This window comes from Cryptomeria japonica, chromosome 8 (genome assembly GCF_030272615.1).
Source record: "Cryptomeria japonica chromosome 8, Sugi_1.0, whole genome shotgun sequence".
NCBI lineage: Eukaryota > Viridiplantae > Streptophyta > Pinopsida > Cupressales > Cupressaceae > Cryptomeria > Cryptomeria japonica.
The window spans coordinates 540,182,363-540,326,541 of NC_081412.1; the positions used below are offsets into that span (position 1 = coordinate 540,182,363).

At 35.1% G+C, this 144,179-nt stretch overlaps 1 protein-coding gene across 3 annotated transcripts; it reads left to right on the plus strand.

Moving 5' to 3' along the window:
* Positions 1–30,807: 30,807 nt before the first annotated feature.
* Positions 30,808–66,109, plus strand: LOC131051917 (26S proteasome non-ATPase regulatory subunit 13 homolog B). 3 transcript variants are annotated; one of them, XM_057986514.2, is made up of 7 exons: positions 30,808–31,120; positions 49,202–49,648; positions 50,264–50,344; positions 51,185–51,381; positions 51,576–51,675; positions 65,185–65,378; positions 65,845–66,109. In XM_057986514.2, exons 1-6 carry the CDS (start codon positions 30,968–30,970, stop codon positions 65,368–65,370), a joined length of 1,164 nt encoding a protein of 387 aa, XP_057842497.1. In that variant the 5' UTR covers positions 30,808–30,967; the 3' UTR covers positions 65,371–65,378; positions 65,845–66,109. The 3 variants fall into 3 exon arrangements, with proteins under 3 accessions (XP_057842497.1, XP_057842498.1, XP_057842496.1); XM_057986515.2 differs by lacking the exon at positions 65,845–66,109 and adding an exon at positions 65,515–65,737; XM_057986513.2 differs by lacking the exon at positions 65,845–66,109 and having other exon boundaries at positions 65,185–65,737.
* Positions 66,110–144,179: the final 78,070 nt, after the last annotated feature.

Sequence of the window (144,179 nt, forward strand, 5' to 3'; positions counted from 1 at the left end):
CAGGTAATGTAGTATGATCAGAATTGAAAAAGATATCATTGTCATACTCATAAGAACTCATGTTTGCGGACTCTTGAGCCTCTTTAGCTTCTCTCCTAGATTTTTGGAAATGGGTTTCAACCATGAACTAGGTATTGACCAAGATGTGTGAGACTAGATGAAAATGGAAAGAGTATGGAAGACCAAGAGTTGGATGGAATGTAAATGAATCTGAAGTTTACTTGCAATGTCCAAAGTGTAAGACCAAGTATGTATGTAGTAGAGTAGGTGTGACTTCCAAAGAGATGATGGTTTCTCTTGATGAGGTAAGTTGACCTTGACTCTAAGTAAGACCAAATGAGACCCAAAGGTGATAGACCTTGATGAGGGACCACTTAGCAAAGTGTTGTTGTATGTAGTATGTTGACAAAGTAAGATGAGGACAAGCAAGTGACCTTTTGACTCAAGTTTAGACAAATGTGAATGTAATGCTAGATGTAAAGAAATGATGGACTTTGTGAGACCCAAAGACAGGTTGAATGTTAGATGAAAACCCCAGAGAGATAACCTAGGAAGCTCAATAAGTCTGAAACTGACTGTTCTTGTTTGCTGAATTATGAAAGTTTTCAATCCTGAACACAGACGTGCCTATATACTTCACAGACATGCTTAAAGGACACAGACGCTATTTTGTCAGACACAGACGCGCTTAAATGACACAAACGTGGTTCTATCAAACACGGACGTGTTTCTGAAATGTTGCAATGTTGCTCAAAAGACACATACGCGTTTTTGCCCTTCACAGGCGCGTTTAGATGACACAGATGCGGGTCTGTCAAACACAGACGCATTTCTGCAAACTTTGTGCAATTTTTCCAATCTGTGAAGTTGCTTGTTGTGACCAAATCTGAATTTGTGACTGTTTTTCGTGACAAGAGGACACAATGTTGATGAGGACTCAATGTTTGCAAGTGTTTAGACTCCCAAAATGACTCAAAGACAAGTGTGTTGTTTGATGTAAAATTGTTTTGCATACACTTGAAGACACAAAAGACATAATGTTTTGGTGTTTGGTCTTGAATGTTTGATTGTTCAAAATAAGTCAAGCACAATTCTTATGGCTGGCCAAGACAATAGTTGTTGATCCCACATGGAGTTTCCCGAGGCTAAGCTATTCAGAGCGGATACTTAGATGCTTGACCCCACTGGCTCCACCCTCGGCACTCACTTCTCGGGGTAGCCAAGCATCAGTCCCCATGAAAACTCCTCGTGGTGAACTTTGTATCTCTACTAAGAACCATATGTGTGTGGGCCGCTACCAGAGGTCCGACCTCCTGCCCCAACAACTAGAAGGATTTTGGCTTCTAAAATAAAAAGGTGCTAGTAAGGGCATCTGCTCGTGTGGCCATACATGTGACACTTTCAGGTTTGTAAATACAGAAGGCTCCCAGCCAGTAGGGGTTACGCCCTACAACTGATCAAATAAATTTGATCAAACAGGTTTATGGGGAGACATAGTGTCGGTATGAACTAATCAGCACATGTTATCCATAGTTTTCACCATGGATACAGTTATTTATAGTGGTTTGGAAGAAGACGGCTTTTCTTTTACTACCACTTGGGTCATTCTCTCCTCACTAGTAGTCCTAATGACCACATGGGGAGACAGGCCCTCTAAAGATTAAACAAAAAGAGCCTATTGCTCAAGACACAAAAGACAATGGTTCAATTTTAAGGCACCAATTGAAGTGTTTGCTAATCTATGAAAATAAGGCACACAATAAAAAACAAAAACCCTTGCCAAGGTCCTGCAACAAAGATCTATTAGTAGTTTGGATTGTTTGAAATATTCACCCCTTCCTGCAAGCACACAAGTTAGGTAAATTTTAGATCCAAAAGACTTTGTGAAATAGGGGTCTTCAACAAAACGATTTTGCTTCCAAGACAAGCTGCACTACTTTTGTTAACTAGATTTGAAAATGTTAGCCCAAAATAAACTAAATCTGAAATCTGAATGATGAAAAACTGAATCAATGAAATAAAAAATACAACAACCGAACACAAACGCAGTTGTCACAGACATAGACGCTACGAGAACATGCAGACGCGCCTAGATCTGACACAGACGCGACTCCCGAATGCAAACATGGTTGAAGACTTCATAGACGTGATTATGGAACACAGACGCGTTTCTCGAAATCTGCAAAAAAAATAAAATATTGTCCAAGATGCAGACGCGGCTCTAGATGTCACAGACGCAGCATAAAATCAAAAACACGATCCGAAAGTGCACAGACACGGAATATCAAAATGTTGTCGGAAATGTCAGATCTGCAACTTCAAAACAAAATCTACAACAAAAGATGTTAAATGCAAAAAAAAAAAAAGGGACAAGTGTCCCACCGGGCGTGCCAAAATGTATATGGTGAAAATGGATAACAACAATGTTGAAAAACTAAATGAATTCAACCACAAAACCCTAGCCTAACAACAACAAAGATCTACCATAACATATGAAGATTACCTAAGACAATGCAAATCAAATGAAATCACAAAGATTATACCATCACAGGTCCAATAGGGTTTGGATCTCCATTCTTCCTATCTCCATTGATCTTGCTTGATATATTTGCTCTCAGATTTTATATGCACAAGAGCTCAACAAAGAACGAAAATATGGTTGCAAGTAGGATCGCATATGAAAGTGCAAAGGCGTAGTATAGTCAATTGATCAAGTAGTCAGGCTTTGATAATGAAGGAAGCATCTCCTTATATAGGAGACACTATAAGAAATGGAGGGATAAGATTGAGAGGTGTAAAAGATAAATTGTCGGCTATGATTAGAGGGTAGGTAAAAGAAATAATAAAATAATGAGAGGGTAGATAGTGTAGGAATTAAGAGATGAATGACATGTGTCATGGGTGGAAAAGGTTAATGAATTAATTAAATAAATAAAGATTTATTTAATTAATAGAAGAAGTGGGATCAATTAAATAAATAAAATATTTATTTAATTTAGGAAAGGATAATTTAAATAAATAAATGTATTTATTTAAATGAGAAATAAGGCTAGAAGAGGATAAATGAATTAACTAAATAAATAAAGATTTATTTAATTAATAGAAGAATTAGGCTAAAGATAATTAAATAAATAAAGATATTTATTTAATTAGACAGGACAATTTTAGGTGTCTACACCAAGCACCCAAACCCAAACACTAAACCAGACATTAAACCAAATACTAGTTGGCATGATAAAAAAGAAGAGCCAACCCTTTCACAAGTGGGAGGAAATAACACCATAACAAAGATTCATCAACCCCAAACTTTCAGACAATCTATAGACAACCACCAGCACTTGAGAACACAAAACCGAGTTGTACATTACATTCTTCTAGAACAAATTTACATGTATTCATCTAAATACATTCCAACCACATTTTAAAAATTGGGCCAAACATTGCATATCAAAATTTGACAAAAATAAAACAAAGCTCCATTGAACCTAGGGTTAGGGCATGCTCTGCATGAAGATGCTCGAATCCTTGCCTATGACGTGCATCTCGACTCCTTCCATCACAACTCCAATAGGTTCCATAATTCATCTTTATTGGTGTGGCCTTCTCAAACCTCGTCCCTTCCTCTTACCCTTCACCTTCACTTCCTACACTACAGGTCCATAAGAACAATTACCATGGGATTCCATTTCCCTCTCCCTCGAGTAAAGCTTTAGCGAGTTCCAACCAATTGTGGCTCTACATAATGCTCATCACAATCAACCCCAAAAGGCCAATAGATAAATGGCACCAACTCCCTCAATTCATGTAGTCTATCGATGTTAAGACCTTCCCCAACATCAAAACCCACTCCAAGCATGGCCATTTCAAGCAATTCCATCAACCCACATAGCCATTCATCCTCAACGCAACCCCTCAGAACCTACACCAAAACATACTTCTTTTCACCCAACTCCAACCTCCATGTCATCACCATGGTCACTACATCAACATCCGTGTGATATAAATGTGCATGGTCTTCAGAAAGCACTCACCTAGAATGGTTTCTACTATTTGTACAAAATCCTCATCTCCAAACTTGAAAATGCATTTGATCTGTTTAGGAGTGACATCGCCTACAAATGTTAGTTGTTGTTTGGACGTGTAGAGCATAAAAGTTGCTTCCATTCTCACTAACACATTAACATCAATAGCACTGGGACAAACCATAAATGGGCCCTATCACCTTTAAATAATACTCCCATTACCTTCCCTACATTCTTGATTGACCGAGTAATTATGGCACTTAAAATTTGCCAAAATGTACACCCCCCCACATCATCATCTGTGAGATCTTTGAAATCCTCGACATGAATTTCATCCACTTCATCAAATGATGTCGCCCACTTGGGAAGTACATCTGCCACTTCATTTCCCTCCCTTTGCACATGTGAAATGAAGTAATTACTGAAATTTTTAAATCATTTGCAATAATGAAAATTAATTTATTATATTCCAAGCTTGGGCTATTAGATTTGTATGAATGTTGTCATTGATGTCAAACTCGGTGATCCAATTAGGACTGAATGTGGTGTGTTGAGCAACAATAGAAGATAAGTATGTATGTGATGTTGAGCAACAATGGAAGATAGGTATGTATGTGATATGAAATAGTAAGGCATGTATGATCTATTGGAGTTGTTTATGAAAGATCCTCTTCTTTGGATTCTTGTGTTTTGCTTATCATGGTTTGTATCTAGTTTTGATATCAGTTATGTTTGTATTACATCGATATTCATGTTCTGGAATCTGTGACATCTGCATCTTGAAGTCAGAAGTTGTTGTGTTGGAATTTGTGCTTATGGGTCTATATCCATGGGTCTAGTAGACCCTTGTTTTATTTCAGTAATTGAGATCTATGTTTCGGTAAATGAAATGTGTGAAGGAAACATGTAAAAGATCAATGAAGGTCGACTTGGTTACCTTGTTTTGGTCGAGGCATATTTTGGTAATGTGTTGATTCGAGCAATGTATTATTGTGTAAATCATTTGTGCTTGGCCAACATATTATCTCGATGTATGAGCTTATGTGTATGTGTATGTGTATATATATGTATGTATGTATGTATGTATGTATGTATGTATGCATGTACATGTATATATATGTGTGTGTAGATATATACACACACACACATATACATATATACATACATATGTGTGTGTGTGTGTACATGTGACATATATATATGTGTGTGTGTGTGTGTATACATGTGACATATATATATGTGTGTGTGTGTGTATACACATACACACACATATATATACACACGCATATATGTGTACATATACATATATGTATATGTATATGTATGTGTATATGTACATATACATATACATATATATATACATGTATATGTATATGTATATGTATATGTATATGTATATGTGTATATATACATATACATATATACATAGAAATGCATGTATATATACATGCATATATGTATATATAACATATATGCATGTATATATACATGCATTTATATGTATATATGTATACACATTGTAGCATCATAAATTGTACACGGGGTGGTACAATTTTATTCCTCCAATAAATCATTAACTCATAAACCCTAATTATGTCTTATTTTGACCTTTAAGGTCCACTTTAGCATATCAAAACATCCTGAAATTAGCTGTAACTTTGGGATTCACTCTAATATCATCATATCTAGCAGCCTTGAAATTTTGGTGAAAAGTTGGTCGGACCATGTGTAAGTTATGCACGGTCCCCGACATTTTCCCCAAAATTTTGGGAGTATAATTCTATGATATTATAATGCTTAACCCCAATAAATTGGTGGGAAATTCAAATCCTAGGCTGACATAAGGACGAAATTAAGATCTAGGGTTTCATACATAAGAGCTCTCTTTCTTCATTAGAAGGCCTAAGAGAGAAGTTTTTGGCCAAGATTTCTAGCGATCACAAGGAGCCTTCTATGTAGTGAAAGAGAAGGTCTTTTGGAGTCTTCAACAACATTAAAAAACATCTATCAAGCATTCATCAAACATTCTTTTATCAATTGGGGGCTTTTGAAGATGTAGGAAAGCAATAGGAGATCATGTTGTACCTCTCCCTTGGGGTTGGGTATGATTTCATGTTGTTACCATGTCTTTGTGTGAGCTTCATTGCATCAATTTGATCTACATTTATGCTTTAGATCACATAGCATCATTGATTTAGAGCATTTACTTTGTCAATTACAAGCATTTAAGGTTTACTTTTTAAAGCATAGGGTTACTCTATATTGTTTGCATCCATCATTTTAGGGTCTTGCACACACATATGATTCTTGCACACGCTATTTTACTATACAAATCAGCTATTTGTTGAAGTGGAAATCACCAAAACAAGGGTTTGACTAAGGCAAAACCCCATATAGCTAGCCAAAGCCCTATTTTTAGTTGCAAGTGCAAGTACAGGTACTCAAAAGACTTTCAAGACTACTGAAAGGCACAAGGACTATTTTAAGGCCTCATATCTATCCCAAAATCATCAAGGACAAGGGCGTGGCACCCTGGTCCCCCCACTTTCAGGTGAAATTTGGCAGGTTAAGGGCTCATAACCTCAAGTTTGCAGACCTTCAGTTGCAACTCTTTGTCAAACAAAATAAGACCAGGGCGTGGCACCCCTGTCCAAGTTAGTTTGGCTCATTTTTCAACACCAAGTACACATTCAAATTCCTCCCCCTTCTCTACTTTCAGTATCTCAATTTCAGATCTAAAAGTTTCTGCAATTTTAGTTCATATATGCTTCATTGTTCATCTCCTAGTCTAGTTGATCAATCACACCCAATTTTTCACATCTTTTCTTCATATACAACAAGAGGAATAGAAACCCTGAGAGATAATCCTTGGCTCTCTCTTTCTCACAAGAAGTAGCCAAAGTGAGCTATCTCCCTAGGCTCTTTCGTATTCCCAATGTGTTGGCAAAAGTGGGATTAGGTCCTAGTCACCCAGTCTCGCTTTTTCCCCTCCACACATATGTATATGTATATATACATGTACATGTATATATATGTGTATATGTATATGTATATGTATATGTATATGTATATGTATATGTATATGTATATGTGATAAGTCGATGCTTTGACATGTTTTTTTATTATGACTCTTAGGCTTTTTGGCATCTTTTGGGTTGCATTGTGATAGTAAAGTATTGTGAATTGACTATATGTAATCCATGTTTTAAAACTGAACTTGTGAAATCATGTTTGAACTTTGTTGATTAATTCCTGCAGCCATGCCAATTTATTCCTGCAGCCAAATGATTTGTCCCTATGATATGTAGATTATTTAGGATGATGTCATATGTGAGTTAATGAATGTATTAATTGAGTAAAATACATATGCATGTCCTTGTATGTTGTTTTTGTTTTAGTGCAGATAATAATTGATGTTGCGGTGGATGATTTTCTTTCGTGCCTAAGGACTAGAGAATCACGTTCAGATAACTAGAGATCAAACTGAAGGGGATTCGATCAAGCGCAATGTATGGCATAATCGGAGCAGTTGTACTTTACCATTGGAGTTTAACTCTAGTGCATATTGAATTCGCAAAATATCGCTTTGGCGTGCAAAGACTGTGGTTCTGTTTCAGGATCCACGGTTCCTGCAACCAAGCCCTTAGTTATCTCCTACATCTGAAAATAATCTGCCTCTTCTTCTGGGCATAACTCGAGTTGTCCATTGTAGTTGATCTTTTCTTTATAATAAGCTCTTCCTTCTTTCTTAGAGTTAGACAAGATGGAAAGGAATTGAGCAAAGTTTTTACAAGCATTCTGAATTTTCTCTTTTAGAATATGTAATCATTTTCAGGAAGAAATGAACAAGAACATGTTGTTCTGATCTGTTAAAAGTATTTTGCTGGAAGTTTGATATCACTCATTCAAGGGGGGGGCACTTGGTGAGTGATCCTATGTTTATGATCATTGAAGTTAGTTTTTACTTAGTTGCAGTAGAAGTTCATGACTGGATTATTCCTGCAGCCACTCGAAATAGATCTGTTGATTGTTCCTGCAACCAAGACAGAACAGTGTGATTTCTGTTATTTTCATTTGATCATTCCAGCAGTGTTTTGTAAAGCTTTCATGTAGTCTTTTATGATTTCCATTCCTGCCTTTCCTTTCTGCATAATGTTAGTTACTGCAGTAATGCAGAATAATCATTTAAGGAGCTTAGTGCATATATATTGCAGACCCATTTCAAGTTTTACGTTCCTGGATTGACAATTAAATGAACACCAGCTATGAAAATAGTAAACTCTACCATATCAATGTCCAAACTTCGGATTGAGATTTCAATTAGAGGTATTATTATTATCATTATAGTTGGGGTAGCCATTTTTGGTGTCATTGTCAGGGATGGTGTCAAGCTAAAAACCTTTTATGATTATTTTAGTTTCTAATTAATTATTTGAAATTTCATGAATCTGCATGTATAATAGAAGAAGAGATGCCAGAGGTAGATTTCTGCCCACTCATCCTACTCATATAGAAGATAATTTCCTAGATATAAACCCTTTTGCTGAACTATATCAAGTCCCACAAAATTTGAATCATCCTAAGTCTGAATTTCCAGAAGGTAGTCTTCAGTTCCTTTTTGGTCCACAAGAAGAAGAATTTCCTATAGTAACAACCCCCACAAGTCCAATGCAAGGGAACCCACCTCCTATTGGGTATAATCCACCACCACCACCTGGTCCAACTTTTGAGTTTCCCATCTCTGACCAGCATGATAATGCTAACCTCAAGAACATTCCATCATCTTCACTTCCTAAATTCTATGGGTTGGTGACAGAGGATCCAGATACATTTCTATTTGAGTTTGATGTTCTTTGTAGGAGTTTTGACTATATTATAGATGCCCATAGACTCAAAAATTTTCCAGCCACTTTGAAGGAGTCATCCTTGAGATGGTTTATGAGCTTGGGTAGTAGCACAATCAACACATGGGATGAGATGAAATGGTTGTTTCTTGCAAAATACAAAGATTATTGTAGAGGCACTGATCGTCATGGGGATGATATCTTTAGAATGACACAAACTGAAGATGAGAGCCTTAAGGATTATCTGGAAAGGTTTTTGTTCAATGTCAAGAAGTCCAAGCATAGTACTCTGAATAAAGATTCCCTCAAATTGATATTCTTAAGGGGTGTCAGTGATGAATGCACCGATTCCTTAGATCTTATGGGAGGAGGTGACATTACACAATCTACTTGGGCTGAAATAGGACAAATTTACAAGAAGTATTCCAGATCTACTTCTAAGAAGAATAGGAGATTTAAACCAGGGGCACCATCATCAGCATCTGGAACTGGAGTTTCTAGATTGGAACTTAGCCATCTGTTAAAAGATTTCAAGGAGGATATTATAAACAATATGGCTACTCAGTTGGATACATTGGCAGCTAAGAAGAAGCATGAGGAAGCTGATGGATTTCTTGCAGAATTTTGTCCTCATTGTAAGCAGCGGAAGAAAGATTGCAGATGTAAGATGGTTGCAAATGTTGAAGTACATGATTTCAAACCAATTCAAAGTGAGGATGAACAAGTCTTCTATGTTGCTCAAAGAAGACCAAATTTTCAAATACAAGGTATGCCACCTGATCCACTTTCCTTTTCTGGTTATAGTGGTAATTCTTATTCACCAAATAACCAATGGCAACCATAGTATTCTCAAAATTTTGGTAACTATCCACATTGGTATGGATCACAAGGCCAAGGACAACAATTTGCTAATCAAATCCCCCAGTGGCAGCAGCCATAGGGAAACTGGTATCCACCTCAGGGTATAGGGAACCAGTTTCAAGGGAATTAACAACCTACCTCTCAATGGAGGGGAAACCCATCATGGCCATCCCAATCTTCTGGATATCAGCCCCCTGTTTAGCAGCCACAACCTCATGCTTTAATGCCTCCTCCTTCAGCTACAGCTGCACCTCCTAAGCCAACACAGCTGCCTACTCAACCGTTGCCTAATCCAAATATCAAATCTCAACAACAACAAGAAGCTTATTCAACTGATGCTAATCAATACCCAGCCTATTCTTTATCACTAGATGATATTCACCTCCGATATGGGACAACTCTACCTAATCCCTCTCATCTGATTATTACTGAGGTACAAGAAGAGCAGCCAATCTCTGATCCTAAAGATATAATACCTCAGAATCAAATATTACCACCATTTCCCCATAGACTGAAAGATAAAGAAGTTTCCATTGAACAACAACAAAGCTTTGATATTCTTGATCAACCGAAGCACATTTGTGTTAAAATTTCATTGTTGCAAGCAATAAAGGATGTTCCTATATATGGTAAGGCATTGAGAGAAGCATGCCTAAAAAAGCCTAGCAGAAAGAAAAAAGATCCACAAACAGTTTATGTTATGGGTCAATTGGCTGATATTATGTTAGGAAAAATTGCTATTCCAAAGTATTCTGATCCAGGTAGTCCTGTTGTGAGTATAGTCATTAAAGACAGTCAAATAAAAAATGTTTTAGTTGATCTAGAGGCAGCCATTAATGTAATGACAAGGGAAGTAATGAAACATCTAGAGATCGTTAGTTTAAGGGCTACACCCACAGTTCTCCAACTTGTTGATGGCTCTGCAGTAAGACCTAATGGTATCATAGAAGATATAGTAGTTATTCTAGATTCCTAGGAATATCCTGCATACTTTATGATTTTATCTCCAAAAGCAACATTGGGGGGATATCCAGTCATTTTGGGAAGACCATGGCTTGCCACAGCTGATGCATATATTGGGTGTAGATCAGGAGATATGACTGTTTCAGATGGCAGTTCCACAAAAACATTAGCCTTGTATTCCCCAACATAACCTCAGCTTGAGCAGCAGCAGGCTGTTTGGCCTATTTTGGGAGAGGAATCTGAAGAAATTGACTCTATTAATCACCTTATGATGATTAATCAAGTGCCACTCATGCAGTTATATGATGAAGAATCAATTCTTTATAAGGTCCTGATAAATGAATTAATAGAATTACAAGAATTGGTTCTGAATATTGCAGGTTTGGACTTTCCTGCAGCCACTGATATCTTGCATACCTTGTGTGCCGCAGGAATTGTCTTATTCTCATTTTTCTAATATAAATCAGATTAATTTTACTATCAAGATAGAGGTGGAATTGAATAAATATTTGAACATCAATAAGAATATAGAAGATACTTAAAAGGATAGCCTAGTAGACTTGCTGAAACTCCATAGAAATGTTTTTGCATGGGATTACAAGGATATGAATGGAATTGATCCAGCAGTTTGTACTCATCGCATTTACATAAAGGATGAGTGTTGTCCCCTCAGACAACCTCAAAGAAGAGTCAACCCTGCCTTGAAGGAGATAGTTAAAGAAGAATTGCAAAAATTGTTGAAAGATGGGTTTATCTATCCTATCTCTGACAGTCAATGGGTATCACCTTTGGTGATAGTTCCTAAAAAGGGAGGCAAATGGAGAGTATGTGTTGATTATAGAGCCTTGAACTTAGCCACAAGGAAGGATCATTTTCCACTGCCATTTGTGGACCAAGTATTGGATTCTCTTGTTGGTAAGAGATATTTTTCATTCCTGGATGGATTTAGTGGCTATAATCAGATACAAATAGCTCCCAAGGATCAGGAGAAAACAACATTTACTTGCCCATGGGGCATGTATGCATATTTTGTTCTTCCTTTTGGGTTGTGTAATGCTCCAGCCACTTTTTAAAGGCCAATGATCAGTATTTTTTCTGATATTTCTCAAGATATTATGGAAATTTACATGGATGACTTTTCAACTTATGGCTCTGAATTTGATCAAGCATTAGGTAATTTGAAGAAATTTTTGCAGCGGTGTGAAGACTACAACTTGTCTCTAAACAGTGAGAAGTGTTTAATTATGATGGAAGAAGGAATAGTCCTTGGTCATCATATATCTGTACAAGGCATACAAGTGGATCCAACAAAGATTGAGGTTATTCAACATATTAACGACCCTGTGAAGCAGAAAGATGACATAAGTTTTCTTGGCCATGCTGGATACTACATAAGGTTTATCAAAGATTTCAGCAAAATTGCAAGTCCCTTATATTCATTGCTTACTAAAGATGCAGAATTTAAATGGACCTCAGCATGCAATGAAGCTTTTTTAAATCTTAAGCATGCTTTGACTCAAGCACCAGTTCTAAAAGGACCTAATTGGTCTCTACCATTCCAAATCCATACTGATGCATCTGATTATGTTGTAGGAGCAATGCTGGGACAAAAAGTTGACAAGTTGGAAAATGTAATATATTATATCAGCAAGAATTTGCAAGGACCTAAATTGAATTATACAGTTACTGAAAAGGAAATGCTAGCTATCATATATGCCCTTAACAAGTTTAGACACTATATTACAGGGTATCTCATATTTGTGCATACAGATCATACTGCAATTAGATATTTCGTGAATAAGCAATCAATCACCGGTAGACTAGCTCGCTGGTTATTGTTGATGCAGGAATTTGATATCACAATTGTTGATAAGCCAGGGAAGTCTAATGTTGTTGCAGATTATCTTTCACATCTTCAATTGCAGGAAGATTCTACAATGATAGATGACATTTTTCTAGATGAGCATTTGTTTCTCATACAGGCTCATACTCCATGGTATGCTAATATTGCCAACTATTTAGCTGCAGCTAAGATGCCAATTTCTTTTTCTCCTAAGGAAAGAAGGTTTCTAGTCAAAAAAAGTTTTAACTTTTCATGGATTGCTGATTGTCTATTTTATACTAGACCTGACCAAGTCATGCGAATATGTGTCAGAGAAGATGAAATATATGACATCTTGCATGCATGTCATGATGAGCCATGTGGAGGACATTTTGCTGCCAAAAGGACAGCACTGAAAATACTCAATACTGGATACTATTGGCCTACATTATACAAGGATGCACCTCAGTACACAAGGAAATGTGACAGATGTCAGGGAATGGGCAGACCTACAAAATCTGATGAGATGCCACTATATCCTCAAATATCTGTTACACCATTTGACAAGTGGGGATTAGATTTTGTTGGTCCCATTGATCCACCTTCTAATGGCAAATCTTATATCTTGGTATGTACAGACTATGTGACAAAATGGGTAGAAGCTAGAACTATGCAACATGCAAGAGATAATAAGGTGGCCGAGTTTCTCTATGAAGAAATATTTACAAGGTATAGAGTACTAAGGGAAATTGTCTCAGATCAGGGACCTCAATTTACATCAACATTGATAAAAGATTTGGTCAATGAATACAATATAAGACACAAGAAATCTACTCCATATCATCGACAGTCTAATGGACAAGTAGAAGTTACCAATAGAGAGCTAGAGGCTATTCTTACAAAAATAGTGTCTATCCACAAGAAAGATTGGTCTCATCGACTTTCAAAGGCAATTTGGGCATATAGAACAACATAGAAAACACCAATTGGATTCACACCTTTTGAGATGGTTTATGGCAAAACAACAATGATGCCTATTGAATTTGAGCATAAAACATTGAGAACAGCTCTACAACTGAATATGACATTGTCTGAAGCATAGAAGGAACACATTCAACAGTTAAATGCTCTTGATGAATGGAGGAAGATAGTTGTTCAACAAACAAAATTGATTCAAAACCAAAGAGCAAGATGGCATGGTAAATATATCAGAGAAAAGAAATTCAAAGTTGGTGACTGGGCACTCCTGTATGATTCCAAATATAAAGATGCTATGGGAAAACTCCAAACAAGGTGGTTAGGTCCTTATCAGGTAGAAGAATTTTTTCAGAATGGAGCAATCCGTTTGTCCACAATACATCCTGTTCGATTTAAACTCTTAGTGAATGGATACCAACTATGACTTTATCACAAGCCAACTACTAGAGAAGAGTTCCTGCAGCAGTTTGCTCCACAAAGTGAAATAAAAGCTCCTGCAACAAATGGCAAGGTTCTTGCAACAACTGTCAATTATTCGATATCAATTCATGAGCTTCTTGTTGCACTTGAGCATATTAATAAAGGTGATGTTCCTATAGCCTCTGCAATGAACTTATTCACCGTATCATAATAAAATATTTCCATGGGAATATTGTTCTCAGTACATAAAGTTTCATCCACTACATTCTATTCCACTTTCTTACCTGTCACTTCATTTCATTTTGCCATCATTTTCGCCCAATTGCAGATACGTGTATATTGTACTTTATTTTAATTATGCATTTATTAGTTCATTATGATTTTATCCTGTTTAAATCCACTCCAATCCCAAAATCTCGTCAGCCTGTGTGGACACGTACTAGGTTAAGTTGGGGGGGGGGGCGGGGGGGGGGTACTGTATGGTCCTTTTTCCAATAAGATTAATTATCAGTTTTTTTTGATACCCCGAATTAATTTCCTAACTGACATTACTTATGATGATTATTATTTCACGCAAGTAAATAATAAGGTCTGCCATCAAAATTAAGATATGTAGATTTTAGTTTTTTTTGCGAAACTGTCAAACATTTTGGTGAAGCTGCAGAAGTATCAGAGTAAAAGATGGGTGGTGATCTAATTCGCCATGAGCCAATGGTCCATGAAGGGTTGCTTCAGGATGTTGTCTGTGAGCATTATTTCCGAAACCATGGCTGGTTGGATTATTTCTTGAAAATCAGGGATTACAACGACGAAATAGTTGCAGAATTTATGCATTCCTTTGATGAAGGAGAAGCTATAGTTAAAGGGTTAAAGGTAATTGCTACAGAGCAGCGAATTGCAGAAGTCACATGGTTGCTACAGGAAGGAGAACTCTTTCCAGAATTAAAAGACGCAAGGAGTGCCGAGGTAGATTTCACAATTTCTACTGACAGACCCTTAATGGTGGATAGACAAGGGACTAGAAGGGTTGCTTTACCAGCACATTGGCCTTAGGTAGCTTTGTATGTTATGAAATATATTAGATGTGAAGGGCGGTATTCAAATCTACATTCACCTCATTTTAAGTTACTTAGTCATCTGCATCATGGCCGGCGAGTTAATATCCCTAATTTCTTATACCATCTCATTTCTATAAGTGCTAAGGAGACTCAAAAATATGGAAATCGCTATGTTAGCCATCATGGACTGGTTAAGTTGCTTGTATAGTAGTCCCTGAGAGATGTTTCACAAATGGAATGGGGTGTATTTGAGGATATTCTGCAATTTAGGGTTGATGAAGCCCCTATTGCGAATAATCCGTTGGCTCAAGAAGAGATTGTTGCAGATGATCTTTCTGGTGAAGATGAGGGTTTGTTGGTTGCTGAAGGAGCCGCAATTATTATGGAAGAAAATATTGAAGCAGAGTCAATTGAAGAACAACCCTCTACTTTTCTTCAAAGAGATTCACCTGTTTTGCAAATGGAAGGAAAAGAATTGGAAAATGATGAATCAGATGAAGAATTTGTTATCCGGCCCCAAGAAACACAGATTCCTTTTGTAGCCAAGAGGCGTCGAATAAAAACAAAAACTCCTACAGCCATTTCATAAGTGTATGTAAGGAGAACAAGAAGGAGGACACAGAAGACTCAACCTGTGAGTAATCCAGCAGAGGTTATTGCAGTAGAAACTTTGAAAGAAGAAGATGCTGCAGAGAAAGAAATTCAAGAAAACCCTGCAGAAGAAGAAATCCAAGAAGAAATTCAGGAAGAAGTTGTAATGGATAAGCTAGCAAATCTTGCTTTTGTGGCATTACAATGTAAAGAGATTGTTGATCATGTTCTACAACAACCTGAAGAAAATGTGGGAGATATGTCAATTCAGAATGAAGAGTTTATTGAAGAAATTCCACAGTCTAAGGTAGGACCTATTAGACCTCCTTCATCCCTAAGTAGTTTATCAATTGCTTTAACATTTTTTTTAGGCAATGGGAAATAGAGAAGGATAGGTTGCAAGGGATAATTAATAAGCAACAAAAAGAGATTGAAAAGAAAGATAATAGAATTGAGGAATTAGAAGCTAAGGTAGAAGTGATTTATGGTATGGTTCCTGAGATAATGCAGTGTAGGGCACCCCCAAGAATTTATGCAGTACATTTGAAAGAGCGGTATCTGAATTTCAGACTAAACCGTATTGTTAGGGACCTTAATCCATCCTTAGAAACACCTGAGGAATTATATCATGCTTATCAAACCTATCCACATGTTATAAGGAATTTGTTATGTGAATTATATTTACATAACTATGTTGTACCCCAAGACAGAGAATGGAATCCTTTATTGTATATTGGAGATATCCATCTCAGAGCTTTAATGTCATGGATCCAAAATAGGACCACAAGCCAGGGAGTTTGAAAAATTAGAGCTTGACTGTCCATTACCATTGAGAAGGGAATCAGAAGCACCCAGGGTTCTGTATTATGATTGGCAAAAGTTGCTAATAAGAGATGATGTTAGTAAGATAGTACTTCCAATGAGAGAAGAAGTCTATCAAGCGTATGAGCATTTGGTTCAGACCCACAAGACAACTGCACTAGAAGGGTTAATTCAACGCTAGAATAATCTACCAGATCATTTAAAACTAAGAGAACCTTACTCGTTACAGAATTTTCATGCAGCCATACAAAGAGCCTCCAGATACATACAACTAGGTAGGGAGAAAGCCAACAACTGGTTGCCATTGATCTTTCAGCCTCCGATCTTTATGTGGCCACTTTTGGCATGACAACCAACATAACAGAATTATGCTACAGTTGTAGAAGAAACAACTAGATGGTCCAGGTTGGAGAAAATGAAAGGATTTTATTGGAATTTGCCTTCCAAGGGAACCAGACAGGACACTATTGGTGATTTCAGAGTTTCAGCAAAAATCAGAAATTTTCCTTTTGCTACAGTAGCAGCAAACCCTTAAAGTTGGGGGGCATGATAAGTCGATGCTTTGACATGTTTTTTTATCATGACTCTTAGGTTTTTGGCATCTTTTGGGTTGCATTGTGATAGTAAAGTATTGTGAATTGACTATATGTAATCCATGTTTTAAAACTGGACTTATGAAATCATGTTTGAATTTTGTCGATTAATTCCTGCAGCCATGACAATTTATTCTTGCAGCCAAATGATTTGTCCCTGTGATATGCAGATTATTTAGGATGATGTCATATGTGAGTTAATGAATGTATTAATTGAGTAAGATATATATGCATGTCCTTGTATGTTGTTTTTGTTTTAGTGCAGATAATAATTGATGTTGTGGTGGATGATTTTCTTTCGCGCCTAAGGACTAGAGAATCACGTTCAGATAACTGGAGATCAAATTGAAGGGGATTCTATCAAGCGCAATGTATGGCATAATCGGAGCAGTTGTACTTCACCATTGGAGTTTAACTCTAGTGCATATTGAATTTGCAAAATATCACTTTGGCGTGCAAAGACTGTGGTTCAGTTTCAGGATCCACAGTTCCTGCAGCCAAGCCCTCAGTTATCTCCTTCATCTGACAATAATCTGCCTCTTCTTCTGGGCGTAACTTGAGTTGTCCATTGTAGTTGATCTTTTCTTTAGAATAAGCTCTTCCTTCTTTCTTAGAGTTAGACAAGATGGAAAGGAATTGAGAAGAGTTTTTACAAGCATTCTGAATTTTCTCTTTTAGAATATGTAATCATTTTCAAGAAGAAATGAAAAAGAACATGTTGTTCTGATCTATTAAAAGTATTTTGCTAGAAGTTTGATATCACTCATCCAAGGGGGCCCACTCGGTGAGTGATCCTATGTTTATGATCATTGAAGTTAGTTTTTACTTAGTTGTAGTAGAAGTTCATGACTGGATTGTTCCTGCAGCCACTGGAAATAGATCCACTAACTGTTCCTGCAGCCAAGACAGAACGGTGTGATTTCTGTTATTTTCATTAGATCATTCCAGCAGTGTTTTGTAAAGCTTTCATGTAGTCTTTTATGATTTCCACTCCTACCTTTCCTTTTTGCATAATGTTAGTTACTACAGTAATGCAGAATAAGCATTTAAGGAGCTTAGTACATATATATTGCAAACCCATTTCAAGTTTTACGTTCCTGGATTGACAATTAAATGAGCACCAGCTATGAAAATAGTAAACTCTACCATATGAATGTCCAAACTTCGGATTGAGATTTCAATTAGAGGTATTATTATTATCATTATAGTTGGGGTTGCCAATATGTATATATACATATACATACATATATGTGTGTGTGTATATATACATACATACACATATATGTATATACATATACATATGTGTATATGTATATGTATATACATATACATATGTGTATATGTATATGTATATACATATACATATGTGTATATGTATATGTATATACATATACATATGTGTATATGTATATGTATGTATATGTATATACATATACATATGTGTATGTGTATCTACATACATATACATATACGTATATATACATATATGTATACACATAACACACACACATATATATATGTGTGTGTATACATATATGTATATACACATATACGTATACGTATATACATACATATATGTATACACACACACACATATATATACATACATACATACACACACACACATATACATATATGTATGTATATATGTGTGTGTGTGTGTATGTGTGTGTGTATATATGTATGTATATATGTGTGTGTGTATGTGTATATACATAAATGTGTATATATATATACACGCACACATGTATATGTATGTGTATATATATACACATATACACATACATATACATGTGTGTGTGTGTGTGTGTGTGTGTGTGTGTGTGTGTGTGTGTGTGTGTGTGTGTGTGTGTGTGTGTGTGAATAGCAAAGTAAGAAGTGTGTGAGTGACAGAGTTGTGGATAGGAGAGCAATAGCAGTATGTGAGCAGTGATGTATGATGTATGTGTAAGAACGAAGGTGTATGTGAAAAGTGAGAGCGTAGACAGTGTTGTCGTAATCCCTCGCTGGATCTACTGCAAGCAATTGGATTAGTAGAGTGTAGTCACAGTGTTGCAATAATCCCTTACTAGATTCGCTGCAAGAAGTTGTGGACAGTTTGGAGATGATCTGTTGTAAGTTGTTATTTGAGCTTATCTTGGAACTGACCCCATGCATTAGGAGATGCAATTTTCCTCATTTCATTTATTTATATTGCAATGAGAATTCTACCAGTGAGCCGCTTTGTAATATGGTAGTGAGTCACCCTTTTGTAAACACCATATAACTAGTTATATTATCTTGAGAGTTAACCCTCTTTGTGGTTTTTCCCATTTGGGTTTTCCACATATAAAAATCCAGTGTTCATTTTGTGGTCATGTTTATTTATTTTGCATTTGTTGATTCATGTTGATGAGATTAATTACTAAGGTTAATATAATAGTAAAAGTTTTATAAGTGTGGGAATACTGATCACCCCCCTCCACCCCCCCGCTGCCTCCCTCTTAGTATTCTGATCCATTCAATCATTCAACATGGGCTTCTCCTTTAATTATTGCATTAATTATTATTTGGGAATCAACTTCTAAGTGTAAGTTTCGGATCCTCAATTTTATACCCCACTGAATGGCCAACATAGCCACTTTAGCCTTAGCCACATTGTCCATTCCCTCCAATATTTTTTGTGCTACCATCACCAAGACATTCCACAACAAGTCTCTGATTATAAAACCTACCCCTGAGACTCCTGTATTTCCTTTCAATGGTCCATCAAAGCTTTCTTTATACCATCATTGTCGAGGAGCCACCCATTTCATTGTACATCTCTGGATCCCAACTGGATTGACCCGACAAGGCCCATGAACGGACCTAAACTTTATTTCTGACCAACACTACTGAATTCAACTATCTTCTTTTGTACAAATTCAACCTTTTCAATGTGAAACTATGAAGTAGTTGCTTCAACTACCTCCCTAATGACTATGTCAATTATGCTCCACACTCTGTCTATATATTCCAATTTATCTTTAAAAAATCCTCCTATTTCTTTCTTTCCAAATCTCCCAAATTATCAGTGAAGGATAAATATTCCAAACATATGAAAAGGTTGGTTTCCTCCTAAAAACTGGCCACCCAAAGAAAAAATCCTTCAATAATGCAGGCAAAGGCCAATACCACTCCAATTTCTATAATACCATCATCCAGGATTGTATAACAAAATCACAATTCAGCAGTAAGTGATCAACATTTTCTTTTGCTTTGCCACACAAAACACATTTTGTAGGACCCATAAAACCTAATTTTCTCCTCCTCTCTTCCTTGAAAATTCTGCCTCTGATGACCAACCATGCAAAGGCTCCTGTCTTGGGAAGACATTTTGTCCCCCAACACAAACTCATCGGCCACCCCTCCTCTTTCTCAACCCTGTCAAGGAATTGATAGCCAATTTTAACTAAGTAATTGTCATCTTTTGCTCCACACCACACCACCTTATCATCCTTCTCTAATAAAAAGATCTTCCTACCCCTAAAAATATCCTCAACTAAATGCCCATGGTGAACATTTCCTAAAACATTCTCCATTGATTTCCAGTGCCATTCCATAAACCTCAACCAATTTTGGTTCCATGTAATCTCTTACTTTCGACCCCCACTATAAATAAAGAATTATCCTAACCTCATCCAAATTTCGATCTCCTCCTAAAGCCTCCAACCCATCCCGTGAATCCAACCAAAAATATGTTTTTCTCCCATCCCCAATTTGCCATGTGATGTACTTTGTGATAATTCTTCTACATTATACAATAAAGTTCCAAATAGTTGAACCTCTTGGAGGATTCTTGATGGTTAAAATTCGTTGATCTTCTTGGCTATCTAGGTATTTTTCCCTCAAAATTTTAACCCATAGTTGATTTAGATTTTTGTAAATGAACCAAACTAATCTAGCACCCATTGCTTCATTTATTTTTTGCCAATTCCTCAAACCTACACTTCCATCATGCTTTGATCTAAAAAATTTGTCCCATGTCAAGAGTAGTATCTTGTCTTCTACCCTTGTACCATTCCAAAAAAACTTCCTCATCTTCTGCTCGATAACTTTTAATACCTCGAGAGGGATCTTCATGCACATCATAAAGTATGAAGGGATCATCAAAATCATAGATTTCAACATCAAAATTCGACTAGCTGATGTAAGCTCCACCCAATCTTCCACCCATCCATCCTTTGCAAACAAAAATTAACTAGACCTTTCCATAAATAAGAACGACTTTCCCCTCCAAAGAGAGGGATGACAAGATATTTCTCTGGTAGGCCTCTAATGTTCATTCCTTAAATTTTGGATATTTCCCTGTATTTTTGTGCTAAGGTGTTAAAAAATAAAATTTTAGACTTTCTCCAGTTGATCATCTGACTAGACAAATGACTGTAACTATCTAAAGTGCACTTCATTTCTCAAGCTTCTTTGAAAGATGCCTCCCCTAATGGAAGAGTATCATCAACACATTGTAAATGGGAGACTGATCGTACCCCTCAAGCCACTTTAACACCTTTCCAAGCCCCTTCACTCCTCCCTTCAAAATCAACCGCCCTAAGGCTTTTGCCATAATAATAAAAAGAAATGGGGAAATTGGGTCCCCTTTCTTGAGCCCTCTTGAAGATTCAAAAAAACCTTGGGGACTACCATTCACTAGAACAAAATATCGAGGAGTACAAATACAACCCTTGAACCACTCAAACCATCTTTGATAGTAGCCAAACTTATGCATCACTTTAAACAAAAATTCCCATCCAACCTTATCATAAGCCTTTTTGATATCCAGCTTGACAATCATCCTATTTTTTCTTGTAGTTTTAATTGAATGAGTAGCTTCATGAGATATTATAATACCTTCTATAATAGATCTATTAAGGGAAAAACCACTTTGCTCTTCAGAGGTGAGTAAGTCAAAATTTCTTTTCAATCTATTGGCTATCACTTTAGAAACAACTTTATAGACTATATTACACAGTGAGATGGCCTTGAAATTATCAACGGAAACAACCTCATTTTTATTGAGAATAAGAACAATAAAAGTGTTGCTCAAGTCTTTCAACATAAATCCACCAAAGCAAGATTCCTCTACAACAAGCCTTATATCTTTAGCAAACAAATCCTAAAACTTTCGAAAAAAACCTGCAAGGAATCCATCTTGGCCAAGGGCTTTGTCACCACCTAGAGCAAAGAGAGCCTCCTTCACTTCCTCCAAAGAAACAAACTTCAATAGCATTTCATTCTGATCCTGAGTGATGCAATTTGGTATTACATTCCAAATGCTAGCATCTTCATCAATCTGCAGATTCTCGTCTATGAAAAGACTTTGAAAATATCTAACAACCTCCTCCTAGATACTTGTGCAATCCATCACTAACTCGCCACTTTGATTCTAAATTGAGAAAAATTTGTTGTTAGACATTCTTGCCTTCACTATGTTGTGAAAGAATTTGGTGTTTTTGCCCCCATCTTTCAATCACATTTCACGAGACTTCTGTTGCCAAAATATTTCCTCCCTTGACAAAATTTCATTATATTCTCGATGCAAACACTTTTCCTCATCCAAATCAACTACAAACATTCCCACCTAAATAAATCAATTACAAAGATCCTCTAATTTCCTTTCAATTTAGTGTTTCTCATAAAAAGATGTTTTTGAACTTCTCTCTGTTCTGTTTTTTTAAACACTCTTTTAAAAATTGTAATTTCTTGAAGAAAATAAAGGCTCGATTCCTATAATGAATTGAAGCATTCTTCCACCAGGCTTCAATCAGATCTTTGAAATCATCTTCCCTTAGCCACATCATCTCAAACTTGAAGGGGCACTTAGGAGGTGCAAAATCATCTTGTATAATAAGATTGTTTAGATAGTGATCAAAGTCGTGGAAAGGTAAAATATTTGCTTCAACAACCCATGGCTACTTAGGGCAATCACCAACTAAAAAGAATCAATCTAGAACTTTTCAGCAATGCCTGAGAAGCCAAATCATCGATTTGTCCAGGTAAAAACCCCCATCTTAAACTTGGCCTCCATTGGACCATTCTCAATGACAAAATCACTAAAATCTTTTTATACATGATTAAACCATTTGGAACCACCTCTTTTTTCTTCTGACCACCTAAAACACGCACTCCTCACCCAAATTAGATAACAACCCATAAATATGACACCACACAGTTCTTTTACAAACTATGCTAGTGACACCATACGTGTTGAAAAATTCAAAGGTTTTATGCAACGTTTTTGAAAAACCCTCACCCATTGACAGTGCTTCTCTTGCTTAATCAATAGAACATCTACTATAGAACTATTCCAAAGAATGCCAAGTCCCCCAAAAGCACCTTAAACCTCCATAATAAGGCCCCCCCAATACAAAAATCTAGCTTGAAAAGCCTGAACCTCATCACCTTTTAACTTGGTTTCCTGCAATAAAAAAAATCCAATTGCGATTGATCAAGACATATCTTAATCAATCATCTCTTGTTAGGGGCATTGCTACCCCTAACGTTCCACAAAAGGAATTTCGTTGATTTTGGGAAAAGGCATAACCTTATCTCAATCTCAATTTTGTTTAACCTTTAGTGCTTCCAGCAAGCTCTAGTTGAACCATATTCAGTTTTGGTCCTTTTGATTTCACTTCACCAACCTTTATCTTCTCTTGTGCAGAATTTAACTGATTTAGAGACCTCACCTCCGAAATTCTAATTTTAGCCTAAAAATATAGATCTCCCAAATCTTTAGCCTCCTCCCCTACATCTTAACTATTTGTAACTTCCTTACAATGGGAATCCAAATCCTTAAGTGTTGCAAAATTAAGGGTTCTAATTGGAGAAATCTGAATGTCCTTAAAGACCCCATCATATGAAGAATTTAAATCATCACCATCAAAATCAAGATTCATATGAGGACCTCCAATGTCCATTGGTTCAGTGATAGTAGGTTTCAAAAATCTGCTCGATGAAGAATCACCAATCGACTTATTCACATCATCCAGTAAATCTTCATTTGTTATCATCCTTCCATGGCAACATGTGCTCATCTCCTTATCAGGTATTTCAAAGCTTCTCGCAACCATCTATTGATTGTCTTGCTTGGATTTATCCATTACATTTACATAGGTAGAAGTTCCCTTCTCAAAATAGGAATCAGGGCCAAAGTGTTCTGCATTAGCATTAATACCATTTACATCATGCATTGCACCATCTAAATTAGGAGCAACATTTGTCTCTAGGGGACCATTGTCATTCAAATTATCGCCTTGCTTTGAAGAGATTCGATTCTCCTTTACACTCTCCTCTAGAGCACCTTCACTCAGTTTGATCAATAGTTCTTAAAGAGTATTTTGCATCAAACCCTTACCTTTTGGGTCCTTCATGCATTTGCTATCTATGTGCCCTTTTTCTTTACATCTTAGACATATGTCTATTAGCTCCTCAACTTCAACCGCTTGTCTCCATATTCCCTCCCTTGATTTTAGTTCGATAGTTTGTGGAAGGAGGTGAATAGATTGCCATAGAATGCAAATCCTTGCATACATACTAAACTCCTTTGATTCCATAGCTTCATTTGCTTAAAAAAAACACCCAGTTTGTTCCCAATCATTTTGAGAGTTTCAACATCACAATATTCATAAGGAAGGTTATAAAGCCTAATCCATATAGGAACCTCTTCAATATCTACCTTTTTTGGATCAAAGTTTGGAATCCAGTCCTTTATAAAAAACCCTTTCCCCACATAAGAAACAACCCACTATTCGAAATCCATTCTTTGTCCTTTTCATGAGGACAAATGACTAGGTAAAACCCATTTGGAAGAGTTTTTAGCACACAATCCCTACCCTAGTTTTCATCACACCAAGTGCGCACCCTTTAAAATGCAGGCCAATCTCCATTCCATTTCATGAAAAAAGCCCTTTTTGTAAAGCATTTGAATTGATTATTTCCACTCAACATTTTCAATGAGAAGGGACACAACATGGGAATGATCATAACCCATACATACCTTCTTTGCCTTTGGCTCCACCTCCTGTTGTTTTGGTTTCCAAAAATTCTTCTCAATGGTTTTAAAATCAACTCTTGGGATAGAATGAATAACTGCATACCCCCACCGATTACGACCTTGATCTCATCCATGGACAAACCCCTTATTTCATAATCTCGATTCATCTCTATTTCTACTTGCCTGATCTTGGCATGCTCTAAATAGTGGTCGCCGTGCTCTATTCTATTACCCTTCAATCCGCCGACCTCTGTAATGCCATAGTGGTCGAGCTTGACTATCTCTTTGAAATCCTCATTCATGCTCCAATTTTTCACTATGCTAGTCACTATATTTATTTTACTATTTTAAAAATAATTTACAAGATTATAAAAAATAAATCCTATTAAAAAAATATTTTTAAATTTATCATAAATAGATTTATTTTACTATTTTAAAATAATAATTTATAAGATTATTAAAAAGTAAATATACATTATCTTGTAAATTTTGGGAGGAGAAAACTTATGAATAAATTAAAATAATTGATGTTTTGATTAAATAAAAAAAATGGTATACTCAACCAAGAAAATAAAAAATGGCACATAGATAAATATATTTTATTTTATATATAAAAAATATTTAGTTAAATTTTCACAAATAAATGATACAATATATTATATTAAAAATAAAATTAATATAAGAATATAGAGTTATATTGAAATAATGTTGATTTTAATAGCTGGAGAATTTTTCCAAAACATAAAGTGGATTGTAATAATAATGTTTTTTTTTTATGGAGGTAATAACAAATTTAAAAACTTAATGTATGGTAAAAACCATGGCATATAATTTTAAGGTATGGTTATTTTTTTTTAGAGTTTTTGCTTTATGTTTGCCATTTTTTTTTTTTAAAAAGGGGTAAAGATTTATTCAGAATTACAAAGAACAGGCCTTAGGCCCACCAAGACAACAACAAAAACTAAAAGGAACCTAAAAGAACCACCAACACCACCACTACAAAGTCCAGTGACTAAAGCATTAGTTCCGAATGTCGGATTTCCAATGATAATACCTTTTCGAAAAGCCCTCAGAAAGATGACGCACACAAACTAGGGCCAAAGGTCAGCTACTTTGGAATTACACCAAAAACCAAGCTCATCCGGAGCCTCAGAGGGCCTAAAAACTGACAGTGAAAATGAAGCAAACATAAAAGGGAAATAGATCCTACACCACTGGGTGCTTTTACATCATCCCGTCTTCTAGCATTAACTTGTCTAAAGTTTCAAGATAATCAGGAGGTAGAACATCCCTTCCACTAAAATCCCGACCATCAACATGCTTTGAAGCCCACTTGGCCAAACAATCAGCCACTCTATTCCACTCCCTGAGAATATGACAAAAGGAGACAAATTCCAATGTATTACACAGTTGTAAAATCTGTCTGACCACAGAAGCTAATTGCCAACTCACATCATTCAAATTTTTGTTTGTTCAACATGTCCACAACAATCTGAGAATTTGACTCACAAATAATCTTCCTCTGTCCTAAATAATAGCCTCACTCAACAACAATCTTAATAGCTTGGGCCTCCATAAGATTGTTAGAGTGCTACCCAATATAAATAGAGAAGAAAAAAATTGCACAACCATCATCACCTCTACCTATACCTCCAAGACTTGCATGTCCAGGATTCCTATGGGAAGAGCCATCTGTATTAATTTTTAAGATTCCCACAGGAGGGGGAATCCACCTTCCATCTCTACTTATCCGTTGCTTTGCGTGTTGAGATCTATTTCTAGCAACACGGTCCATTTTAATGTTTTCCAATTGCAGATTCCTTACAATAGCATAATCATCCGAATCAACATTTTCAGACAAATTGCACTTAGCCAAGATTGTCTCCTGAAGCCTATTAACTATCTTCTGCCACAACTGAGGACTCCCTATATGTGAATCACAAAAGACCCTCTGATTCCTTTCTAGCCACGAATTTGAGATAATAAGGTCTGACCCAATAGCCCAGGCCACTTGAAGAAAAGAGGTCTTTGTTGGGGGTCTGTCCAAGCTATCCCAAAAGTCAATTAAGGAGGTAGCATGAAGACAAGCATGTTGCCAAGCCTCCCACCACTTGTGCCAAATCTCCCTAGAGAAAGGGCATAGAAAAAACAAGTGGGAGCAGTCTTCCTCATTATGCATACAAAGATAACAAATAGATGGTCCTTGGAAGCCTCTCTTACGAAGATTCTCCCACGTGAGGCATTTCCTATGAGCAACTAGCCATAAGAAAAAATTACATTTCGGCCAAGAGAAGCTATTCCAAACCTTCTTCCACCAGGGAACATTCGTCAGGCCATGCAATTGCCTATCAAGATAAGCATAACCTTCAGCAACAAAAAACTTTCTTTTTGGGTTAGGACCCCAAGCCAAAATATCTCTCTCCTTGAGGGAACTACATAACCTACCCTCCAAGATATTAACCAACACCACACGATCTTCATCTGAGCCATAAGAGGATCCTTCCAACAAGTCACCTCAACTTGTCCAATGTGCCTAACCATTTTAAAATTCTCCACTTTAGCCCATCCAACATCAATGAAAATGTTACAAAGAGGTTGAAGTTGTGGATAACTAGACAGAATAGGACGGTGACCATCCCAAGAGTCCTGCCAAAAAAGAGCTTCAAAGCCTCTATTACAAATCCAGAAAAGGCCATCTTTAATAAGTTGGGCACCTTTTTTAAGAGTATCCTAGATACAAGAGCCCCTTCCCACTAAACTAAGATGAGGCACCTCATGATCATTAGCACCAGGGAGATACTTGTGGGTTAAAATCTTGGCCTAGTCCTGATCCTAACTGTTACACCACCTCCAATATAACTTAGTCGTCAAGGCCTTGCTAACCAAAACAATATATTTGAGGACAAGACCCCTAGCATGTCTCGGTCTACAAATAGAGTCCCATTTAACTAAACTCCACTTAGAAGAAAGAAAACTACCAGACCAAAGAAATTGATGGGAAAGAGCATCGAACTCTCTCACAAAGCTACAAAGTTGGAGGGGGGAGCCTACACAAAACACCTAAAAATGGGAAGCGCTTGCACCACAGTCTTCAGAAGAATCACTCTTCAAGCAGAGGATAACCACCTGTAAGTCCAATGATTAACCTTGCAAAGAAATTTATCCAAAATTCCTTGCCAAAAATCTCCGCGCTGAACCCCCAAATCTAAAGGAATCCCGAGGTACAACAAAGGAAGGAACCCCATCTAAAATCTGAGGATCCTGGCAATCCTATTCTGAATAAGTTGAGGGGTATTAAAGAAATATTTGGATGATTTATCTTCATTAATTTTCTGACCCGAGGCTTTGCAATAGATATCTAAAGCTCTCCTGAAATTCACTGCCTCATTGATTCTGGCCCTGCCCATCAAACCCGTGTCATCCACAAACTGAAGATGAGAGTAGGGAGGTAGAGCATTACTCCAACTCCAGCCCTAAATAAGACCATGTCTCACCTGGGAAGTGAGAAATCTGCCAGGACCTTCAACCATGAGAATAAATAAATAGGGAGATAAAGGGTCCCCTTGTCGAAGCCCTCGCGAAGCGCTAAACAATTATGAGGGTTCCCCATCAATAAGAACTGAGAAAGAGGTAGAAGTCACACAACTAAGAACCCAATTCACCCACTCTTCTCCAAAACCAAAAGCCAAAAGGATCTTTTGTAAGAAATCTCAACTCACCCTATCATAAGCTTTGGCCATGTTAAGTTTAATAAACACAGCCTTCTCCTTAGAGGAAGCCATCAAATGAATAGCCTCCATTGCTATCACAACTCCATTAAGGATCCGTCTTCCATCAATGAAACCACCTTGCTCCTTAGAAACAAAAACGCAGAGGAGAGGTTTAAGTCATTCAACAATCAATTTAGTGATTATCTTGTAGACAACATTACATAAAGCAATAGGCCTGTACTAATCCGGGCTATTAGCCCCCTCCTTCTTAGGAACGAGAGCCAAGAAGGTAGAATTCATAGATTTGAGCATTTGTTTATTCCTATGAGATTCTTGAACCACATCTAGAAGATCATACTTTATAATCTCCCAAAATTCTTGAAAAAACTCAATAGGAAACCCGTCGGGGCCAGGAGCCTTGCCTTTTTTCATTTGAAACACAACCCCCTCAAGTTCAGACAAAAAAATGGGGTGCAAGAGAGCATCATTCATTTCAATAGAGACAAGAGGGGGAATACAGTTCAAGATGGCCCTCTCTTCCACCATAGCTTCAAGATCCTCTTTGGTAAACAAATTAGAAAAAAAATGACAACTTTTGTAGAAATTTCTTCTTTAGATGAAAGATGAACCCCTTCTGAAGATATGAGAGAGGTAATAGAGTTACCATACCTCTGAGCCTCAACAAAATTATGAAAAAAAGCAGTGTTTCTATCACCTTCTTGGAGCCAATCCACACGAGACTTTTGTTTCCAGAAAATCTCCTCATGCAACTCCCACTCTTCTAAGTCCTTTAGAGCAAGGGACTCGGCCATACTGAGCTCCACAGTCATCCCTTGATCCCTAATTTGATGTGTAACCTCATCCAGCTTGGATTGAGTTGCCATCTTGTGTCTATGTAGATTCCCAAAACATTGTTTATTCCACCTCTTCAGCCTATATTTCACATGTTATAATCTCTTCCCAAAGGTGTACATAGCCCGCTAGTGGGTAGGCACCCCTTCATACCACGAATCAACCATAAGATCCCTCAACGACTGATCACGAAACCACATCAATTGAAATTTGAAAGATGAATTTTTGGAGGTTCTAAAAGATGGAATAGAAAGCTTAACAGGCCAATGATGAGAACCCCTCCAATCAAGAATTTCTAAACTGGTGGACCACCTATCATGCACCCAATAGCAGGAAACCAAAAATCTATCAAGCCTTTCAGAGATAGCCTCAACACCACTCCTCTTATTATTCCATGTAAAGACACCATTAACTGGCTTCACATCAATGAGATTCAAGAGACCAATATTATCTCAGAGTAAATTTGAGGAAGGATCAAGCTTGAATAACCCACCTCGATTTTCCTCCAAACTAGTAACGACATTAAAATCTCCAACCAAAATCTAGGGGAGAAAAGGATCTTGAGCCTAAACAAGATTGATGTGAGCCCAAAGACGTGACTTACCCACAAGATTAGTAGGAGCATAAATATTAGAGAAGAGGCATCTTTCTCCAGTCTCAAAGCTAGAAGCGACCATAGAAATGGAAGACCTGCTAGAAAACCACCACAAAGGAGAAACTTTCCTCGGGTTCAGTTTTATGTTTGCCATTAATATTTACATTTTATTGTTATTTTTTTATTTTGTTGTTTAAAAAGTTAATTTTAAATAAAAATCAAAATTTATAAAATTAAGACTACATATAAATAATTAACTTATTTATGAATTTTTTAAATAATTATATAGATTAAGTTGCAATTATATAAAATTAAAATTACAGTTATATTTAATTACAATATATCTCATTAATTTAATCAAACAATTAAAACCTCTCACATGATATTTTAGACAATTAGTTAAAAAAATAATTTTAAATTAAAATCAAAGTTTATAAAATCAAGATTATATATAAATAATTAAATTATTTATGAATTTTTAAAATAATTATACAGATTAAATTACAATTATAATTATATATTTAAAAAAAAATTAAGATTACAGTTATATTTGATTCATTAATTTAACCAAACAGTTAAAACTTCTCAATTAATTCTAAATACACTTTTCACATCTCTTCGGTGTACCCATTGCACACAATTGCTGTTTAGTTTCAATAAAGCGCACGAATATCTTTAAATTCGCCACAATTGATCTCTTTTCGGTCTCGGACGCCCTAGGCTGTAAATCTATTTTTGGGAGCAAGAGGGAAGAAGAGGGAGAGGGGGCAAGGCGAAGAGGGTGAGTTATAACCAGAGAGGAGGAGCAGGAGGTTCGAGGAGAAAGAAATGGGAGATGGTGTGAAGTATTTGGAGCAGCAGAGGGCATTGCAGCCGGAGCTTGCAGAATGGTATGCCGCCATGGCGGATCTTTATGAGCGCAAGCTGTGGCATCAACTCACCCTCAAACTGGATCAGTTCTTGCCTCTTGCGGTTCTGCAGGTATGCACTCCTTTTAAATCTCAGGGAGCATATAAAGACTCGAAATTTTCAGACTGTTATTCTTCAGAATAACCCTCAAGTTATTTACACGTAAAGCTAGGTCCTCACAATATATTGCCAGGTCAGCTTGTTTCTTCTCCTGTATATATGATGTATGTGTGATGCATTTCACCTCTGCCATCTAAAGAGAAACATAATCCTCCTCCATATCAACTGGCCCTTCATTAGAACTATCACCAATGAAGAGGATCTCATTATCAGGTAAGTTTTTCCTCAAAATCTATTCTCTTACCATCATATCAGACACTCTGCAACCCAATTTGGAAATGAAGTCCTCAGCAATGGACACATGTATGCTGCACTTCAGTATTTTCTAGCCTGTCTACACAGAACAAATTTGATTAAACTTTATGTTGCAGCATCTTCAACCAAAAAAGTTTGCCTCAAGCATTAGACAGAGACTGTGCCACTAGAGGACGACTCTCCACATGATCATTTGCTCATTTTGAAGCTTGTGACCGTGAAAAACACAAGGTCTGCAACTGTACCAAGCAAGCCTCACGAAATACCCTGTACAAACAAAAGAAAACCACGGATGGCGGAAATAAAGAGCCTCAAGCATCATAAATAACATGCCACCACAGGAGCTTCATGCAGGAGGTACATAATGACTATAGGTGCAATGGCTTTCAATCATTCCCTAAAAGACTTAATCATAATGCCTTAAGGGGACACTATGTTTACAAATGCGAAAAATTGGCTGGTTAGGAGAACATTCGTCAGTATGATATGCCTTAAGAACGCAATTACTTCTTTGGGTCTAAACTTGTTTTATCTGAGAATTGGTATTGAGAAATTCCACCATTGGCTAAGCAATTAGTAATCTGATTGTGCTCCATATAACCAATGCTCAAAGGATATTGGCTCAAAGTGAGCACTCACATTCTGAACTTCCGCTAAAATATTTTTAAGCCTTCAATTGCCAAAGGAATTTCTTTTTGCATCCCCCTATCGCTATGTGAGAATCACCTTTCACTTCCAAATACTTACATCCCACAGAGAGGGTCAATTGGAGACTTTCTCAAACCGCCAACACTTTAGCTTCATTGTTTGTTTTGTTCCCAAGAAAAAATAGATCCTACCTTTAGAAAAAACTTTAGAACAACATACCACCGCACCTGCTCCTGTAAAGTTTGGATTTCCTTTAGATGCACAGTCCAAGTTCAACTTGAAAATTCCTGCTTTAGAAGGTTTCTGATATGCATCATTTCATTTATTATATATTTTGGAATACCCCTTTAATGGGGGAACTTGAATTCAGTTTTAACGTCATGCAACCTTTGAAATAGCCAAACTCATGTGGTGTTTTTACTATATATCAATGGTGTGACACACTTTGTCCCATGTAAAATGACCGAATCAAGAAGAAGTATGGGAAGCTTTTCTGTATGGTCATTCAGTTTACATGGGTTCCGCATTCAGTTTTCTTTGAGTAAGACCCAAAGTTAATGGGAGAAATTCAGAATACCATGCTTAAGTCAATGGGCACTTGACTTCAGAATCAGATGGATGACTTAATAATTCCTTTAAATTCTATAATGCTTATAAATTACGTTGACAATTAAATGGCCTGATGATAGGATAATTTAGTTTTGGTAATGTCCACATGGAACAAATAAGAATGTTGTGATTGTAGACTGATCACTGCTGAAACAACTTATGTTAATGATGAAAAAAATGAACTGATGATGATATGATTGGAGATATTGAAAATGGAATCGATAAAAATCTGAAAGCACTGAAGATCTAGAACAGAAACTGCTGGAAAATTGTAAAAGTGCAAGATATTGTGAAAATGGGCTGGAATAAATGACTTGCTGAATGGCTAATGACAAATGTTCACAACAGTTAGAAAATTTTTCATTGGATTGGCAATTTTCCTGTGTGTTTGAGAGGAGCAGCTCCCTTGAATGATTTTTTTTTGGTTTTTGCATACTTTAAATTAGAAAGTACAAAAGGAACTAGAATGGAAAAAAAACAGTAAGATTGAGAAACCCTACATAGTCTTATATAAGACGCTATGTAACAATGAAGGGAAAAAGAAGAAATAATGTGCAGCAACTTTTTGAGATAAAGTTTTCTAGTTTGTGTACAACAATAGCGAAAGAAAGACTGTTTGATGGTTCACCCTTTTAGCATACAAGGAAAATGGGAGGAACCAATTACACCTAAACACACTTATAATCTCAAGAACATAAAGGCAAAAAGTTCTTCTCATTTTCAAATTGGAGAACAAAGTCTCTGTTCCATTTCTTGTGCAGCCAAACAAAAACAAAGATAATGATTACACGTTAAACCTACGAATAAAATATAACCAATGAAGAACACAATGACACAAGGTTGAAAAGCCTTCTTCAAGTTTCTTCAAAATCTGAAGCAAAAAATCTCCTTATTCTGTACAATGGTTGTGTTAATAGGCAAAAAAGATGCAGCCCTCTTGAAAGAAGAAGGAACCTGTGTACAATTTAAAAACATCCTGTATAATAGCTTTTCACTTCTTTTCTAACTTAGTCATAACTAATTTGTAATCACTCCCGTTTTTGAAATAATAACCTTATTTTCTATTTTAAAGTTCACTTTTATTAAGTCATTAAAGTGACTTTTTACAATTTCGAAAATAGAACACAAAGAAAAAGGGAGTTTGTGGTGCTTGTAGAGAGGTAAAAGGAGGTTTGTTTCCTTCTGAATAATGGTCATTTGATGTTGCTATTGGATGCTATCATTGTTGTTGGTGAGGAGAGTTAAGTTTATAGATCTTGAATTGATGACTGGCTAGAGGTATGGCTTAGCTCTTGGTAATGATAACATTTGCTAGATGAGTACTCCAGTCTCCATCTAACTAAGCACCTGAATCTCTTATTGCTGCCAATGGAACTTGATTCTAGAAATCAATTGCAGCTATTGTAGGTGCAATGACAAGTATTGCTTTTGCCCACCAATAGTCACCAAGCACATTATCAAGATGTCCTTTACCAACAATTAGGCTGAATTGCACTAAAGATAGTCTGTGAAATGGTATCACCTTTGTAAAATGGACAATAAGTGCAAGGGGAGGAATATAACCGAGGAATCCAAGAAAATGTGTAGTACTAACATGTCTTTTCCCCTTTTCTTCATTTGGAATCTTTTCATATCCCGATCTAAACACTAAGCAAAATGCCCAAATCACAGATGGAATTGTCTTACAGAGGTAAGACCTCACAATTTCATATATCGTAAGGACCTGCCGCAATCGTGTGATGACCACAGTTGGGATATTGTGGGACAAGGGCAATGAAAGTTACTACTTGAACTCAGCGATTTTTATCTAATCAATGATGGTGATTGCCTCTGGAACTTAGTGATTTTATCTTATGAAGGATTAGTTAGGGAATAATTAGAGGGGCGCACAAGTATAAAAAGGCACCCGGGTTCATGAAGGGGCTTTACTCTCTCCATCGAGTTGCAACTTTAGGAAGAGACATAACCCTCCAGCCAAAGGAAGGATATAAGATCACAACCAGCATACAGATTGTACGGAAAAGGCATTAAGAATCTGATATATTTTAAGACACAAACCCTCAGGCAGTCCGTCTGATTATTGTAGTGTGGTATGGATATTCTGTGCAAAACATTAAGTGCTGTATCAATGTCATATGTCTGTTTTTGCAAGTGCATATCATTATCTACATAATTGTTTCTGCATCTTTATGATTAATCACATACTATTGATATAATTATTTATATATGTCATAGTAAATATAAATCAGACTGGTATACTCTGTAGTTACTTAATAAATTTTCATATATTCTTTGTGCCCATCCATGGTGGAAGGAGTGTTGGCCTGCAAGAGGGGTATGGTGATGGGACACTCCTCTATTGTACACCACCTCTATGAGGGAACTCGATGGTTGCATGAGGCGAGGTGGGTACAGAGGTTTCCGCCCTTGGGCCCAAAGGAGATGGCATTTCAGGGTGCACTGTACCATACTCCCCCAAAAACAAAGAAGTCATGTGACTCCTTGAGGCAGCAAAGAAGAAGGTATGCCAACTTTTTGAAAGTCAGCTTCAGGTATCCATGTGGCCTTTGAGATAGGCTGATCCTTCCATTTGATTAGATGCTCCATGTAGGTGTGATTCCTTGTCTTTTTGAGAATTTTAGAGTCTAGAACCTGTTCTGCGTGGGGAAAAGAAAGAGAAGGGAGAGATAGATCAGAAAGGGATTCGAAAACATCTGAAACTCTTTGAATCTCCTCAGGTGGCTGCTCTTTGAAAGCAATCAGATCTGCAACATTAAAAATGGGGGACAAAGAAACAATAGTAGGCAAATCAACTTTGTAAGCATTAGACCCATACTTAGCCAAGATCTTGCAAGGGCCAATCCTCCTCATCTGAAGTTTGCTTGGAACTCCCTTTTGTAGCCTTGCCTTATTCAAATGAACCATCACAAAATCACCTATGGAAAACTGAACATCTCTCTTTGTAGCATCCACTCTTGCCTTGACTTTTTGAGAGGTATCGTGGAGAGCTTGTCTCACTTGCTCATGAACCTCCTTCATGGAGTGAGCCATGTCATCTGCTGTTCCACTCTTATGCTGCAAGTTAGTGATATCCTTCAACTCCATTATACCCCTTGGATGCATAGCATAAACAACTTCAAATGGGCTTTTACTTGTAGATCGGTTAACACTGTCATTGTAGGCATATTATGCTTGATGAATGAGTTGATCCCAACTCTGCCCATATTCCTTTGTCAAGCACCTAAGCATGTTTCCAAGAGACCTGTTCACAACTTCGGTTTGGCCATCAATTTGTGGATGATAAGCTGAACCAAAAGAGAGATTAGTACCCAATCTCTTCCACAATGTTTTCCAGAAATGACCAAGAAACTTAACATCCCTATCTGAAACAATGCTAGTAGGCAAACCATGAATTCTAACAACTTCTTTGAAAAACTAATAGGCAATATGACTTGCATCATGTGTTGTCTTGCAAGGAATGAAGTGAGCCGTTTTGCTGAATCTATCAACTACTACAAAGATGCTATCAAATCCTGCTTGAGTTCTAGGTAATCCTACTGGGTAGACCACTTTATATGGATGGCATGGGCCACATGAGGCCAAGAGGGTGGTATATTCGCACTTGGGCCTAGGGTATAGGGTATATTTGCACTTGGGCCTAGGGTATATTTGCACTGTAGTTTAGTTGAACCTGTTGCGTTTTTTGTGTTTGTTCTACGCATTCTTTTAAAGCAACAAATATATTCTAACCATTACAAGATCAAAAAAAGCAAACAAAGGAAAGCGCTGGAAATAACTTCTTATTCAGAGATTAACTGATCAAACCCTTGTTACATTTGTTCACCCTCCATTTACCCTGATTACATAACAAACCATAAAAGATAAATACCTCCTTATTTTATTTATTGATTTTTATTGCTCCCTATGCAAAAATCGCAGCCCTTAGAATATTGGCGCTATTTCCCAGGCAGCCGTACAACCACAATGAATCCCTCCTGTGGGCGCCTTGGTTGTTCCCTGTCTGCTGCTGCAACCACACACTGATAAAAATAATAATGCTTCTCTGTCTGATACGCACAACCTTGGTTCCTGAATGAAACCAACTGGAAGAGCAAGATCAACTGATATTTCACAGCCTTTGATGCTGCTGCACAAGAATCCCACGTTTTCCTGTACCGATACCACTGATCACTGCAGAAGAATCTCCTGTTGAAACCCTTGGCCAAAAACTCCTCTCAGAGCTCCAAAACAAAATATCAAAACTCAGCATAAAAGAAAGAAGACCTAAAATCTTCTTTAATCCTCTCCTTTAGGGTTGGCGCGATTTCCAAGAAAGTGCGATTTGGCTTGCAAAATGATTTTAACTTTAATTATTTTATTTTGACACTTAAATAGTCAAAATAAAAATAATTGTTCTCCTTTTAATACAAAACTGGCCCCATCTGATGAGAAATAGACCCTCACTTAAGTTATGACTTAAAGTGACTTTTAAAACATTAAAACATTAAAGTTCGCCATTTAATATTTAATTACAAATAATCAAATATTAATATCTCTCTAAATAACCATCAGAAAAGCCTGCCGTCTGAACTGGAGACTGCCAAACCATAATCTGTCCTTGCCCAGCCTACTAGCTAAAAATAGCAGTACTGCTAAAAATAGAAAGTTTCTCAAACGGAGTCCTGGAGACCTCAAACGAAGACCAGACCTGGAGTGCTTGCTCTGAAGATGGTCAATCAAACTCTGGAGGACCCTCTACCCAACCTCATCAGCCTACGAGGGTCAGTAATAGGCTAATCTACTCAGCTGACAAATGTCAACTAGAAGGGGACATCACATAAGCTGAACCAAAAGAGAGATTAGTACCCAATCTCTTCCACAATGTTTTCTAGAAATGACCAAGAAACTTAACATCCCTATTTGAAACAATGCTAGTAGGCAAACCGTGAATTCTAACAACTTCTTTGAAAAACTAATAGGCAATATGACTTGCATCATGTGTTGTCTTGCAAGGAATGAAGTGAGCCATTTTGCTGAATCTATCAACTACTACAAAGATGCTATCAAATCCTGCTTGAGTTCTAGGTAATCCTACTGGGTAGACCACTTTATATGGATGGCATGGGCCACATGAGGCCAAGAGGGTGGTATATTCGCACTTGGGCCTAGGGTATAGGGTCCAAGACACCCCATCGCAGTCACATTTTCCCAAGTTCTCCAATGGTTGAGTCCTCTAGAGATATTTAATATGTTATGAAAGAAAAATTATAAATAATAAACTCAACATACCAAATGGGCTCTCAATATCCTTTTTCATAAGTCTTTTAGGGAACTTTCTAGAAACTCACTTTAAAAATCACATTATTAATTTATTAAGCCTTTTAACTCCAAAAATTTGATTTTATTTACTTTTAAAACATTTCCGGCATTTGAACTCACTTTAAGCGTCCCATCATTAAAACTTTCCATTCTCTTTTCAATGAGCTATAACACCGAGATGACTAATAAATAAATTTAATTGAAAAAGGCAATCTTAGTGAAAATAATTAAATATAACACAATAATGCACCCAATTAGCGACTATGGTCAAAATGCATAGGAATTGAATTTGACTGCGTGGGAGTGATATTGATGATGAAAAATGATAAATGGACCTGACTGGGTGATTTCTAAAAATAGACGCTCCTCTCCAAGAATCTTGGAGCCCAAATTGGAAGTCAGAAATAACATCTAAAAGCATCATATGACTCCTCTAAACCATTTGAGCTCATTGGTAACATCAAATTACCCCTCTGAACAAGTTGACACAAACCTAGAAAGTCGACGACAACTGCTTTGCAAGAGATCTTGAAAATGGGGACATTACAAACAACAACCAAGGTCATTGCAATAGAACGATGTTGACAGGAAAACCTAGACAGGAGTCTAAGGTTTAATATTCTGTTATATGTAGTAAAACTTGGTGTGATGCAATAAGAAAGGAGAGCTTATATATGCAACAAGTATAAACCAAACTATATTAAATTATATTCATTCATATATATACATCCATAACATCATATATTCATATACTTTTATGGCATACATGTCTTATAATTCATTCATCATGTTTCATATATACATATATCACATATATTTCACACCTTATTCTCTTATATATTTAGTTCTTATTATTCCAGACATATTTCCACTCTATTTCACACTCTTTATCTTCCACTTTTCCCTCTTTTTGCAGCCTCTTTATGCCTTTTCATAAAGCCTTTCCATCACATCCTTTTATAATAGCTCTTTATTAACTTATTCCTACGAGTTTGCCTTTTATTCTATAATATTTTATATAGCTTATTTAGGCATATTAGAGGTGTTTTAAGGCTATTGAAGTAGTACATAATGGATATATGGGTTTAGAAATGACGCAATTGACATCTATGGTGCCTCACATCCCTATGTCTTGCCACCAATGGTGGAACGCAAAGTATATACATGCCTGATAAAATTGTTTGTGATAGCAATTCCCACTTCCATTTATGATATTTGATAGGATTGCAGTTAGAGTGTTTCAATCACCTGGATTATTTGTTGGATGTAAAACTGGAAAACAAACTTCTGCAGAAGTATGAGGCTGAAAAATACCAAGTACACAAAACACTCCAAGCACACCAATAGATTGCAGGAAAGTTGTAACTAATTAAGAATGCACCTCAAATTAATAACAGAGATAACAGTAACTGTTTCCAAATTTCATTGATATTCTTAGACCACAAATGTCATCAATCTGACTACTACCAATGTATTATTCTAGATTCATAATTATTTTCAGATTACAAATATCGCTTAGGAGTTGGAAAAGTAGAGCTTGTAATTTACATAGGAATGTTCTTGACCCAGGTAGGGTGTTGCATCGATCTATATGATTTGTTTGATTTTCTAATTGAACTCCCCTTATTTCATAGGTGTCAAAGACACAAGTGGAATATGGCTATTTAATCTCCCTGCTTGCACTCCTCTCATCTGGTTTTGGTGGTTTGCTTCCACTCTATTCCCCACGATAGCTTCTATGCCCATGATTAGGGCGCTTGGAAGTGACGCTAGGAACTGCTTGAATGGCTTCAAGAAATACTCTCTTTTTTTTACTCCTAGACCTACAGATTCACTTGCGTGGCTCCTGGGTTGTCATCCAGAATCTACTCGTGCGCCAAGGCTTTTTGATCATTCAACACACCTCCTTAAAATGGAAGACCTCCTTATATAGGCATTTTGTGCTAATGTAGTAGGATAGCTGACATCAAGTTGGCTAAGAAAAGACAAACAAGATAAAATAAATTTAAACTAGCTGCCTAAAACTAAATAGGTCAGCCCAGCACTGATTGAGGAAATTTAGCAATAATTACATTTATTTTAAATTTCCAATTTATGGGTTATGTAGAACACTGATTGGGCCGAGAATCCTCCCATCCTCTAATTGCTTGATCTTAAGCAATTTCTTATTGGGATGCTCAAAAATCCCTATCCACTCCTAAGTTGCATGCTCTGGTGGTTGTCCCTTCCATTTCACCAAGTGTTTTGGAATCACCTTGTTCCTTAGCCTCTTCTCTCTCATGTTTAATACTGTCTTTGGTTCAAGTATTAATTTGTCCACATAATGAAGTGGTGGTTTCTCCATTGAAGGGGTAATATGCTGTCCAAGGGCCTTTTTAAGGCATGAAACATGGGAAGTATTATGAATTCTGTTGTTAGGTGGTAATTCAAGCTCATAAGCCGCCTACCCAATCTTCCTTGTAACCTTGTAAGGCCCATAGAAATGAAGTTTCAATTTTTTTGCTCTACTTCCTTTGATGAAAGACTGTCGGTATGGCCACAACCTTAAAAGCACCATGTCACCTACCTCAAATGATCTTTCAGTTCAGTCTCTACTAGCATATAGTTTTTGCTGGTTTTGAGCTTGTTGCAGGTTTTCCTTGAGGGCTCCATAAGGTCCTTTCTCTGCTGGACCACATCTTTAGCACCAGGTACTCTACTTTTAGCCAAAATTAGATCCACAAATGAAGTAGCATTATAGCCATAGAGTGCCTTGAAGGGAGACATACCAATTGACACGTGATGAGTGGTGTTGTAACAATATTTTCCCAAATGCAGCTACTTGATCCAAGCTGTTTGCTGTCTTCTCACATAATTTCTCAAGTAGCCCTCAATCCACTTATTCACTATTTCAGTTTGCCCATCTGTTTGTGGATGATAGCTAGTGCTCAGCCTCTTTGAGCTTCCTATGCAAAACACTCAAAGCACACCAATAGATTGCAGGAAATTTGTAACTAATTAAGAATGCATCTCAAATTAATAACAGAGATAACAATAACTGTTTCCAAATTTCATTAATATTCTCAGACCACAAATGTCATCAATCTAACTGTCACAGATGTATTATTGTAGATTCATAAACATGTCAGATTACAAATATTGCTCAAGTGGGAAGCTCAAAGAGGCTGAGCGTAAGTTATCAATTTATGATAAAGAAATGTTGGCCATATTCCATGCTTTGACCAAGTTTAGGCAAATATTTATTTTGTGGTAAGTTTTTGGTTAAAACTGAACATAATAGTTTAAAGTACTTCCTTAATCAAAGAGAGCTTAATGATAGGTAGCAGAAATGGGTTAGTAAGATTCAGACTTATGATTTTGACATTGAATATATAAAAGGGAACAACAATGTAGTGGTTGATGCACTTTCTAGGAAGCCACATTTGCATTCTATTTCTTATATTTCTGCTGATTGGAGGTAATTAATTACAACCCAGTATGTCAAAAACTCATTTGCTAATGATATTTTGGAAGACAAGGTGCAAGATGACAGGTTTAAAGTGGTGAATGAGCTGATTCTCTATAAAGGGCGTGTGTACATTACACTCGAATCCAAAATGAAACAGAGGATTTTGCAAGCATGCCATAATACTCCACTTGCTGGCCACCCAGGGTTCTACAAGACATACAAACAAATGAGGGAGTGATTCTCTTGGAAAAGATTGAAAAAGGATGTAATGCAACATGTGTGGGAGTTATTCTACAATTGAGAAAGTTTGTTTTGGTCTACTTTGATGATATCTTGATTTATAGCAAAACTTGGAAAAACCATTTGAAACACTTGGATGAGTTGTTGAGCATTTTAGAGCAGCAAACTTTCTATGCCAAGGCATTCAAATGTGAGTTTGGGCTGCGAGAAATCTTGTATTTGGGATTTGGAATTGATGAACAAGGAGAAAGTTAGGGGGGCAGTCCTAGAGGAATATCTTTGAACACCTTACCATGTGTATCCAAGATGGATTGAATCTGCACATTGCTGATTCCCCCTTTCTTAGTAAGCGTGTAGCTGTGATGAGACATTTAGCTGCCCATGCTTCTGTCCCTTGGAGAAGACTCATTCCATTCTTTTAGCTGAAATTTCCATAGGACCTTTACTAGATAGCTCATGTAGGATACCCTCTTTCCGTTATGTTGGAGAGAAATCTCCATCTCATATTTATCAATTGCATACAACCATTGACATCCCAACAAGTCTCATATTTATCAATTGCATACTATCATCGACATCCCAACACTACCTCCATACCCAGGCTAATCAAATAAAAGTAGTGTTACCCGATGATACATCCCCCCTGTTTTGTAGGCGTTTTGGAAAAGGGGACAGTTGGGGGACAGGGGGACGTCCCCTTGCTGTCCCCAAAAATTGAAAAAATGGAAAAAAAAAGGTTTTTGGGACAAGATAATGGCAGACATGCCTACGGGGGATGGCCAGTTGTCCCCGAGGTGGCCCTCGACCATCTTGGGGATGGTTGGTTGTCACCCTCAGGCGTGCTTTTAATTTTAAAAAAAAATATACCCAAACATAAAAACTAGCCCCATTATTATTATATGGGAAATCATACATAGAATCATGATTGAAATGAAAACAAATTACTTTTGGCTTGTTTTTATCGAGTAAATGAAAGTAAAAGAACACATCTAGTAAGATTTTTTTATTTTGCAACCCAATGTTCAAGGTTTATCTAATTCTGCTTCATCGTCATTTCTTGTTACCAATTGCATGGAAAATAGACGTTGACACTTGATATATTTGATGTTTTGTTATATGTGTTATTAATCAGCTATATTTCTATATATTGAATATAACGCATTTGATTATCCTCCCAAGAATCTATGAATCGACACAAGTTGTTATAGACATGTAATCTTTGCAACTAGCATCACTCGTGCTGAGTATATGTATCAGCAAATACCATGCCTCGAGATGAAGGTTCTCATTTTGGTGTGTAGATATTTTGACTTCGAAGAAAGAGAAATTTCCCTATATAATTTAAATTTTTCCTATTATTATATAGCCATCCCCTTTGCTGTCCTTGCCATCCCCTAAAATGGCAAAAAAAATCCATCCTAAAAACCCGCTTCCCCATCCTGGAAATTTGGGGTAACATAGCATAAAAGTCATCCTTCAAATTATATTCTCCCATTGGGGTACCTTCCTAGTGCATGAAAGAATCGTTCCACTAGCTACCTTCACATCAAACCCTTCAATCGCTTCTGTGTTCAATCCAAGTCTCTTCTCCACTTATTGATCAGTATAATTATAAGTGGCTACGCTATCAATAAGCATGGTTACCTTTTGCCCCTTTAAGACTCCTCTTAGGCAGAAAGCATTATAACATGGTTCTCCTATGAATGCTACAAGAGTGCCTCCCTAAGGCCCTTCCACATTTTCTGTTTCTTTTTTTAGATTCAGCTTCGTCACTTTCTCTGTCTTCATGAGAGATTACCTCAATGCAATGTATTTTCCCTTTTCCTAAACATTAGTGTCCTGGCTGCCAAGGCTCGCGGCATTGAAAACATAACTTCTTCCTCCTTAGCTCATTCTGGGTGACATCCATTTGTTTTGTCTTTGCTGTAGGTACCCTAGGAGGTATTGCATTTCTTTGAAAAGGCCTTCTATGGAGCATTGGTGGAGCTGTCTTCTTACTGCTGAAATAGTTTTGTGCAACTAAATCTTCTAATTTGAGAGCCCTTGTGATGGCTTCTTGGAGAGTTGTAGGGTTTAGGGCTTTGATTAACCCTTTGAGGGGCTCAGGCAATCCTTCAACAAAGAGTATTATAAGTCTTTTTTCTGTCTCATCAGGTACCATCACAAGAAATTTTGAAACTCCACTACATAGTCCTGCACCTCGCCTTCTTGTTTTAGTTGTGCTATTTCTCTGAAATGAACTTCAGGGTCTGTTCTATCAAATCTCTCAATCAGCCTTTGACTAAATTCTTCTATGGTGGAAATAGAGTAATGCCCCTGGGTCACTATTCCATGATACCACAATTCGTGAGCTACTCCTTCCAAATGCAGGGTAGTGAATTTAATAGCCTCCTCTTCAAGCATCAGATTCAAAGAAAAATATGTATTCAGTTTTTGTAGCCATGCCTTTGCTGATGTACTTGTTGTTCCATCAAAATTGGGTATGGTGATCTTCCCCAAATGGTGCTAAATATCCTTCCTTTCTTCATACCCTTTTCTCCTATGTCCACCTTTCGCTTTCAATCCGCAATAGTCGGTGAAAGTCATCATTTTTGACTGCTTTGCTCAAAGCATTATATTTTGCATGAAGGTGATCCATTTCATTAACTTGATCAGCTTGAACTTTGCCTATATCTTCTTTAGACAAGAACTTGGCCTTGAATGACCTAGTATTCGTTGAGGCTCTTCCTCCGACAGTTTATCTCTCCTCACCTCTATCATTTGTAGGCTTATTAACATTTTGACGCTGATTGAGCCCTCTAAATAATTGCACCATTTCTCTAATGTTTTTGAAATGCTAACATGGAACTCTTTAGACCTCTTGAAGAAAGCTTCTGTAATGTCTTCTCCATCCCCCATGGAGGCCCCTTTCTTTTTCTGATGCTGCTGATAATGGATCTCCCTCATTCATTTAACTTCCACAGGCTGGCAGGATCAGAGGTTCTGATACCACCGAAAAATGTCAAGTACACAAAACACTCCAAGCACATCAGTAGATTGCAGGAAAGCTGTAACTAATTAAGAATGCACCTCAGATTAGTAACAAGATAACAGTATCTGTTTCCTGATTTCATTAATATTCTCAAACCACAAATGTCATCAATGTGACTGCCATAGATGTATTATTCCAGATTCATAAACATGTTCAAATTACAAATATCACTCAGAAGCTGGAAAATAAGAGCTTGTGATTTGCATACGAATTTTCTTGACCTAGGTGGGGTGTTGCATCGATTTGCATGGAACTCCCCTTATTTCACAGGTGTCAAAGACACACTGTGGAATAAGGTCACGTAATCTCCCTGTTTGCACTCCTCTTGTCTGGTTTTGGTGATTTACTTCTACTGTTCCCCACGATAGCTTCTATGACTGGGATAGGATGGAGCAATGGAGCAGCCCGTGATTAGGGTGCTTGGAAGTGGTGCCAGGAATTGCTTGAATGGCTTCAGGAAATACTATCTCCTTACTCCTAGACCTGCAGATTCACCTGCATGGCTCCTGGGATGTCATTTAGAAATCCACTTGTGTGCCAAGGCTTATCAATCATTCAGCATGCCTCCTCAAAATGGAAGACTTCCTTATATAGGCATTGTGTGCTGATGTAGGAGGATTGTCGACCTCAAGTCAGCTAAGAAAAGACAACCAAGATAAAAATAAATTTAAACTAACCGCTTAAAACCAAACAGATCGGTCCAACACCGATTTAGGAAATTGAGCAATAATTACATTTATTTTAAATTTCCAATTTATTAGAGTTCAAGGTAAAGCACACGTGTGGGTGTTATAGAACATTGCCTTGGTCGACTGGCCCTCTCAAATTGGGGTCATGACAGAGGCACTATAATCTCAAACTTGTTATCTTGGGTAACAATATTTTCAAAATATTGAGCAAAACCAATGTGAATTTTGATATATGCTTGTTAATTTTAGAGATGCAAGACAATCCAAAGCTTGAACAGCCAAAAACGACTTCCAAGTGGTGTTTTTCAATCTTTGTAATCTATATCTAGCTTAAAATCCAATGCTTTATTCCCTAAATATTTTGAATATGTATGTAAAGCTTCAACCAAAGATCCCTGTTAATGCATGATAGCCTCGGTAAGATAAATGATTGAATGAGAGATAAATGAAGTCTCTCATTCAAACATTTATTATCGTGAGGGGGCACGATCAAGTGCTCAAGACATGGCCGGTCAAGGCATCGCTTGACCGTACCCAGCCCACTACATATACCAAATGAAATGTGTGAGAAGTACATTGAAATAAAAATGCTCCTCCTCTCCTGCAACATAAACGAAGACAATCAGATTTATACAACAATTCAGTGATAGATAATACATAGAAGAAGATAAATTTTAATTCTGATTCACAAAATTAACATGGTATCGGAGCCAGGTTTCTTTCTATAAAGCCCAACCGCCTGAAGGAAGATCCGATTAAGATCAGATTGATATCTCCTTGAAAGTCTCGAATATGGCCACATTGCAAGAACTTGTCCTCTCAAACTTAAACTACAAGCGTCCCTTGCTGAAGTCAGAAATTCAGACGTATGTTCAGAAAAATATGTTCCCTAGAAGAAACTCAAGATACCTTGTGATTGAGAGGGAGCTTACTAATCAAGATTGAGCACTTCTGAGGTAAAAATTGTAAATATTGATTATTATTATTAATACCAATAATTATTTTATGGGCCTTGTGTAAATCATAAGGAAGTGATGACTTCCAAATGATTTCCACTTGTATTTTTGAGGTTATTGGAAGGTGACGATCCTACAATAACTCAAGATTGTGGATAGAATCGCCGACTGAGGCAATCCACGTAAGAGCTCATGGATAGAATCGCCGACTGAGGCAATCCACTCAAGAGCTTGTGGATAGAATCGCCGACTGAGGCAATTCACATCTTGAAACTATGGTCCCAAGATAAGCATCATACGATTTATGAATATTGCTCCCAATACCTTTTACATTTATCTTACCTAGCTAAGAGGGAGTGTTAATGCATGATAGCCTCGGTAAGATAAATGATTGAATGAGAGATAAATGAAGTCTCTCATTCAAACATTTATTATCGTGAGGGGGCATGATCAAGTGATGTCTTGATCGGCCACGTCCAAAAGACATGGCCGGTCAAGGCATTGCTTGACCGTACCCAGCCCACTACATATACCAAATGAAATGTGTGAGAATGTACATTGAAATAAAAATGCTCCTCCTCTCCTGCAACAATTTATACAACAATTCAGTGATAGATAATACATAGAAGAAGATAAATTTTAATTCTGATCCACAAAATTAACAATCCCGAGTCCTTATTTCAGAGAGTGGAGCAATCAAAATTAGTAAGAAGCCATTTAGAGGGATAAATAATTAAAGAGGATTCACCCAAATCAGTTGGTATGTTTTTTATTCATGTATTCATCAGTGTCTTTTTCCCCATTTCAAAGCCATCCTTTACTTGTAAGCCGTTTTCTTATTTGCTTTTTGTAAGTCGTTATCTTTATTCGACACAATGAAGCAATTGAGAACATTCACAAATGAGGTTTGATGATGTAGACATTGACGTTTTCAATTTGACCAAGCTGAGGCAACAGATGGAGTTTGCTCATGACTGGAAGACCAAAATGAGTTTTAGGGGAATGACTGACGTGCATGTCAATTAATGAATGAATGCAGAAAGTGTTAAAATTGTTGTGGTAAAAATGTAAACAAAAGCCTAGGGCAGTATACCTAGTATTGCGGTATGATCACTGAGCGAAGCTGAATTCTTGACAATATGAACCTTGTCTTGGTCAATTACAGTCATCAGATCTTTGTACAAGTGCTTTATTTTAACTTTGATGAGTTTTCTGCCTGTAAATATTTACTTTATGAGTAAAAGTTTTGTTTTTCTTTTGTGAAACTATTTAGTTTTTTTGCATGTGGGTTACGTACGTCAATTTACTTTTGTTTTACATTTCCTAGATAACAAAGAATACACCTAATGAATCAAAACCCAAATGTATCCACATGTTACAATTATTAATGTTGAAGTTTACTAGTATTGAGCATTGTAACAGTCTTTCCCCCCTTTAATTGCTTTCACCAAAGTAATTTTTGTGCTTGGTTCTGCAATATTTTTGAATCCTCCCATATCATCCTGCAATGGAAGATCTTTCCATTGAATGAGATATTTTGATAGTACTTTGGTCCTTGACTTCTTTTCTTGAGTTATTATGATTAGAGTGAAATTAAGATGTCCTTTGACATCATTGAGAGATCATTTGAAGGCTTTAGAGCTCTTTTGCTAGGAAGGTGGGATGCATGTGAACACCAACAAGACCAAAGTAATTATTCTCCTTAAAAAGGAAGAAGCAACACCTTCAAAATGAAGATTGGCTGTTCAAATTTGCAGATTTCAGTGCAAATATTGTACAAAATGACAAATGCAATACAAATGCAACTCAATTTGAGCAAACAAACAGAAATTTCTGCCAAATATCTGCAAAACAAGCAATCGAACTGCTTTCCAAAGTAAGTTTCTGCGAACATCTACAAATAGTGGAAATATCTGTAATTTTTTAACAAATTTGAGAAGATTTCTTCAAATGTTTCAAACTAAATTGCAATAACTTGTAAATATTTGAAAATAACTTACAAATTTTCGCAAATTTTGCAAGCTTTACACAAGAAGTGCAAATATTTTACAAATTTGACATGTTTGTGCAAATATTTTACAAATAACAATTTAAGCTACAATGTGCAAATTGCGCAATTTGCACATTTTGCAAATATCTCCTCAAATTTCCAATCTTCATGCCAAATCATGATCTGAATGTCACAGATCCACAATCCTTTCAAATTAATGATCTCACACAAGCCTTGTTCCGAATGAAATGCAACTCAATTTTTTTTTTGCATTTCCATTAGCACTAGGAGGGCTCTGATATCATGTAGAAATTAGCCAGGATTCCTAGATATAATGGAAAAAACAAAGAGAGTGAATCGCAAAAGCAAAATGGAGAGTGTATTAATGAGATGAGTGAGTGAAAAATGCATAGGAGGGAGTTACATATAGGAGAAATATCCTACCCACTTTTGTAACTACCTTGCCACATAAGCAAGATGACACCTACGCAGCCACCTAAGCATAATTATACACAAAAATGTGTATGCCTTGTGATTAAGACCTATATGAAGAGTAAATATAAGTTGCTGATATAGTATGCAGTAAGTTTTACAGTTTTATTCGTGATTTGAATCTACTTCTGAAGAACCACTGGAGTTTTATATAACTCTGATTTTCCAAATTGCTCTGCAAACATAAATGTTTTATTAGTGTGCTTACAGTCCTCTTCAAGTTTGTTGGTTTTCTTGGGAACTGTTGTAGTATGTTGTAGTTCAAAGTTAAACTAATGTTTTCATAGGAATCTGATTAGTTTTAATAAATATACATGAAAGATGCTTTTTCTCACCAAGACATTTTGGATATGCAGGGTGGTGACACACTTATTCAGCTATATCACAATTTTATTACAGAATTTGAAACAAAGATAAATCTGCTTAAGCTTGCACATTTTGCTGTCATAGTTTCACGTCAGTACACAGAAAAGGAGGCTGCTATTAGTTTCATGGAGGGAGTAATTGAGAAGCTTCGTGCTACAAGGGAGATGAGGGTTGAGGAACCCATTATATATGTTAGAATGCAAATAGCTGCATTCAAACTTGAGCAAGGTGAACAGAGAGAGTGCAAAAGGCTACTAGATGATGGCAAAAGCACTCTAGATAGTATGACAGATATTGATCCTACTGTTTATGCAAGCTACCATTGGGTCTCATCGCAATATCATAAATCAAGACAAGAATTTGCTGAGTTTTACAAAAGTGCACTTCTCTATTTGGCTTATACAACTGTAGAGTCTCTTTCGGAACCATTTAAGCTGGTACGTCTTGATTCTCTTTGCAGGGAGTGGCCACTTCATTACCATTTAATTTATTAATGGAAGAAAACACTCAATACAAATTCTTGAATGGTGATTTCTTATTTTGTTTCTGAATATTAAGATATATGATTATTACTTGTAGTAATTAGCATTGAACCAAATTAATCTAGTAGTTGTGCTTCGAACAATTCTTCAAGCTATTCACCATCTCTGAAAAAACACAGATTTCTTACATTGTCAAGTCAGAGGCATATTTTATATTGTTTGGTAACACTGTCTCTTGTTCCTCCTCTTGTTCAATATTATTTTGAATTGAACTGGAACTTGAGGGAGCTCAAATCATTTAGCTCTTTTCTGCTTGAGTAATATTCATGCTGATTTACTTAAATTTATTTGTTCTGGTCTATTTGATCTTGTCATCAATGACTGGAAGACACAATTAATGATTTCATAATACTTTTTGTGGAAGGGGATCTAATCACATGGTTAAATGTTTAAGAATATACTCTACAATTATAGAATTAAGAAGACAAGGTCCTTATCAATTCTTTTGCCTTCCAGGTATATAAATCTGTTCTCCTTCTTGTACTTGACTCACTTGTTTATTTATTGCAGGATTTAGCGTTTGACTTATCTCTTGCTGCTCTGCTTGGAGATAATATATACAATTTTGGAGAATTATTGGCCCATCCAATTGTAAGATATAACATTTCTTTTAACTGTAACATCCTATTTCATAAATTTGTGTTTATATTTGGAGGTTTACTAATTTAAGCTCTTTAACACACTTAGTGCAATGTTGTTGAGTGTGATAAAATTAACACACTTAGTATTTTAGTGCTAGGACAGATTAAGTTGGGTTACTTACAATGTAAATGTGCTTGTCTGAATTTTCTTGTATTAAAATTTAAAACATTAACTGTCATAGTTTCAGATATATTTGCTGTAGCCATTCTTTTACTCATCATTTTTTGTACAACCTTTCACTGGCTATTGACTTGCTTTATTTTTGTTTAGAGTCTATTAGAGACATTAGGAAGCACTTGTAGCAGATCCCTTGCTCTGATAACTGTGTGACATAGTGACTTTGAGTTTCATTTTGGGGAGGCAGAGAGCATAGGATGTAGTGCTCTACTCAGCATGTGTACTGTGTAAACATAGTTTTCTTAATATATTTTACTACCATGACAATAGTGATTCTTTAAGTGACTCGTCCTTTTATGAGCAAGCCAGTATACATGCCAGTGATTTGTTGTGCAGATTTGATTTATTATTAATTTGATTGAAATTGTGGATACCATCTGCAACTAGCTTACAACAAATCATGCATAATGAAATAAGTACTGCTTGAAGATCTTGTCAGTGGTTTATATCAGTAAAATTATGTATCAGGTTTTTTTTGCAATTAATTTTTTTATTGGTCAATGTTTTTGTAATTTGGTAATTTCTTAATATTTTCTCCATTCATTATATGTATTTTTGTTTTCTGTAATGGTGGTCTTTTGATTACATGCTCATTTATATGAATATTGATAGGTGAAAAGTCTTCTGGGAACAAGTGTAGAATGGCTTTACTACATTTTGCAAGCTTTTAATTCTGGTGATCTTGTTCGATATCAAGAACTTTGCCATATTCATATGGCAGCCCTTAATGCACAACCAGGTCTTGTTGAGAATGAGAAAAAATTGCTGGAAAAGATTAATATCTTGTGTTTGATGGAGATCATATTCAGGTAAGATTAAGATGCTTTCTTGAAAAATGTTTAGGTAATACTGAACAAATTCTGGAAAACTGAGGTTTTACTTTTAACTAAATTGGAATTACAGTGCGATAAGCTATTAATAAAATGTCACAAGTTATTCTACTTTCTGGAAATCATGTTTTTTGCCATGTGTTTGAGTTTGCAACCCTTATTTTGTTTTGCAGCCGGCCTTCAGAAGATCGAACAATCCCATTGAGGGTCATTGCAGAACGTACCAAATTATCAGTAGAAGATGTTGAATATCTTCTTATGAAAAGCCTTTCTGTAAGTTGTGACCTTTTGGAACTTGATGCTGGTCATGTTAGCTGGATTTATTTGTTTAGTTTTGTTATGGTTTTGATTGGATACTAGTGGTGATATTATGTAGATATCTCTGCCAGTGATTTAGAATTTGGACATCATTACCTATGGTTTTCTCATTTTGAATGGTATGATAAATGCACTTTGCATGCTGTCATTTGTTAATATTCATCTATATTACATTGTTTTCTATTAAGGTGAAAAATGGGTTTTTGAAAGGGTCCAAACCCTTTTACAAAAGAATACCAACAATCAGCAACAATGGGCTCCACGAGATGTGGGACTTTAAAAAGAGCCCAAGGCCAGCAGAAACAACAAACAGCAAGAGAAACAGCTAAAAGTCAGCAGAAGCACAGAAAATGAGAAAGAAACCAGAGCAAAACTAAGGCCTATTTAGGCTCTGCCAGCTTCATAAAGCTAGTAGTTGCATGCCATTCTTTGGTTAAGAAGTTAATCTGATCTTCAAACTAGCTCTCAAGAATGTCATCTTACACATGGATGATATCAGGCCTTGGATCAGAGGCTTTGGTCCTGGTTCTGTTAGCCAGTCCATCAACAGTTGCCTTACATTTCTTCTTCTCAAGTTCATTCTATAGGATAATTAGATTGATTGTAGAGTTCTTAATTGTACTTTTTTACTAGACTTCACAATTTCAATTAGGTTGCTCTTCAGATTCTCTTAGCTCTCTGGAGTACAAAAATGTCCAAAGTTGCAAAACATGCGAGTACTCGTGAGCTAGATTCTAGGCTGAATGACTCGCTCAATATTTCATTGCAACTCTTGTAAAGACATGCAGCATTTTTTCCTCTTTATTCGCCAAAAATTTGCCAAATCTTGTGAATTTTCCATAAAAACTCGCCCAAATGAATTAAAGCATTTTTAAACCTAAAGACAAAAACTTTATTAATTTTTCATTTTCTCTTTTCATGGAAGAGACAATCTGGTTAGTGGCAATTGGTATTTCCATACTTGGAAAACTTAAGACTCGGCAAAAAGTCGCCAAACCCAAAAAACTTGATTCGGCAACCTGGAAAATTGCTTAAATTTCATTCATTAGAAACATATCTTTTGCAAAATTCAATGATAAGATGTATCCAAAGAGTCCTTAAATGGGTACAAAAATGTTTTCTATTAAATTTGATTGATTTGAATGCAAATTTAATACAATATTGCATCCTTACATGGAATCCTAATGACGGATAGCCTGATACAATAAATAGCTAACAAATTGAAAATAGTAAATCTATTAGTAAATGCAACATTTTACATCTTCCTCTTCCCTGATCTACTGAAAAATAGTGGGTAGGTAGAATTAGAGGGTCTAGTCCTTGGAGTATGTTGTGGCTCCTCGCTTGGCATGGAAGGCAGTGGCTTGACCTCCATTCTGGTAGTAGATGCCGATGGCAATGACTCCTCAGCATCATTAATGTCATCCAATACTACATCTCTGGCTGCACTCACCTCCTCCAATGCTTACCTCTCAAAATTAAGAATCTCATCTTCAGTAAACAATGAAGGCTACTCATCTCGCCTTGTCGAATCACTGTGCGTATCTATCTCATCCAAGTCAAATGCATCGTCTGATTTGTCCTCTACCCTTGTACGCAGCTGAAGGTTGTATTGCACAAAGACAAGGTCATTGAGGCGTATTTTATCTAATTTGTTCCTCTTCTTTGTGTGGATAGCCTCAAACAAGCAGCAATCGTGCTCACACTTGGATGCACTACAAGGTTGGCACAAAATGCGAAGGGCTAATTTAGAGTTTTGGGGTATTTGCACCTCAATTTGTAAGACTGCACAAAATTAAATATTGAAGAGTTAGAAAACAAAGTCAAAACATATTTTATCAAATTATCAGTAGTTGTAAATTTGGAATTTGTAACTTGTAAGATGCATGTGAAAGACTCCAAATTTTGTACCTGGTGTTTGAGTGGTTCTTCGTTGGACAGCAAGCTCGGAAGAAACGAGCTACACCTTCTGTCCTCGTAACTTTCCAATTCTTGGACAATGAGGTCTCTCATCTCAACTTCTCCATTAGGATCTGAGAAGGTATCTAAATAGAAAAAATAGGGGTTGAGGAAGCACTTTGCTGTATGGATAGATGGGTGGAGTTGATTCTTCCACCTCTTTTCAGTAATCTCCTGTATGGGATCAAATTCGAGGTTACCTTCCTTGTAATAATTTCTGAATTCATGGCCTCATAAATATACCCGACTAGGTTTTGATCCCCATTTACCAAACAAAAAACTCTAACCAAGGGCTTTGACTTAAATTTACAAATTTATAATGAGACTTAAATTAAAAAAAATATTCAATTTGAACTTAAATTTAAAGTTTTGAAGTTACCTTGACGAACTCCATAGCTTTGTTCAAAAAGGTTGTCAAAGACTATGTTTGCAACCCTCTTTCCTTCAGGCTTCTTTGAATAAGATTAGTCTAGCCATTCTTGACTCACCAATATTTTTTTTCAAAGAAGTCAATGAACTAATAATGCTTTGTGATGGTAGGAAAATTGCTGCAAACCTTGTGAGACCAGATTCTTGCCAACCCTTTTCTTTTGGGTGTGATCTCACATCAAATTAAGAACCCAAGGGTGATTGTAGATAAATTTGTTATGCTTCTTGCATCTTCTACAACCGGCATCATCTAATCAAGTTTGCCTATGTCCTCCAAAAGAAGGTCAAGGCAATGTGTTGCACAAGATGACCAAAAAAGTGTCCTATGCTTGTCTTGGAGCAATCTCTCAGCTGCCACATATGCTCTTGCATTATCAGTTATGATTTGCACCACATTTTCTATGCCTAACTCCATGAAAACTTCCTCCAACATTAGAGACAATGTTTCTGCATTTTTGACTTTGATGGAGGCGTCCACTGATCTCAAAAAAATAACCTCAACTTTTGAAGCTATCAAAAAATTAATAATTGTGCAGTTTTTCCCATCCGTCCATTCCTTCTTTTGTTTTTCCACTACTAGTCTTGCACTTTCAATTGCATTCATGAGAACTCTACAAGTACAAAGTGAAATTAATTACACAATTTTTTTTTAATAGCCTTAAATTCAATATAAATTACTAAAAATTAAAAGAACATAAATTTAGCCTAAAATCCAGCATAAATTAATATAAGTATGAATTAGCATAAAATTTAAATTAACCTACCTCCCACAAAAGTCTTTGTGAGAAGGCACCTTGTAGCCTTTTCCCACAACTATCAATGTAGTTACCGATTTGTCCCAATAAGAACTGCTCGCCACATTGAAAGGAATGTTGTTCAAGTACTAAAAATCAGCACATGCTATATCTACATGTTCATGCACTTCTCTGTTCCACCCAATAGCTTCCAATGATGATTGTGCTCCAGGTTTGTTTCTGGGCACAAAAAAACTATGTAGCATGCATGTTGGTGTAGGTGTAGGTGCTACCATTGGCGCTCTACTTGAAGTAGATGTAGTGGAGGTGGATTTACCTCAGATGCATGGACCACAAAGAGAAGACACTATGCCTTGAATGCCGTATCTTTATCTGATTCTGGTTGGACTCAAGCACCATGATCACTAGCTATGAATGCCCTTGTCCTCTTGTTTTGCAATTTTTTCTCTTTTGTAGCTGAAAGTGTAATATCCCTTGGCTAATCTGACCCTGTTTCGCTTATTTGAACCCCAAGGAATATTGTCAAACACTTGGCATACAATGTTTGAAGCCGCTGTAGTGAATTCTTTATTTGTCTTCTTTGGGTTTGTAGGCTGCAAATGAAGTTATGGAAAGCTTCTAACAATGCAAAGTTGTTATAGAAATGATATACTAGCTGTTTTAGACCTTTCCACACATATGTAATGACTGAAATTAACTAGTACAGCTAGTTGACATTAAGACAAACACTTGTCATGCATCCCAATGTATACCTACAACCATTAGGCATTTAAGCAAACAATTGGCATGAAAGCTAAGTGGCTGATCAATGTTGAATGTTACCATGAATGTGGAATATGCAAATTATATCTCCATTAAACATATGCAACCTCCAAGTATTTCATGATATAATCATAATAGAAAATGATGCAATGAAGTAATGATTTTCTAATACAATGACCATAGATAGAAAACCTGGTATTTCAATGGCTGCCTTGATATATTGGTTTGATTCTCCTCATATGCAAATCCCTTGTCAAATATATATAGCTGTTCAACCTTTCTAAATCCCCTTCTATAGAACTCAAACTACTGTAGCGCACTATTCACGGCACTATAGCGCACTGTTCACGGCACTGTAGTGCACTATTCACGGCACTGTTCATGCGCACTGTTCACGGCACTGTAGCAGCAAGAACAAACTTGCAATCTGCTCTTAAAACCTTGAATAATTTGTTGATAATCTCTCCCAACAAGAATGATATAACTCCATGTGCCAAAGAAGGATGATTCACAACCAATTATAAATGTTCTCCAACAATAAACTTCAAACCCTTGTAGAAAACTTCACCAATTTGTACAAATGAAAGAACTGAATATTCTTTCCCACAACTGCAATAATTCAGGTGTTATTTCACACTTTCAAAATTGCTATCAATAGGAAGTTTCCGTTTCCTATGATCAAAGAAGAAAATTGCGAAAGCCCTAGGCTCCACAATAAAAATCAATCAAAATACTATTTATCAACTGGATGCCGAGAATGAACTCTTGCATTTCCTTTTATTCTTTCCTTAAGAGAGCTCAAACACCTTCCTGGCCAATGTAGGATAAAAGATTTATTCCCACATTAAATTATTCACTTAACGCACTTTATTATATTAAAGTGACCTTATTATTATAAAGTTACTTTAGAACCTTATAATAATATTAAAATATTAAATAAATCACTTAAGTCACTTAAACTTTAATATCTCTTGATGTACTTGTCTGATTGCTAAGCCGTCTGAGCTAGGAGTCGACTCTCCCTGTTCTCCATGTGATTGGATGCCTGTCTAAAAATAGAAACCCTGAATAGTGACTTACTATAAATAGTAAGTATGTGGAACTGAGTCTAGAAATAGCTACAAAGGCCCAATCAAGGTCGACACTGCCAATAAGCTCTGCTCAGGTGTCTTTCTATTAATAGGAACCTTGACTCTCCCAAAATAGTAACTTACTATAAATAGTAAGTGTGCCAATCTGAGTCAAAAAACCTGTGCAAAGGCCAAAACCTGAATCCAGCTGAAGAGTAATGTCTCTAATCACCAAGTAACTGCCACACGAGGCCCTCTATCAATAATTGTTAGCCTACGAGGGTCAAATGATAGGCTAATTCTTACAAACTCTGATGCTCACAAAATGGGGACATTACAGAAAGTAAGGGATTCATCTCTCTTTTTATCTCTTCGGTGGTCTCGAGACAAGACTTGGCATCACGATGAGTAATGCTTGCAAGATGGTATTTGAGGCCTCCATGATTCAATCTTGTGCATCTAATGTAAAAAACTGTCATAGGATTCAGTCTTTGATAGGCATATTTCCAACCAGGGTCTCTATCTCCTGTAGGACAAGTGCCTATAAATGGTGGTGGCACCAATGGGTAGAGCTTGGGGCTGAACCTGATGAGGAAGATTATCTATTTGCCATTATATGATGTATTTAAGTTTTTAACCTACACATGCAAATTGAAAGCACAACTTATTTATTTTTTAATATAAATACAATAACTTAAATTATACATAAATCACTAAAAATCAGCCTAAAATTAGTTTAAATTAGTAAAAACTTAATTTGATCTAAAGATTATAAACATGTTTTTTTTTAAAGTGATTAAAATAAAAAAAAATTGGTTATTTTTTGGAAATTAATTGCAATAATAGTAATAATTTTTAGCAGAGGATGAGTTTTTTAACCTAGATGCAACATTTTGCTGTGAAAATGAAGTAAAATGTTTTAAAAAAACAAAAAATGAGAAACAAAGAACCTACATGTGCTTCGCATCTGCCTTTGAAATTCACCAAAAAATCCCTTCTCGGGCAGGCAAGTTTTCAATTAAAACTCGCCAAGTATGTGGCAAAAACACCAAAAATTTGAAGAGTATTCGTCAGATACCTGGTGAATACTTCTGGCGAGTAAATGACCAGAAAGCTTGCAAGCCAATCTACTCGGTTTATTGGGTGAGTACTTGCTGACTTGGTGAGTTTCCGGCAAAATTTCCATCTATGGGCAAATCGATTTTTTTCCTTTTGTTTTTGTGATTTTGGCTTTCATTTATATTGTTCACTTGCTTGTAAATTGATTGAGGGAGTATCCTTGCCTGTAGGTTGTTTATATTTATATTGAGTATTAATAATACATAACATAAATATGAGCAACCTGCAAGCTTGAAATTTAATAGTTTAAACTTAAATAAAATTTAATGTTAAAGAAACAATCAAGACAAGTGACCATAATTGACAAATCGTTTCTATGCTGGGAGTGTTGATACATTGGTATGTGCTGAAAGTTTAAACAACCTGCAGGCTGTAATTTTCGAAGTTTAACTCTTTTTTGAACAACCACCCAAGACAAGAGACCATAGTGGATAAACACTATCTATGGTGAAGGTTTTGATACATTGATAGATGCTGAAAGTTTAAACAACCTGCAGGCTGTAATTTTCACAGTTTAATATCCTTTGATTCCTTTGTATGCTGAAGCCTAAAGGTGTTGATTTAGAGATTGACAGAATGTTGGATGTTGAAATTATATGAAACTTTGAAATTTTGTTCATAATACATATTGCCTGTTCAAATGACGTGCAAGCTTGAATTGTCATAGTTGTAATTGGAAAAATTCAAGCCTGCAGCTCATTTAAACTTTCAATATGAACAAAAGCTCAAGAAAATGACCGATGGACTTGAACTTTCGCAGTTGTATCCTATGCGCATTCGCTGAATTTCATACATGAAATTTGAAATTTGGCGAATTTAAATAAAATATTAAAAATTTGTTCAAATTCAGCCCAAAATTCGTACGGAGCAAAACTAGGGGTTTTTATAAGGCGTAGATTTCGGGCAGAAAATAATGGCGGTTGACGAGCAGGAGCACCGCCGGTATGAGAACGGAAGCCTGAAGCACACAAACACAATCAGAAGAAGAGAAGCCTGTAGAATTTTTACGCAACCAGCAACACATGGCCGCTGTTTTGTACAATCTGATTGTGCAGCAAAATGGCAAATTGACAGACATGATGTACTATAGGTCGGAGGTTTGAGTCAGCTCAAGCCCAGGGCATTCTCAGGACGGCCCTGTGCATGAAAATATGCAGCTACAGGGAGAATTTCTGCCTGCTTTGCTTCTCTTATCCACATCTAAACATGATCTCTCACCTGTAGGAAACTATGAATCAAATAGTACTAAAATTAATAGTTGGATTCAACAGCCTGTGCCTCATCACCATCGATATTAAGTAATAAATATATTTTAAGATTGCGATGGAGTTTCGCACTCCATCGCCAACTTAAAATATATTTATTATTTAATATGTAATATTTAACATTTTTATTATTTATATATTACTAAATAAAAAATTAAAATTTTAACTACATTTATGTTATTATGTTTTTTTAATTTATTATGATGTAATAAAAATTCATAATATAGTTTTAGTTTAATAATTGTAATTTACATTGTAAAATATTTTTATTAATTTTAAATATAATATAATATAATATAATTTTAATAAATAATAAATTTGATCATTTCATTTCAATTTTATTTTATTTTATAATAATATTTCAAATCCATTAAAAAATTTAAGTTATTTTGATAATTTAATGAATTTATTATTTATATATTTAAAAAAGTTAAATTTATATAAGCGAATTTAATGTCGAATGTTTTTTTGAATTTTTTACCCTTGTCGAACTTCATCCGAATTTTATTGTTGCCGAATTCAAATTCGAACCTGGTGACTTAGGTTGTAACTGTAAAATTCAACCCTGTGAGGTGTTTAAACTTCAAACTTGCAATATGAACAAAATTTCAAAAAGTGATATAATTAATAATTTCCACATTTGACATTGTAGTGATCTTTGAACCAACACTTCTAGCATAAAAGTTAATGAAGTTGAACTTGCTGTTTTGTTCTATGATATGTATTTAACTATAATTTTGATTTATGTACAATGAACATTGAAAATCAATAACACGTTCTACAAGTTAAGTAATAAGTTTGTTTTTGAATAATATTTATAAAATTTATATATTTTCAATTGTTTGATAAATTTGCGTAGTTATTACTGAGTTTTTCCCAGAGACCCAAGTCCCAAGTTTTAAATAATAAATTCTTTTGGAGAATCTTTTTATCTCAGAGCACAAGTCTTGGTCAAATGCCACCTTGTTGTTATCACCTTCAGCAATCACTTTGTGTTCGGCAACTTGAATTTCCTGCATCCTGGATTTTAGGTTTTGAAGTTGCCGAGGGAACCACTTGAGGGTGATGTTTTGTAAGTTGAATCTTTCCTCTATGGCTTGCATCCCGAATTTTAGATCAGCACATTATGGTAGTGGAGATTATCTCTAGGATTTTGAACATTATTCTCTCTCTGGTTGAAAGGGAGTTGTTTGATCATCCAACCTAGGATCAGCATGACAGTTGGAAGAGTGCCACTCCACAACTATTTTGCCTTTATCCCTTCTTGTATCTGTATCATTAGCAATAGGGGTTTCAGAGGGCTGTAGGGGCATGGGGGGTTCATAATTTTAAATTATTGATAACCTCATCTCTATCCTTGGGGTTCTTTGGGCTTGAATTATGGTTATCAGTAACAACAATCTTGGCAAGGTTTTGAGGATTATTGACAGATGGGGATATTGGCCACTAATCTGTGCGCTTTTGGATTCAAGAACAGTAGAAGGATCTTCAGTGGTGCTAGGAGTAGGAGCCATCCTACTTCTGGGAGGTAATTTGGATGTGGGTTAACTATTTAGGTACAGGAAAGGGGTGGGGGTCTTAGCAAGCTTGAATTCTTACAGACAATAAATAGGCCCTTTGTGGAGAGGCATGTCTTATTACATTGTCGTCTTTGCAACTGTAATTTTTTTCTGCCACTTTTCTTTGCCTTCCAGTAAACCAGTGCATGAATTTTGTTTTCAGAAGCATTTAATTGAAGGGAAAGTTTCAATTGATATTGCTATTGTTATTTTTATTTAGTTTGTAGATTGTTTCTTAAACTCTGAGTAGTTCACCAAAAATGTTTTTGGCTGACAGACTAAAAATAATCTACCAACAGTCAGTTTTTTAATTGGTTCATCAATGGGTGGAATTATGTGTCTTCATGTGTATTCTTCATTGCTAGTGCCACTGTCCAAGTTTTCTACTTAAAAGAGATTTGGATTCAGAGTTCAGACTGGCATTTATGTTTCATTTTCTTTTTTACTCTGTTACATTTTTCTGGTGATTTTTGTATTGTATTTTCTTTTTCATTATAGAAATTGTAACATACTGAAATGAAATAAAACATTTTAACATCAATTTGCAACTTTAAAACATAAAGAAAGAGACTCTTTTTTTTTTTGAAACGAACAATATTTGAAATTAAACCAGCTCTTAACTGAAATTTGCATTACAATGAACCATACCATAAACATGAACTGAAGATTTGAAAGTAATTAAAACATTTCATTTAAAATGAAAGAGAGAGGGTTTAGAAAGTACATTTATTTTGATGCTAATATTCTGAACTTTTTAAAATTTATCAATAAACCAATGAGGGAAAGTATCATCAGGGCATTTTTCTGCCCAACCACGGACTTACTAGTCCTTTGTGTCACATCCGACTGGATTGGTCCAACCCTTCGCAGGGAGGTAACGAGAAGTGGAACTCATGCCATTTGAGACTTGGTGTTTAGGACCTACACAAACTAGTCGGTCATACACTATGGGTAACCCCCACCTAATATGACTCTTCTGACTAGAGGTGTATCTGGTTCTAGTGATCTGACGGTAGCTTGCATTATGCAGCACCACCTTGGCCAAGGTTTAAACACTGCAAGCATGATTAAACGTGTTGTCAATGATCACCACCCTTCTCGGCATAGGTCTAGGGTCAAGTAGGTTTAACCAACAAAGATGCATAACTGAACTCACTTAGGAACTATTGACCATACAATTGTTTAACATTATTTTTGTTACCAGCACTAATTTTTTGTATTATCATAGAATCACAAAGCTCATTTTTTGCTCATTTGAGCATCTACGTTACAAACTTATTACAAATACCAGCTCCCTTCGAGCAAACTTATTACAAATACTAGCTCCTTTCGAGCACCAAATTAGAAACAACAATTGGAAGACCAAGGGTCACAACTTAGAAATCCACTTTATACAACCAATGGAAGACCAAGAGCCACAACTTAGAATTCTACACAAAGGTGTCCCTCATGGGAGTTGAACTTGGGTCTCCACATTGAGAACTCAATGCTTTAACCAACTAAGCTCAACCCCTTGGACTTATCAGCATTAATTCTCTTAAGAAGTTACTGTTTTATTTTTCTCATTCATGATTGCAAAGGTTTGTAATAATACAACTATTTCCCTGGATTGGGAAAGTAAGGGGCATAAGAGCTACCAACTGTCCGTTCAACCCTTAAGTTTGGAATGTACCCAACGCCTGACATGTCTCTGCTGTCATGGCAATTTTGAGGGTATTCTCTCTAATGGAGATGCTATCTGCATCATGGTACAACTGTGCTCCTCTACCCACTTACCTTCCTAGGCTAGTGTTTTAGTTTTAACATAATCTAAGGATGGTAAATCTCAAATAGATAGGTCATCCTTACTGCTGTTATGATTTTTCAGACATAGGCAATTCTGAAATAGTTCAATAAAGAGGTAAGAAATCTTCTTATTACAAGTCTTTGGATATGCACCCACCCTAATCTGAGGAGTATTGTTTGTATTTTTTTTTACCAGCTTGCTCAACTGATTATTGGTTAAAATCCATACACAAACACTTATACACACACACACACACACACATCCACATATATGCTTTAGTTATTCAAGTTGCTTCGGCTAGCAGACATCTTTAACTATAACCAATTATGACATAATGTTCCTGTTCAGAGGTTTTGTTTTATTTTCATTAACATCATAATGACTACTGCTACAGCCTTTTGACTCATATATTCCACACAGCCATACTGGTTTACTGCCATGTCAAACCATGAAGTTATTCAGTGAATATTTTCTTATTATGCACCACATTCCTGTTCAGCTGTACATCTCTATGCCAAGAGTGGAATAAAGTTATTACCACTCCATTCCACAACTAATCATAGAAAGGTACAGCCAAATAGAAATTCTGCTAATGAACTCAGAAAACTACAGCATACCCACTGATTCCACAACAAACTAAGATTCTGCTTGCTAAGGAGGGTTCTAATAGCAGAATTTTAGAATAATACGTATATTTCCATTTTATTTGTAGAATACACAAACCCTTTTCCAAAAATCATAAGTGCAGAGATTTAAATATCTTTTCTCTCATTCAAAATCAGAAAAGCAGAGATGTAAATAATCTTTCCCTCTATCTAAATCAGAAGTGCAGAGATGTAAATATTCGTACCCAGATTAATTATCTCCATATATATATATATAAAACCTGTATGCGGGTATGGGAACTGCATTCAACTAACTTTTAAATCCTCTCTTTTCCAACTAAGGCAGATTGAAGAATAGGGAAAAACTTCCAAACCTAGCATGCACATTACAACCATGGAAGAAAAGCAACTGCATTATACATCTATATATCCCTTTTTTAAAAAAAAATTTCTTAGCTCGAGGTGAAAGAAGAACATATACTTAAAGCGTTAGGGTTTGATGCCTTAACATGACCTGAGAATTGAAGAGTAAACCAGCTGAATGTTTCCCTATCCAGCACCTTCACAGTGTATCCTCTTTTCTTCCACGTTACCAGAAGAACCAAACCCTAAATTATTAGAGCAGAAATCTCTTTTCTGCGACTCCCAGAAGTGAAAAAGTGAGTTGTTCTTTTCATAAACCTGCCTATATATTTCCAGCACCTTTTTTTTTCCTTCCATTTGCCCTAAAACTAGGCATATTTTCCCAAATCCGCCTAAGGAGGATCACTCGATGTGTGCCTGCTCTCAGTCACTCGGATAGAGCTTTCGAAGCTTCCCGGAAAAGTCTTTTTATTTTCTCCCTTCATTATAATTCCAAAATCGATTAATATGAAATGTTTTTTCTCTTCTAATTGCCCGATGAAGTATATCATGTCCATGTAATAAAAGAAGCTTTATGTGTATTGTGTTAAGAAGGGGGTAAATATTTGTTTTATAAACTTGCTATGCCAAAAACACTTTTAGCGGCTTGTAGGATGATTTAAAATTGATTTAAATATCAAGGTTCCCCCCCTATCACACTTAGCTTATTAATATTGCCAAAAAGAGTTGGCCCAAGGTTTTTTTAAAAAATGAACTTTACTTTTGCAAGAGTTTTGGTATAAAATATTCATATATTTATATATATGAATCTATACACCTTATTTATGCATGCCTATAGGAGCATGTATACGGTCGTGTATACGTACTCTCATATACATGTAATTGCATAAGGTATATATATTGATATATCTATATATGCAATAAAACATGAGCCACTGCAAATTTTAAATAATAATTAATAAAATAAGTAATGAATAATTAATAAATAATAATAACAAATTAATTCAAAAAGCAATCAATAACCTAGGGTTGTGAACCCTAAAATCTCTGTGCGGACCAGCTAGGGTCACCTGACACGACGGTTGACGAAATTTACCAATGTCGAGATGAGACTACTTGACTCAGGGTTAAGGTTTGAAATGGCATAAGTTTTTCCTTCTCCTCACCTCCCGACCTAATGATACTTTCCCTCCCTTCGCGGAGGATGATGATCTCCTGCACACACCTGGCTAGTTCAACCAGTTAGATCAAAATCTTGTCCTATTCTGACATTTCAAATATCATTAACAAAAGTGAAACATCATGTCATAACGTTAACTATCAAGTCACCACTTTAATAGTTATGATTCATCAGTTCATCATTCTAAGCACAGTTAGCATCATTCAAATATGCATGAACAGCTAGGGCACATTCATTCAATTTAAACATGAAATTCTAGGGCACATTCATTCAATTTAAGCATGAAATTCTAGGGCACGTTAAACATCTTGCAAGTATAGCATAGATACACTAGGGCACACATATAACATGGCGTAATCATAGCATATAAACAACTAGGGCACAAGTGGGATGTAACATAAATAAGCTCTATTGTTTGTAATAATACTGTTTATTTTATAGGCAATTAAATATTCCCTTTTAAGTTTTATATGAAGACACTTTCTCAATTGATATCATAACCAGGTATGCCGGTTTTCTTAACTGTAGTTTCTCATTTGCTGTGAAAGATAGAAGTTATATTTGGTACCACAATATTATTAATGGCATAAACCTTGGGAATTGTGGTTGCAGGTGCATTTGATTGAAGGGGTTATTGATCAAGTAGAAGGGACTGTGCATGTATCTTGGGTGCAGCCCAGAGTGCTGGGAATCCCACAAATCAAATCATTACGGGACAGGCTTGACAACTGGTTGCATAAAGTCCATACAACTGTTTTGGCTGTTGAGGCTGAAACACCAGACTTAGTGGCATCATGAGTGGAAGGGTAATAGTCTCTGTGAAGTATTCAGTTTATTCTCTATATAAAATTGATAACTTTATTATTACCTATTGAGTAGGTCTTCTGACATTGTTTGATTCAAGTGGAGGTTTTTAGTTTTTAGTTTTCTTGGTTTTGACAGCTAAGATATTAGAGATCTGTAAGATCAGCTTTGGAATTCCTCCCCTCCCAACGCTGTAGACTCATTGGAGTATTCATAAACTCTTTTAGGAGGAAGATTCAGTACATTAAATTATTGATTTTGTAATTTCCTTTAAGAGGGGTCTGAAAATGTTGGAACTATAAGCATTACACAGTGGCATTCAGATTTATTACAATTAGAATTCACATGCCTTTAATTATGATACACTTTTGAAATGCTTCCCCTATTTTTTAGCTGCTTTATTATTTGATTGCTTTCGACGAAACAGAGTTCTACTGACACCAATTGTCAAAATAATTTGGTCTGCAGTGAACATGGTGGTAGAGGGAAGTGTCTCATCGTTAGAGAAATAGAGATGCTACATAGTTTCCAAACCAGGCTGTTTTCTTCAAATAGTTTGATGGACGTGGCTTAGTACAATCTGCCATGGATGTTAAAGAACTAGATAGATATATACAGATCTTGTTCTTTAAATACGACAATAGAAAATTACCTGTCCGTTGTGATTGCAATAATTTTCATTCCCTTTATGTCAAGCTTGTTCTTGTTATTTGAGTTGGTTGAAGCCATTTTATATTTGGCCTAAAATGATAGTTTCTTTTTTCAGCTTCATTTGATTTTTGAAATTCATGTCAAATTTCTATTTTAGTTTGGTTAGTTAAGGTCACTTGGAATTACATCTGGCCAACAATTTAACAGATTTTGTGTTCCTTAACCTATATGCTTCTAACAAAGGTAAAACAGCAGCAATGATATCCAGTTAAATTGCATGCTCATGATGTTCTGCTTGTAAATGTTTCAAGAATGACACAGCTCAACTGTGGTGTCCATCATTATGATTGTGTTCCTTCTCAAGCTCAAAACATGCAATGGCATATCCTCAACTTGTGTAACACTTTGCACATCTGATTGAGTCGTGGTCCTTTCAGATGGTTGAGATTACTTTGAGCTTCTACACTCTTCCTGAGGTAAACTTGTACCTCATGAGAGGACGGATGGAGCTATAGGTGGTGAAGGACTAGCAATTTATTACAAGAAGCAAATGGTAAGCCCATCCAAGTTGCAGAATTGCATCCCTGTATGTTGCTAGAAAATGTTATTTTGTTGTCCTTCACCTCCACTTTGTTCAAAACGGCACTCAATTTTAAAAAAAGACAAATTCTTGCCAAATAATCCCACCCTCATCAGAAGCAAGTATTCCTGATATTCTCTTTTTCCTTTATGATGCATGAATTTTCAGATCATGATAAGTGGATTTTGCACTAAAAAAAATCAACCCTAAAACTACATAGCTCAAAACACAAAATCTTTAATCAAAACAATAATATATTAATGTGCATCTTGTGGGAAATGTTCACTCTGGTATAGCAATCAAGGCATGTTATTGGGTTTTGGCCATTTCACCTGCTGTATTCATTGGAACTTGGGGTCTGGTTTCATCCAGATATGATGTTGGGATGGCTCTGGTTCACCTAGGGTCTGGCATACATGCGAGCAGAGATGCATTCTTGTGTCACTAGAAATATTTTTGTGTGAGATTGTGATTTTGTTGGGGCTAATATTTTGTTGGAAGCATTCCCATTTCACTGGCGAAATGCTAGTATATGCATGACACTCTACCCCCAAAGCAATCATTTCTCTAGGCACTTACCTTCTCAACTTGCTGATTTGTCGCAGTTGCAAGTTGTGAATGTGGTAGTTAACAATCTAAATGTGGCAAACCAAAGCTGAGGTTGCTTGATTGTCTGCTGTTGTCAACTACTGGGCTATAAATTTTTAACATATCAAACCATTTCTTTGGTCCTGTCGTCAACAAGGTTTGTTCCATGTGACATCATGCGTAATAGTAAACAAATGCCCTATTTTGTGTATGAAACTTATTTTATCAAGTTGTTGCCAAGGGGATAGCACCCTTTCAATTAGAAATAATCCCCAAATTAGAGGTGCACCAAATACATTCTTCTATCTAGTTGGTGTTATGCAGATGCACCAAATACATTCTTCTATCTAGTTGGTGTTATGCAGAAGATACGGAAGTCCATCAATTCTTCCAGCGCTTCCTTCTGAAGAGGGAGATTAAGTCTGGCTGTCAATTCAAAAAGTTCCTTAATTTTTCCAAATTGCATTTCATAAACTCAACTGCGAACAACTTGAGACATTCTCTCAATACTATATTATTCTTTAGGACAGTTTTGTTAAACACTCCACCAGTGTCACCCAATGTAGCTTTACAATTGTAACTTGAAATGGCAGCAAGTCCTCATGCTTTGAAATATCAGCATAATTATGTAGAGCCAACTTACCATACGTTTGGTTGTCGAGGACATCAATGATATATATATGTATATCTCGAACTGATCTTCAAACATGTACCCAAACATGCAATTAAGTGATCATGATGGCATACATTTCTTCTGAGTGATCAAATGATCTTTCACCAAATCAAGGTGATTGCTCTTTCTAGGCTGATTTTTTAAATTTTCGGCCAACTGAATAGGGTTAGTAGGATTTGCAACTTTCATCTCCACAAAATTGTAAAGATCAACTTCCTCTAATAGCCTTGCAATTTGCACTTCCAAGGTGTGAAGTTGGAAGTGTCTTTGGGATTGAGACCAGTCATACTTACAACTGGAACATGTTGAAACACAACAAAATTAGTTTGGAATGACTTAGATCATTAAACTCCCATTGGTCCAAATTGCTTCAATAATTGAAGCACCGTCTCATAGGTAGCAGCTTGCTATAGAGATGCATAAATTTGGAAGATTTCAAGTTACATTCTCTGATACAATGTTGATTTTCAGACTAGCAAGCAGATTTTGTGCTTAAAATCTTAGTTGGTAGACTTTGGCTCAACAAAAACTCAACATACCCTAAATTTGCAACTCAACAAAAACTCGAAACTTCAAAAGTTGCTTAAATTTATTTAGAAGCACATTTTTTGTTTGAAGGTGGATGCAGTTTAAAGACCGGATATAGATTTTGTTGATCCCATTGCTTGAGCATAGTCAAATCAATTTCAATAATAAAATGAATCCACTGAGTCCATAAACGATTACAGACGTTTTCTATTAAATTTGATTTATTTGAATACAAATTGACTTCAAACATTGCAACCTTGAAGTTTGTTGTGGTTCCTCGTTAGTGGGAAGGTTGTGCTTGTAGCTTTGGTTTAACTTCCATCTTGCTAGTAGATGACAATGATTTCTACTTGATCAATTTGATCAATTTCACCCAATTTATAGCTCTTGTTTTTTTTTGTTTTTTTTAAAAAAGGTGGCAGTGCCATTTAATATATTTCTTTACGAAAGTTGATTCAAAGAGCTCCTGGAGAAAAGAACCAGAAAGAAAAACTCCAATCCTTGCTCAATAATACATAGAAAGGTTGTGAAACTTAATTCCCTAGTATGCCAAAAAGTACAATAAATCTCATAACGTCTAGAATACCGAATGCCCCAAATCATCCACAAGTATCAAATGTTTTCTGGAATATGTTGAACAAGATGAAGTCCGAACCAAAACATCACGAAATCTGTACACATTTACATAGCAGTCCACAGTCTGCCCCACTTATGCATTTATTCAACTTGAAGTCCAACACGCTTCATAGATGCTCAAATTGACATCCATTCACATCATTCAGATACAACAAAACCACGAAACCCTGCAATTATAATACCTCACATACCAATTTTTATCATTATGAAAAAGACCACTGCATAGCCATGTGTAATATTACCCTGTACCCATGTCCTCCAAAATTTTTTCCTTAAGAATTGGAAAAGAATCGAGATCACAATTCAGACACATCATATTAAGTTCCACCTTGGAACTTCCCATTTTTGCCAAATGATTTGCAACTCGGTTCCCTTTTCTATACACATGTGAAATAGTAAAGTTTACAAATGTATCAATAAGTGTCCATGCTTGTTCAAGTAAATATCTTATCTGCCAATTGTCAATATTTCTTTTTGTGCAAGCGTTGATAATAATAGCTAAATCACCTTCAATGTGAATATAAGAGATGTTCAATTTTTTAACTAGTAGAATGCCTTCAAGCAAAGCATATGCCTTTGCAAAGTTGTTAGTACCCGATGGAATAGAAACTTATAGCTCTTGTTACATCCACGTACTCCATTGGTTGCCTCGCCTAAAATCTCATCTGCATTTAACAATGTTAGTTGCTCATTTTGCCCTGTCCAATCGTTATGATAAGGGTCAATGCCAACCAAATCAATGAGCTTCTTTGGTTTGTGCTCTACCTTTTTGTGTAAAACCAAAGGTTGTAGTATACAAAGACAAGGCCATTGAGGTGCTTTTGAGTTAATTTGTTCCACTTCTTCACGTGGATGGGCTCGAATAAACTTCAATTGTTCTTGCAGCTGGAAGCAATACAAAGTTGACGCCAAAATGTAGAGGGCTAACCTTTGAAGATTTGGGGTATGTGCACCCCAATCTATTCACCAAGAATTTGTAAAATAAAATATTAAAGAGTTCGTAAGCAAATGATATATTATCAAATTATCAAACAGTAAATTTGAATTTTGAAACTCGTAAAGTGAATGTGATATATTGTGCAAAGATGCCAATTTTCGTTACCTAGTCACTTGAGGTTCTTCAGATAAGTAGTTAGCTCTAAAGAAAAAAACTTACCCCTAATAGTCCTATAATTGTGCAATTCTTGAATTATTAAAGAGTTCGTAAGCAAATGATAAATTATCTAATAGTAAATTTGAATTTTGTAACTTGTAAAGTGAAGGTGATATATTTTCAATGATGCCAATTTTTGTTACCTAGTCACTTGAGGTTCTTCAAGAACTTACCCCTAATAGTCCTATAATTGTGCATGTCTTGAATAATGAAGTCTCTCACCCCAACCTAGGGTATTATCCTTTGAATGCATGTCATGAGACCCTCCACACCTCCATTATGATCCAAGAAGCTATTCAAATGGTAAGCTCTAGGGTTGAGGAAGCACCTTGCTACATGGATGGGTTGGTGGAGTAATTGTTCCACCTCATATGTCAAATGGGATAAAATATAAGGATCTCCCTTATGTAAAAGTTTCAAATGGACTCTTTTGCTATATTCATGGCCTCATAAATATATCCCATTAAGTTTTGATTCCCATCTATCAAATGAAGAAATCTAACCAAGGGTTTTAACACCTACAACTTACAAATGAAAAAAGGTTAAGGTCACAAATCTATAATGAAAGACTGAAAAGAAAAAAGAAAATATTCAATTTAAATTTAAAATATTAATTTTGAGGTTACCTTCATGTAGCTCTTTGTGGAAAATGATTGTTGAAGACTATGCTTGCAACCCTCTCCTTTTCAGGCTTCTTTGAAAATGACAAGTCTAGTTGCGCTTGACTTATAAATCCTTGTTTCAAAGAAGTCAAATCAATAACGTTTTGCAACATTAGGAAAAGTGTTGCAGACTTTGTGATATTTGATCACACCAACTCTTTCCCTTTTGTGTGATCTCTCATGAAATTAAGAACCCAAAGGTGATTGTAGATAAATTTTGCCATACTTTTTGCATCATCTACAAATGATCACATACAATCAAGTTTGCCCATGTCCTCCAAAAGAAGGTCAAGGCAATGTGTTGCACAAGGGGTCCAAAATGCCTCTCTTCAAGTAGTCTCCCAGTAGTCACATATGCTATTGCATTCTTAGCCACCTTCTCTATGCCCACATCCATAACAACTTAAACATTAGATTCAATGTTTCTACATTTTTTACTTTGTCATAAGTGTCAACCGACTAAAAAAAATGACCTCACCATTTGAATCTACCAAAAAGTTGATAATGGTGCATTTCTTTCCATACATCCATCCATTTGAAAGAATAGCTCAACCATATTTTTGTCATTATTATTTTTTACTTATACTACTATCTTTGCCTCTTTAATTGCATCCATGAGCAACCTACAAGTACCAAATTTTATTTTTTATATACAAAAAAAATATTATTAATTAAACAAAAATAATTTAGCTAAATTCAACATAAATTAATATAAATCAACATAAATTTACCAACCTCCCGTTTAGGTCTTTTGGAGGTGCCTTATAGTCTTTTTTTACAATTGTCATTGTAGTATTATGTTTAAGTACCAAAAATTAGTGCATGCCTTTTCTATATTTTGATGCACCTACCCGCTCCACTCTATAGCTTTCAATGATAGTTGTGCTCCAAGCATATTTATGGGCACAAAAAAGTTATGTGGTGTGTGTTTAGGTGTTAACACTCTACTTGAAGTAGATGAAGTGGACATTGATGTGTGGACCACAAAGGGAGTCCATTATGCCATGACATGTCCAATCTTCATCTCATTTTGTTTGCATTTGAAAACCATGACCACTAGTTGTGGATGTTGCTATGGTTGCTCTTGGCTTCTCTCTTCACAATATTCGCTCTTTTGTCAATGCAAGGTGAATATCTATCTATCTTTCTATCTCTTTTGTAGTGTTGACATAGGGCTTAACATCACGATGAGTAATGTTTGCAAGATGGTATTTAAGACAATTTATGCCTCTATGATATAGGGTTTGTCACTTTATGCAAATAACTATGCTAGGTAGTAGTCTTTGTATGACATATTCCCAAGCAGAGACTAGCGCTAATAGGACGAGTACTTGTAATCAACATCAATAGGGTTGAGCCTCAATTTGAGCTTGATCCATAAGCTTCTCTATTTTCCATTGTATGATGTATTCAATCTATACGTACAAACTACAAGCACAACATTTTAATTTTTAAATACACAAAAATTAACCCAAATTCAACATAAATTACTAAAAATCAGCATAAATTGAATATTAAATTAGTTTAAATAACTATAAATTAATTAATCCAACCATTTGTTTTTCAAAAAAAGGTTAAAAAATTTGTGTATAAAAAATAGTGAATTCATTTAAAAATTAGAAAAGAAATGATAAAAAATGGTTATGGATCCAATTTTTGGTAGTAAATTTCAAAATAAAACTCAATTTTGGGAAATGATGAAATGTTTTAAACCTAATAACTAGATTATAGTATGAAAATGAAGTAAAAAGCTTGCAAAAATAATAGCTTGCAAAATAATAAAAATAAATTTAAGTAGTACTTCAAAATTCTTCGATTTTGCTCTTCAAATTTGTCAAAACACCTTTCCAATCTTCTCATAAGAATGCAAGAGTGTTTTGTGCATAGTGGGAGGCATATGGGTGGTTATAAAGAGTAGAAATCCATATTTTCTCAGTGTCTTTTTGCACCCTTTTACCTAACTCACGTTTTATCAGCATCTTGTGATTTTTTTCACTCGAACTTGTTAAGTTTTTGGCAAGTATTCATAAAAAAATTAGCGAGTACTCACTAGAAATTCTAGTTTTTTAGGTGATTACTTGTTTAGGTCAAAACTTGGCAAATATTCGAGTACTTGTTGAGTTTGCCAGCTATATTTAAAATTTAATTCTAAAAATAGGTAGCGAAAATGTGAGAAATAAAGAAAAACAATAATGTCTGGATATGCTTTTGAAAATATGGATGTGCACAATATTGGACTCAAATTTGCAACTATCTTGTAATTAAATTTGAAAATAAATAGAATGCAATGAATACATTTAGTTTGATCAGTCAATTAATTAGTCTGACTAATCAATCAACATAGTCTAACCATTAGCAATTCCCAATCAAAATAGTTGAGACTAAGTCATATCAACAACCCACTCAAGTCTCAAATAAAGTTAATTGGATGCTTACGTCAAAGAAGAGTAGTATTTCCCACACAATTGGGCATTCTTCTCCCACATAATTGTGTCTTCTTAATGTGGATCTCTTTGTTGGGCATAAGTATCGATGTGCTAGTATTACTATTATGGTTGTGTTGCGAAAACACTTGGTGGCATTGTGAGAATGATTAATAAATCCCAATCAAAGTAGTTGAGACCAAGTTATATAAAAAACTTACTTTCACTGTGGAGAAATTTAGTGTCATTATGAGAATGATTAATAACTCCCAATCAAAGTACTTGAGACTAAGTTACATCAACTCATTGAAGTCTCAAATAGTTATTTATTTCTAATCTCAAAGAAAAATAGCATGTCCTATAGAATTAGGCATTCTAAATAATTGTGTCCAATTAATGTTGTTGTCTTTGTTATGCACAGATCTAGATTTTCTAGTATTGCTAGTATCACATCATTGTGAGAACATTGCTTCAATAATTAAAGGTAAAAACTCTTCACTACTAATTTGTGAGGAAAGCATTCTTCATCAATCCAATTCTCTCCCTAAACATCTCATAATTCCCCTTAGCTAGAAACTTTATCAAAATATTTGTAGTTTTAGAATTGAGGAATATACTCAAGTAATATTGCTCCTTTATGAACTTTGCCCTTGATAAAATGGTACCAAATGCGATTGTGAAACACTATATTTTCAAAGAGCTTGATGCAACTCTTATTGTTACATTTTCTAAGTTGTGGCTCCAAAACATTTGATTGGTTACCTTCGCTATCAACTTGCAAATCTAGAGAGGCTTGCAACTAGTAAAAGAGGTTGCCATGAAGTATACCTATATTGAACTCAATGTCATTATTACTTCATCTTTTGAATAATGATATCATACTTGAATGCAAGGTGAAAACAAAAAACCTTGAAGTGCTCTTCTTAGTACTAGCATCACTAGCCAAATCTAAATAAAAACATTCATCTCCAACATAACCCAACCTAGAATGAATTGTGTTGTTTATATTGTGAAATATGGATCGAAGAATAATGACAGCGATTCTGGAAGACTGATTGCCGTGAGTTATTGATCGTCTCCATCATTGAATCCGGTTTAAATACAAGAGGAAAGGTTGCCTACGTAGGGACATGTGTTTATGTTTAATTTCCGAACTGCATGCTCCGTTAATATAATGCGATCGAGAATCACATGGGCACGATAACTATCGTGCCCACTGTGATTACATTACAGTGCGTATTGTAATGTAATCACAGTGGAATGATAAATATCGTGCTCACTGTGATAATCATCGCAGTGTTTACAAATTTTATGTCCATCTGCATATCGGGACTGCGTGTTAATAGCACTCTCCAGAATGACTTTCAGGCATCGATCATATATATATAATAACCAATTTACCATCAGTTAGATTCACGAGGGCTATATCTTAACAGTTTAGGTATTGAAGTAAATGCCTTGCTGCTCCAATAATTGGAGAATGCATTCTTGAAAGAATTTGGGAAAAATATGAATCTACAAAAATACTTCCTACAATTTGAAGCAACAAAGAGACTATTGGGTGAGCCTATTGATTAATTTAATAAATAATTTTAGTAGGCTCTAGTAAGAATCAAAATCATGTATAGACCAACTTAAATTGATTTTCTAAGATATTACTCAAGGGTATTGGATCCTAGTTTTGTTGCACTTGTAAGACACTTCCAAAGTAATCATAGTGGAAGTTTCTTTTCAAAAATCTTTAATGTTAGTCCACTTGGAATTTGATCAAACATAATAGGGAATGCAAAGTGAAGTATGGCAATTGAGTATGTATGGAATGAATTTCAATCAAGAAAACAATTATCTCAATCAAGTTTGTTGCGTCAACTAAATCAATGACTTATCAACAAGACACCACCTTTGAAAACCATTAATTGAATTAGTGTATACACGTACACATGACATGTTAGACTAAGCAACATGGCTTGATCACTTCTCAAAGTTAGAGCAAACATATGCCAAAACCTTCATGAATAACCGATCAATAAAGTTCTTACCTTTTTTCTCCACGATTAAACATGACAACTTATCAGGACCAAAGTGTTGCTCTCGTTAGTACACATGAAAAAGGAAAGAATGGACCTAATTAATTATAGCGATGACTCTAACAATAAAATTAGCAAGACCATCAATAGAGTCGGTATTGTGGAGGCTCTTATCATCACGATGAATCAACAAAACAGAACAAAGAACACCTCTATATTTGAAACTTAACAAGATGATAATGTGGAAACACATAAATAAGATAATGATGATATGCTAGAGATTGTAATTGAAGGTGTTCTAAAATGTTGCAACAAAGTCATCAACCTGATACTCCACTTGAACCATAAATTTGGAATTAGACATTCCAAAGGGAATTGAGAAATTAAATTGTAATATGTAAGTTCTTAGATTTTCAAGTATTTTCAAACATATAAGCTTACATGATGAATTGCCACCCACATAATATGACTAAGCATGGAGAAGTTACATGTCCAAAAGTAATTAAAAGATTAGATATGACTCCCAAGGAAATTACAAATGCTAGAACTAAAAAGGAATACGAATCAACAAATTTAGAATTAAAGAGTTAAAGACAAGGATATGGAACAACAAAATTATGAATGCTAATTTTTATTTGATTTAGTATACAACCTATTGACGCTCGAGTTTGAAGAAATAATAATTGATGATGCAGTTGCACTTGAGGACAAAAAGAATAATCAAAATGTAAAAGGATTCTAAGATACATGATATAGAGATGGATAACAATAACATTGAATATTTGGAAACAAATGAAAAAGTTGCTTATGGACAAATAAGTCTACTTTAGATGCAAATATGTGATTACATATTAATTAAAGATTCAATCTTGAGAAAGTACCTAAATGGAGAGTCAAATTCCCCTAGCGATGAAGGAAGAAAATAAGGTTTTGCTGATTTGCTGGCACTAGTTTATCAAGACTATCAAAAACCTAGTTAACCAATGGTAAACAATTCACCTTTTTTGGATGTATAATATGTATGGAAAAAATGATTGCCTTGAATAGTTCATAGTAACTTTAGTTTTATTATGGATCTGTAAGGAAAATTATGTAATATTATAGTTAGGGTTCATTAATGTAAAGCATTCTTGAAAATACCCACTGGTTTTAGTTAATATGCTAGTAGGTCATACTCGTATTCTGTAGTTTGTCTTTGTGGTCCTATTGTAGGCACTGTATTGTGAGATGTTATTTTGTTTTGTTTATAAACAATCTTAAATATGTAAATCTTTCAATTAAGTTTTTGTCTTGCTTTATAAATTATTTATAATTATCATGTTCTTTATGCTAGTAGTTGGACATAACCAAGATGTAAGTTAGCATTGAGTTAATTTTCACCTTATTGGCATACTTTTGAGAGCATTATTTGTTATGTAATAGATTGTTTAGCGTGTGAATGAATGTCTTAGTATTGTCAAAAGGGTTACCCACTAGGCCCTACAGAGCCTAAAGTGCTAGGGATTTCAACCTTTGGTTGAATCCTTTTGGCCAAATCCAACCCTAAACCTAAGAATAAGAAAGTGGCCACTGTTTAGGGTTTAATGGATCTATTGATTTAGGAACCAACATGGTTGAGCCACTACAATAGGCTCCCATGCCCATATGTAGACAATGTTATCCTTGTTGCCATGGTGGTGACTTTGAAATACACTACCTAATTCATATCCCTATACAAGTGAGCCAAAATACATAGGTCCCATGCATACATTTTCCCATCTAGGACAATCCCCTCTAACATGAGGTCCCATCCAATGGAAAAACCTCAAGACCTCTTATCTAGCAATAAGATCCACTGATGATAATAGAAACCACTACTAGATACGCCTCATACCGTGTGATGGCTAAGTGCAACTCAAACTCAGTCCCAACCATGTCAATATCATCATCAAACACACACTCCATAGTTTCCAATCCTATGTCTGTGTTATATACAACCCTCTGACCATGTATCAGAACACACAAAATCCTATAAACATGCTTTGACAAATAGAAACTACTCATCTCATTGTGCTATCTCTCTACCAATGTTGCGGTCATACTCAAATTAGCCCAAATGTTAGACATCCATGCTACATGCCACAACCTGACTACTTGAAATGCAATGCACTCATCCTTCGTTATCTTTGATAACAACTCACTAGTCGGAAGACTCTGCTCCCTCGATAACAGTGCATATAGGTCCTCTTACAATTCAACACATGGTTTAGTCACAGATGAAGTCAAAACCTAGGTCAACCTAAGTTAACTATGGTCAAACTTAGTCAAAATCTAGCCAAAGCACATGCACGAAACCTATTTGACTGTGTAATACCTCATTAGATGCATAGTACCTTTTTAGAACTGTAGTTTTCACAGCATCATAAATTGTCACTGGGCCAATTTACACCTCATGTCTATGTCCCTACTTTAGCGTGTCTCCCCCTCATCTCCTATTCAAGTTCATTCAATGCTTTAATTCCAATTTTTATGCCATATACACCTACCAAATGATTCTCTTGAGGGGTGTCCTCCTCTTCGGGCCTTAATTTTGGTCCCTGATTGAGGAGGACCAGGGTGCTAGCGCATTGGTCATAGGCCCTAGTCCCCCTCAATGGGGCCCAATTTTCAAGAGGAGGATGAGACCTATCTCTCTGATGGGAAACAAAATTGGTGGCTCTAAATGACTGTTGGAGGTCAGCCTAATCGGTAAATTGACCTAGGATCCTCTATATAAAGACATTTGATCCACCTAATTCCATCCAAGCATCGTAAGTGTTCATCTACATTCGACCTAAAGCATCTGTGAAGTGTTCATCAAGCATTTTCATAGATCTTCAAGGCTACATACTCTTCATTCAACCATTGTGGAGAAAAAATGCATCATTCATATGCAAGCATGTGTGTGTGATTAGGGTTTTGTCATGTTCATGCCATTTCATACAACATATGTGATTACATTCAAGAAGAAAAGCATCATTATCACTCATTGTAGATCTGAGGTATATCTTTCCATTGTTTATTTCAATATTGCAATATTTCATTCAAGCTTAATTCCTAAATTGGGGTTTGACTTAGGCAAACCCCTATTCCCAATCTATTTGGAGGTCCCGTCTTTGTGTGTATAGGAAGTAGGTACAAAGATGCGATATTCAGGATTAACTTTATTTATAGTGATGAATAGATTCCCCTTCGAATGGAGAAAAGTGCAGAGGACCTGTGTGATAGGCACACCAGTCCCGACATTTCAAGAGCTCCTTTTGGGAATAGATCTGAATACACTTACATTCCTCAAATCCAGGTTTGTGGCTCGATCTGGTGACAATAGCTCACTGTTCACACACAATTACTTCAATTCCAACACATTTACCCTAATTTTAGCATTTTTACAATTCAACTTAAAAAGAGGGAAATCAATTCAAATCTAGTAAATCCAATAGAATTCTCAGCCCTATCACTGTTGATTTGTGGCTAGATCTATCAATTTTACCCTGTTTTAATGTAATGGTCCCTAAGCGTAAAATTAGCAATTTTTACCTTAATTGGGTGAAAGCGCTAATTTTTCACCATTCAGTTTCTAACCAACTGCGCTATCATATCTTATACGACACCTTGCAAAATTTTAGAAGCACTTTAGAAGCATAGGATCGCTCATCAAATGTGCAAATCCTTGTTAGATGCACAACTTTACCATTCAATTGTGCAATCACTAGCCTAAAAATCCTAGCTTAACCCTAAAACCTTGAAAAATATGCAAATATTGACCTAAAATACTTGTAAATCACAAAGTTAAGATATTCACTTCATGGGTGGTCCATATGATGTTGGTTGCTTCAAAGTCCTCACTCATTCCGCCTAATGATTTGTCAAAGGAATGCTCGACTAGTATCACTTGGAGATGTAAAGTAAAATGTGAAAATGACACTTGTGGACCCCTCCCCTTGCCTTTATACCCCTCTGGTTGACCTAACTTTACTTGTGGAGCTCCTTGAGCTTCCTCTAATACCTTTTCCCAGTCTAGCCTCTTTCATCTGTCGTCATTGCCTAAGCTTTTTTTTACCCTAATCTTTTTGTCGAGAAATTGACCTCCTTATAAAACTTTTGTCGCTCAATTTCTCGAGGGGACATCATACCTCCTTATCTTGGTCCTTTGGGGCATACTGGGTCATATTCCTCCATTTTTCTTTTATTCTTTGAGACAACGCTCAAAATTGCATCGTCTCAAAGAGGGGCAAAATCTAGACACCAAAAATTAACCTTTCTTCTGTTTATCAATCCTCTTCATTATTTAAATAATTTTAATTATTTAATCCCTTATTGTAATGTCCCCTACCTAATCTATTTCAATATACTAAAATTGATTTATATTCTTCATTTAGTTATTAACAAGTTCTTTATTATTTTCCTCATTAGATGATTAATTTCATTATTCATAGTTCTTAATATAGATATCAAACCCTGCTACTACTTCAGTTTTACGGGAGAAGGGTCAATGTATGTTACCAAAGCACTTAGAGACCAAATACAATAGGTTCCCTCAAAGTTTACAGATCCAAGCCCTTACCTATCTTGGGTCTATTCCCTTAAGGCTTATGGATTGCTGATCCCCACCCTATGTTGGGACTTAACCTATTGCTTGGATTTAGACTGCCCCTCTTTGGACCATCTCATTCCCATCTTCTTAAATACTGATAGTAATAACATGATTTAGACTATAAGTATGCTAACTTCTCATGTATTATGAATATACATAAAATTAAGTATGACTATCATACATATTGCAGTCTATATTAATATTACTATTAAATTATGCTTAAGAACATTATCAAACAACATATGTATTAAGCACATCCTCATGCATACCACCAAGAGCAAGGATGTTACTTCCTGTAACTTAATAACAGTTATGATCTGATTTGATTTGATCCAATCAATGGTGCATCTCCAAGATCCTTTTGATTCCTTTCCTTTATATCTCTAAATGTGAGGGAGAGGTCACACCTCTTCATCATCTATGCCCTTTGGCAAGAGACACACCCTTTCACCATTAGTACCCTTTGAAAGAACGCAACTCTTCATTATCTATGTATTTTAAAAGGGATACAACCTTTCATAATCGAATCAGCACTTCTTATTTAAATCAGATTTGCACTTCTAATTTTCAAATTGTCCCTCCCTCTCAAACGAGGTTCTCTTCTCCCTTGTATATCTCATTGTTGAGGGAGTCACAACTTTTCCTTCCATGTCTTTTGACCATTCATTAACTTAATTAAATTTAATTATATTCTTTTATATTTTAATTTATTTTTTTATTTTTATTCTTTTGTATTTTAATTTTATTATTATTATTAAATTATATTTCAAAGTAGGGATATTACATTAATTTTTCCATTTTTATCTAATATTAATTAAATAATGTTTATTATTTGATAAATTATCCACTTTCCCTTTAATTAATTAGTTTTAATCAGTTAATCAACACCTATTTCCATTCCCCCCCTCTTAGAATTAAATAAATTTGACTATTTAATTATCTAATTATTCTTATGTAGTCAAATGAGTTATCTAATTCATTCTTCTATTCACATCTTCCCTCTTCAACCTGGTAAATAGATGAAACATTTATTTATTGTTACCTTGCTCATGAAAAATTAATAATTTTATTATTTAATTTCCCTATTTTCTCATTCACCTTCCTACTCTCTTACATTTGTCACCACTTGCCTTCTAATTTCTTCCACCAAATTTCTACTTCTCTCCTATCTTTGGTACATTTTCTCCAACACAATCCTAACCATTTAATCTCTTATGGGGCAAATTAAAACATAATTATTGATCTCTCTCCCTCCAAATCTATAAATTTGAATCTTTTCCTCCTTTTTTCCTTTAACCACTTGTTACCTATTTTTACCCCAAGGCTAAAAACAGGCCTTATAATGAGCCCTAAGCATTATATAGAGTTTTTATAAGGGCTTAAAAATTCTAAAGGGGTGAAAAAGGCTATATAAAATAGCTTTTTTTGTGTTTGTTAAAGGTCGAAAGAGTTATTGGACTTTTATTTTATCAAGACTTCAATATTTCTCCAAATAAAAGTCACGCATCAAAGGAAGAAACTAAAGTTCAACTTTGTAAAGCTCACGTAGCATCAGGACAGAGGGGTCAATACTTCTAAAAATTTATTTTTTCAAAAGGAAAACTTATGTCATATACTACAATTCAAACTGTGTTTTCCCATGGTTCGAGCTATAGTTATATTGATTTTCATACTAGGGGAAACCCCAGTTTTCTTTGGGTTGTAATTTGGTAGTGGCTAAACTAGTTGAAAGAACTTCATATTTGCAAGGGAAGAAGCACAAGTCTATTAGAAAGATATGTTGTCTCTGTTAATCTTAGAGGATTTGGTTAATATTGAGAGGGGGGGGGGTGAATTAGTATTAACACTACTTGAAAAAATTGAAACTGAAACTTATCAAACTTTCATTAAATCAAACATAAACCACCAATAGAATTATTTACCAGTACCGATAAAATCTTATAATCATCTGCTAAGCTGACTAAACAATGAGCTCATTAAGTATTCATCCACATGCATAAACTGAAAGAAAGTAAAAACATTCACCATATGAACACCATGTTTTTCACGTGGAAACCCAATAGGGAAAAACCATAGTGAGAATTGCTACCCACAAGAATTTTGCACTCTTTCGAAATGCGCCTTGTTAGGAGCCTAGCCTGGTTAGGAGCCTATCTCAGTTAGGAGCTTACAAAGATGCTCTGTTAGGAGTAGACCCGGTTAGGAGTCACCCAGTTAAGGGATTTAGATGATGAGCCCTATTAGGAGCTTTGACCTGTTAGGATCAACCTCACAAGAGGATTTAAGACTTTGATGTAGAGCTACCCTGTTAGGGGATTTACAATTTAAGGCCTGTTAGGACCTACCTGGTTAAGGGATTTTATCTGCTGCAACTGTTAGGGAACAACAGTGAATGATCTGGGTATAACACTCAATTGTTTTCTTGATCATATACAATTATGCTCCAAATCTGCAACCCTTAGGCATATTTCTCATACTCTGGTTCGGTTTCACACTCTTCTCAAAACCACCGACACTACAAACATCAACTATATCGACATAAATAACTTTTACAACTAGGTCGGCAACTAAACCCTAGAAACATCAAGATTTTACAATTAGATCATCATAGATCATATCAAATCATCATAAAGATCATTGCAACATTTTTCAAGACAATATCAACCGTTGAGTGATCTTAACTCATCACAACAACTCAATTTGATACAAACTCAAACCCTTAGAACATTCTTTTAAGCGCTTCGTTGTTTCCCAAGAAAATCCATCCTCAAACGTGCCAAAACAATAATTCAACTGTCCACACAGGTTGTGCCATGTCATTTCCAACATTTGAACTTGATGTAGATCACTGCCAAACCAAAAATCATTACCAATTAAGAGAATTCTTTACCGGTCCTTAAACCCTACCAAAAATATATCAGAAATCATAAACATGACTTCCTGTTGTCAAAACATGATGCGGTTCCAGTCAGATACATATTATAATGATACAAACTCACATTCCAAACCCCAAAACCTCAATGATCACAAATCACCAAACCCAATCAAAACATTTCCTTGTTTACCGGTTAAGGTCCTACCTCCCAATTTCCTGTTTCATTATCGGTAGACCAAAAAGATATAGATGCCAAAATAAAACATAGTAAACATCAGTTGTCATCAATGACAACACAAATAACTGATCAATGTCATCCAATCATGCCAACATACTCCCCCTTTGGCATTGATGGCAACACCAACATAAACACCAACATACTCAACTCATACTGCTTTGCTCTGTTCTGGAATTTTTTTCTGCTACTCTTCTCTGCTGCACCTCATTTTCTGGTTACACTTCATCTGTCGATTCTGATTCATCTTCATTTCTTCTCCCCCTTTCTAATAGATTTCTTCTCATGGTTATATTACTTGTTCCCAATCATATTTCTTTTCCCCCTTTGACATCAATACCAAAGGCACATATGCATCACCGGTCATCAAATCTCCTGCTGCTATCTTCAACATCTCTGCAAATCTCATCTAAGTTGCTGCCCCTACGAAGTAGCCTATATCTTATCAATCCAGAATGAAGAATAATCATTAAGTTCACTGGATTGATGCATCTCCTGCATCCTAGTTCTTCTCGTGTAGGGGTCTGACCCCTAATTTACCTCAGAGGTACTCAAAGGTTGTCTTAGGCAATGGTTTAGTGAAAATGTTTGCTAGTTGCTCTTTGCTTGTCACATACTCCATTCTGACTTGCTTCTCATGTCCTCTTTCCCTTAGAAAATGATATTTCAATTCTATGTGCTTTGTTCTTGCATGTAAAACATGATTTTTTGAAATATTAATTGCACTAGTGTTGTCACAATAAATAGTCATCGGTTCAAACATATCAAATTAAAAACCTTCAACACATGTCTCATCCAGATTGCATGTGTACAATTCATAGATGCTACAACATACTCTGCCTCTGTTGTTGACTGTGATACACAAGTTTTCTTTTTACTTGTCCAAGCAACCAATCTACCTCCAAGAAGAAAAGCTCCACTGGTAGTGCTTTTTTGATCATCAACATTGCTTGCCCAATCTGCAACAGTAAACACATTCAAAGAAAAATCACCTTTATAAGGATACCATAAGCCATAATCTACTGTGCCTTTCAAGTACTAGAATATACTTTTCACCAGTACCAAGTGAGTCTCCTTGGGATCCATATGAAATCTAGCAACCAAACCAATAACATGTGCAATATCAGGCCTACTATGAACAACATAATGCAACTTACGAGTCATTGACCTATATTCCTTTTCATCAACAGATGGTGAATCATCTTGTTTAGACAATTTACATCCTATCAGTATTGGAGTACCAATTGGTTTACAATCCTCCATGACCAATGTTTTCAACACCACTTTAACATACTTACTCTGACAGATAAATATTCCACCATCCACTTGCTGGACCTGCAACCCAATGAAAAAATTAATTTCACCAATAATAGACATTTCAAATTCTTTCTTCATCTCATCAGCAAAATCCATACATAAATCATCATCACCACCAAAAATTATATCATCTACAAATACTTTAGCTATCAACACTCTATCTCCATTAGTCTTAAGATATATGTTATTGTCCTCACTGGTACACTGTGTTGGCATTATAACAGACAAAGGGAGATTGTTGGCATTTCAATAAGGATATTGAGAAGGTTGTTGATGATTATGGATATAACTGATTAAGGATGTCTACTATCTTAATATTATTATTTTGTCATTGATGTCAAGTAATTGATTTTCTAATTCAGTATGATGTTGCCATATCTTAAGAAGTATGATTTGATGAGTATAAAGATGTCGGTAAAAGACACAGAAAGAATGTGATGAATAAGGGGAGGAATAAGTTATTCAATGGGCAACTATTACTGGGTTAGACAATGATGAGATCATGATGTTTAGATTGTTTTGATATCATACATATGTTATTGATTTTTAAGGTTAATACTATACTATGTTACCGAGCAAAGAACCTAGTTGGTAAACCCTAAGGTTATCGCTATCGATTAATGAAGGCAGAATGTCTACCGAGTGAAGTTTAGTATTTATCGAGTTGCAACCGAGTAGTAACAGAATGCATTGAATAAATAAAAGCATTATTTAATGAAGGAAGCTGATGAGCTGGTTATGATTAAATGATTGGTATGTTGTGCATGAAGTTTGTTAAAGAATCTGTGGCAAAGGAAAATCGACAGGAAGATCTACAACACAGATTGAACCACAATACCCTAGCACAAGTTCCAAGAAATGTATGCAAGTTCCAAGGTGGGGTAAAACGTTTTCAGATCGAAGGATACATTGAACCTGGTCAAGTTTGAAGATCTGATGGCTATGATTGATCATGGGAAATGTGATCAAGGAGATTAAGCGGTTAGCAATTGTTTATAACTAAGGAATTGTTGATAAACAATGTATGCGGGCAAGTGTATGCACATGGATGCTACATAGTGATTATCGAGCACAGAAGCTTGAAGACCTATTTGATTAACAAAGTATAGAGCCCAACAGATGGACAAGATAAGTCCTATATTGTATTGAGCAAATAAGAATCTGCTTTAGCATTTTAGATGTGAAGTTGCAGATAGATTTTTATTACTGTTATTTTGTGAAGTGACATAAAATCTCTTAACCAAGTGGACTTAACAGTCTTATTTGTAAAACCCTCTAGCAAGGTGACATTCTGATTGAGTGTTTGAAATCCTTTAACAAGGTCACTTCTAACAAGGTGAAGATCCTAACAGATCTGAGGGAAATCCCTTAACCAGGTCACATCTAGCAATGTGTTTGTAATCTTTAATAGGATTTGCTTTTAACCGAGCATACTCTAGAAGAGTATATTTCTTAGTGGGTCCGAAATCCCACAATGGTTTTTCCCTATTTGGGTTTCCACGTTAAATCCGGTGTTATGAGTGTTATGATGTTTATATGCTTTTGAGTTTGCATGTTTAGTAGTTTTGGTTATATTGCTGAAGTATATGTTACCGAGGTTGAATCTGTTGTTTTTATGGAAGATTAAGTTTGTATGATTCACCCCCCCTCTCATCTTGTTAGCTTGGCATCTATACTTAACATTAAGTATCAGAACTATCACGCTGGAATCCTATCTTGATCAGGTGTGCATGCAATCTCTCATACCAGGCTCTCGATGAATGTTTCAATCCATATAGTGCCTTGTGTAACTTGCAAACCATATTTTTATCTTTAGAAAAAGGAAATCCATCTGGTTGTTCTATGTACACTTCTTCTTCTTCAAGGGTGCCATTAAGAAAAGCAGATTTAACATCCATCTGGTAGACCTTAAATCCTTTAAATGTAGCATAAGAAAGTAACATTCTTACTTGTTCAAATCTCACCACCGGTGCAAAGGTTTCTTCATAGTCTTATGCTTCTTCTTGTGCATAGCCTTTGCATACCAACCTTGCTTTATTCCTCACAACCTTGCCTTCTTCATTCAACTTGTTTCTAAAGACCCATTTACTGCCAATCACATTCTTGTCTTCCAGTCTAGGAACAAGTGTCCAATTCTTGTTTTCTCTATCTGATCCAATTCCTCATTCATATCATTAATCCAATCATCATCCTTCAATGCATCTCTTACTATTTTAGGCTCAATAGTTGAAATCAGACAGAAGTTTTCTTTGATTTTCCTTCTTGTTTGAACACCAACCTTTTTATCTCCAATAATTTGGTCTTCTGAATGATTCAGTCTGACATATCTTGGTATTACCGGTTCCGCTGTTGTGCCTTCAACTTCATGTTCTTCATCACTTTCTTCTATTACTGGTTGAGCACCTATTTCTGCATTTTGCTGCTCATCATTCTTTTGCATTTCTGGTTCAATAAACACAAGTCTTTCTTCATCATTCTCAGGTTCAGATCTGCTGGTCTCATGAAATTTCTCAAAGAATTCATTTACCTTCACATTTTCACTCTCAATGACATCTTAGTTCTCTTGTTATAACATTTGAAAGCCTTACTCTTTGTAGAGTATCCAAGAAAAATACCTTTGTTAGACTTAGCATCAAACTTTTCAGTGTACTCATCTCTCTTAATGAAACATTTACTTACAAAAATCTTGAAATAACTTACATTAGGAGTCTTTCCATGCCATTATTCATAGGGTGTTTTGTTATTACCTCTCTTGACAAGTACCCAGTTCAAAGTATACACATCAGTGCTAACTGCTTCTCTCCAAAACATCTTTGGTACTTCCCCTTGAATCAACATGGTTCTAGCAGTTTCAACAAATTTTCTATTGATTCTCTCCGCTATCCCATTCTATTGTGGAGTTCTAGGTGCTGACATCTGCCTTATAATTCCCCATTCATCACATAACTTCATAAACACATCAGAAGTAAATTCTCCTCCCCAGTCAGATCTCAAACACTTCAAGTTCTTCCTAGTTTCATTCTCAACTAAAGCTGTAAATGCCTTGAATTTACTAAATGCCTCAGACTTTTCTCTTAGAAAAGTTACCCACATCATCTTGGAAAAATCATCAGTAAAGATCATAGAATACTTATCACTATAATAGCTCTTAGTCCTCATAGGACCACAAAGATCAGTGTGAACTAAATCAAGAATATTCTTTGAAGAGAAAGACTTACTCTTAAAAGATACATAAGTCATCTTACCCATCTGCTAGTCCTTACATAACACATTGTCCGGTTTAACAAGCTGGGGCAAACTTCTCACAATACTTGATTTACTAATGTTTATCAAATTGTCAAAATTCACATGACAAAACCTCTTGCGGCATAACCAGCTATCTTCAATCTTTGCCACAAAACAATTATTCACATTAGTATTCAGATGAAAAAGACTACCTCTTGTTTGCTTTCCAGTAGAAATCAATTAACCATTGTTTCCAAGAATCTTCCACACTCCACTTTTGAATTCAAACAAATATCCCTTATCATTTAAAGGACCAACACTTAAAAGGTTATGTTTTAATCCATCAACCCAAAAGACATCATCTGTATTACTCTTCCCATTTAATGAAATTGACCCTTTACCTTTTACCATGCAAGGAAAGTTATTGCCAAACCTTACAACACTTCCATTTAACTCTTAAAGCGATATGAACTTACTTTTGTCACCAATCATGTGGTGTGAGCAACCACTATCTATTATCCATTCATCACTGCTCTCCATGTGAGACACCAATACCTTTTTCATCAGTCAGATCTTCCTTCACAACAACAAACACTATCTCCTCATTGTCATCTTCTTCTGATTCTTCATTAGTCACACCTTCATTCATTGCAACATAGCATTTTTTCTTGCTTTTTCCTTTAAATTTCCTGAACTTTTCCTTTTTATCACCATTGGGACAATTTGTAGCAATGTGTCCTATCTTATTGCAGGAATTTTTTTTTAGAGGAAGTTTACCTTTGTATTTGCCGGTGCCTCTAGGAAAATCTTTTAGCCAATAGTGCCTCAAGTTCCATCAGATGATCTTCTTCATCGCCATCTCTCCTCTGCTACCGCCATGACTAGACCTACAATCATGATTATGACATATATCCTTTCCATTCCTCATAGATGTACTAGTAACAAAAGTTTTAAAAGAAGATTCAGATGGTTTAGAAACACTATTATCAAAGCAGTGTAACTCAAATGCAGTCAACTTTCCAATAAGAGAATCAACAGTGACTTTATCTTTAAAAATAGATCCGAGTTCTTGAATTGCAGAAACTCTAATAGCATATTATGGTAGGAGAGTTCTAATAATTTTACTAACAACAACATCATCATCAATCTTATCTCCAACAGTCTTAATACCACCTACAACTTCTTTAATCCTTTGACCATATTGTGCAATGTTCTCACCATCAACCATTTTCATATCATCAAATTTACCTCTTAAACTCTCTTCCTTTACCCTTTGTACATGTTCATCTCCTCCATAAATTAATTTTAATTTCTCCCATACTTCATTTGTAGTCTCTAATCCATGAACATCTATATACTCAAATTCAGACAAAGTACCTATAATTTCTTCAAATGCCTAGATATTTTCTTGCTGTTCCTTAAGCTCATCCGGTGTCAAGGGGCTGGTAGTAGGAGAAACATACTTAGTTATCACATGATTCCAGTACCGAGAACCCATTCCTTTAATGTAGATCTTCATTCAATCACTCCATATTCTGTAGTTGTCCTTGGTAAACTTGGGGCCCTCCTTCATCATTTTTCTTCAGGATCTTTCCCTCAAGCTGTTAGGCTTTCTACACACAGAGGACCAAGGCTCTGGTACCAATTATTAATCTTAGAGGATCTAGTTAATACTGAGAGGGGGGGGGGGTGAATCAGTATTAACAGTACTTGAAAAAATTAAACTTAAACTTATCAAACTTTCATCAAATAAAACAAAAAACCACCAATAGAATCATTTACCAGTACTGGTAACCTCTAATAATCATCTGCTAAGCTGACTAAACAATGCTTCTCATTAAGTGTTCATCCACAAGCATAAAATGAAAGAAAGTAAAAACATTCAACATATGAACACCATGTTTTTCACGTGGAAACCCAATAGGGAAAAACCACGGTGGGAATTGGTACCCACAAGAATTTTGCACTCTTTCGGAATGCGCCTTGTTAGAAGCCTAGCCCGTTTAGGAGCTTACAAAGATGCCTTATTAAGAGAAGACCCTGTTAGGAGATTTGATCTATTAGGATCAACCTCGCAAGATGATTTAAGACTCTGATGTAGAGCTACCCTGTTAGGGGACATACAATTTAAGGCTTGTTAGGACCTATCCGGTTAAGGGATTTTATATGCTGCAATTGTTAGGGAACAATAATGAATGATCTGGGTATAGCACTCACTTGCTTGCTTGATCAGATCCAATTATGCTCCAAATCTGCAACCCTCAGGTAGATCTCTCATACTTTAGTTCGGTTCCACACTATTCTCAAAACCACTGACACAACAAACATCAACTATACCGACATAAATATCTTTTACAACTAGGTCGACAACTAAACCCTAGAAACATATTTTACAATTAGATCATCATAGATCATATCAGATCATCATAAAGATCATTACAACATTTTTCAATACAATATCAAGCATTGAGTGATCTTAACTCATCACAACAACTTGATCTGATACAAAGTCAAACCCTTAGAACATTCTTCTAAGCGCTTTGCCATTTCCCAAGAAATTCTATCCTCAAATGTGCCAAAACAACAATTCAACTTTCCATGTGGGTTGTGCCATGTCATTCCCAACATTTGAACTTGATGTAGATCACCACCAAACCAAAAATCATTACTGGTTAAGAGAATTATTTACCGGTCCTTAAACCCTTCTTAAACCCTAGCAAAAATATATCAGAAATCATAAACATGACTTCTTGTTGTCAAAACATGATGCGGTTCCGGTCAGATACATATTATAGTGATATAAACTCACATTCCAAACCACAAAACCTCAATGATCACCAATTGCCAGATCCAATCAAAACATTTCCTCATTTACCAGTTAAGGTCCTACTTCCCAATTTCCTATTTCATTACCGGTAGACCAAAAAGATATAGATGACAAATTAAAATATAGTAAACATCAGTTTCCATCAATGACAACACAAATAACTGATCAATATCATCCAATCATGCAATCTCAATCTCTTCATCACAATATCATCACCATAAGTCTTTTATCGGTTCAGTCAACATTCTCCATCTGCATTAGTTATGCCAATCATGCCAACAGTCTCAATTCAACACTTTCATGCATGTGAGAAGGTCATTTTTCTCCAAGGTAGCATTCTTTCTTGTAGATTCAACCTTAGAATACTAAAAGTATGGAGCTTAGAGAGATGAAAGAAATAATGCAAATTTTACAAGACTTCACTAAGCCGTTGGATGAGATCAAGAGACAACAAGGTTTTGATATGCAACAAGAAGAGTTGGCTTATCAAGCCTATCTTCATGAGAAAGAGTTGGAGGATCAAAGGAAGCAATATGAAGATTATGTTGTAAAGGAAATAATAGTAAAAGAGGAGCAGATGAAATTATTACTTGTTTAATTTTAGAGGTTGGAGAATCATTCAACTCCTTCAATTTGTAGCTTTAAAAAAGCTCCCTCAACTAGAATGGATCAAACTATGAAAGAAGAGGTTTATGAGCATAAATTTCCAAGTTTCAAGCGATCCGAGCTTATTAAAACTTCAAGGAAGTCTTCAATTCTCTCCATTCCAAGTTTCAAAGGCCTTTTCCTTTGAAAGAACCTTCTCATGAAAAAATTCAGTCCAATATCCCTCATGAACAACCATCCCAAGAACCTACTTCTCCTCAAGAAAACCATCAAACATACTCATTTTTCCCTATTTGGACCTTATAGTCCTGATACCATTTCATTTTTCCTAGGAGGACCAATTATTTGGCAAAACAGTTGGTCTAAGGACCAAAATCTACTGAGGTAAACCTTGACAAAAAAAAGAGAATTACAGAGCTTTTAGTTAGAAGATGCTATTTTTTTTCAAGGAAGTAGTGAAAAAGAAGATTTGATAATTTCATTTGATGAGAGGTTGGCCCATGAAGGAAGGAACAAAGACACACTTGTGCAAGAGGATGAAAATGATTAATCAGACCTACTGCAAATGAATGATGAGCAAAACCAATTGGAGAAACAAGGTTATAAGCAAGAAATAAGTGTTGAGTATGAAGCAAATTTTCTCAATGAACTACCTTGTTGTGTTGAACAAACTAATGAGATAATGAGTGATGTGCTTAATGAGCTACGTTTGTATTTTGAGGATAATGAAAATTAACTTGCTAGGGTGCTAGTACATCAAGAAGAAAACGAAGATAGCCTTGTTTTGAAAGATAAAAAGATTGATAAGGATTTGGATGTTGGTCAAATTGAACAAGAAGTAGGACAAGAGCCTTTTTGTCCAGGCTAAAGCTTTGATATCTTTAATATTCAAGAAAAAAAACAAGAAATTGAAATAGGACATGTTTTTATTGAAGAAACTAAATGTATTGAGAACATGTTCCGAAACATAATTGAGAATTTTTGCCAAGCCTGTAATCCCTAGATCGGAAAATTGTGAACAAGTTCCCAAATCAGAACCTATGCTCTTGGAAGATATTGTTGATGTCTCATCAAGCCTTGAAGAGAGATGCAACGAAGTCAAAATCAATCCTATTATGCAGAGAAGTAAAGAAGATCTGAAGGAAGACTATTTTGGGATGATTTGGAAGGATTTTGTTCAAGTTTGGACCCCAAACCAATATTTTCCAAGGAAGTGATTCATGAGCAGCATGAAGAAGTGCAAGATCACATGACTCAAAAAGAGGCATTAGAGACATCATTTTTAGATCAACAAGATGATAGAATTGTAGAGCATAAAGGTGGGACCAACATTGGTTCCTCGAACTTTGTCATCTCACAAGGATTTCCCATTAAGAATTTAACCTGATTAGAGGCTGAGAAGACAACGCTTATCTTGCTTACACCTAACCATGAAGTTGTAGCTGAAGAGGAACAAATTTCACTCACCTATCCACAAGAAGAAGTTTTCATATATAATCAACTTAAAGAGGTAGGCAATATTGTTTTCATTCATTAAATAAGTTTCCAGCACATTGTAAAGCATCTCTTCATTCTTCATCTTTTCTTAGTTGTGCATCAACATGTAAGGCATCCTAAATTGGAAAGAAAAGGACATTATTTCCAAAAAATAATCAATGGTTTTGTTTGAGTCATCATATTGTCATTAGTTTAGGAGTAGGATAGATTTGTTTTGTCCAATAAGTGCCATGGTGCACACGTTTTAGTTCATTTTTCCTTTTCCCAAGTGTTGTAACACAGGTTTAGTCTTGTTTAGTAGTTTAGTTGCTACTATTCAAAGCTTATAATAGTTGTGTATGAGTTTGATCTGTGTTTTTTTTAAATCATATGCTAACTCCATGCCCAATGGATGCTAAGGGTTGCTGGTCCTTCATTCTTAGCAAGCAAACACCCTTGAGAAGTTGCCAAAATGCTACCTATTTTTGCCCCAAGGCCAAAAATAGGCCTTATAATGAGCCCTAAGCATTATATAGAGGTTTAATAGGGGTTTGAAAATTGAAAAAGGGTGAAAAAGACTATATAAAATAGATTTGTTTTGTGTTTATTAAAGTTTGAAAGAGGTATTGGACTTTTGTTTTATTAAGACTTTAATATTTCTCCAAAGAAAAGCCACACATCATTGGAAGAAACTAAGGCTTATCTTTGTAAAGCTCACGTGGCATGAGGATAGAGGGGTCTATACTCTTAATCTAATTTATGGAGGGAAAGTTATTGTTTCAAAAGCAAACCCAAGTCATAGACTACAATTAAAATTGTGTTTTCCCTTGGCTTGATTGATTTTCACGCTAGGGAAAACCCTAGTTTTCTTTGGGTTCTAACATGCAACTGAAAATGGAGCTTTGGTGGCAACTAGGTTATATAAAGTAGTTGAAAGAACTTTAGATGTGGAACAAAATAAGTACAAGTCTATTAGAAAGATATGTTGTCTCAATCCAATACTTTCATGCATATGGGAATGAACTTGATGCCAGGTTTGGACCCTAGGTTAACTCCTTGAAAGCTTGTTGTCAAAAAAAGAGAAACTATTATTATTTATGGGTTAGTTGTTATTTGCACTTTGACAATGAGTCTAAATAAGACCACTACTTGCATCAATAGCATTAGCCAATATATATTTTAGTATTCATGAATTACTAGTTACAATATTGTTTCATCCAAAGATTCTTGCATTACATCTCCTTTTCAAAGTGTCTTAGACCCATTGAACATAGAGCTCATTTAGCTATAAAAGGAAAAAATTCAAAATCTTTATGGTATATGGAGATGGTGATGTTGAGTATGAATATCTGGGCAACTGAGAGGGGGGGGGGGTGAATCAATTGACAACGATTTTATCAATTTTAACTTTAATGCACAGATCCAAAATATTGAGCAGAATTAATAGAATTAGTAAATGCATGCAAGATTAGACACAAGAGACACCCGAATTTACGTGGAAAACCCAATAAGAGAAAAACCATGGAGAATGCTAATTCTCAATATATGAACATTGTTTAAGGTGATTTTTACAACAGGTGGCTCATTGCCAATGTGCTCATTGCAAGTGGGCTCATTGACCTGAAAGGCTCACTGCCAAATTAAAAATGGGCTCACTACCGATTACAGATGGTCTCACTGCCTTGAAAGGCTCATTGCCGAAGAAGAACGAAAGAAAAAAAGAATCTATCACAAGAAAAACACAGTTTGCATTATTGGATCTCCTTCCGCTAAATATCTCATGCAATCACTGGATTCCTTCAATCTCGCATGTCTTCAACACAAAAATCCATATATGAAAATATCAAATAAAACTCCTATATATACTATCTCTGGAACTCATAATTCTCAATTTTGGTTGAGATAAGGATCCAAAATAGCTCTTCACTAAACATTCCGATGGTGGTAAGGAATGAAAAGTGAACCATATCACACCGCTCTTCCCTAAAAAAATCAACACGCTACATCCATTACCAAAGCCAAACCTAAAACATATCTGCACGCTATACATCCTCAATATACGGTCTAAGGCCTTGAGCTCCAGATCACACTAAACCTAAAGATAATACAAAAAACATCTTTCGAGATACCAAATGCATTCGGTGAAACCGAGAAACCTTCAGCTGCACAACATGCCTAAATTGAACACTCCTACTCATCATACCACATCCTGACTTAATCCAGACCTAAGGATTTGACATCAATGATAACACATGATGCAATGCTAACAATCTCCCCCTTTGTCATTGCTAGTAACATCCATTGACAATAATCAACGAAACATCATCATTGAGTGCACAACCATCTGTCTCTCCCCCTTTGACAACAATGACAAAGGTGGTCAAAACTCCCCCTAAGAAACTCACTCCTGCTCCCCCTAAGAGGAAGTGCATCAACATCAGTCCAGGAAAGAATGTACATTCTTCTCGTTGGACCAATGCATACCTAAAATGCACATTAGTTGAAACTGGTAGGAGGTAGTACCCCTAATTTTTATGAGAGATACTCTAAAGTATCTTCGCATGGCATCTTTATGAAAATATATGCAATCTTCTCCATTGTGGGCACATACTCAAGTTTGACCTCATTATCTAGAACTTTCTCCATCAAGAAGTGATACATGATAGATATATGCTTTGTTTTGGAATGCTGTACTAGAATCTTGGAAATGTTTATTGCACTAGTATTATCACACATGATTGGAATGAGGTCATCAAACTTCACACCAATATCCTTTAAAGTCTGCTTCATCCATAAAAATATGAGTGCAACAAGAAAATGCTACAATGTACTCTACTTTTTCAATAGATAAGGACACAAAATCTTGCTTTTTGCTTGACCAAGTGACTAACCAGAAGCTAAGAAAGAATGCTCCTCCACTTGTTCTCTTTCTGTCGTCAACACTTCCAAGCCAGTCTTCATCTATGTAAGTTGTAGGATTCAAATCTGAATTTCTGGGATACCATAGACCAAACTCTTATGTACCTTTAGATATCTGAAAACCCTTTTCATTGCCACAACATGTGAAACTTTTGGTTCTTGTTGAAACCTTGATGCCAAACATACTACATACATGATATCCAGTCTGGTAGTGGTCAAATATAACAGTTCTCTAATCATTGACCTGTACCAACTTGCATCTACCTTAGGATATTTATCATCCTTAGTTAACTTACATCCAGTAGTCATAGGTGTACATACCATTTTGGAATTCTCCAATCCAAATTTCTTTAGTATTTCTTCGACATACTTAGATTGAGAAATGAAAATTCCTTTATCTTTGATTAACTTGCAATTCAAGGAAAAAATTCAACTCACCGATCATGGACATTTCAAATTCTTTCTGCATTTCAACAACAAATATTTTGCATATACCTTCATTTCATCCAAAAATTGTATCATCAACATATACTACCACAATCAAAATTTTACCTGATTATGTCTTGAAGTACAAGTTACTATCCAGTGAACCCTTTTCAAATCCTTGATCAGTTAGGTACTTATCTAATCTCCTATACCAAGCTCTACGAGCTTGTTTCGGCCCATACAAAGTCTTTTTCAATCTGCAAACAATATTCAGATCGTCCTTCAACTTGAATCCTTCCGGTTGTTCAATGTAAACTTCTTTTAATTCTCCATTCATAAATATTGATTTCACATCCATCTGATAAACCTTGAAATCTTTAAATGTACAAATGCCAGAAACATCCAGTTTTCCTCCATTCTTGCAACTGGGGCATAATTTTCATCAAAGTCAATGCCTTCAATCTGAGTGTACCCTTTGCAAACCAACCTTGCCTTATTCCTCACAACCTTTCAATATTTATCCAGCTTGTTCCAGAATAACCATTTAGTACCGATTACATTCTTATCTTCCGGTCTGCTGACTAATTCCCATGTCTATTTTTTCTCAATCTTCTCTAGTTCCTCTTTCATTGCCTTCATCCAATTTTGATCTTTGCAAGCTTCCTCAACTATCTTTGGCTCAGTCATAGATAACAAACATAGAAAGACATGTTCTTGTGCTTCTTTGCTTCTTCTGATAACTCCCTTGCTCTTGTCTCTAGTGATCTGATCTTCTAAGTGATCCTTCTTGACATACCTTGGAGTCTTGGATGCAAATGTTGGAGCATCTTGATCTTTCTTTCCTTCATTCCTGGTTTCTTACTTCCTTTCCTTTTCTCTGAACTCATCTAAGTCATATCCTGCTGCTATTTCTAACTCCTTTGAAGTGTTCTCATCAACTTCCACACTTGCACTTTCAACAATCTTGTTCAATCTTCTATTAAAACATCGACATGCCTTGCTCTTTGTTGAGTAACTCAAAAATATTCCTTCATCTACTCTGTTGTCAAACTTTCCAAGATTTTCTTCATCTCTTCTAATATAGCACTTTCTTCCAAAATCTGGGAAATATTTTACTGTCGGAGTTCTGCCATACCATAATTCATAAGATGTCTTACCATACTTCCTCTGGTATAGAATTTTGTTGAGTGTGTATGTTGTTGTATGAACTGCTTCTTTCCAATAGACTTCAGGTAACTCCACATCTTTTATCATGGTTCTAGATGCTTCCTGTATAGTTTGGTTCATTCTTTCTACTACATTGTTCTATTGAGGTGTTCGGGAAGTTGATAGCTATCTTTTGATGCCATGTTTTTCACAAAAGTCATTGAACTCATCTGAGATGAATTATCCTCCTCTGTTAGACCTTAAACACTTGATTTTCCTACCAACTTCATTCTCAACTTTTTCTTTGAATATCTTGAAATTTTCTAATGCTTTAGATTTTTCTCTAAGAAATGCAACCCAAGTCATTCTAGAATAATCATCAATTGGTAACATGAAATACCTCTCACCTTGCAGGCTTCTTGTTCGGGTCAAACCACAAAGATCTGTGTGAACCAAATCTAGTAATCTGGTGGACGAGTACTCCTTTCCTCTGAATGCACTTCTGGTTTGCTTTCCTATTTGACATTCCCTGCAGATGTTGTTTTCTGGTTTGCTTTCCTATTTGACATTCCCTGTAGATGTTGTTTTCTGGTTTACAAAATCTAGGCAAATCTCTTACCGCACTCTTTAAACTAATCCATACCAAATTATCAAAGTTGATATGACACATCCTCTGGTGTCATAGCCAACTATCATCAAGTTGTGATATCAAACAATGCTTTGTAGCTCCTTCCAAATAGTACATATTTCCATTTGTCCTCCTTCTCGCTGCAATAATGGTTCTGGAATCCTTCCGAATCTCACATCCATCGTCCTAAAAGACAACATTGTATCTATTTTCGCACATTTTTCCAACACTTAAGAGATTATGATGGAAACCCTTCACATAATAAACATTGTTAGTGTCATGCTTTTCATCAAAGGTAATTGGGCCAATACCAACAATTTGTGTTGTCTGATCATCTCCAAATCTAATTGAACCTCCATCATACTTTTTGAGTTTTATGAATTTTCTTTTATCACCAGTCATATGATTTGAGCATCCACTATGAATCAACCATTCATTCTTATCTCTTCTAGCATGAAATGCATTAGCAACAATTTTATAGATATCATACTTAGGAACATCCTTTTTTACCAAAAATAAACAATCACCTTCCTCATAGTCTAATTCATCATTTGAAATGCCAACATCATATTTAACATAATATGCCTTCTTATTGAACTTCCCCTTGTTTTCCTTAAACTTTTGTCTATTTCCCTTTTCTAGACATCTAGTTGCAATATGACTAATCTTACCACATCTAAAACATTTAAAGGGTAACATACCTTTGTATTTGTTAGTGCCTATCTTCAATTTTGTTACAAAGTTTTCTTCTACCTCATCCAAGCTTTCTTCATCATCCAGACTGTCTTCAGATGCCTTGAATGTGGTCTCTGACTTGTATTTATCCTTTTTGAATTTCCTTACTTCAAATGCAGTCAGGGTACCAAATAGTTGCTCTTTGGTGAACTTATTTTGATCATAAGTTTCTTCAATTGCAGAGATCTTGTCACTGTAGCTTACTAGTAGTGTCATTAGAATCTTGTCAATCACATCTTCATCACTTAAAGTGCCTCCGAGCTCTCTAATCTCGTTCATTGTGATATCAACCTTTTCAAAGTAGCTCACAATATCCTCTCCTTCTTCCATCCTCGGGTTTTCATATATTCTCTTAGTAGTTAATCTCTCTGATAGCTTGACTCTCTCATTACCTTCATAGATGTCCTTTAGCTTCTATCCGAATTCATAAGTAGTATTCAAAGAGATAACATTGGTCGGTTCGATTTTTGATAATGCACTAAATATAACGTACATTGCTTTATCATTTTCTTCATAAGCTTGAATCTCATCTAGAGTATTAAGTCCATTCACTGGAAGAACATACTTAGTCTCCAATGCCTTCCAAGTATTGTGACCCAAAGAAACCAAGTAACCTCTCATTTTCACTTTCGAGAAATTATAATCAGATCCTTCAAAGATAGGAATGGATGACTTGTGTGCCATCGGATCAGGATCTACTTCAAGCGGTTAAGTTCCATGTCAAGGAAACACAACTCTGATACCAATTGTTGAATATGAATATCCGAGCAATTGAGAGGGGGGTGAATCAATTGACAACAATTTTATCAACTTTAACTTTAATGCACAGATCCAGAATATTGAGTAGAATTAACAAAATTAGGAAATGCATGCAAAACTCATATTAGACACAAGAGACACTAGAATTTACATGGAAAACCCAAGAAGGGAAAAACCACAGAGAATGCTAATTCTCAATATATGAACATCAGTTAAGGTGACACCGGTTAAGGTGATTTTTATAATAGGTGGCTCACTGTCAATGTGCTCACTATAGGCGGGCTTATTGCTAATTACAGATGTTCTCATTGCCAAAAAATAAAGAAAGACAAAAAGAATCCACCACAAGAAAAACATAGTTTGTACTGCCGAATCTCCTTCCGGTAAATATCTCACACAATCACTGGATTCTTTCAATTTTGCATGTCTTCAACACAAAAAGCCATATATGAAAACATCAAATCAAACTCCTATATATACTATCTATGTAAGCTATAATTCTCAATGTCGGCGGAGACATGGATCCAAAATAGGTCTCCTCTAAACATTCTGGTGGTGGTAAGGAATGAAAAGTGAACCATATCACACCGCTCTTCCTTGAATAAACCAACATGTTACATCCATTACCAAATCCATACCTAAAACATATCTGTGCACTATACATCCTCAATATCAGGTCTAAGGCCTCGAGCTCCGGATCACGCCAAACTCAAAGATAATACTGAAAAACATCTTCCGAGATACCAAACACATCCGATGAAACTGGGAAACCTTCACTCCACAAAATGCCTAAATTGAACACTCCTACTCATCATACCACATCCAAACTTAATCCAGTCCTAAGGATTTGACATCAATGACAACACATGATGCAATGCTAATAGGTGAATAATAAAGACCAATAAAAAGCTTGAAGAGAGATATGTGTCAATCGAAAGACATCAATGGGTAGCTTATAGGCCAATAAGGTAAGAAGGTTCAATGCCTAAACAATAAGTTTGGATAATGGTATAAGAGCATTCCCAAAGGGTATGTGAGTAGTCCAAAGCTAAAGAAAGAGATAGTCACAATGCTCTTTTCTTAAAAGAAAAGTAGTATTAGATATTGGTGAGGAGATAGGATGCTACAGAAAGCAAAATGAAAATATTAAAAGACATATATGCCAATATGAGGACAACACGTGCAAAAAGCTATAGAGAGATGGATTTAGCATTGCAAAGAAGCATTTTGAGAAGGAATAGAGAAGTCAGCATAGCCAACCTCAAGAATACTATAGAGAAAAGATAAGCACTATTAGTAGGGAAAAAAATCAAAGTCATAATAGAGTAGCAAAAAGTAGCCATATCCTCATGAGGAATTAAGGGCAGTCACGATAGTCCTAAAATCAAAGAGGGGTCACTCAAGATGACCATATTCATATCACAAGGTGAAGGTTTGAAAACACAATATCTTGGAGAGCATTAAAGGCTTCTAAATTGGAACAGAGCACACGTTTTAATAGTCAATGAATTGGAAAACAATGACAAACATGAGTCATAGAAGTAGTGAATGAAAGAAGTGCAATCAAAGGGTCCATAGTTTGAGCTAAATAATAGTGATGAAAGGCTACATGACATGTGATAATAATTTTCAAACTTCTGTCAATAGTGAACACTAGGATAGTCAAAACTTTCAAGCTCTTGATAGTGATAATTAGTAAGTAACAACAATAGTGTGGGAGGGTAAAGTCACATGTACCAAGTCCCTTAAAGAGTTAATAGAAGCCCTCATTGCATGGAAGTATGAAGTATGACCATAAAACGATGAGTCGATATGGATATAAAGATAAGTAATCACAATTACAAATGATAGTCTGTAATGAGCAAGTGCAAAAGTATAGCAATAATCTTGTTTTGACAGAGCAAGGCTCAAATCAGTCCATGATTGAAGAGAACTCCAAAAGGACATATAAGGACGGTCTCTATATCAATCAAAGAAGTCAGTCAACATGAATGACTGATAGAATTATAAAGAATGTCCACATTTAGAGAATGAGGTGAAAAAGAGAGTCTTTCAAGAACAAAGATATAAAATACAAAGAATGTTACAATTACATTAAGGAAATGTTGCAAACTTGAGTGTAACAGTGCACACAATTCCAAAATCAAAGACAATGAAAAGAAAACACTTTTATCAAGATCAAGGGTCTTTAAAGACGGTGCATGAAAAGGTGGACTTGATGGCAACAATATGTAGAGATATGGGTAACTAGTGAGCACCAAGAGAATCACCTACAATTTGAAATAACATAGTTACATTCACAATAAAAAGGTGCAAAGTAATTTTATTACCTTATGTAGGGTTTGAAATCAAATCTCACAAGATTTGTAAGAAGTAGAGAATAGTGATCATTAAATATGATTCCTTTTAGTCAATAGGTAAATAAAAGACTTAACAATCAATGGAAGAGCTAGGTGATGTTAGGATAAACAGTGGACAACTGAGAGGGGGGGTGAATCAGTTGTCAACAAGTTATATAACTTTAAGCACTTAAAACATTTTACCGAAATGCATAAAGCAAATACCAGAATAGCAGAGATAACAATTAAGCATAAACATAAATCACAGAACAATTACCATCCATCCATAACACATGACACCGAGATTTGTACGTGGAAAACCCAGTAAAGGGAAAAACCACGGTGGGAAGCCTACCCATAGTTAGATAATACTTCTGAATACTTCTACAGTAAGTATGTGAATACAATAAGATTGGCCTGCAAATGTAGGAAGGTACACTGCCTAAAGCACACTGCTCATCACAAATAGGAGCCTCACTGACTACAAAAGAAATCCAGACTACAATCTGGAAAGATGAATGGACTACATGAATAGCATGTCTTATGCTTGAGTATAGTTCTAGTTAAGCTCAATGGTAGAGGCCTGAAACCTCTCACACAAACCCAATTCGATCACCTTTGATTGACCAAAACCTCTGCATATGATTACAACTTTATTCGCACATATATAATCCCATAACCATCTGTAACCATGATCTACAAAGAGATCTTGCATCATATATATACCATCCAGGGACCTAAACAATTAGGTCAGCCACCTAAAAGAGAATACAATAAATTCATAACATAAACCCGCAAACCAATGATAAACCAAGTTGGCCTAAGATCGAAACAACATAAACCAATCGATAAATCCAATCGGTAACACATCGGGATAAACTACCAACACGTTACATAAACTGGACCATAACTTAGATAGCACCGGACCCAAAATAGGTCACCATAAACCAAATCCAACACCACCGATCAATAGGAACATGAACAAAATGATCATCAACATCCCACAAACCATCTAGAAGCCACACCAACACCACTTATCAAGTGCATCAAAAAGATCTTCAATAAAGCTCTGCCGGTAGAACCCTTACCGGTAACCAAAAGGTTTACTAGAACAAATAATAGCTTCTGAATCATCAAGTCCTGAACCAATAGATTGTGAAATGCATCAGGAACACATGAATTACCAATCCAAACCAATTCCACAAACTAGAGCATATCAAAGATGCTCTCCAGATCAATATCATAAACCAACCATTCTATCGGAATCCGATAGACAAAAAAACAACTAGTGTTGACATCAATGACAAACATCAATGCAACACATAATCAATCCTTCCAAATTGTCAACAATCTCCCCCTTTGGCATTTATGACAACACTAGATGTGAAAAACATCCAAGTGCCAAAAAATGCCAAACAAGTCTCCCCCAAAGGAAGACAACCAACAATCTTCCATAAAATGATACATCAATGAAGTTCTGAACCAATAGACCAAACTCCCCCTATGAAGAATATCTCTGTTAAGCTCTATTTTTTACATATATCTATCCCCCTTTGAGATCAATGCCAAAAATTTGACATAAACATCAAAGAAAAATCATAAATTCTCTAAACCTCACAGTTGACTACTCCCCCTGAGTAGTAGCACCATCACATCAATCCAGAATGAATAGTAGCTATGATAATGCATACCAGACTTATGCAAATCCTCATCACTCAAGTCTCTACCGGAGGGGCAGAAACTCCCAATTTGTCTCTGAATTATTCAAATGATTCCTTAGGCAAAGGCTTAGTGAAAATGGCTGCAATATGCTCTTTAGTGTTCACATAAGCCAGTTTGACTTCATTTGCTTCCACCTTCTCCTTCAAAAAGTTATAATTGATAGAAATGTGCTTTGGCTTAAAATGAAATTCCAGATTCTTTGATATGTCAATAGCAACAAGGTTATCATAGTGAATAACTATTGGTTCATTACAATCTACCCTTATATCCTTCAACATTTGCTTCATCCATAGAACTTGTGTAGAGGTAGTTGCAACAACAACATACTCAGCTTTAGCAGTAGAGAAAGAATTACATGTCTGTTTCTTGCTGATCCATGAAACAAGTTTATTTCCAAGAAAGAAAGCTCCACCAGATGTGCTCTTCTGGTCATCAACATCTCCAGCCCAATTTGCATATGTATATGCACATAGTGTAAAGTTGTCATCTTTAGGATACCAAAAACCATGCTTAGTTGTTCCTTGTAAATACCTGAAAATTGTTTTCATCGCACTCTCATGATTTTCTCTAGGAACACTCTGATATCTTGATACAATACAAACTGCATTCATTATATCCGGTCTAGTCTGAGTCAAATATAACAAACCTCCAATCATAGATTTATAACTTGTAGGATTTACCAGAGCCGATACATCTTTTATTGTCAATCTCTCACTTGTAACCATAGGAGTACCAACCCATTTAGAATTTTTCATACCCAACTTCTTTAGCAAATCTCTAGCATACTTAGTTTGACAGATGAAAATACCTATATCAGTCTGAGAAATTTGCAAACCTAGGAAAAATCTCATCTCCCCAATCATAGACATTTCAAATTCATTCTCCATATTGTTAGAGAATTTCATACATAACTTATCTTCACGTCCAAAAATGATATCATCAACAAAGACCTAAATAATCAAGATGTCATCATTAGTGATCTTGTAATATAAGTTACTGTCAGCATTACCTTTAGTGAAACCAAGCTTCAAAATATATTTATCCAATCTTGCATACCAAGCTCTAGGGGCTTGTTTCAATCCATATAAAGCTTTCCTTAACCTATAAACCATGTTTTTTTCATCTGAAAGTGAAAATCCATCAGGTTTCTCAATGTAAACTTCCTCTTCAAGATCTCCATTCAGAAATGCACACTTAACATCCATCTAATAAACCTTATATTTCTTATGTGCAACATAAGCAAGAAATAATCTCACAAATTCAATCCTAGCTATCAGAGCAAAAGTCTCATCATAATCAATTCCTTCCTTTTGAGAATATCCTTTGCAAACCAGACTAGCCTTATTCCTTACAACTTGTCCATCTTCATTCAGTTTATTTCTAAAAACCATTTAGTCCCAATAACATTTTTATTTTTAGGCAAGGGAACTAAAGTCCATGTATTATTCTTTTCTATTTGATCTAATTTTTCTTCCATAGCTTTCATCCAATATTCATCTTTACAAGCTTCAATTATTGATGCTCGTTCAAATTGAAAATTAAACATACCTCATCAACTGCCAACCCTCTTCTTGTCATCACTCCCTTGTTCTTATCTCCAATGATATGATCTTCTGAGTGATTCAACCTTACATACCTAGGAGTCTTCTGACTTTCCGTTTCTCTGCTTTGATCTTCAGTTACTGTTGAATTTTCTGATGTTGGCAGAGTAACTGGTTCAACATTTTATTTCGGTACAGGTGCTACCAATTCAGTTATGATCATTTACACTTCCGGTTCTCTCTCATAAGTTCTAATTTGACCTCTGCACTGCTCATCCACCTTGACATTAGCACTTTGCACAATTCTTTGCAATCTTTTGTTATAACATCTATATGCTTTGCTTTCATTAGAATAGCCAAGAAATATTTTTTCATCACATCTAGGATCAAACTTTCCAATGGAATCATCTCTTTTAATATAGCATTTACTACCAAAGATTCTGAAATACTTAACTATAGGTGTATGAACAAACCATAACTCATAAGGTGTCATACTAGTGTCTCCTTTGATATGAACTCTGTTGAATGTGTATACCACCATGCTAACAACTTCTCTCCAATAGATATGAGGAAAATTAGCTTCCATCATCATAGTTCTAGCCGCATCCAAGATAGTTTTGTTCTTTCTTTCCACAACACCATTCTGCTGAGGTGTCCAAGGTATAGACAACTGTCTCCTTATACCATGTTTCTTACAATAACTGTTAAAATCATTGGATGTGAATTCACCACCCTGATCAGATCTTAAGCATTTAATATTCAATCATGTCTCTGTCTCAACTTTAGCTTTGAAGATTTTAAACTTTTCAAATGCTTCAAATTTCTCCCTTAGAAAAGTAACCCACATCATTCTAGAATAGTCATCAATGATTAGGATGAAATATCTATCACCTTGAAAATTGATTATTCTAGAACGACCACACAAATCAGTATGAATATGATCAAGAACGTCATTAGATTTGTCTTGTATACTCTTAAAAGAAGTTCTGACTTTCTTACTCATTTGACATTCCTTACATATCGGATTGTAAGGCTTCACAATCTTAGGTATATCTCTAACAACCTTAGTTGAACCGATCTTTACAATGCAATCAAAATTCACATGACACAACCTCTTATGTCATAGCCAACTCTCATCAATTTGTGCAATCAAACATGTCTTCTCACCAGAGTTCAAATGAAAGATGTTACCTTTAGTCCGAGTACCGGTTGCAATCTCCAATCCAAATTTGTTAATGATTTTGCATTTTCCATCCTTGAACTGTAATTGAAAACCCTTATCCACCAGCTGTCCTACTCTCAAAAGATTATGCCTTAAACCTTCAACATAATAAACATTTCAGGTCAAAGGTATGTTGAGGTAAGTAGAGATGTAACTTTTGAAGAAGATATTGCTTTCAAAAGATCTAAAGGCTTGTTATCTGACAATAATGATATGGTGATTGAAAATCAAGATTCAATAGTTGATGCTAACCCTGAGATATAGGAGGAGTCCACTGACCTTCCGGATCAGGAAGTTTAGAATGACCCAATAGAACCCATGGACTCTACTGATATACCTCAGGATATTGTGGTCTGCAAGAAGAGACCACTTTGGGTTAGAAACACGATTCAAGATGCTGAAGGATTTGCTTCTTCCAAAGGAACCTTTAGAGATAGCAAGAGATTCCAAAATCACACCAACTACATTTCTATGATGTGCAATATCATTGAGTCTGAACCTCACAATGTCGAAGAAGATATGTCCCATCATGCTTGGAAATCAGCCATGGATGAAGAGTATGGGTCTATCATCAAGAATGATGTCTGAGACATTGTACCCAGACCCAAAGGTAAGTCTGTTGTTTCTTCTAAATGGTTGTTTAAAATTAAGTGTAATGCTGATGGTAGTATTGAAAAATACAAAGCTAGGTTTGTAGCTCGTGGTTTTTCTCAAAGGGAAGGAATAGATTATGAAGAAACTTTTTCTCCTGTTGCTAGATATACTTCTATTAGATCTATAATAGCTATTGCTGCAACCAAAGGTTGGGAACTGCATCAAATGGACGTTAAGACTGTCTTCCTCAATGGTGTTATTGAGGAAGAAGTCTATATTGAGCAACCATAAGGTTATGTAATCCATAAAAGAGATTCTCATGTTTGCAGGTTGAAGAAAGCCTTATATGGGCTCAAACAGGCTCCTCGTGCTTGGTATGAAAGAATTGATAAGTACTTACTAAGCTTAGGATTTCGTAGGAATGATGCTAATGCTAACATTTACTTAAAGATTTATAATGATGATATGCTTATTTTGGTTTTGTATGTGGATGATTTATTTCTCATTGGTGAAAATAAACTAATCATAAGATGTAAGAAAGAATTAGCCTCAGAATTTGAAATGAAGGATTTAGGACTAATGCATTACTTCCTAGGGTTAGAAGTATGGCAAAAATCCAATGAAATTGTTCTAAGTCAAGAAAAATGTACTATTGATATTCTGAAAAGATTTAGAATGATGGATTGTAAACCCATGCATACTCCTATGGAATCTAACTTGAAGAAGTTAAGTGTTTCTGCAGCTAACTCTGATTTTGCAGATCCATCTGAGTACAGGCAGCTGATTGGATCCTTGATGTATCTAGTCAATACAAGGTCAGATATCTGTTATGCTGTGAATGCCCTCAGTCAGTTCATGAGCTTGCCTAAACTTGTTCACCTGGTGGCTGCCAAACACATTCTAAGATACTTGCGTGGCACTATTGGTTATGGGCTGAAATATTCACTTAATACTTCAATCTTCTTGGAAGACTATTCCGACTCAGATTGGGCAGGAAGTGTCAAGGACAGGAAAAGTACTTCGGGTATCTGCTTCAACTTGGGCTCTGCAGTGATCTCTTGGGCATGTAGAAAGCAATAATCTATAGCATTGAGCACTGCAGAAGCTGAGTACATTACAACATCTGTTGCATCCAGAGAAGCAGTGTGGTTTCACAAACTCCTTGTTGGATTATTTGGTCAAGCTAGTGGTCCTGCCACCATTCATTGTGATAATCAAAGCTGTATAAAGATGTTAGTAAATCCTGTGTTCCATGACCAGTCCAAACATGTGGAAACACACTATCACTTCATTCAGGATATGGTGCGAAGAGGCGCCATTCAACTAAAGTACATTAGCACAGATGAACAGGTTGCAGACATCCTTACCAAACCCTTATCCAGGGTGAAGTTCGAATACTTCAGAGACAGACTTGGTATTGTGGAAAATGAAACCCTGATTGAGAGGGAGCTCCAATCTCAGTGACTCTATGTGCTACGCTTTGATCGTTCTTTGCTTGTGTGCAAGAATGAAAAGTATCCAATCTATGCTTGTGTGCTAGATGGAAAATTGTAATTATGTAAAGACCCACTTGTATTACACTTTCTATGCTTGTGTGCTAGAACCTTCCTATGCTTGTGTGCTAGGTGGGAGATGTAATTCTATGCTTGTGTGCTAGATCCATCCTATGCTTGTGTACTAGATGGAACTCTAAAGGTTCAGATTATGTATTCTCTTCTTCCCTAGTTAAGAGAGAGTGTTGTTTATAACTAGGGAAGATGGGTTCAGATTGCCTTAAGGCAACATCCGAACCCATTTAGGACTGGGTCCTATCTTAAAGGGGTAGCATGCCCCCAAGACAAGTCCAGCCCCATCCTCCATGCCACACTAAAATCAACACGCCACAATAAAGTAAATTGGTGCCAAAAGGGACTAAAGCCGACCTAGGATATATGAGTTAAAGGCCCATATAAATAAAGGTTAAATTGCAAACACAAACACAATTCATTCATCCATGCAATTAGCGAATTAGCTCTGCAACTAAAGGTGCGAAATCACTAAAGAGGATTGTGTGAACTTATCCAAGGATTGTGCGAACTTATCCAAGAGGATATAGGGCATTTTGGTGCAGTCTTGAAGCATGTAAAAAGGGCAGATCTGATATATAAAGATCAGATCTAGAGAAGCAAGCTAAGTATTGTATTTATGCAATAAGAGTTAATACATAATCTGACCTGTGGGTCTTTAATGTTGGGTTTTTCCTCCTTGGAGGTTTTCCCAGGGTATTTGTGTTTGTCTCTTGTTTCCTTGTTTCATTCTTGAGTTTACTTGATTATGGTTTACTAAATTACAACACACTAATCAAATGTTACAAATCTGATTAATAAACTAGGGCATAATTAAATGTTACAAATCTAATTACTGATCTAGGGCACAAATTTAACAATATGCCATAGGATCTTTCTCAAGCGGTTAAGCTTCTGGAGAGAGCACCAAGCTATGATACCATTTTTTAGGATAACTAGTGGACAACTGAGGGGGGGCGGGTGAATCAGTTGTCAACAAGTTATATAACTTTAAGCACTTCAAACATTTTACCAGAATGCATAAACCAAATATCGGAATAGAAGATATAACAATTAAGCACAAACATAAATCATAAAACAATTACCATCTATCCATAACACATGACACTGAGATTTGTACGTGGAAAACCTGGTAAAGGGAAAAACCACGGTGGGAAGCCTACCCATAGTCAGATAATACTTTTGCAGTAAGTATGTGAATACAATAAGATGGGTTGCACATGCAAAAAAGGCACACTGCCTAAAGCACACTGCTCATCACAAAAAGGAGCCTCACTGACTACAAAAGAAATCCAAACTACAATCCAGAAAGATGAATGAACTACAAGAATAGCATCTCCTATGCCTGAGTACAGTTCTAATTAAGCTCAATGTTGGAGGCCTGAAACCTCTTACACAAACCCAATTCAATCACCTGTGATCGACCAAAACCTTTGCATATGATTACAACTTTATTCACACACAAATAATCCCATAACCATCTATAACCATGATCTACAAAGAGATGTTGCATCATATATATACCATTTGGGGACGTAAACAATTAGGTCAGCCACCTAAAAGATAATACAATAAATTTATAACATAAACCCATAAACTAATGATAAACCAAGTCGGCCTAAGACCAAAACAATATAAACCAATTGATAAATGCAACCGGTAACGCATCGGGATCAACTACCAACACGTTACATAAACCGGACCATAACCTAGATAGCACCGGACCCAAAATAGGTCTCCATAAACCAGATCCAACACCACCGATCAACAAGATCATGAACAAGATAATCATCAACATCCCATAAACCATCTAGAAGTCGCACCAACACCACTTATTAAGTGCATCAAAAAGATCTTCAATAAAGCTCTGTTGATAGAACCCTTACTAGTAACCAAAAGGCTTACTAGAACAAATAATAGCTTCTGAATCATCAATTCCCAAACCAATAGATCGTGAAATGCATCAGGAACACATGAATGATCAATCCAAACCAATTCCACAAACTGGAGCATACCGAAGATGATCTCCAGATCAATATCATAAACCAACTATTCTATCGAAATCTGATAGACAACAAAACAACTAGTGTTGACATCAATGACAAACATCAATGTAACACATAATCAATCCTTCCAAATTGCCAACAGGTGATAGATGACAGAAGGTGCTGTTAAAGGTTATACAAAGATGCCTAACACAATAAATAAGGGTTTCAATATAGTTATGAAAGTGTAGAAGACAATCACACATTTGTAGTAGTCTCAAAACGTTTTATACATCATATCTCAATGCATTAGTAGTCACAGGCTTGGAAAGGACATTTAACTTTCAAGGAGCAAAGAACTGCAAGCATCTATGTTAAAAGGTTCACTAACTTTCTAGATTAGAGAGAAGTAATCGATACATGAAATACAAAGGACAATCATTTAATATATTGTAGTAACAACAACCTAATCAAAGGTGAGAAGACTCATACCAAAAATAGAGACAATACCCTTAAGCCAAGCACAAATGGCAATCATTGACATGAATGTAACAAATTTTGTGAACATGATAGTAAACGGCTCAAGTAAAATACATGTCACTATCATTTTTAGAGTAGTCCCTTTTCTTTCATGAGAATAGGGAGCAATGATATACTCAAGAATAGTAGAAAGAATACTTTTAGCATACAAGGCCACATAGTACAAAGGTTTTATGCATTTTTCAAGGATACAAAGAATAATGACAATCCACAAGAAAAAGTGCACTCACCAAAAATGAGGGAAATACAATCATTAAGAATTAAAGGAGGTCATTATTAGAACATGACAAATGAGGTTCTATCAATATATTAGAAGTAGTGAGCATGACCCAATGCAAACCAAAGTTGTCGCAATAAAAAAAGGTGTAAGACATTGATGATTATCAATAAATACAAGTCCAAGGAGGTTTTAAGACAAGCCAAAATAAGATCTATGCTATATAAGCATAATTTTAATATTTAGAGAAGGGGCAAAAATGTCTAAAACAATCTATGATAATATCAAATGGATGATTTGGATGGGATCTAATTTTTTGTTGGGGTGATCAGGCACATATCTTTTCTACTTTAATGCTTCTTCTTTCTCCCGTTATGTAAAAGGTTTGGGTTCCTTTCAAAAACCTATTTTTACTTAATCAAAACATCAAATGGATGAGAGAAGGGGCATGCAATTAATGTTATAGAGCTTCAATAATTGTAGAGATGAATGACAAAGATCTTCAAGGAGAAAATGCAAAGGAAAACCACATAAATGCATGTGAAGATCAAGAGGCATTGTTGAAATAACGTAAGAGAAACTTGTCCGTGGCTTTGACATTCAAGGGTATAAGTTGAGTTTGTAGTCACATGGTAGGTTAAATGAGCAACACAAATATTCCTAACAGTGATAAAGATTGTTGACAGTACGAAATATAAAGGAGTAAAGTTAGTAGCAACATCCATACCAAATACAACCAAGTCAGATATAGATAGAGGTTGAGAAAAAAGCACACACTTTTACCAAAGTCAAACCATTATCATTTTCAAAGCTTGTAACAATTAATATATGCCATTGAAGAACATTTTAAGTCATAAGGATAGTTTTGAGAAATAATAATCTCACTGTCATAGTGTAGAGAGTGTTGTTTTAAGAGAGGAAATGAGGATATATAAAGAAGGTTTTCCAGCCCACATGACAACAGACAATACAATTAGTAGTGTTGATCAAATTATTGAGTCATTAAATCAAGGCATGAATGTGTGATGGTGAAAAATTAGGGTTTCCACCATAGAAGGAAGAAACCGCTATTTTTTACTTGGGAGACCAACACATTCAAAAGAGGGTTCCAATCCAATAAATCTAGTCACAAACCAACAATGAATATGACCAAAAATTTTGATTGGATTGGGGGTTTTGATGGTGTGAATTAATAAACCCTCTTTTGTAAGTTGAATTCTTGAAATTAGGGTAAAAGTGTTGGAAATTGAAGTAAAAATGTAGAAACAGTGAGCTACAATCATAGGACCAAGCCATGAACCTGAATCTGAGTATTGTAAGCAAATTCGGACCTGTTCCCAAAAGAAGCTCCTAAAATTTAGAGACCATGGTGGTGGTTGTCCTAGTCCTCTGAAATTTTCGCACTCCAATGGGGGGTTGATTCATCACTATAAATAATGCCTATTCTGAAGATTGCAGCTCCATACATGTTTCTTACATACATAAAGAAAGGGAAATAGGTTGGGAATAGGGGCTTGCCTAAGTCAAACCCCGGTTTAAGAATTAACCTTGAATGAAATCTTGCAAATACTGAAATAAATGATGGAAAGATATACCTTAGATCTGCAATGATTGATAATAAGGCTTTGCTTCTTGAATATAATCACATATGTTGTATGAAATGGCATGAACACGACAAAACCCTAATCACACACACATGCTTGTATATGAATAAGGTAATGTTTCTCCACAATGGATAAATGAAGAATGTGTAGCCTTGAAGATCTCTAGAAATGCTTGATGATGAATACTTTAATGCTTGAATGATAGATTACTTGATCACAAATTGATTGGATTCCTTAAATGAATCTCTTGTATCATGAAATGAGAGGGATGGACCTCTTTTTATACTTGCCCATCAAAAAACATCTTAATTTTTTGACATAGGCTGACATGAAGATCACATTTCTGCTAGCTTATTGTGACCTTTAAGAGGGGCCAAATTAAGGTCCCATTTCAGAGGACCAAGGTGCCAGGCCCTGGTCCCTTTGAGGACCATGACGTCAGGTCATGGTCCTATGCTATTTTAGGGAAAGAATCAAGGGGCCATGTGATGTATGAAGTGAAAATAAAGCTAGATTTGAGTGGTATGGGCAAAATTAGGTCCTAGTCTGGCTTTGGGACATGAATGCTAAGATGAGGGTCCAAATGTGGACCAAATTGTAAGGGAGTACAATTTAGAATACTATATTTAGCCCCCACTTTAGCGAGAGTATGAGCCTATGCAAATAATCACGGTAACGTAGACAAAAGAGATATGAAGAAGAGGAACAATGAGGAGCATAATCACAAGGAGTATAAGACATCACTAACTTCAAGGAACTAAGCCCCCAATCTTAGGATTTTAACTCACTCAAATGCATGTAAGGGCACACAAAACTAGAAAAAAACAAAAAGACAACCAAAGATGAAAAGGAAAACAAAGGCAAAAGACACAAAATACAAAAGCTAAAGACCAAAACAAGACTTCAAGTCAACTAGCCAAAGAGACCTCGATATCAAAATGTCTCGACAACTAATATCGTTCTTGAAAAATGTCATCTCAAGAACACAAGTGACCACATAAAAGAGAAAAATACACATCATCCATGAACCATCAATAGAAAAGCTATGAGTTCATGAGAAAAGGGAAAGAGAGAGCACAAATACATTCTAGATGTGTTTTTCTAGGTGATCCATGAGAAGAACGATGAGAAAGGACATGGATACTTACCCCTAGATATGTTTTTCTATGTGATCCATGTTGGAGAGGAGAGTAGGAATAGTCTAGTTGTGTTTCACGAGTTCCACTCATCCTCGTGTGTGTGTGAAAGTGACGTCTGGTTTCAAGTATATAACACCCCATATAAGAGTTTGTATTCTTTGGTTTCAACCGTGCGTCAACCGATTTAAGACATATAATGCAAATACAAATGCTAAGGGGCAAGTGTGTGAATGCCAAGGGGTGAATGTCTGGTTTCTGGAGCATCTTGTGTAAGAGTTTGTTTACTCTAGTTCCGAGAATATGTAAGCTTGTTTAAGACATATACAAGCTTGGTTTTGAGGACATCCCGTGTAAGATTTTGTTTTCTCTGGTTTCGGGAATGTGCACCCCGTCTAAGACATATATCAAATGCTACATTTGGTTTCGGGCATGAAGCATCTTGTATAAGAGTTTGTTTTCTTTAGTTTTGAGAATGGACACCCCGTTTGACATGAAAAAATATGGTACAAAGAGGGCGATATGGGTGCCCCCCCCTTAAGATGTCAACATAGCCCTATGTTGATATCTTAAGGAATCTAGAAACAAGGATACTCACCCTCAACACCAAGGTGAAACCCTTTAGAAAAAAATATCACAAATCCAAGAAGAAGAGGGAATACTCTTCAAGAAAGGATAAGATAGTTGAAAAATAGATATCTTGCAACAAGTGGAAAGGGGATCCTTGGAGGACAAGAGATCTTTTCTCAAAAGACATCTATCTCCAAGAGGAGTTTCTTGAACAAACATAACATCTTCTACCAAAATAAGGGAAGGAGAACAAGAATGCAAACCTTCTCCCTATCTAGAGGAGAAAGGGATTCTTGATGAAGGATAACACACTTATGACCCAATGTGAGGGGGTAATTTTATTATAGGTATTCATTTCCAAGTGTAAAAGAGGTTGTAGCCAAGGACTTTCACCTTCTACATAAGAGATAATCCTTGAGAAAACACCAACTTCACACAAGGAATGCCATCAAATCATAAGAAAACATTGCTCAACAAAGGAAATATAGATCCTTAGAAAGGAGAGAGAGAAAGAAAGAGAAAATAATGATTGCCCCCCAAGCATAAGGACTATGAGAAGAATTACAAAAATTATAAGGAGAGATTATACATAAAAAAATGCACAATGTACTCACATGAATAAATATCCAATGCAAGAAAATACATTAGTATATGTAAAATGCAACTCTAAAGAAGAGGTAATCTTCAAGGAGAGAGAAAGAAAGAAAGATCACAGATTCCCCTAAGGAGGGATTGGTCATAAGAGAAATACCATTTCATGCAAGAAAGGATATCCAAATATGAAGAATGTAACCCCTAAAGGAAATAGTGATACGTTAGATAGAGAGAGAAAAGGATAAGGTTCTTGCCCTCTAAGTATAGAGGCAAGAATTGACCATGTTGCTACCCCAAGATGTTTGAAAATGAAAAAGAATCACCTCTTATGACAAATATCCCTAAATTAAGTTAACTACTTGTATCATAGGGTGAGGAGCAACATGGAGGGTGAGAAGAGTGCTAAGGCACTACTTTCTCACCAAGAAAGAGAGCAATATCAGTTGAAATATTTATTTGAGCCTTATCAAAATTTTCTTGAACAAATTCCTTAAATGCTTTACACTTTCTAAGAGAATGAGAACCACCATGATGAAAAAGACAATTCTCATTACCTTCTTTATTCTTTTTGCTAAACTTTACGAAATGAAAAACAACATTCTTGTCATACTTTAATTTCCAAAAGATTCTAGTTGCTAACCTTTCTTGATCATCAATAGGAATAGGCTTTGTCTTGTGTGATGTAGATTAGGATTGTTAGAAGAAGAATGATTTCCATATATGATTTTAAATATGCCTCTATCTATAAGTCCTTTCATTCCATTTTTAAAATCAGGACAATCATTGGTAGTGTGATCATTAGTTTGGTGGTATGAGTAAAGAGGAGGTTTTGAAGAAGAAGCACTTTTAGCTGAATGATAGGCTTGTTGTCTTGCAAGGTTGTTTTAAAATATTGAATCCTATAGAGGTCTTCCATATGATATTTGTGATCATGTCCTAGGCCTTCTATACTAGCTTGTGCAGGAAGGTTTATAGGGACTCTAATTCCTTGTTCAAATTTTCCAAGTCCCTGTCCTCTAAAACCTTGTTTTGATATTATGTTAAAACCAGTCCTATAAGAATATTTTAATTGAAAAAGAAGAGAAACATTATAATAAATTTCATTGAAGTTTGTAGTATAAGTGTGTTAAGAAGGAACAAAGGGATTAGTAGATGAAGTGGGAATATCTTGTGGAGGAGGATATCCCTTTCTTTCATCATACATATCTTTTTTGGTTTGTTGGGAAGGAAGATCCTTATCATCTTTGGCCTCATCTTTACTTAATGATATGTTGGGAGATAGATCATGATAAATTTCATAACATCATTTTCTCTACAAAATTCTTTGATGATTAAGATAGGCTCTAGGAGAATAAGGAGGATCTAGAGAGATGAAAACACCAATATTTTGATCTTACCCCCTTGCACTAGGGTATGCGTATGAGAATAAGATGGTGTTGGAATCAAGGGACACTGAGAGGGGGGGTGAATCAGTGTTCTACAATCTTTAACATTCTTAATATGATTCTTCAACCACTTAATGCAACTGAACAAAAGAAAGATGTAAACACATAAAGAAAATATCCACAACACCATAACACCAAGATTTGTACGTAGAAAACCCGATTAAGGGAAAAACCAAGATGGGATTGAGACCCACAATATTGATATACCTCATTAGAAGTATAGAAATATTACATAAGGGGAATGCACATGTATTTAGACACCCTTCCTAGATCTCACTGCTCAAATTACAATAAGGGAAACAACCCTAGAAGGATCACTATCTTAAAAAATGATTACAAATATAATTGGAATGTCTGAATTGATAAACAACATCTACAAATGCCAAAATATAGTTCTGGTTAAGCACAAAGTACTGAATCTTACTCTGCTCTGCTACACTGCCATGTTCTGCATTATACTGGAGCACAAATCCTTCACTTGCACATGTGAAACTATGCACAATTGATCATACACACTTTTCACATAACCACCGATATAAAAAATGATCATATCAACCAATATTTTATATCCACAAGATCAAATTAGGTCTTCTTCATGTCGACTTCAAGAACACAGTATAAAAGACGAAACTTGTATAGCAAGTCGGTGCAATCCAAACTCAAATGCATATATGGACCAAGAATAATTGTATGCATGCTTCCCATATGCCAACTAAACATCCTAAAACACACAAATGATCACCAAAAGAAATCCACATAATCCACACAATGATTTCTCACACAATACTGTTGATGAATACTATTTTACTCAAAAACCTATACACTGGACCTTCCAACTTACTCAAGAATCGTCATTGGAGGTCACAAACCTAGAATAAGGTAAATGACACATCCATAATGCTTCTAAGAGATCCACAACACAATATATTCAATATAAATGAAGTACCAACCAAAACATTATACACTCTATCAGATGTCTTGTTCTATCTCACCAGACCTCACCAAAACTCAATGTCACTTCCGATATGAATAAATTATGAATTGCGGATAGAATATCTAACATCAATTTTCATTAATAACAACATCTAATCATCAATCTAGTGTCTCTTGCCAACAATCCCCCCCATTGGCATTGATGGCAACACTTAGTGAAAAATGACTGTGTCAGACCAAAACCAAAATACTATACACTGCAATACTCCAAAAATCTAACAGTCGGAGTCCAAAATTCAAAAATTTCCCCTAAGATCAACATTTTTCACTCTTCTACACTCTTCCTTTGACATCAATGGAAAAGGTAGGGTTCCATAGACCGAAAATTCAAGCCAAAATTCTATGTACATATATACACACAATCCTTACTTACAAAAAATTGAAGATGTCTACAAAAGTGTTCTTCAATGAATTTAGATGGCTATCCCAGCCCTTCTTAAGACTCTCCAAAATAATTATAAGGCCACTGAATAGGTAATCTTGCATCTTTGCTGATTTGAGATCTACTGGTTCACTGGTAGCCTGAGCATTTTGGGCATCCTGCAAAGCACCAAGAATAATATCCAACTTAGGAGTAATAAGACTCTGAAATTCATTAACTCTCCCAATTATCCTTTCCCTATCATGGCTTAAGCTTATGATTTTCTCAAGTAATGATATCAATTGATCTTCATGATTGCTCATAGAAGCTGATAATGGATCAATCAATAGAGATATTCGGGTTAATTCATCTTCATGATCCTTAGATTCTTCTCAATATCCTTAGTGAATATAAACAAATATAGACATGATTTATAAATATTGCCACCTTTGGATAATGCATCTTGCATGCTCTTCACACGGGTATCTAGTGTGGCTCTATCATCAACAAACATCCTCTTCAGTGTCTAGAGCCTTTTAGCATTGAACTCATTTTGAACTTTCATCTCAATAGACTTTTCAAATGACTCAAAATGTGATTCCACCAAATTGATCAAACTTTTCAATTGGTTGGATGGGGTGTCTAAAGTGTTCTTTTGAAATGAGGGCATTAGTTTCTCTAGAACATCGAATTCCAAGGTTAGCAACATACTATCTTCAAAGTGAGACTTCAAGATATCTTCACTCACCTTAGCTTGTGCAAATGATGCTAGTTGAAGCTTTTGGATGGGAGACAAAGAGGAAAGGTTAATGGAGCCTTGTATAAATTATGGATCATCCATTATTTGCTTGCCTCTTGTTGCCTCTACAATGTCTCTTTCTTTCAGAATGGATTCTACTTTTACCTCAACCTTCTCTTTTTCTGCATCCTTCTCTGTTTCTACTTCGGTCGGAGGATTTTGAGTACCCTCAACCTCATTTACTTTATCTGCATCTCCTTTATCCTTATCCACTGCATCCTCATCTCGGGTATCTTCCAGAATATTTACTACACCTTGATCATCTGTCTGCATTTTCGAAACAATGAGAGTATCATCCTTTGTCTGCTCTTCCAGATCCTCCTGATTTTTCTCAAGGACAACTTCATATTGATTCTATAACAATTTTTTCTCAAAATTGTCTCGATGTCTTTTACAACATCATCTGTTTTTCCAATCATTATCATATTTACTCTAGTTTTACTCCAAAACTCATTCTTTGCTAGCTTAAATATCCTTGCAATATCACCCTTAGATATCACAGAGCATAAATTAACTAATACATATTCTCTCTCAATCTTTCATCTTCCTTATTATCCGCTTGTCTTCTTGCATCCAAAATTTCATATAAGCTCTTGGTTATTTCTAACATTTTTTCAATTAGAGCTTTGCTATATACATTCAAATATTCTATAGTAGCCTCTTCTAATGTTATTTTACCATTTTCATCCAATTTTTCACACCACTCAGACAATGGCTTCAAATTTCCATTCTTTACTACCTCATTCCCAATTTCATTTAATGTTATAGGAAGTTCAACAGTAAATTTTCCTTGCCTTATTACCTCATCAATTTTGGATGATTTTGATTTCTTACTCGACTTAACTCCACTGGATGAATTCTCCTCGGTAATCTTAGACGCCTTAGCAACTTTGGCCTTAACCTCCTTTATAGCTTCATCAGACTTTGTTTCTTCATCATCCACAGTCAAAAATCTTGTTGTTTTCCTCTTCTCACCAGCACCAAATGACTTGACCGATGATTTGCCTTTTCTTGCAAGCTTCTAAGGACGGAAGGAGGGAGTTGTGATTCTTGATTGCTTAGGCTTAGGTGGATCAAATTCTGATTTGGCCTTCTTCTCCTTCATAGTATGTTCTTCTGAGAGGATGTTCCTCTCTCTTACCTTCTAGACTGCCTCCTTAGTGATTTCCATGCTCTCTACAAGAGCCTCAACTTCCTTCACTTTCTTTTGAATCACAGGCTTCTTGAATTGCTAGTGCAGCTTCAAACTCTTTTCTGCATAAGTCCTAAACTTTTCCTCCTTGGGATCCACCGACTTCCTTAGCAAATGTTGTGCATAGAGCTCTAAAATTTTCTCATCAACTTCATACCCCTTGGGCGTGATACAATATTTTCTCGGCTCAACAACTTCCATCCAACACTGATCCATATGCACCATGAAGAAAATGACATCCTTGTACTTTTCAACCACAAACTTAGGAATTCTTTCCCTTTCATGCATCTTCTCCTAAAAAATCTTAAAATAACCCTAGAGATTTGCATTTCGGACTTTAGAATCATTGAAGCTATAAAAGTATTCTCTAATCTGAACTCCCACAGGTCTGTCAAAAGACCATTATACCAAACCAACTCTCAGAACTTCATTCATGAAGTAGAAAAATAAACACAGGATCAGAGTTCCATACTTGAATGTATGTTTCTTATTCCCCTTGATCTTCTTTAGATTCTCTACAAGCTCACTCCGGAGTAGTTCACAGAGGTCATATTTCTTATCTTCTTTAACCATCTCATAGGCAAAATAGATGGTTGTTCCAGAAACATAATTTTCTTTACTGGAATAGTAAACCTTGTACCCAATCACCATTGAGAAAAACTTTGCATCATGCTCCAGGATATCATTGATAGTCATTTCTCTTTTGTCGAACTTAGATCCGATTGCATTTGTAACAATTGCGTTCTTCGCAGCCTTCAGTGAGGGTATCCAACTTGATGAACATAATCTTGTCACAACCCTAATTAAATTCTTTGTGATCTTGCAGGGTTTGTTTAACCACATGAATTCATCATGCATTCAGTTCAACACGAATCGGACCCATTCGGGCTCATCAAACATAGGGAATCTTGCATACTGCGCAAAACCCTTCTTCTCCAATACTTGAAATTCTGGTTTAAGCATTGAATTCTCATCGATTAACTACTTGTAAAAATATAACAGTTGGGAGCTTCCCAACTCCTCAACAATGCAATGCGTGTAAACCCTAATATCTTTGTTATGCAAAACATCGTGCAGAACTGATGAAAACACACTCTTCGGATCATCTTTCATGGAAATGAAAGGATGTTGCTTAAAATTTGGTCATGCTTGTTCAATGATGTCTACAACTAATGGGGTAGCAGTTCTAGATGCATCCATTTCCGAAATTTAAACTTTAAACTTGCAAAAGTTTCACTGAGAAATACATTGATAATCAGATTAGGGTTTCTTGCCAAATCACCTTTTCACTTTGAACTCGCTAAAATCTTCTCACATAGGGCTTCAAACTTCTCTTCGAATGCAAGGTGAGAAATGAAGTAGTAAAATCTCCTTTTATCTTCCTCATACCAAACTTTTAGATATAATAAATGCACTTTACCCTAATACTTCCAGATACTTTGCATCACACAAAAATCTTCTGCGGATACTCAAATCTCATAATTTTTTGAAAATTCTTTAGATAGATTAGTCATCATCAGATACAACTTCTGTAACCTACCGAAATTAGGCATAGATCTCAAATAGGGGGTTTATAAGATTTTAATGAAAACTTCTCCCCAAGGTCGGATGCCTTAGCTCAATTACCAAAGGTAGTTCCAGCACCAGAATTAGGTGCAAATCCACTTCCTGCTTCATTATCACTCTTCTTAACCCAAGTCTTCTTCACCTGCCTTCACATTCTTGTTCTTGGCTTCTGGACCTCTCCTATTCATTTTTCTACTTCTGCAATATTTTGCAATGTGACTCGATTTGTTGCAAGCATATAAAACAACATTTCCTTGCCAAGGTATGAAGATCATCTAATTTCTTCTCGACCTGCACTGATTAGCAACATGTCCAAACATACCACATGCATAACATCTAACATTCCTTCTATTTTGAAAATTGTTCATCATACTTCTTCATTCACTTGACTTATGAACATATTTGTTGCATTTAAAGCATTGACCGGAGAAAGATGGACCATTATTGTTCATCCTATTTTTGCATTGACTAGCCATATGACCAAATTTATTACGAATTTTTTTTTACCATTGAACTTATGAGCATTAGGTTGCCTTATCGAAGGCCTTCTAGAATTGTTCTTTTGATGTGTTGATTTGGAGCTTTCACCTTTGTCAAATCCAAGGCCTTGCGTATCATTTGGATTTTTCTAACTTTCAAGCATCTCATCAAGTCTAGTTGAGTTGATCCGAAACTTCTCCTTGTACTCATTTACAGATTCAAGATCAAACTTAAGAAGAAGGATCTTCTTTTCAAGATCTTCCTCATGTTCTCTATCTTCTTGCAGGTCAATCTTCAATTGTCTATTCTCACATTCAAGTTTGCAACATTCTTTAGATTTATCTTTCAGGGACTAAACAAGATTCTCTTCATTCTTCTTCTTTTCTTCAATCTCCTTTGTCAATCTCATCACTATAGACTCCATCTCATTCTTCTGGACTACATTAACTCTAGCAAGTCTCTTACATTCTTCTATCTTTTTGTTCAAGGCTTCATCATCCATTCTTTGGTTTTCTTTGTCCTTAAGTTGATCAACAAGGTCCTTTCTCTTTTTCTTGGACCTATTCAATTTCTCCTTCAATGACTGAATGAAATTTTCAGCATCCTTAAGATTTGATATCAATTCCTGGACATTGTCTTTGGAATAATCAAGATCATCAAGTGCAACACGTAGTTGTTGTCTAAGACTATCAGAATCCATTGATTCACTTTCTTTGATCTTCCTCAACTTGTTAGACTTCTTTCGAGGAACTAGGATCTGATACCAATTGTTGGAATCAAGGAACATTGAGAGGTGGGTGAATCAGTGTTCTACAATCTTTAACATTCTTAATCTGATTCTTCAACCACTTAATGCAACTGAACAAAAGAAAGATGCAAACACATAAAGCAAATATCCACAACACCATAACACCAAGATTTTGTACGTGGGAAACCCAGTTAAAGGAAAAACCATGGTGGGATTGACACCCACAATATTAATATACCTTGTTAGAAGTATAGAAATATTGCATAAGGGGAATGCACATGCATTCAGGCACATTGCCTAGAAGTCATTGCTCAAATTACAATAAAAGAAACAACCCTAGAAGGCTTACTGCCTTACAAAATGATGACAAATATAATTGGAATATTTGAACTGATAAACAACATCTACAAATGCCAAAATATAGTTATGGTTAAGCACAAAGTACTTAATCTTACTCTACTCTGCTACACCACTCTCTTTTGTTATTTTGCGTTATACCAGAGCACAAATCTTTCACTTGCACACGTGAAACTGCGCATAATCGATCATACATACTTTTCACATAACCATTGATATAAAAAATGATCATATCAACCGGTCTTTTATATCCACAACATCAAATTAGGTCTTCTTCATGTCGGCTTCAAGAACATGGTATAAAAGATGAAATGTGTATACCAAGTCGGTGCAATCCGAACTCAAATGCATATGCGGACCAAAAATAATTGTCTACACGCTTTTCATATGCAAGCTAAATATCTTCGGACACATAAATGATCACCAAAACCGATCCACATAATCTGCACAACGATTTCTCACACAATACTACTGATGAACACTGTTCTACTCAAAAAATTGTACATCGAACTTTCCAACTTACTTAAGAATCATCACTGGAGGCTACAAACCTGGAATAAGGTAAATGACACACCCACAATGCTTCTCAGAGATCCGCAACACAATATATTTAATATAAATGAAGTACCTACCAAAACATTGTACACTCTACCAAATATCATGTTCTATCTCACTGAACCTCACCAAAACTCAATGTCACTTCCGATATGAACAAATTATGAACTGCAGATAGAATATCTGAGATCAGTTGCCATCAATGACAACATCTAATCATCAATGCAGTCTCTCTTGCCAACAGATGGTGTCATGTTGCTTTTCAATGCTTGCTCTCCATTAGAGAGATCATTGATAGGAGTATTAGCTCTTTCTTCATTCACATTAGATACTCTAGGAGAAATACAAGTTTTAGGTTTTCCATTAGAATCTCTAGAATTGGGATCTACAAAACGTTTGAGGTGACAAATGAAATGCGTTTTCCCAAAAAAATGATCATAAAACAACATGCATTATAAATGAAAGCAATATGCCAAAGTGCTATTAATGAAAAGAAGCAATGTGAAATGAAAAAAGCCATTATCTAACACATGATTTTGATAAATATAAGTGAAAAACAAGGTAATCATATGTGAAATAGAAAATAAATCAGATCTATTAAGTTCCATTATGGATATTTTAAAATCAGATCTGAAAATTAATTTGAAAAAAGAAGCAACCCACAAATCAAATTAACCAAAATAAATTATGGTTTTTGTGAATTGAACCTCTAAATTTATGTAACTTGATTAAAATAAGATCGATGAATTTGAATTTGAATTTTGAAATGTTTCTAAATAAGATCTAAAACAGTTAAATCCAATATAAACAATCACAAGCTCAATTTTAAAATTAAAAATTAGGGTTTTTGTCAAATTAACCTCTAATTTGTTGAAATTCAATTGTAAATTAAACTTGTAAATGTAAATTTTAATTTTAAATTGCATACACTAATATTTGAGAACATAAATTGAGAATGAAAGTATAAGACTCCGGGTTCACCAAAATGTGATGGTGAAAAATTAGGGTTTCCACCACAAAAGTAAGAAACCACTAATTTTTACTTGGGAGACCAACACATTCAAAAGAGGGTTCCAATCCAATAGATCTAGTCACAAACCAACAAGAAATATGATTGTGAGTTCTGATTGGATTGGGGGTTTTGATGGTGTGAATTAATAAATCCCATTTTCTAAGTTGAATTGCTAAAGTTAGGGTAAAAGTGTTGGAAATGGAAGTAAAAATGTAGAAACAATGAGCTATAGTCGTCGGATCAAGCCACAAAATTGGATTTGAGTAATGTAAGCATATTCAGACTTCTTCCCAAAAGAAGCTCCTAAAATGTCAGGACTGTGGTGGTGGTCGCCCTAGTCCTTCGAACTTTTCACACTCCAATGGGGGATTGATTCATCACTGTAAATAATGGTTATTTTGAAGATCGTAGCTCCATACCTGTTTCCTACACACAAAAAGAAGGGGAAATAGACTGGGAATAGGGACTTGCTTAAGTCAAACCCCAATTTAGGAATTAACCTTGAATGAAATGTTGCAAATACTGAAAAATGATGGAAATATATACCTCAGATTTATAATGACTAATAATGATGCTTTGCTTTTTGAATATAATCACATATGTTGTATGAAATGGCATGAACATGACAAAACCCTAATCAGACACACATGCTTGCATATGAATGATGCAATGTTGCTCCACAATGGATAAATGAAGAATATGTAGCCTTGAAGATCTCTAGAAATGCTTGATGATGAATAAATAAATGCTTGAATGATAGATTGCTTGAATACAAATTGATTGGATGCCTTATGATTCTCTTATATGATGAAATGAGAGGGATGGACCTGCTTTTATACTTTCTCATCAAAAAACATCTTAATTTTTCTACATAGGACGACATGGAGATCACATTCATGTTAGCTTATTATGACCTTTAAGAGAGGCCAAATTAGGGTCCCATTTGAGAGGACCAAAGCACCACATCTTGGTCTCTTTGAGGACCATGGCGCCACGCCCTAGTCCTACCCCATTTTAGGGAAAGAATCAAGGGGCCATGTGATGTATGAAGTGGAAATAAGGCTAGATTTGAGTGGTATGGGTAGAATTAGGTACTAATCCAGCTTCGGGACATGAACGCTAAGATGAGGGTCCAAATGTGGACCAAATTGTAAGGGAGTACAATTTAGGACTCTAAAGTTTTCAATACAAAACAATCCTCCTCTTTACTGTGTCTACACAACCATGTGTAAAATCAACTTTCCTCTGTATCTCATATGAAACTTTAGATGAGAACATGTACACAAGACAAAGTAAACAACAATCTCTTATTTCTCTGTTATAATCAAATCTTCTCTATGCTATATTGATCATATGTATCAATGCATTTTTAAATTAAATTCAAAATGGACATCTCTATTTTGAAGATATTATTTTTCTATTTTAAAACAATAATCAACACAAGCTTAACTGCTTAAATCCTTTTACCTCATATTGCATTTCAAATCACAGTGTTCAATTTTAGTTTCTAATTGCCTTCAACTGCATTTGTTTGTTCCAAAATGAATTCAAACTATTGTAGAGCATCTTCATAATTAATTATTCACGTAAAGTCTCAAAGAAAAACTTGTTTGTCCAAACCAAAACTGACCAATTTGTTACTCAGTCTGAGATGATTAAGAAGAGCTTAATAATAAGCTTTATAATTCTTTTGAATGTTTAATTACAACATCTCTTCGTTTCTTTGAAGACGAACACAATGCCTTTTAATGAAATGACTAAAACCCTTATGTAGGGTTTAAGATAATCCAACAATATTGTGTTCATAAGTCATTGTAAAAATTGTGTCTTGAAGAATAATCCCATGTAAATAAGCCAACCATTAAATCATTGGGTATGTGCAGGATCATGATGGACCAAACAATCCCTTAAGTGGCAATGAAAATCAGAAAACATAGTTGGGCAACTTGACGTAAAAATTTGAATAAATTACCAACATTATTTCAAAATTATGTAAGAATAGAATATGTAGCAAATTGAATCTAGTCTCTAAGCTACTAGTTTTTTTCTGAAAAAATTAAATCTATTTGATTAAAATTTTAAATTTCAATGCAGTAGTACTAAAATTTCAAGAAAAAGATAAGAAGCAGGTGTCTGTTTGACCACCCTAATCATAATCAAATCATAATATTTTTTTATAAGATTTTAGATATAAGTACTAGACTCATGTCGGAATGTGACACATTTTTTTGTTAACTTTTTTGAAATAAATAATTAATTGTGATTTTTTACTACAACTTTTTAAAAATATAAAAAACTCGTATGTCTAACCACCATAACTTGGTCAAAACTTTACAAAATTCAATTTTTTTTCTAGTCCTATAATATACAAAGCATAGAATGTGACACATATTTCAAATTCAAAAAATGTGATACCGTTTGAAAGTTATAGATATTTTTCAATCAGCCTATCAATCAAATTTTAGCCAGATTATCGTCACTTTTTGGCCCCTCATGATCCTGCACATACTCCATTATGATGAAGGTTTTTTCTTGAAATTGTATTAATTCTGTTCAAGACCTCAAGAGTATAGTAAATCTTGAAATATCATTGAGTCTTGTATCAATGATATCACAATATCACCATCAATGAAACAAGGAGTGAACAAAGATGTTTGTCATTCCATAAACACCATCTACATGCATGTGAGCATCAAATGTCAAATGCCAAGGATACCATAGCAAGGACATCCTATCTATTGTTTTTGACATCAAATGCCAATATTACTTCCAACAAATGTATCCACTGATATGAAGAAGTATCCCAAACATGAAAGAACAAAGCATGAAAACATGAAGCATCAATTCATGGAAAGAGTCCACCAGCACCTATCATAAGCATCATAGAATATAAATCATGGAGGGGTACTACATCTTTTTTCATCCTATTAACATCCTCTTGTTTACATGTCTAGGATATTTACCTATCCTATCCCATCCTACCTAATTCCCACGCTTCTTGCATTTTTAATATGGATAGGATAATCATATCGATGCATCCTTAGGACGATTCCCCATAGTTCATCCCTCTTGTATCCTTATATATACATTGCCACATACCTATAATGGGCCATGATATTCCTATGTACTATAATATTTTAAGATCAGCCTTAATTACTCTCCAATCCATTCCATCTTCTTCCCAAATATTTCATTTAACACAATCAATAAAAATAATTATCCATCCAATAGTCCTCCTATCCTCCCATCTTACACAATCCCTCTCCCATTTTATTATTATCTCTAAGTTTAATTTTTCCTTGTCATTAGTTCAAAATTCATATCCCAATAAATCCCAATGCAACCCACTCCAATCCACCTAGCTTAAATCTTGTGACACACTCCAAGTAATCCTAACAATGATCCATGCAATTTTTCTTAGTAATCTAGCACATATGCAAAAACATCCCTCAATTTTATTCCCAAACTTTATATAACCATTGATCCATTTTACTTAAACTATTGTTATCAAGGATGTCTCATTCCTTATCATGAAACTATTCTTATCATCGAGAACATTATCAATGTGATATATTATTCTTATCCTCAACAATGTTATCATCATCAATCAATCAATTAATCAATTATCTTTTAGCAACTAGGGACAACATCATGTTTGTCTTGCAACATTGTACATGCTTTCTTTCTTGCTTGTTTTCGTTTTAATATCCTATTATATAAAATATCCATTTCTATATTAAAAAATGGTTGCTCTCCACATGTCAACATAATAAATATATTAGAAAATAGTTAATCACCCATGTGTCATAATACTAAATTTATAATAATTATTTCATTACTTATCATGCATCTATTATCCATATCGCATTTTTAAATCCGCTCCCCTTTCAATTTTCTTCTTCCATTTTTCTTCTATCAATTTGATATTCATTTTTTCTCTTTCTTCATATTTCATTTTTTGAGAGCTCATGTGAAGTTTTGGCATTAAAAGTCTTTTTAGTGGGCATCAGTATTAGCTAATCTTTTAACTTAGGCATATCATCATTTTATTCATAATATATTCTTCTTAGCTACTTTTATTTTCTCAGAAACGATGTTACTTTGAACATCATCTCAAAGAGGGAAAAATGTACATTAAAATATTTTTTCTTCCACTATCATTATCTTATTGATATCATTCATCACTCTCTATTTTCATTTGATCATCATTCCTATCATTATAACTTTGTTACTTATTTAATCCATTATCATTTAATTTCTCTCTTTCATTTGAATAAATAAAATGAGTCATTTTTCATTATCCATCAAGTAGTTAATTAAAATATTTAAATCTACCTCTTATTATTCATCACATATTGATATAAACATGTCATATCCAACTTCATATGCACACATTATCCATTCAATAAATAATTATGTATTTGAACAAATAGATTAAATATTATAATGGATAATAAAGTGATAATGATAAGAACAATGACAAAATAAAAATGGGGAGTTTTCTTATATTTCTTTGACTTAGGCATATCATCACTTTCTTCACAATCTATTCTTTTTAGCTACTTTTATTTTCTTTGAAACAAAGTTAATTTGAGCATCATCTTAAAGAGGGGAAAAATGTAGACACTAATATATTTTTGCATCCACTATTAGTATCTTATTAATACCATTCATCACTCTCCATTTTCATTTTATCACCATTCCTGTCAGTATCACTTTATTATTAATTTAATCCTTATTACATTATCATTTATTTTTTCTCTTTCATTTGAATATATGAAATGGTTTGTTTCTCATTATCCATCAAATATATTAAAAAAACATGTCATATGCATCCTCATATGAACACATTATCCATTTAATAAAAAATATATATTCATATTCTATTTCATTTATTTAACTGATAAATCAAAATTAATTAACTCATTGATCAAATATGTTCACTCATCCACTCAATCAATTAACTCCCTCACACAATCACTTAACTTTTTTATCCAACCACTTGATCATTTCATACACTTGACTTCTTCATGTACTAACTTAGCTTCTTAATAAACTAAGTCAACCCACCCATCCATTCTCCATGCAATCGATTAACTCACCAAAAAATTCAATTCACCCACTCATCAACTTAACTAAAAAATTATAAAATTATATAATATCAACTTGTGAATATGTGTGGCCTATCCATAATAATTACATTATTTATGGATGAAATTCATGATCCAAGAATTAATTTGATCCATCCATCTAGTTTGTTAAAAAAACCATAAATTGATTAGTTTATTCCTCCTTTTGATAATCAATATCTAATGTAAACTTATGTTATTCATTTGAAAACCCCAAGATGTTATCATTATGTTGGCAAAGGGAGAGTACCCACATATCAACAATGCTAAAGCACATCCATGTGATGTTCAACCAAAGGTTTACAAAAAAAAAGGAATATTATGTTAGATGTTATTGAATTTAAAACTACTATCATTTTATTCTAATTTTATGTTGACACATCTAACACTCTCTTCACTCTTATAGCACTCTAACAACACTTGTGTCCATATAAAATAAACTTACATAAAACTGCTATCTCATGCCTCCAATTTATAGAGGAATGGGAGAAGAATGTCACAAATGATTTCCCAAAATAATGTACCATCAAATCAAGGTAGATTTATACAACTCTCACATCCAAAGTGAAAAGGCTCTTTTGAAAATAGCAAATGTAACTCCTAATGAGACTCACAAATAATAAAAATAAACTCAATACTAATAATAAATGACATGTTTTAATTATAGTTCCAACATAAACATCTTAAGATGGACATCCCAAATCACCACCCAACTCATGTGGGACCTACCAACAACATGCAAAAATCACCTAGTCAACTCTCACATCCAAGTTGAGATATTTGCTAAAATAGTTTTGTAACCGCAATTGTTAGTTGTGCCTCACTTATGAATGAATATAACAACTAATGTCAATATTCCCAGAGGAATATTAATTACAAATTATTTTTCAATTACATCGTAGGCATCTAAGGACACTTTTCAAGAATATTGAGAATATATAAAATAAGAATAGAATTGCAAGGTAAGTGACATCTTAATCCTTTCAAGGACACCAAGACAAATAAATAGACTCTACCATGTTTATGAAGGCCTTTGTGAGTTTTTTTAAGTAAAAAATCCTCTCTTTTATACCAATCTACACAATACTTATATTTAGCATCCAAATCATCAAACTTTCAGTATTAGTGATGCATTTTCTCATCTTCTTTAATCTTTTAGCATATTCCTCTTATTAAATTGATCTAGTTTTCTAAAGGAACTTCTTTCCACATAGCAAAGAAATAGTATTATTGAGTGATTCAATTTTAAGATTTCGTTTGAAGAAATTAAATTTCACTAGTTGCTTTATTTAAAACAATTTAGAACTTGGTTAAATGATTTAGTTATACATTACATCATAAACATTTTATTTCCTTTCACCATCTTTAGTTGTTATAGGGAAATACATATATTCAATAAAATCATGTGTCTAAGCCATAAATGAGTGATAAAAGATGCATTAGGAATGCAATGCTTTCTACCTCAAATTCTAGTTCACTTATCATTAATTAAGAAGAAAGAATGAATTCATACATAATGAGACATCACTAAAACCATAATTTCTTCTTGTATGATCTTTGCTTAAAACAAATAACACCATAATTAGTGTTGGACAAGATAAAATGTCATCATGAATATCCATTAGGTATGGTACATCCTCATCACAATGTAAAGGAAGTGAAAAAATTAATGAAAAGTAGCATACCTTCATGTTTTTTAATAACTTCAATCATAGGAAAATATGAATGGATAGGTAGATTTCATGAATAAGTGAGAAGAGAGTATTCAAAAGAGAAGGATACACAATCATCAATTTTGTAAAAGATTTAAGGATTATCCACATGGCTGGCTACTATGTCCATCCAACATACTTCTCCATACATATTATACAACATAAGAATATCAGAATGGAAAGATCACATGGCAAGTGAAGGAACACATCAATGAGAGTCCATAAGAAATCAGATCACAGTATATGCCAATTAAAAGGGTTTGGTCGGTTCGATTGAAATAATGTCAAAACCCAAATATAATGATAAAACAAACAAAATGGATGACATATCTAAGCCTTAATCAAACCTGCACTCAATAGTATACACATATTTAGAACCTTGATAATGAAGGTATAAACCCTAGAGGAGAAACCCAAGCGGTATAATAATGACTAGCTCACCAAAATACAAAGAAACCACTGATCTCTATAAATAAATCTTGTGCAATTTAATTTTGATAATTTTAAATAATAAATACAGAGACTTAACTGTTCGCTCGATGTGGGTAGCGTCTATGCAGCAATTTAAAACGCACATGCATACAAAGGACAGACTTAGATTTTTTTTAACACCTCCTTTATGCTAAGTGCGCTCCTCTATGTGTAATATCTCTACAATGTGTGAGAGATGAGATTTGATTTGCAGGCCCACAAGCATTAGGAATGAAGGGAGTGAGAGTCCGAGTCGGAGTCAGAGTCGGAGTCGGAGTGGTGGTGGTGATGGGCAGTGAGAGTGGAGGATTGGAAGAGAGGCGCAATGGCGGGGGAGGTGAAGGAGATGACCCGGGAAAGAGTGGGGCGGAGGCGCAGTGGTCTCTCCTCCTTGGAAAACACCCACGATGAGCGCTTGAATATCATGAGCAGCAACACCTGCACACCCACCAATACTGCTACATACTGCAACCAATTTCCATTTCCTGCTACATACTGCTCACCCTCTTTCTCCATCTTCCTTTCTATACCTATACCATATACACACAGCCAATCCATATAAACTCTCTCCCCATCTCCTTTACCATATACTTATTCCCCGTCTCTCATCTTTACTTTACTTTACTTGGGCAGGAGAATAAAGCATTCCTTTAGGCTGGAAAGCGTACCAGGAGCCCACCACACATTTTACTTTCTGCTCACCACAGATTCCTCTCTTTTCCACCGCCACCGACCCACTTGCTGCTTTCTCTTCGACCCATCTTAACCCAAATTTTATATACAAAGTATGGACTAATTAAATAAATCATGTATTAATTGTCAATGGATCTTCAGTAAAGTTGAATGGTTCTGGTTGAGTGCAAGGTCTCATATCAGAATAAATGAGGCAGGAATCATGTCTTAGAAAACGAATTTTGTAGGGTGGATACGGTTAAGTCTTTCACTCTTAGTTGAAGAGGTTTCAATCTAAAGACTTGTGCGAAAACAAATTTTGTAGGATGGATACCGTTGAGTCCTTCACTCTTAGTTTAAGAGCTTTCAGTCTAAAGACTTGTGCGAAAATGAATTTTGTAGGATGGATAACGCTGAGTCCTTCACTCTTAGTTGAAGAGGTTTCAGTCTAAAGACTTGTGCAAAAACAAATTTTGTAGGATGGATATCGTCGAGTCCTTCACTCTTAGTTGAAGAGGTTTCAGTCTAAAGTCTTGTTTTCCTCGTAGCTGAAACTTCTTAGTGGATGATATAGAATCTTTCATCATATATATTACAATCTATGGATATTTATAATTAGTAAATTAAAGGTGAGGAGGATAGAGGTACTTTGTTTGATGACTAAGGATGTGTATTTTTATATGGATTTTATAGTTTAGTTTGTCTCTAATTTGGTAAAAGAACTTTTTAATTGTAAAATGCATTAGATATTGTGTAAAGTGAGTGTCTTTATTTGGCTCAAGCTTATAACTTTAAGTCATTTCCACAACAATGGGTCCATTCTTTGATAATGTAGATCTATTCTCACAAGTTCTATGCTTTCTCTTATTTGGTTTGTTGAATTTGCTACTCTTTATTTTTCAATTAAATGTATTGTATTTGTAAATACCTTTAGAGGGTTTTCAAAATTACTAGAGTTCACTTTTACCTAGGTCAACCCCCACCCTAAAACAAAATGGTTTTTTAATAGCTATGCAAAGAATTGGTAAACAATAAGAATTGCCTTATAATGAATATATGAACTCTATTCTATTTTAGTGTATTAAATTGAATATTATTCTAATGTGTCTCTCTTCTAATTGAAAGGAAGCAAAGTACAAAATAACGATTCCAACTACTAAAACAAATAGGAGAGTGAATTTGCAAAAAAATATTACAAACCTTAACTGTTATAGATCAGATAAACACATGTAAATTTTAGCTTTTAAGAAATAAACTCATAACACTGGATATACGTGGGAAAACCCTTTCAGAAAAAATACCACACTCCAAAAGCTAGACTCAATTGTATTATCAGCTACAACTAGCAATTGTAAATTGTAGATGGAGGAAATGGATTGAATACGAGATTCAATCTTCCAACATCCAACAATGAAGTACCTAAAAAACACACACATGCAAATGCAAATATCTAAGCTAAAACACACATGCATGCAACAAAAATTCACTCCATTGCACTCCTATTCCTCGGGATTTCACATTTAATCTATATTTGCTCTCAGAAGCACTTATGCAAAAAGCTATGAGGAAATGGAGATTTGAGAATGCAAAGATAGCGGATAAGTTGTCAAGATAATGGGATGCAAACTAGCATAAGTTCGACGCATAAAGATGAGATGCCCAAATAAGAGAGGGGGGCTTGTTTAAATAGATTTTCTCCGGGCGAGTTCATGTTGTGGGATGAATATGGGATAATGCAAGATGAGTGGTATAGAGAAGATGAGTGGTAAATGGGAAATGGTAAGTGGTAGGAGGGGATATTAAAGGGTTTTATTAAATAAATTCTAGAGAAATATATATAAGGTGAATTCATGAAGGTGTATAGATGAAAATGATATAATGTTTTATTTAATAGATAAATGATGAGATATTAATAATAATATAATAAAAGATGGAAATTATGAATAATGAATTATGGAGAAATAATAGTGTAATAGTAAGGACTCACTCGATGTTTGAAGAAATTTGAAATTAAATGAGGACAAATTAATGAAATTTTTTATGTGTCTACATAAACAATACAATGCATTTATGGCAGCATAACAAAGCCTTAGAAAATAATCAATCTATCTCATCAAATCAACTAAGGCATCAACATATATATAGCGCTCAACATAAAGAGTTATGCACCCATGGTTTCCAAAACCATCTTGATTGTGTAAGAGGTAAGTTGCGTCATAAACAAAATCTTGCCAATCACATGACACCTTGCACATAGAAAATTTTGAAGAAACAACACCTATCTCTTCCATAATAGTCATCTTGTTGCAAATATGAGTAAATGTTGTCATTGATGTCAACTAAGGTCTAAAAGCATGTGTTTAGTTGTGTTCCTAAGTGATGTTGTATTAAAAAATTTCTTATGTGCTCACATTAATGTAGGGAGATTGATGGCGATGATTATAGATGATATATGTAGTTGACTTGAATGTCTATTCCGAAGCATTGAATAAGTATTCAAGTGTCCATAAGAGATTATGGCTATGTATAATTGTTCCAATGAACAGTCTGTCAGACAAGGTTTAATTTTTTGGTCCACATTGATTCATCTTTGCTTGCAATTGTAATATGATGTTGGTGGATGCAAAACAATGTTATATCTCATGTTTTATGTTCCTATTTAATCCAAATGAGAATTGGTGATGGCATAAGTGTCAGACTTGCAAAAATAATGCATCCGTTTGCAGGAATTTTTCGCATTCCTCCTCCTAAAGATTTGGTGTTGCAATTCATTGATATAGTGTTTTTAGTGTCTAGTAATCCTATGTTGTGAATCCGTAGGTGTTGTTGTGGTCTGCATCATATGTTGAGTATGTTTTGTTGGATTATATTACTTGTTCTATCTTCTAGAGATGACTTGAGTGTTTTGTCCCATGTAATAGCGTATAGAGTTGAAAGCGATGATTTGGGATTGATGGGAAGGCGTATTGATATGGTGTGATGCTTCACATATTTTGTTTCCCTTCAGCATTGCTTTGGAGAAAGGATTTGGGGTTGATTGTTTATACTCTACACGTTACATCCAATTAGGTCGACATGATTGATGTATCTTTTTGTATGGATGATATATAAGGAATCGGTTCTTTTAGAGGATGGTATGTCTTGAACAAAATAGTGTATGGTGTATTGAGTAAGAGTGAAGGTATGCAATTGTAGATGAGCAATAATGAAGTTAGTTTCAAACATTTAGAATAGTGAATTGTAATCAACATTTTAGGGGATGCATATCTGTTAAGTTCAACAATAATTATTCATTGTAATCAAATCTATTGTATCTTGCCTTGAATAAGTGATCTTCAATTTTTTGCAAGTCCATTGTATCTTGTTAGTCTGCAAGTCCAAATCCGAAGCAGTCAGCTTCCTTGGCCAGGAGCCTAAATTTTGGTTTTCAGTTTTCATATAGTGAGACGGTTCTTATTGTGGTTTTTTCCACATTGGGTTTTCCATGTAAAATATTGGTGTTCTTGTTTGATTGATCCTTTTGTTTTTAGTTGTTTACTTCTATACATGTGATAAAATTAGAATGAATTAATAATGAATGGTTAAGTTTTAATATATGTTGATCCCCCACCCACTGCCCGCTCTTAGCATCTGAAAGTGCTAAAAAATTGGTATCAGAGTAAGGTTCCTGAAGAAACAGTCTAAAACTTGAGGCAAATATGGGATTTGAACATAACGTTTGAATCTGAAAGACTTGGATGCTATGTAACCACAAGGTTGGTCTATCAGTGCAGTAATAGATATTAAATAAGAATTGAGGCTATCCCTTGCTAATTTGGGAGAGTATCAAGAAAAATTCAAGAAATCAGAAGAACGTGTTGTCCATATGAAAAGGTAAGTTGAAGAAGGAAAGAAGATCGTTGACGCTCTTGAAACAAAGCTACATATAGAATCCGAAGAATGCACTAAGCTTGAAGAAGAAGTGGTCATGTTGAGGAAGGAATTGAAAGAGACAAAATAACAAATTGATAAGAACTTGAAGCTTAAACGCAACACTGATCTACTTAATGAGATGCTAAGCTTCTAGAAACCATCTAAGGACAAAGGCAGTCTTGGCTTTGATAAAGGAGAAAGTTCTAAAACTCCCAACAAAGATGAAAAGGGAAAATAAGAGATCATGAATCAATCCAAGAAGACTAATGAAGATCAAAAGGGTTTCACTCTAGTCTGAAACAAGAAGAGCTTCAAGAAGACTACTCCCGCTCAATTGAGGTACTCTTCATCTTTCAATGGTAAATGTTTTTCATGCAACAAGTTTAGACATATAGTTAGTGAATGTAGATTTCATATCTAATCTCAATCATTTAATGGTCAATGGTATGCTTGCAATAAGTTTGGACACAAGGAAAATCAATACAAAAGTAGAATGATGTGGAATGGTTATGTGAATGTAAACAATGGTAGGAATCTTCAATCTTTCAATGGATATTGTTATGTATGCGATAAATATGGGCACAAGGTTGTTTAGCGTAGATATAATGTTAGGAGGTATAGAAGTGGTCTGCAACAAGGTCCTACTTGTTGTAATTGCAAAAAATTAGGACACATTGCTAGCTTCTGCAAAGGAATGAATGAGAAGACCTTTGCCCCGGAAAAGAAGATTGGTGTTAATGATATAAAGGAGAAGATGTAGAAAACATGGGTGAAGAAATTTGATGAGAATACAAAAGGCAAGGAAAAGAATGCGTATTTACCTCTTGGTGGTGTAAATGTTTCCTCCAAAAACTAGATAAAGTGCATTATCTGAGGGGGAGATTTGATTAAATATCTTAAGAGCCCCTTTATGGTTTGTATGTTGGATTGTTTTTAGCATGGCAAATATTATGAATGAATTTTTAGAGCATTTCAAGTCTTTGCGGTGACTTGGAGAGGTATTTGTGATCTCTATCAATATAGAATGACAACTTTTTGGTGTTTGAGAGAATTCAATGTAAAACCATAAGTGTTTGAAGAGAAAGGATAAATTATGTTTTTGAATTCATTTTGCTCACTCATTATCTTGCAAATTTGAGATTTGAGGTGTGAAAAAGGAGATCCCTTGTGCAAACCCTAGTGACAGTTGCAATCAAAGGTATTCATCAATCATGTGCTATTAGTTTTGTTTGCTATTCAAATGGCTACACTGATTCTCGTTAACCCTTCTTTGAAACCACAACTTAAATTCAATCCTTAGCCACTTGTGGCTATGTAGAAAGATAAGGAAGGAGATTTTTTTATGGTGTCTTTAGATGTGGTATACATGGAGGACATTAGGACATACATTCATGTACCCTTAATGGAGATCAGTCATGTGAAATTCAACATAATGTTGGTGTGTTGGAACCTTGTATAGTTAGGAAAGGTATACAACAAGCATTATATATTGAGAAATAAAACACCATCAAAGGTGAAACCCTGAGAGAAACTAACAAAGTGTAACTAATTATACTAGCAAAAAGATGGATATGTCCTTCAACCCAAGAGAGATTAGTAAGATCTAGATTCTCAGCAAGAGATAGAGAAAATAGAAAAATACCTAAGTTGGAATTGTGATACAAATTGTTCAAAGATTCATAAGTTTTCTAATAGTGAGAAAAAGAATGAGTTTGAAGAGGGAGAAGTTTCTGCAAAAGTACCAAATATAAAACATAAGAATGAGGATTCCAAATAAAAATAAAGAACTATTATCTTCATACATCCATTGAACTAACTAAATACACCACAAACACTCAAAATAATTGGTAATATTACAAAACAAAATGTGAAAGTGTTGGTGGATAGTGATAGTACACAAAAATTTGTTGATAGAACCCGCTAACTCATAAGGTCAATTATTTTATAATCTATCTAGTCTCTAATTTTCAAGTATGATAACCGATGGAAAACAACTCTCTTGTTATGGTAAATGTCATCATATTAAACTCTCAATGGAAAACTATCAATTAGATTCTAAAATGCTTTCCATCCCTATTAAGGGTGTGGATGTAGTTTTGGGTGTAAAATGGCTTAACTAATTAGGAACAATATCTTTCAATTTTCAAGACTTATTGATGGCTTTTAGGACACATGGAAAAAATACGAACTTTTGGGAATAAATCACCACCAAGTGAAATCAATAGCTCCTATAGTATGGAGAAATTACTCAAGAAATATTCTTTTACTATAGGGTCGCAATTACATTTTATACAAGAAAACAATATAATAACTCAATATTAGCCAAAAATAAAAGAGATTATTCAATCTCATCAACAAGTGTTTCACAAATCTAAGGTTGTACCTCTAATTAGAGAACATAATCAAGACATTGAAATAATACTAACAAGAATTATTTATCCTAAAAAAGGTTCCTATTTATCTCTAATGCTTATGCTTAAGAGGCAGGCATGCTGACGCATGCTAATGTAGGGTCATACAGTCATATATTTGTATGGATTTCCATATGGTCTAGCCATGATTAGGCCTCAAAATTATAAAATCTTATAGTCATTGAAAATATGAGTATTGTATATTAAAATTTGTCTCTCGACCCTCTAGACCACTACTATGACATCCATTTCCCTCCTTGATGCATTTTTTAATGCCTAATGTCCACGACCCTCACAAAATCAAGAGAGAAAGGCAATTTTTTTGTAAGAAAGCTCGAATCGCATGTTGGAATAACCAAGATCAATTTGAAACTAGAAAAATATACACAACAAACAATGTGCAAAAGGAGAAAATGTCATATGCATCTACTTAAAAATATACAATTGAGTATTATTTATAAAGGTAACCACTAAGAGGTGAAAAGGTAGGAGTGAAACTCTAACTACTCCTCCAAGTACACAACAAGTGTAGGACTCTATGGACAAGTGTTGGGAGACTTGGTGAGTCTACGTGATGTGAGACAAAATCTAGCTAACCTCTAGGTGAGGTTAAGTGTAGTATGGATAGGACTCGATTATGTAGGCCAAAAGAAAATTAGTTAGACAAAGCCCGTTTCACAATAACATCTAACTAATTGGTTTTAGTTTTTCTTACAAAATTTTTATTGGATTTACATATTTGATATGTAATATTGAATATACCTAAGAAAATATTTTCTATGTAAAACATTTTAAAATCATGCATTCCAACAATTACTTTAAAAATAATCTAAACCATATTATATACAAAAATATGATTAACAAAGTAATTGATTGTAATCATAACTATTCTATTGGAAATTCAAATTGTCTCTACAACTTTATGATTTTATCATTTACTAAAAAAAATTGTAAAATAATTCAACAAAATATTTCACATAAATGAAACCTAAATTAAACTTTATCTACACATATTAAATTTATTCTAAACTATCTCCTCTTAATGCAAAGAAATTAAATAATGATATCATGATTACTCATTAACTATGTGGAATAATAGACTAATGGTGAGGTATGCCCATAGGATCTCTAAATATTAATTATGACTATGAAAGAGTAACTAGATTATAACACCAATACCAACTTTCTACTAGAATATATTAAGGTTATTCACTAACCTTAAGTACAATTGTATTTGCATTGATAAGTTCTTTCTCTAAGAATTTACTTTATATGTTGGTTTGAAGAGTATTCATTATTCTAAAATCTTTCAATAGATGTAGAGTTTATAAAATCTTAAATATTCACATGTTGTTCATCAAAAGTGAGAATTTTAACTATCTTAAGTTTAGTTGTGACAAAGGAAATTGTAACATGTAGTCTTAAAAATAAGACTACCATCTTACATGTTTGAAGTGTTTTGGACTATGTTCTTTGTTTATCTCAGCATGTTATGGAAAAAGCGGTAATTACTACCACAAAATTATGGAATGGTGGTGTCACTAGTTTAGTCAATTAAGCATCAAAGGGAAAAAGAGTAAGGATATCTTCACTATCATGGGTAAGAGTATTGGTAAGAGTATTATGTGTTTGTATTTAGTCATTTATATCATTTTTTCGTTTAGTAAGTTAAGTCTAATTTCTTTTAAAAGTAAGTAGCTAGAATGTCTTCATACAAATTTTTAATTTTTTAATTATAGGAAAAGGATAATTTAAAATCTTTTTTTCATTTTTGTAAAATATCTACTAGTTAAAAAATAAAAATAAGCTGTGAAAAATAGAGGGGGCTAGAAATAAGCAGCAACTACATATTAAAAGAAATGTAACATGGCTGCACAAATTTCTTTGCCTTCATTTTTATCAAATTTTCTCTCTAATATTTATTACACAGATTATTTGTAATACTATTCAAATCATTTATTATTTATGTGGTAGAAGATTTTAAGTTAACTGCTTAACTATAAGCTAAAAAAATTATGTTCATGGGCCACCAGTTTCACAAATTACTCCTTAAAATCTTGAGCAGCGACTACTAGATAAAATAAGTTGAGAAATAGCATGGACCTACCCTTATTATTTTATTTTAGATAGTTATTTTCAAGAACTAAACTTTTTCCGAGTGTGACATTATGCTAAGAATAATGGTTTTAGAATAGCAAAAAATATATGAATAGTTAGTTGTGTAGGAAGAGGATGACCAATTTAAGAGGAGATGGTTTTATATGGAGAGAGTTATTTATTTTATTTTATTTTGGAGGCGATTGGACTAAAGAACAAGGGAGAAAAGGGTGTGCGTGGGGTGTTAGCTAGATTTTGAAAAAATATTTTATCAACTATCTCCTTTTTATTAGAGATCACTATTATTAAGTGGTTGTTATTTATTTTACCTAATTAGTTTTTAAATATGTTAAATATTATATTTAACTAGTTTTAAAATATGTTGTATTAGTTTGGTTTTTTTTTTAAAGGCAAAAGGCCATAGGTCTATTATTTATTTTACTTAGCTTTGGTATGTTAAGCATGTGTGTTATTTATTACTATTGATTGTGAAATTATTGTATTGCAAAAGAGAGAAGTTTATTCTAAAAATTCTTGAGGTCTAATACACACATACATATATTTGGATGGTATTGTTTTTATCATTAATTGTTGATACCAACCAAATATATGTAATGCTATTTAATAATTTTGTATCTTCATGATATGGAAAACTAGTTTACCTTATAAATTCTTGAGGTCCATCATACAATCTATATAAAAATAAAAGAAGTTTTTATTTTTAGTTTTTTAAAACGTGAGTGGATTGCTTAAATGTTTGTATTTGGATTCATTTTATTTTTATCATTGATTGTTGATACCAACCCAAAATATATGTAATTCTATTTAATAATTTTGTATTTTCATGATATAGAAAACTAACATGAGAAATCTTTAATTTGGGTTTTTATTTTAACTATATAGGATAAAGCAATAATAGACAAGATTAAATAGTAGTCAATTTATGTAAATTTATTGGGGAAGTAAAATTAAGTAAAACAAATAGAAACCAAGTGATTGGCCAATATGTCTAGGGTTGAAAAATTCCTTTTGAGTGTTATACATTTCTAGGTCATCTTGTATATTTTGAGGGTGTATATATACATATATGTCTATATATTCATCACTAGTGTCAGTGTTTAGTTGCCAGAGTTCTTGCAAAATATTTGAGATAATGGTTAGTGTGCTAGCTGAGTTACAGTATGAATAATTAAGTAATTAAGATGGAAAATAACAATAAAGAGAACGCGATGAAAGGCTATTAGATGTAGAAATAAAATGTTCATATTATCAAAACCTATTAGATGGTGGTTACAAGTGTTTTCTCTCTTTTAATGTATGTGACCATTAGATATTGTCTATAATGATGCAATGAGATTCCTTTCCTTATTGAATTTTAAGAACAAATTAAATGAATATTTTTTATAAAATTTCAATGAAAAATAGAATACATAATGTTTTTTCATTATCCCTAATGTTTTATTAATATAAGATTGAAAAAAGAGAGACTTAAATAAGATCAAGAGATCTCTCTTACATTGTCATTTATGATATAAGGACATGTAAATGCATCCTAATGAATGCAAGGGACTGATTATATATTAAAATCCATAATGATAATTATAAACAATCTATGATAGTTTTTTTGTTATTACAAATTATGATAATGGTGAGAATGAATGCTAATGCTTGCATCACACTCACTTAGTTCCGTAGCAGGCTTCATATGCATATGTTCACTTTGGATAAAAGAAATGGAAGTGTGATACATAATAACTCCTTATATCTTCCCAAGGTGATAGTTTTATGTGATTGTCTTTTGGTACTATCAACTTCATGTGATTGTCTTTTGGTACTATCAACTTCAAGAATATGAGATGGATTGTATGTTATGGTTGAGTTGGATTGTATACTATCTTCCGACTGTCCATTCACACAAGGTTAAGGCAATCTGCCACTGGCAGATCCTACCAAATTTGATGAAGATTGATTTATCTTAATCAGAGACAACGAGACAACGGTCCTTCTCATGTGCGATGGAAATCGTACAAACTTTATCTGTGAGAGAGGCAAATGTAATATTTTCCAGCATCCCGCCTGGTCACGCCATAATAGGAACGTTGGAATGGGGTATAGACATCCATTCAAAAACATAGGAGGAAAGGTTTTAGTAGAAAATGTTCCGGCGGACATGCAAGCATAACATGGAATCATAAACAAGGCATGTGAACCACTAACAAAATGCCTCCCAAAAGTATGAGCTCCCTCCAAGCAGTGAGAATTCATGCATCTTCACCTCTCTCCACAATCCTCTCTTCAAAGTGTTCCATGCTATTGCTACATCAGCATTTTTCAGAAATAGTTATCTAGTTTCTAGAATGCACTAAAGCATCATTATCTTCTATACATTATAATAGATATTTATGTCCTTTTCTCTCTAACTCTCCTTAACTTCCACTATCATTCGCTTTCTTCTTTTTCTTTTCTTTTTAGCCTACACATTAGAAAAGAATGCCCTTCCCTTGTGAAAAGGTCAACTACACCACGTTTATAAGCTCATTTTTAGCCCAACGATTATTATCTTCTAACATGTGTTGAAAGGAGAGCATAAAAGGAAATGAACTTAGCTAGGGAAGAAAACTAGGATAGGATGTGTAATACAATCACATACATTATATGCTTTCAAATGCAATAATATCAATACAATATTGATAGGTGAAATCTAGTTTAACATGAAGTAAGAAATGATTCAACGATTCAATGTGACGTTTGAAAGAGGGAAAGCATAGCTTAAGAGAGAATTAAGGTTTAACCCACATCCAAAGCTCACCCTCTAGTATCACCTCCTTGTCTTCAAAAGAATGAAATCTCTCAATAAAAAACAACCCTAGCACAAGGAAATACCTCAATAGAGACCTTAGTAAGAGGCTTCCATGACATAGTTACCCATTGATGTAGATCTAGAAGGGAAGGTCATAGCTTGTTAAACCTTCTAGTCAAGTCTCAACAAGTATAAAAAAAACCATTATCCAACACTTCTTATCCACAAACGATTATTGGGAGAGTTTGAGCATACGACATGGGTTGAGCTTTGGCAAATAGAGGAGTGCAAGAAGAGGGAATCCCCATACCAGCTATTGTGTAGGAAATTACACCAACCCCACTAACAAGCAAACTAGAACCCTCTCCATATCATCCACAATGTAAATAAGGACACCATCCAAGTTGTGGAACCACCACTATCACTAGCATTTTTAGCCTCAACGTCATCATTGACAAAGTCCTAAGTAAAAGAGGATTGTTTGGGACCACAACAAATGTACCAAATATTTGAAGAGTAGTAAACAAAGGGGGTGAAACCCCTATAGAGCCACATAGGACAATAATAACAGGTGAGTGTGTCATTTTTTTTTTGTTCTATTTTTGTTATTCTTGTTGCTTTTGAACATGGGGGTTTCACTTATTGAACCTGGGTTATAGTACGTGCATTCATGGCATACTAAAGAATCTCCCTATTTTCAAAAAATATTGCCCTAAACTCTTTTTTTTGTCACCCCCTACCAATACACAACCTGG

Bases quoted from the DNA above. Each gene is read 5' to 3' on its own strand.
- LOC131051917 (XM_057986514.2), top strand. From the start codon at position 30,968: ATGGGAGATGGTGTGAAGTATTTGGAGCAGCAGAGGGCATTGCAGCCG. The intron at 31,121-49,201 runs GTATGCACTCCT...TTGGATATGCAG, and splicing joins TGCCTCTTGCGGTTCTGCAG to GGTGGTGACACACTTATTCA. The intron at 51,676-65,184 runs GTAAGTTGTGAC...TTGTGGTTGCAG, and splicing joins TTCTTATGAAAAGCCTTTCT to GTGCATTTGATTGAAGGGGT.